The following is a 144,179-nucleotide window of genomic DNA, read 5'->3' on the forward strand; positions in this document are numbered from 1 at the left end:
AGGTTCACACCTGGCCCGGGTGTCTCTGCGCCCGTCCTCACTCGCCTGCTGTTTCTGCCTTGGAGTCATTGTTTGGATGAACAGGTCCCAGGGGAGGCAGAGCCTGGGCTGCCCCCACCTCGGAGCCCTGGGAACCCCGAAATCTCCCTGGAACCTGTACAGTGGGGCTGACTGGAGGCCCATCGCTGCTTCAATCGTGGGCGAGGCCAAGTCCATGGCTACATGGAATCCTGGAGAGACTGGCACATTAGCGTCTGTAAAACACTAAGCTGGGTGCAATGGGAAGAAGAGGGAAGAAGTGTTTCCTATTCCCCTGCAGCCAACCCTCTTTATCACCGGAAAACAAACTTGACAGGACACCCTGGAGGGCAGTGCGTCAGGCGGGAAGCAGGACGGGCTCCTAGTGACTGAAGTGGAATCTGTGGAAAGGGCAATGCCCTCCCATCACTCCTCCAGGGAAATCACGATGCTCAACCGGAGAAGGGGCTCCCTGTGTCCCTGTGTGCTCAGTGCTCCCTGCTGCTCCACTTCCTTGTAGCTCCCGGGGGTGGGGGTGGGGGTCATAGAGAGCCTGTGAGTTCGTTCCTTTTCCCCGTTTTTCTGTGGGGAAAGTGGGGTTGGGGAGGTCAGGGGACTGAGGGCAGGACACACCCCAGGAAGTGGGACAGCCTGGGAGGCACCACGCAGGTTTGGCTGCAGAGACTTCCTGCTCCTCCAGGAGGAATAAATCCCCGGGAGGAAGCCCTGGCATCCTGGGGAAATGCCAGTGACATAGGAGCTGCCCCCACAAAGAGCTTGGGCAAAAATGAACTCATGTCAGGGCCCTCACACCTCCCACAAAATCGCAGGGGACTCTTGTCACAGGTCTTGTCACTCTCGTGGCCCGGGAGCAGCATCTTATTGCGGATGGAGATTGCGTTTCCCTGATGTTGAGCATCTTTTCGTATGCTTCTGGCCATGTGTGCCTCTTCTTTGGAGCAATGTGTTCTCTCCGTTTGCCAACATTATTTGGTTTGTCTTTTATTATTGAGCTGTAAGAGTTCATTACATATTCTAGGTTAAAAAAAAAAAGTGTCTTTCCAGAGATAAGATTTCCACAAAATTCTCCCATTTTGTGGGTTGCCCATTACTTTCTTGATAGTGTCTTTTGAAGGAAAAAAGTCTTTACTTTTGAGGAAGCTGACTTTATTTTGTTCTTTTGTTGCCTTTGTTTTTGGTGTCATATCTAAAAATCTGTTGACAATCATGTATTGTGGAAAGGTATTCCTATGATTCTTCCTCTTTTAATCCATCTTTACCATTTTTAAGTGTACAGTTCAGTAGTGTTAATTATGTTTACATTGCTGTGCTATACATCTCTAGAAAATTGTCATCTTTCAATATTGGATCTATGTACACATTGGACCCTAATTCTCCCTAATTAGGGAATATAGTCAATAATATTGTCATATTACCTCCTCCCTTAGACCTGCACAACCACTTTTCTACCTTCTGTTTCTGTGGCTTTGACTACTTTAGATACTTGATGTGAGTGGAATCACACAGTATTTGTTCTTTTGTGACTTGCTTATTTCACTTAACATAATGTCCCAACCGTTCATTCACCTGGTAACATGTGACACAGTTTCCTTGTTTTCAAGGCTCATGGTATGTACAGACCACATTTTCTTTATCTGTTCATCTGTTAATGGACTTAGGTTTCTCTTCGCTATTGTGAAAAAAAAAAAAGGAGCAATGAATGTGAGTGAGCAAATATTTCTTTGAGATCCTTCTTTGAATTGTTTGGAAGAGAGGGTTGTGGAATCACATGCTAATTATATTTTTAATTTGGAGAAAATTCCAACTTGGTGTGGTGTATGTCAATCTTATAAAAGATTTTATAGTTTTATTATAGCTATGTGTAACCAAAATTATATATAACTAGAGGCCCGGTGCACAAAATTCGTGCACGGGAGAGGGGTGTCCCTCAACCCAGCCTGCACCCTCTCCAATCTGAGACCCCTTGGGGGATGTCTGACTGCCAGTTTAGGCCCAATCCCACTAAACCTGCAGTTGGACATCCCTCTCACAATCCAGGACTGCTGGCTCCTAACCGCTCGCCTGCCTGCCTGCCTGCCTGATCACCCCTAATCACTCTGCCTGCCTTACTGATGCCCCTAACTGCTCCCCTGCCTGCCTGACTGCCCCTAACTGCCTCTGCCTGCCTACCTGATCACCCTAACTGATCTCCCCTGCCAGCCTGATCGCCCTAACTGCTCTCCCCTGCCGACCTGATTGCTCTAACTTCTCTCCTCTGCCGGCCTGATACCCTTAAGTGCTTTCCCTTGCTGGCATGATTGCCCCTAGCTGCCTCTGCCTTGGCCCTGCCACCGTGGTTTTGTCTGGAAGGACATCTGGGAGGTCGTCCAGAAGATGTCCAGTCTAATTAGCATACTAACCTTTTATTAGTATAGATGATAATTAGGGGGTTATATATAGTATCATATGGTATGTATCATTTTACCTTGGTCTTCTTTCAACATGCTGAGTTCAGGGTAATAAAATTTATATATTAAATCTCATTTAATTTTTGAATTATTTATAATTTTGTACTGTGTGTATATAAAAAACCATAATATTTGTTGTTGGACTTTTTAAAATTATAATGTTACAGGATAATCAATTGCAGATGCAAAATTTTTTCATTCAAGGGCTTTGAAAGTTCTTTCATCTAATATACTTTATGTAGTTGCTATTGAAAATTATGCCATCATTTTAATAATGCTTTCTTTGTAGGTGATCATCTTCCTTGCTAAGTGATTTTAAGATTGTCTTTTTTCTTTTGAGTTCTACCATTTCAAGAGGTTCAACTAGGTTCAGGTTAAAAAATTCTCTATCCTCCTTGTGATCACTTTTGATTCATTAATTGATAATACACATTCTTCATCAACTCAAGGACATAGTATCATCTTTTCAATGTTGCATTTCCTCATCTTCTCTTGTCTCTACTCTTACAACCCCAAAGATATGTACAACTTATGTATTCTCTATATCTTCATCTGCTCAGGCTGCTATACAAAATACCATAGACTAGGTGGTTTAGGCAATATTATTTATTTATTTTGTTCTTTTTTAAAATTTTGTTCTTTTTTTTAAATTCAATTTTTAAATATGTTCTTTTTTAAAAATTCAATTTTTAAATATGCAATTACAGTTGACATTCAATATTATATTACTTTTCATAGCATAGAGGTTAGACACTTATATAACTTACAAAGTGATTCTCCTGGGAAGTCTTGCATTCACCTGACACCATATTTAGTTATTATGATACTAGAGGCCCAATGCATGAAATTCATGAAAGAGTAGGCCTTCCTTCCCCTGGCTGCCAGCACTGGCTTCCCTCTGGCACCAGGGACCCGGGCTTCCCTTGCAGCCCTGGCTTCGTCCGGAAGAACATCTGGTCTAATTAGCATAGTATGCATTTATTAGTATAGATTATTGACTATATTCCCTGAGCTGCACTGTATATCACCATGACTGATTTTTAAATGTCAATTTGTACTTCTTAATCCATTCACCTTTTTCACCTACTTCCAAAATCCCCCTCCCATCTGGCAACTATTTGTTTGTTCTCTGTATCCATAAATTTATTTCTGTTTTGTTTGTTTATTTATTTTGTTTTTTAGATTTCACATATAAGTTAAATCATATGGCATTTGTCTTTCTCTGTCTGAATTATTTCACTTAGCATAATATACTATAGGCCCATTCATGTTGTCGCAAATAGTAAGATTTCACTATTTTATGGCCAAGCAATATTCCATTGTATATATGTACCACTTCTTTATCCATTTGTCTTCTGATTGGAGCATTTAATCCATTTACATTTAAAGTAATTAATGATAGGTATATAGTTATTGCCATTTTATTAGTTTTTTCTGATTGTTCTTGTAGTTCTCTTGTTCCTTTGTTATCCTCTTTCTCTCTTCTGTTGAATGTTGTTGACTTTCTGCAGTGTCGTGCTTCAATTCCTTTTTATTTCTTACATATCTCTTATATATTTCCGGTTTGTGGTTATCATGTGCTTCAAATATATCAAGCTATGTTTATAGCAGTCTATGGTCACTTAAATTTGAACACATTCTAAAATCACTATCATTTTTTATTCACCCTCTCCATGTTCATATGGTGTGTGTGTGTATCCCTTAATTTACTGCTGTATTTACATATGATCTTCCTACTCTTACATTTTAACCTTTGTACAAACTTTAATGTTGATTGATCCACTGCTTTTATTATGTGTTTTCCTTTGTCAATGAGAATATTTTCTTTGCGATAATTTCTTATTCATATTTTTTATTTTCCTCCTTCTTCTTAAAGAAGTCCCTTTAACATTTCTTTTAACTCCTTCAGTATTTTCTTGGCCGGCATACTCTATATCTTTCATTTGATTATAAATGGTAGCCTTACTGAGTATAGTAACCTTGGTTGAAGGTTCTTACTTTTCATCACTTTGAACATTTGGTGCCAATGCCTTCTGACCTGCAAAGTTTCTGTTGGGACATCAGCTAACAGTCTTATGGGAGGGAGCTCCCTTTTACATAACAAACTGTTTTTCTCTTGCTGCTTTTCCTGTTCTCTCTTTGTCTTTAACTTTTGCCATTTTATTTATCAGGTTTCTTGGTGTGGGCCTTTTTGGGTTCATCTTTTTTTTTTTTGAAATTTAAAGAAAAAATTTATTGAAGATCTGAAAAACAATTCCTAAAAGATTGGCTTTTCCAGAAAACTGCAGCTACACAATGAGTTGTGTTCATCATGTTAAAACATGCATTAGACACAAATATAAAAACCATAAACAAGCCACCATCTTCAGCAATCTGAGCAAAGATAAAGGGCCAAGGAACCATGTGGACGACTTGCAAAGAAACTCTTTACTGTCAGCACCAGTAAAAAAAAAAAAAAAGGAGTACAAACGGATGAATGGGGTCAGTTATATACACGGAAGTGAACCTTTGGCGCTAGGAGTCAGCGTTTTGTCATAGAGCATAAATACATATTATAAAAGTGCGCAGTGTCAAAGGAGGAGAACCACCAGCATTAAAAGCAGCTTTGTCAACTAGGCATAGAATACTTTAGTATGTCTCTCTGTTGTCCATCGATACACTGGTAGCAACTTTAAAATGAAAAAGAAAAAAGGAGCTCGAACCCCTTTTATTTTCTCTGTTTAAAATCCATCAGAAAACAAACATCGATTCTGTTATACACTAACATTTTCAAAGCACAGCATTTGGACAAGAGGACTAAGAACAGAAAAGTGTTGCAGAGATCCGAACGCAAGGGAAGCGCGCGCCTCACGTGGCTTTCGGGTGGTACTGGGGAGGGGCCACTTCATAGTCGCTGGCGCTGAACAAAGTCGCGGAGTTCTTAGCCAGGTACTTGAGGAAATCGTGCAGGTAATTCAGTAACAAAGCAAGGCTCTTCTCGTCCAGCGGTGTATAGGCCAGCATCGCGCCAAAGCGTACGAATAGTCTCCGTAGATGCGGTGCTCCTACGCCTGGGGCATGGGCGCATCAGGTGGTCCGCAAGGATTTCCGCGTCCTGCGGCCTCTCAGACTTGTAGAGCAGCTGAGTGCCCAAAAGACATTGAAGTACTCCTTGATCCCGGCCACCACTGCATTCACAGCATACTCCTTATTATCCGTGTTCCCACGAGATTTCTTATAATTTGCATAATCCTCCAGGATGGAATCCACATTCTTCTTGGCAGGAAGATAAAAGAGCTGTTTCTGGCGGGTAATTAAGTCCCAGTCATCAACAAGCCATGGTTTTAGCTCTTCAAGAATCTTTACTTTGGCTAAGACCGGTTTGGCTCTGTGGATAGAGCATCGGTCTGTGGACTGAAGGGTCCCAGGTTCGATTCCAGTCAAGGGCATGTACATTGGTTACGGGCACATCCCCGGTGGGGGGGCGTGCAGGAGGCAGCTGGTCGATGTTTCTCTCTCATCGATGTTTCTAGCTTTCTATCCCTCTCCCTTCCTCTCTGTAAAAAATCAATAAAATGTATTTTTTTAAAAAAAGAATCTTTACTTTGACTATCAACTCTGTTCATGAATGTTTCCTCGTTTTCCACAATCGGATCCACTCGCGCTCTCTTCTTGCGAGGAGACTGAGGGGTCTCACTGGTGCTGCCACCGTCTCCATTCCCAGGTGTTTTCTGTTTATTCTTTTCTTGTTTTCACTTCCACGCTCTTCTGCTGCAGTCCCGAGGTCTTCCCTGGGGCCGCCCCTCTCATCTTCCCCTCTGCATACTGCTCCTGATTGGCTTTTTGAAGTTCTCCCTGTTTCTGCAGATTGGTGTCCACGTATTTGAGTACTCTGCTCTCTGGGACCCATTCATCCCAATTTTTATTCCAACCACTGTAATGTATAAAGTATTTCACTTGTTTGTCCTTTATGGCAACCTTTACACACTTTGCTTCATAAAGAAGAGCCCCTTGAAAGCATTGTACTCGCTCACCCTCCTGAAATTTAGGCTTCGGGTCCTGCTTCGGCGCCATTTATAGGGATTCGCCCTCCTCCTCCTCCTCCTCCTCCTCCTCCTCCTCCTCCTCCTCCTCCTCCTCCTTCTCCCACCACCCAGACTACTGCCCCCCACTCGCAACCCCACCCAGCTGCGCGTCAGATGCCGAGGGCAGCACCAGCTCCACATCCTGGGCACAATTTGCCGGCGCCTAAACACCTCCTGGGTTCATCTTTATATATATATATATATATATATATATATATATATATATATATATATATATATATATATATTGATTTTAGAGAGGAAGGGAGAGGAAGAGAGAGATTGAAACATCAATGATGAGAGAGAATCATTGATTGGCTGCGTCCTGCATGCCCCCTGCTGGTGATCATCCTGCAACCTGGGCATGTGCCCTTGACCTGAATCAAACCCAGGACCCTTCAGTCCACAGGCCGATGCTCTATCCACCGAGGCAAACCAGCTAGTGCGGGTTCATCTTGTTTAGGACTCTCTGTGCTTCCTGGGCTTGTATGTCTATTTCCTTCACCAGGTTAGGGAAGTTTTCCATCACTATTACAGCAAGTACATTTCAATCACTTTCTCTGTCTCTTCTCCCTCTCCTATTTTTGGACAACACTTGATGTTGTCCCAGACGTCCGTGAAACTACCCATTTTTATTTATTTATTTATTTTTAAAATATATTTTATTGATTTTTTACAGAGAGGAAGAGAGAGGGATAGAGAGTTAGAAACATCGATGAGAGAGAAACATCAATCAGCTGCCTCTTGCACACCCCCTACTGGGGATGTGCCCGCAACCAAGGTACATCCCCTTGACCAGAATCGAACCTGGGACCTTTCAGTCTGCAGGCCGACGCTCTATCCACTGAGCCAAACAGGTTTTGGCTATTTTTTTTTTTTTTTAATATTTTGGATTCCTTTTTCTTGCTGTTCTGATTGGGTGTTTTTTACTACCTTGACTTCTAAATTGTGGATTTGATCTTCCATTTCATCTAATCTGCTCTTGATTGACTCCAGTATTCTTCATTTCAGTGTATGTACCCTTCATTTCTGACTGGTTCTTTATTATATTTTATATCTTCTTTTTGTATATTTCCTATCTCTTTGTTAAAGTTCTCACTGAGATCATCTGTTCTTCCCCTAAGTTCATTCAGCATCCTTATAGCCAGTGTTTTTAACTCTGTATCCCATAAATTGCTTGCCTTCATTTTATTGAGTTCTTTTTTGGAAATTTGTCCTGTTCTTTCATTTGGGACATATTTCTTTGTCTCCTCATTTTGGTTGCCTCCCTGTGTTTGTTTCTATGTATTGGGTAGATCTGCTATGTTTCCCAGTCTTGGCAGAGTGGCCTTATGTGGTAGGTGTCCTGTGAGGTTCAGTGGCACAGTCTCCCTGATTTTCCAAGCAGGTGCCCCAACAATGTACCATTGTGGATTTTGTGTGCTCTCTGCTCTAGTTGCACCCTGATTGCTGTAGGCACATCAGTTGGTGAGACTGACCCTCAGGTTTACTGGTTATAAAGACTGGTCATCACTACAGCGTCAGCTGTTGTGCGGAGCCTGACCTTCTGAGTGGGGTTTGTTTTTAGCATGGCTGGTGCCTGCCAATTTCAGCCTTTTGGTGCTTTCTTTCTGGCACTAGTTGGGTGGTGCTTTGGTGTGGTCTCAAGATATCCACCAGGTATGTAGAATTCTCATATAACATAAATAACACAGAAATCATTTTTCTACTGGAAACTTTTTTGTTCTTGGGTTGAAACTTCACAAAGGTTGTTAGGTGAACATGGGATAAGAGTAAAATTGGACAGGGTTTTTGCACATATTACTCAAAAAATTTTTTAATAGAAAACCCCATCCAAACTGTCATAGAGAAATGATGTCTACCTAGTCTGAATTTTCCATTACAGTGCTGATTTAAAACACTAAGTATTTAAATTTTGATTAGAAAATCTGATTACAGACCAGCTGGTGTGGCTCAATGATTGGGCGTTGACTTCTGAACCAGGAGGTCACAGTTTGATTCCCAGTCAGGGCACATCCCCAGTTGTGGGTTCAGTCCCTGGTGCTGGAGGCAGCTGATCAATGATTCTCTCTCATCATTAATGTTTCTATCTGCCTCTACCTCTCCCTTCCTCTCTGAAATCAATAAACATATTTTTAAAATATGATTACAATAACTATAGAGTACATATTTCCAGTGAATAAAATACAGTATTTAGTTACTTAATTTTTGAATATATATATATTTTTTATTGAGAGGAAAGGAGAGGGTGAGAGAGATAGACACATCAATGATGAGAGAGAATCATCAATCCCCTGCCTCCTGTATGCCCCACACTGGGGACCGAGCCCAAAACCTGGGCATGTGCCCTGACCAGGAATCGAACCATGATCTCCTGGTTCATAGGTCAACACTCAACCACTGAGTCACGCCAGCTGGGCAATAAAACACAGTATTTATATCCAGTTATGAGATGTGAAAATGAAGTACCAAGAATCCAGGCTATAGGAAAGCATCACACATCGTCTCTTCCCTGCGTTTGGCTTTCCATCCAATCTCCTAATCTTTTCATGACCCAAAGAAACCCCCATCACTTTCTCTCTAATGAAGACGTTTCCATATTCTCCTTACCTACTTTCCCTCTCACACTTGGTGATGTTTCAATTGGCTTAGCTTGAGTCAACTGCCCATCCATCTGCTGGGGTAGCAGATGGTGTTTAAATTAAGAATGCCTCCAAGACTGCACACACGGTAAAATAACTCCTCCCAAAGCCAGGAAGGAATGGATACCAGTGGCCAAAGGACGCAGACTCTTTGGCTTGGCATAAATGACCCATCATAACAAGGCACTGCATAACTGAGTCCTCTCCTACCTCCTCTCTCTTTAGACCCGCCCGGCAGGTGCACGTGCCACCCTCTATGCCATTTACTTACTTTTGTACTATCATTCCCTACACTTCGCTTGGTCCCCTCCAGTTCAACTTTCAAGACCCTGTTCAGTTATCATCTCTTTAAGAAGTCTTTTCTGACAACATTCTTCCTCCCTTGCTTCCCCTCCAGGTTGGATGCCCTTCTCACAGGCTCCCATACCACCCATAGTTGTCATATGTTCAAATTGTCTGTGAACTTTCTTTCTCCCTAAAGGCAGGGCAATGTCTAACTTACCTCACTAATGCTCTAGGCTTGATGGAGCAGCAAGTATACAATGGGCATTAAAGCTTATTGAATGCATAAAGTGAGTTTCGTTGTTTATTAACCCATAGCCTATGCTGGGAAATATGAAGTTCAAACATTTCAATTCTTTTAGACTGTTTACCAAAAATGTTTGTTTTTACATCACCATATTGGTATTTTGACATGACAACATTTTTACTTCGGGATAACATGTGAGGCCTGCTTCCTGAGCTACAGGGCAGTGGTCTTATCCTCATCTTGTTTGTTGATTCTTGTCAGCCTTAGACAGAGTATAGTGCCCTTTGTTTTGCACAAAATTATATTCTTTAGGCCCATGTGCTTGCAATACTGTGCAGCAAGTCCCATCAGATTGTTATCTAAAAGCTCCTCTGCATTCCAGTTCGTTACCGTTATTCTGTCTAGTGTTCATCTGCATCATGGGGCTAGGATTGCCTGCCTTGCAGAGTTAATTAAATAGGAACATATATGTAAAGCATCTAGCACAGTGAGTCATAGACTATGTTTTTCCTAGTAAGTTGTTGAGCACAACCAGGGGAAGGACTTATTTCTACTGAGCTGTGTGATACAGGACATCCTCCCCGCTCCTGCAAAGGTTAAAAAACAATGGGATGTAATAGGGCCTGCTAGTTGTCTTATTCAAATGCATTCTTCCCCTTTTTTGGAAGGAGATTTTATTGAGGGCAGAAATGTGCTTAGACTACATCTCCCAGCTGGAGGAGGCCATGTGGTTAGGCTCACACCTATAAGGTGTGGGTAGAAGTTGTTGGGCAAGGCTTCTGGAGAGGCCCTTTGGAAAATAAGGATGTGATGGCTGGAGCTCCAACAACCATTTTGGGTCACGAGGTAAATTTGAGGTGGAAGCCAATATGTAAAGATGAAAAATCAGGAGAGTCTGGATCCCTGGGGTACCTACCTAACACTTTCTTCCATGATAGAGTCTTTAAAACCTTATGGGTTTAGAATATCAAAATTCTGGGGGTTTCTGTTACATGTCCATGAACTCCAGCAGCTCATTTGTGGCATAGCAGGTCTGGGTGCCTGCTGGGCCGTGCTCTCATCCCAGCATTTCCCTCCCCAGTAGAGTCCTTGGGGACATTCTGGCATGGCTGTGAAGCACCCATCTTATATAAAAACTGCTGTTTGACATTTTAACCCTGCTCTTTGGCTTCTGTAAACGCTTGCTTGCTTAAATAATAAGGAAAATAAGACTACTCCCACTTCAGAGAGGCCATTAAACCTTCCCCACCCGAAATTATCAGTGCCGGCACCAGGCCAGGCCTTTGGTTGAGGTCTCAAGGCCTTAGCACATAGGGGCTCTTTAAGAACTTGCAAAGGGGGCCGGAAACACCCCATATTTGGGAGACAAAGAAGGTAAAAACATATAAATAGGGAAAGTTCCTCCACGTTTGGGGGCCAGAATTTGAGAGACATTTTCCTCTGGACCCGCGCGTAATAAATGTAACTCCATCTCTCTAAGCGTTGCTTGGTTCTTCTCCGGTTTTCTGTAACAGCTGGAAGCTGGTGGCCAGTGTCAGCCAGGATGGCATTAGCAGTACAAAGGCGGGAAACTGGAGTAGCTCCGAGTCCGGGGGAGGGAGGGGGGTGTGGGGGGAGAAGGGGGAGGCGGCCCACACCCTGGATTCTTCCCTTCCTTCTCCCCAGACCTTCCAGGCTGGTCTCGGAGCACAGCTGGAGGCAGAGCCACATCTGGGCTGCCCACGCCCGCCCGCCCGCGGCCCCCACCCACTCCGCCCTGCGCCGGGCGGCCTGACCCTCACGCTCTCGCCCTCCTCCGCGCGGCCCCCCGAGTCCTCCAGGCCGCGCCCCCGACCCTTCGCGCTCCCGACGCCCTGGGGCCGCACCGTGCGCCGCCCGCTGGAGAGCGCCCAGCGCCTCCGGCTGCGTCACGGCCGACACGGGCTGCCATTGGCTGGCACGCACCACGTGCGGCGGAGCGCGGAAGCGATTGGGCGGACGGGGTGGTGGAGGCGGGGCTCCTCGGCTGGGGCTACAAGCCCGGGGGAGTGTCCGCGCGCCCGGCGGTTGTGTGGCGGGTGGGTGAGGCCGTGAGGGGGGAGGTGCTGCCCGTCCTGCCGGCCGCCGGGACCCGCTGCGGAGGGCTCGCCGCGCCGCCTGGGAGAGCCCCGCCGGGCGGGGCCCGAGGCGGCGGAGCCGGGGAGGAGGCCGACCTCCGCAGGGACAGCGGCACCGGCGGCTCCGGGGCGTCCAGACGTCCGGCTCCTACGCGGTGAGCCTGGGCTGTTCGTGCGGGGGAGGGGGGTCTCGGGCTCCAGGTTCGGGGCTGCCGGCCCGGACCGACCTGGTCTCGAGAAGCTGACTGTCGGTTCTCGCGTGGAAGCTCCCGGCTTTCCGAGGTTGGCAACTAGTGAAAAGTAAGTCGTCACGCGCTGGGGGAGCCAGCGGAGACCCTGTGACCGGTGTCCGCGCCTCTCCCTCTGTGTGGGGTGCGGACCGAGTCCCCGCTAGCACCGCGGTCCCAGCTCATCTCGGGGCAAAGAGGACACCGGCGGTTCAGTGCCTCGCGCCGCCCAAAGGCTGCAGAACAGAAGCAGGTGGACAGTCACTGCGTTTTAATGTCCGGAGGCAGGGGCATTAGGAGAGAAAATGTCTAGAAAGGCTCCGGGGGGACGAGGATAATGAGAAAAAAGTGCGAAGCACCGCTTTAGGGGAAGAGATGCAGGCGTTCCTGAATAGTTGTCTGTACTAGGTGTACCGGTTAATAATGGCAGATTTTGTAATCAAAGAAAACACAATAATTTCAAGAGAAACATCAAAAGTGCTTTATTCAAAGTAATGTCCATCGCTAGCTACACATTATCTTTCAGGTAATTTGCGGATAACGTCCCAATAGAACTTCTCTTGTTTTGAGGCAAACCGTTCAGAGACCCAATTTTCCACTTCTCCGTACATTTTGAAGTGCTGCTCAGAAAGTGCGTGTGCCATCGATCGGAACAAGTGGTCATCTGAAGGAGCAAGGTCTGGTGAATATGGCGGGTGGGTTAATACTTCCCAGGCAAGATCTTTTAACGTGTCTTTAACTGGTTTTGAAGTGTGTGATGGTGCATCATCATGAAGCAAAATTACTTTGCCGTGTCTTCTGGCACATTCTGGTCGTTTCGTTATCAAAGCGTGGTTCAAATTGATTATTTGTTGTCGGTAGCAATCAGTATTAACGGTTTCACCTGGTTTTAGAAGCTCATAATACACCACACCTTCCTGATCCCACCAAACGCAGAGCATTGTCTTCTTTCCGAAGCGATTTGGCCTTGTAGTCGATGTTGATGGTTGACCTGGATCAACCCATGATTTTGTGCATTTGGGATTCTCAAAATAAATCCGCTTTTCATCGCCAGTCACAATTCGATGCAAAAAAGACCTTCTTTCATGACGTTGAAGCAACGTTTTACTGATGACTTTTCGGTTTGCCATTTGTCTTTCATTCAGTTGATGTGGCACCCATTTTCCTTCCTTTAAAATCTTTCCCATTGCTTGTAAACGATGGGAAATTGTTTGCTGAGCAACGTTTAATCTTTCTGCAAGTTGTTTTTGAGTTTGACACGCAACTTCATCCAATAATGCTTGTAATTGTTGGTCTTCAAACTTTTTTGGTTTACCCAGACGTTCTTTGTCTTTCACATCAAAATCATTACTTTTAAAGCATTTAAACCAGCGTTCACAAGTATCTTGAGATGGAGCATGTTCACCATAAGCTTCCTGAAGTATTCAGCAGCACTTTTCTTCAAAATAAAGTAATGAATTAAAACTTCCCGCAAATGCTCTTTTTTTTGGCATGAAATTCAACATTTTTTAAGTGTAAAAATATGTATGATGTTAACACCTTCAGAAAATTTGACATATGAAGTTTTGAAGCTTGCTGTCAATACAACAAAATAGCATACATATCAAATCGCATATATATCAACATATGTGTAACTCCATCTATTGAAAAAAATCCACATTATTAACTGGTACACCTAGTACATTAAGGGGTAAAGCAAACTAGCATTCACACACGTACTACACACATAGTTTACTTGGTCTTCACAACAAGGTAAGCCTCATCCCACTTTCTGTATGAGAAACGGAGGCTCGGAGGGTTTGGGTGACTTGCCGCAGTCAGAGCTGTTAATGGAAGAACTGAGATTTAAACAGAGTCAGTTTGGCTCCAAACCCACCTGCTCATCCTGTCTCAGCCTCCAGTCCAGACCTGTCCCCACCTCCTTGTGCACCAGAATTCCACCTTGTGGCCCTAGCCGATTTGGCTCAGTGGGTAGAGTGTCGGCCTGAGGTCTGAAGGTTCCCAGGTTAGATTCCAGCCAAGAACACATACATCGGTTGCAGGTTTGATTCCCAGCACTGGTTGGGGCTCCTGTGGGTGGCAACCAATTGATATTTCTTTCTATCTCTTCTTCTCTCTTCACTCTCTCTAAAAATCAATGGAAAAAATATTCTCAGGTGAGGATTAAAAAAAGAATTCCATCTTGTGACTTTTAACAGATGCAAATTCCCAACCCTGCTTCAGAAATGTGGATTGAATGTCTGGAACCGGACCTGGGGATCTGCATTTTAACCACTTTCCTAGGTGATTTCATTTGGTGATCCAGGGAGCATTTTTTAAAAACAATATATTTTTATTTATGTCAGAGAGGAAGGAAGGGAGAGGAAGAGAGAGAAACATCAATGTTGAGAGAATCATTGATAGCCTGCTGCACACCCCCTACTGGGGATCAAAGCCCGCAACCCAGGCATGTGCCCTTGACGGGAATCCAAGCGGGGACCCTTCAGTCCGCGGGCCAAAGCTCTATCCACTGAGCCAAACGAGCTAGGAAGCATTTTGAGGACAACTACTGTTGTCTAATTTCCCACCCATTTTTCATGGGGTTATACCCAAGGGACTCAAAATGTCCCTTCCTGAGCAGAGATTCTAACTCCTCCTCCAGACAGATGACTGACAAGCTTCAGGAGGAAATCCTTTGTTGGGCAAAGCCAAGGTTTATGATGAGATAGCACGTTGCACTGCTGAACAGCTCTCAGTTTGAGAAAGTGCTGACAATTTGCTTTGCCTTTTACTTTTGTAGAGTTTCCTTCAATCCTACTCTGACCTTCCTAAAAAGTCAGGTCAAGGCATTAATTTTAAAGTTAATATTAAACAAACTGTAAAACACCATGAAAAAGTTTAAAAATGACAATTCACCCATAAATGTTGGTACTCTAACAGAATTATTTTCATGTTCTGTTGTATTGCCCAATTAATTAACCATCTTCTTGTTCTTAATCACAGGTTCAGGTTCACAAAATTTAGGAAATTCTTCTGAGAGATGGGCTTGAACTATAAATTCCAATTGGAAACCTGATAGTTACCCTGAAGATTAATCTTAGATCACAATTCTGCTAAAGGCATATCTTCCTTTTTAAAAATATATATATATTTTATTGATTTTTTTACATAGAGGAAGGGGAAGGGATAGAGAGTTAGAAATATCGATGAGAGAGAAACATCGATCAGCTGCCTCCTGCACACCCCCTACTGGGGATGTGCCCTCAACCAAGGTACATGCCCTTGACCGGAATCGAACCTGGGACCCTTCAGTCCGCAGGCTGGCGCTCTATCCACTGATATCTTCCTTTTTCCAAACTAAAAATGCCTCAAAGTCTGAAGATCTTTAGCTCTAAAATAAATGGTATAGTGCAGTGGTCGGCAAACTCATTAGTTAACAGAGCAAAATATCAACCGTACAACGATTGAAATTTTTTTTGAGAGCCAAATTTTTTAAACTTAAACTTTTTCTAACGCCACTTCTTCAAAATAGACTCGCCCAGGCCTTGGTATTTTGTGGAAGAGCCACACTCAAGGGGCCAAAGAGCCACATGTGGCTCGCGAGCCGCAGTTTGCCAACCACGGGTATGGTGGGTTTGAGAATGTGTACATTGGAATGTTTCTTTTCTAGTGACTTTTTCTGTTCTTTCCCATATCACTTCAACCTCACCAAAGGATGTATTTAATTTAATTACTTAATTTGCTTATATATTTCTAGTTGTAAAGATTATAAAAATTGGATAATGTAAACATTTCTTTGCAAACAGTAACTGTATCATTTAATGAAATTAGTGTGTGTCACTGGAAAAAGTTATTTATTTTTTTCTGGTTCCTGTAGAGACAACATGGAGTAAAAGAGATAAAATGGGCTTTGGTTTAAGAAAGACATGATAGCCCAGCTTGCGTGGCTCAGTAGTTGAGCATCGACCTATGAACCAGAAGGTCACGGACCCGATTCCCGGTCAGAGCACATGCCAGGTTGTGAGCTTAATCCCTGGTATGGGGCATGCAGTAGGCAGCCAATCAATGATTCTCTCTCATCATTGATGTTTCTATCTCTCTCTCCTCCCTTCTTCTCTCTGAAAAGAAAATTATATATAAATATATATATATAAAGTTACATATCTGTATATGTGTATATATGTATACTAGTAGCCCTGTGCATGAATCCTTGTGCCAGTAGCTCTCTGCAGGGCCTGGCTGCTCCACGCCCACTGCCCAGAGGCTCTCCGCGGCCCAGAGGCCCATCCTTGGCTGGGCACGGAACGCTTGCCTCGTCACCGTGGAGACGAAGCAAGCATTCCGCCAGGCCGCTCACGCTGCCCGCTCTCAGCAGCTGCCCCCCCTGGACTGGGGGACTCCGGTGGGGCTGAGGGGACTGGGCGCCGCCATCTTGTGGCTATGGGCGCTGCCATCTTTTGTGATGGAGTAATGGTTAATTTGCATATTATCCTTTTATTATATAGGATATATATATATATATATATATATATATATATATATATATGAAAGACGTGATATTCTAATTCCAATTTCAGCACTTTCTTGACCTTGGGCCAATGACTTCCCTTTTGATTCTCACTTTGCTCATATTTATGGTGCCTCCAAGGTTTTATCTAAGATAGCATGTATAAAACTCTGGTAGAGTAATAAGCACAATTTGTTTTCTACCATTAGTTTTCTTTCACCTTCACTCTCTTTAGAATAATTTTGTGGGTTTCAACTCTGCTGTGATATTTGAGGTTGTTTTCATTTCCAAAAAGATGCAACTTTTTTCAGGATCTATGTGTGAAGCATTTTTTAAAAATCCATAAAAATAACAATCCAGCTTTAAGAAATATTTCTGAAAAATCTAAGGGCATATTGCCTAGCTTTTTATCATATTTTGCTATGGCCAAAATCATCCATTTGTTAGTTCAGTAAATATGAATACATGTTAGTGCCAGGTACCTATGTTAGATGTAGGGGAGATACCAGTGATGAAGATAGGGACTCTGGTCATACGGAAATTATGAAGGAAAAAGGCAATAAGCAAACAAAACAAGGTAATTACTGATTGTGATAAATGCTTGAACAATAAAACTATATAGTCTCTGTTAATATAATGAGGAATTGTGTTTCTCACTGAGTGTCATTTGTAACAAAATATTAGTTAGAAAATTCTCTTAAATTCAAATCTCAATTAAGATTGTGCAAGTAGGTTGTGTGTCAGAAAATGGGGAACTTAAGGAAAATAAATTAGCGCAGTTAAAGATTTCCCAGGTCTGAAATACTGTTTATAATTGATCCAACAGATGTAGTTTTTATTTGTCCCATAAAAATGTCAGTACTTTGGTAGTTCTTTGGCTTAACTTCTAGGAAGTTCTAATTTTATCTTTCTTGGAAATTACTGCCTTTAGTAGTAATTAGCATGGCATCTAGTTTGGTAGAAAATTATGTCCAAAGATATTTTTCTCAGCGATTTCTATAAAATTTATTGATTCTTAAGCCCGTGGGAATATTTAACACCAACAATGAGTATGGACTGACCATTAAGACATGTGTGAGAGAGACCAACTAACCCAATAACCTTACACATAATTTAGAAGTTACATATCTTAATTTTTCTCATTGATCAAACAATGATCACAGTAAACTGAATAGATTGGGTTTTTAAAGAACTGAACTTTACAAGTGACATGTTGTGATGATGAAGATTCAAAACTCCCCAACTATTTACACTTGCATGAAAAAATAACTTACAAATATTAATATGATTCTGCATTTTCTCAGTTTACTAATTTTGATTGTCAGCTATCTAGTTACATATTTGGACATTACTTTTTTGTCAAGGTTTAAAAATCCAACATTTGTCCTTTTGGTGGTAAACCTTATGATTTTAATTCACCTTTTGAGTGACAGTTTCTACAGCAGATCGGCAAACCATGGCTCACGAGCCACATGCGGCTCTTTGGCCCCTTGAGTGTGGCTCTTCCACAAAATACCACGTGCGGGCACGCATGTACAGTGCGATTGAAACTTCGTGGCCCATGTGCAGAAGTCGGTTTTCGGCCTGGGCGAGTCTATTTTGAAGAAGTGGCATTAGAACACTCAAGGGGTCAAAGAGCCACATGTGGTTTGCCAGCTGCGGTTTGCCAACCACTGACCTAGACTCATGCTGGCTGCTGTGAAAGAACATCCCTTCTTTGTTCTTTTTGTGTGGGCATGAATAAGTATCAATCTCTGGGTCAGACTTTTTGTGTGGATACTGCAGTGTTTGTAGCACAAGGAGTTGGCCATTGCAGGTGTGGAATAGTTAGGAGAAGGCCCAGATAGTTTACTTGAGGGAAACAAAGGCATGCCCTTTTGGTCTCTGCATCATTTCTATTCACTGTTTTTTCTCTAGCACGTTTGATCTAATAATCAAAAGGAAAGTTGTTTGGATATATATTATATAATCAAAAGGAAAGTTGTCTGGATATATATTATATAATCTTGGGACTTTATTTCATCAAAATTTTGAGCACTTACTCTGTGCCAGGAATTGTAATGGATTAAATGGATCTATTTTAATAGATTCATTGGCAAATTTTTATAGGTTTAAAAAGGGCCAAATGCTACTCATGGAAGCATTTTTTCATTTAGAATCATGCCTTTGCAAAGTCATCTTTGATAAGTTATTTTTATAGTTTATAAATATTAAGATTGTAGAGAATGACATTTTCTTCATTTTTAGAAGTCTGTTTTAGGAATTAAATTGCCCAGTAGTTTAATTAGTGTTGTGACTGTTTCCCAAGAAGTTTACATGTAATATATATGGTCTTTTAAAATTAACATCCTAATATATATAAAAACTCTGGGTTGTAACGACCAGTAACCACCAAGGCTCAACAAACTGGAAGTCATTCCTTCAGTCATCACTGACTGCTTCCGCTGCAGGTGCGGTGCCCAGCACTGACTACTGAGGGGGCTGCGAATCAGGGCCAGAGAGAGGCCTGAAGAGTGAAGCAGTGACTGATCCATTGCCTCTGTGGCAGCTTTTGATCAGCACTTGCCTCTCTCTTTCTCTCCCAGTCTGGCCAGCAGCCACGCCTCCATTTCTCTCCAGACCTCCACTGGGCTGCTGATCAGCCCTGCCATTCTGATCAGGCCCCGTGAATAGGCCCAGAGATGCTGACTGGCAAAGGAACCGACCAATCAGAACCAAATGTGGGTGCTGTTAAGAACCAATGGCTGCCTAGGAGGCAGAGCTTCTGACACTGACTGGCATAGACACCGACCAATCAGAACCAAATGTTGGTGCTATAGTGAGCCAATGGCTGCCTAGGAGGTGGAGCTTCTGATGCTGACTAGCATAGAAACCGACCAATCAGAACCAAATCTGGGTGCTGTGGGGAGCCAATGGCTGCCTAAGAGGCAGAGCTTTTGACGCTGACTGGCATAGAAATGGACCAATCAGAACCAAATCTGGGTGCTGTGGGGAGCCAATGGCTGCCTAGGAGGCAGAGCTTTTGACACTGACTGGCATAGAAACTGACCAATCAGAACCAATTGGCCAGCAGAGGAGGGCAGTTGGGGGGTGAGGTCAGGCCAGCAGGGGAGGGCAGTTGGGGGCGAGATCAGGCCGGCAGGGCAGTTCCATTGGGGGCGAGATCAGGCCGGCAGGGGAGGGCAGTTGGGGGCAACCAGGTCAGCAGGGGAGGGCAGTTAGGGGCGATCAGGCAGGCAGAGGCAGTTAGGGGCAACCAGGCCGGCAGGGGAGGGCAGTTAAGGGCAATCAGGCAGGCAGGCAGGTGAGCAGTTAGGAGCCAGTGGTTCCAGATTGTGAGAGGGATGTCCGACTGCCGGTTTAGGCCCGATCCGGCCTAAACTGGCAGTTGGACATCCCCCAAGGGGTTCCCAATTGGAGAGGATGCAGGCTGAACTGAGGGAACCCCCCCCTCTGTGCACGAATTTCGTGCACCGGGCCTCTAGTTTTTTCTTATAAAGGTAATATGTGTTCAGTGTCAAATACTGCTACTCAGAAAATAAAATATACCCTGTTAATATTTTGATAAATATTCTTTGAATCTTTTGTCTAGGTACATATTTTATTTATATTTTTATAAAAATGAGATCATACTCTGCTTTTCAGTCACATGATTCCAGTTCTTTTAAAGCTGTTATCTTATTGTTAGACTAGGGACCAAAGAATCCATTTATTAAATTGTTCTGCAAGATAAATTAAAACACTCAAACCACCCACCAGGGGAAGAAAATCCACTTCTCCTTTCCTTCCTGAATTCTGATTCCCTTTTCCCCCGACCAGCCACCAACCCACCCGCACCCACAGGAGGGTTTTCTTGGGGGAATCTCTGAAGGAAGGTTTATCTAGTCAGTTACATATAGTTAACAGTTTAGATTCTTGTCAAACCTTTTCAGCCAATCCTTTGGCATTTTTATTTTGTACTTTATTTGCTCGAGACAAAGCATTGAGGAGCTTGGAGTAACATGGGAAAATAAAAACACATGCTGGGATTCTTTCTCAGATTGTAGGGAAGGGGGAGGTACCTGAATAAAAATGTGTTTAGAGTTGAGTGACATATATTCAAATTAAAAATTTTTCTGTTCCAAAGAAAATGGCCCAACTTTTAAACTCCATTTTGCCTTTTGTATATTACCTCAAACTCTCTAGCAGTTTTATTACGTCTATTGCTAATTTGACTATTAAGTTATTCCTGCTTTGAATTACACAATATTTTTGTCCACATTCTTAATGCCTGATAGTCTGTGAGAAATTATATATAAATGACTTAGGCCACAAATTAAAACAGTGATTGAAATGTGTTTTAAAATGTAGCATTAAAGTAAGTACCTAAAAATGTATGTACTAGTAATCAGTGCAACTACAGGATTTTTTGGAAATAGCATTTTTATTCCTATTAAAGTCAAACATTGAGTATAGATACTTGGAAAATACTGGTAAGCCAAAAACACAAACAAAAAAACCACAATCCCACCACTGTTAATATTCCATTAGTTTACTAACCTAATTTGCCTTTCTCTTAATCTATAGTGGATTCTATCTAGAATGGTCATATAAGGTGCCAACTCTGCTATGAGGATTTTGGCCCTCTTCATTTCAATTGAAATTTTGAACCTGTACCATGCATGGACAGGCTTATTCCTATTTTAAGGTCAAACTCTTATCCACCCTATTTATAAACCACAGTAGATTTTTACTTCCCTTGGATCTATTTAGGGAAAGGCATGAATAAACTAGATTTTTAAGTTTGTTTTAGTATCTGAGCAATAACAAAATAAATAATATAAATAAAAATGGAATATACAGAAACATTATCTATATATATATTAAAGCCTAAGCCAGTGGTCTGCAAACTCATTAGTCAACAGAGCCAAATATCAACAGTACAATGATTGAAATTTCTTTTGAGAGCCAAATTTTTAAACTTAAACTTCTTCTAACGCCACTTCTTCAAAATAGACTCGCCCAGGCCGTGGTATTTTGTGGAAGAGCCACACTCAAGGGGCCAAAGAGCCACATGTGGCTCGTGAGCCACAGTTTGCCGACCACGGGCCTAAGAGACCGAATGACCAGAATGACCAGCCATTATGACATGCACTGACCACCAGGGGGCAGACGCTGAATGCAGAAGCTGCCCCCTGGTGGTCAGTGCGCTCCCACAGTGGGAGTGCCACTCAGCTGACCAACCATCCCGGTGGCCCACCAGCCCAGCAGCAGCCATTCACTTCCTCCGTAGGCCTGCATGTGCAATCTCCAGAGAAGGGGCCAGGCACTGATGGACTAGCGCCGCCGGCACAATTCTGACAGTGCTGCCGGCCTCCTAGAAGTCAACCTCCGGCACTGCAGCCTCTTCCCCTCCTTAGATGCTCCGCAAGGGAGAAACAATATAAAAGCAGCCACCAGGTGGCTCCCGACAACCAGCGCAAAAGTCAGTGGGACTGACCTGGATCCCAGGCTAGCAAGGGTGTCCCACGGCCCGCCCAGAGGGCCGATCATGTCCCACCTCCCCCACCCCTTGGGATCCCACTCCACGAATTCGTGCACCGGGCCTCTAGTAAAAGAATGAAAGTGAGTCATACTCCCATTATCAGTATTTTGGTCAATCTCAAGTCTATAAAAGAGATTTTTCTCTGCCTATTTATTTTTTTACATGCTATGTGCACAATTTTTGTATTTAACTTTCTTTAAGAGAAATGTTTTATCATTCTAAGTCAATTTTTAATATTTTAATACATTGCTGAAATAATGTGCTACAGCTAATGCCAATGTCTGTCTTTCCCAGCTCCCCCACCTGAGTTCTGCAGGCCAGATTCTTCCTAGATGCTGACCATCCTGACCTGGATACTTTATAGTATTCACTGTCATCATTGCTCTCATTTCTTGAACCTGCCTTATATCACTGTACTTCGTATTGGCAGCTTACCCGGACAGGCTTACCTTCACCATGTCCTAGTGAGCACTGTTATTGGACTGGACTGCTATCCCTTTCTTCCTCATAGCTGAGCTCATTTTCTCAGCCCCATTGCTGACTAATCTCCACATTTCCTCTATTCTTTTAGCCTGTTTTGCAAAGGACCTAGCATGCATCTAACTTAGCATGCCTAATTTTATCAGTAAAAGGCTTTACACAATTAGCTGACTCTAGTTCAGTGTTTTCTTTCCTTTGAGCAAAAGCTTATTGAAAACAGACGAGAAGCAGGACCACAGGGGAGGTTTTCTTCTCTCTTTGATTAGTTGTGTGTGTTTCCTGGTGCACATGGGAAAAGTATTCTCATTTAGATAATTTTCTTCTCTTCCATCTGATGCAAATGATTAGATATTTCAAACAGGGAATTGTGTATTTTTAAAGGGTGAATGCACTTAATGGTCTAAATTGTTGTAAAGAGATCATAGAATAATTATGCTTTTAGTGTGTATGTTCCAGGGTCTTATTTTGTAATTATTACTTGAATCAGTGGTAGACCTTCTTTTTTTGTTGTTTTTGTTTTGTTAATTCTCACCCTAGGATATTTTTCCATTGATTTTTAGAGAGAATGGAAGGGAGGGGGAGAGACAAAGAGAATAACATAGATGTGAGAGAGACACATTGATTGGTTGCCTCTGGCATGCCCTCCATCCGGGGCTGGGGATGGAGCCTGCAACCTAGGTTGTGCCTTGATGGGATTCTGGGTCCCTTCAGTCTTCTGGCCGATGCTCTATCCACTGAGCCAAACCAGCTAGGGCTAGACCTTTTTAAAAAATATATATGTATTTTTATTGATTTCAGAGAGGAATGGAGAGGGAGAGAAATAGAAACATCAATGAGAGAGAGAATCGTTGATTGGCTGCCTCCTGCACACCCCCCACTGGGGATTGAGCCCACAATCCAGGCATGTGCCCTTGACCGGAATTGAACCCGGGACCCTTCAGTCTGCAGGCCGATGCTCAATCCACTGAGCCAAACAAGCCAGGGCTAGACCTTCTTGATAGATAAATCAAACTTTAAAATTCTTCACATTTGTGAAGATGGAAATAAAACTGAAATATGTTTCTTTATACTAAACTTTAGACTTTTAAATTTTAGACTTCTTTAAAAACTAACTTTTCTAGATAATTATAAAAGCACAGTATGAAAGTCATATCATGTTTTCACATAAATGGTGGAATTTATTGGTTTCAGCAGAATGAATCCTGGTCATTTGGTCCCCCCTCACTAAACCCCCTGATGGCCTGGTCCCCCCTCACTAACCCCCCTGATGGCCTGGGCATTTGGGGAAGAGATCTTAACATACATTAATCACTAATTTTGTGCCAGACATTGAGCCCAAGTCAGCTTGTTACTCTGTCTATCCTTCATTCCTAAGCCTGTCCGTCAGGGCATGCTGAACACATAAGACTCCTTTTCCATACAGTAGTCCTTTTAATATTTGGATTCATTACTCCCTTGATGTATGCTTTCATTCTTCCTACCAGACAACTCAGGTATGTGCCCTTGACCAGGAATCAAACCCGGGACCCTGCAGTGTGCATGCAGACGCTCTAACCACTGAGCACACCAGCAGGGCCAGACAGTTGCCTTTTAAAGGTCAGGGACTATTTTATTTGTCCTTGTCTTCTCCCATACCTCTCATAGTTCTTAGTACCTAGTAGGGGCTCACGTATTTATTACATTGAATTGGGCTGTTGTTCATGTGAATCTCTAACTCTCCTGGCCTCTTCCCCTATAAACATACTCTAGTGTGCCTGTCCCATTTAAGCTATGTTCCTGGTTTATTCTGTCCTCCTACTTTGAAAAAATATACCTGCACAAGAACACAATTTTATATGATTTAAAGTTGGAAAAATATCAAAGCTTACCTAATTTTATTATCATTGGACATGTCAAAGTTTTCTGTTACCAGACTTAACTAAAAACTGCATTATTTATTTTTGTTGCTCTAAGTGTTCCATCATTTGCCACTGGGGCTCTTTCAGTTGCCTTCTGTACCCTTTGACATATTCCCAGCAGTTTGTGTTTTGAGTACCTCCCTACTTTCTGGCACTACAGGATGGATGCTCTAGGCTCATCTATAATAATAAAAGGGTAATATGCTAATTAGACCGGACGGCCGAACAGCCGTCATAAACAGAACCCAGGAGACACACCTTCACAATAATCTGTATGAATTACCTACTGTTAGGTAAATGCAAACTAAGTAGAGTGTTGGCTAGTGCACCGAAGGGTTACAGGTTCGATTCTGGATCAAGGACATGTACCTGGGTTGCAGGTTCGATCCCTGGCCCTGGTCAGGACATGTGTGGGAGCAACCAATCGATGTTTCTCTCTCACATCAATGTTTCTCTCTCTCTTGCCCCTCCCTCTCACCTTTCCACTATCTCTAAAAAAAAGTAAAATAAAATAAATTTAAACTATAGGAATAACTAGTCAGATTTGGCTGTTTGTGAGAAAATGCAAGGGAATATGGAAATCTTGTTTGTGAAAACCAGCTTCATTTATCTGTTTTATCATAATGTGTTTCCTGAAGAAACTGAACTAAACAGCATATTAATTTAAATGATGAAATCTTGAGGATCTTGTTGTAGTGTTGTTTTTCCCTGACCTGTGACAAGTCTTTTGAGAGTGAGGACTCTCCCTAAGGTGTATTTAAGGTATGAGAGATCACAAAAGCCAGTAAAGTCCATAGTGAACTGCCAGACATATATTCAAGACAGCCCTTAGTGCTTTCCCTGGGGACTTATGGGGACTTACCATGTTAGAAAGGCTTGGGGGGAGGGAAGGCTATAAAAAGAAAAGGTGTTTTTAAAATGTTACCCCAGGGGTGACTTGAGAAAAAAGGGGATTTTATATAGTTCTGTCATTTATTTGAGGTTGCAGATTCAGAAGTGAGGACATTTCAGTTTAAAATAAGTCTGTTTTGTTTTACTACATAAAGAATCATAAGGAGTACTTTAATTCTTTAAGGACAAAAATATCCTATATAATAAAACCCTGCTATGCAAATTGACCGAACGGTGGAATGACTGGCAAAATGACTGGTCGCTATGACACGCACTGACCACCAGGTGGCATATGATCAACGCAGGAGCTGCCCCCTGGTGGTCAGTGTGCTCCCACAGGGGAAGCGCCGCTCAGGCAGAATCCAGGGTCAAGGCTGGCGAGTGCAGCGGCGGTGGCAGGAGCCTCTCCTGCCTCGGCGGCAGCAGCAGTGCCAAGGAGCAGCGAGCTGAGTGGTAAGGAGCAGCGAGCAGGCAGGTGGTAATGAGCGAGGGGTCCCAGACTGTGAGAGGGCACAAGCCAGGGTGAGGGACCCTTCCCCATTCCCTCTAGTATCTATAATAATAAAAGCCTAAGTGACCATCGCAACCGATCAAATGACCGAACAGGCTGTGTGGGGCGACCAGGCCATCAGGGGGATTAGTGAGGGGGGACCAAATGACCAAACAACAGGCTGCATGGGGTGACCAGGCCTGCAGGGGGGGCAGTTGGGGGCAACCAGATAGGCAGGGGGGCACTGGCAACCAGGCCGGTGGGGGGGGGCAGTTGGGGGCAACAAGGCCGGCAGGGGGGACACTGTCCAGGCCAGCAGGGGGTGCAGTTAGGGGTGATCAGGCAGGCAGGCAGGTGAGCAGTTGGGAGCCAGTGGTCCCGGATTGTGAGAGGGATGTCCCAGATTGGAGAGGGTGCAGGCTGGGCTGAGGGGACCCCCCCCCCAGTGCACAAATTTCATGCACCGGGCCTCTAGTCCTATCTAATAAAAGAGTGATATGCAAATTAACCATCACTCTGCTACACACAAGCCACACCCACCAGCCAGTCAGGAGCAAGTATGCAAATTAACCCAACCAAGATGGCTGCGGCCATGGAGCGAGCAGGAGGCTTGGGTTTTACCAGCAATGGAGGAAGCCAAGCTTTCCGCACACCCTGGCCGACCCAGGCCTCCACTCAAGGCTACAAAGTTTCAATTATAGAAGATAAATAAATCCCAGATACCAGGGCCTCCACTTGGGTTGCCGGGGGCGTGGCCGGCCTGCAAACCACCACAGGCCCCTCGCCCAGGCCGTCCCATGCCCCAAGGAACCCCCACCCTGATCCACGACACCCTTCAGGGAAAACCAGCCGGCCCCAACCCGTGCACCAGGCCTCTATCCTATCTAATAAAAGAGTAATATGCAAATTGACCATCACTCCACACAAGATGGCTGCCCCCATGTGGACACAAGATGGCCGCCACAAGATGGCCAGCAGGGGAGAGCAGTTGGGAGGGACCAGGTCTGCAAGGGAGGGCAGTTGGGGGTGATCAAGCCTGCAGGGGAGGGCAGTTAGGGGCAAACAGGCTGGCAGGGGAACAGTTAGGCATCAATCAGGCTGGCAGGGGAGTGGTTGGGGGGTGATCAGGCTGGCAGGCAGAAGCGGTTAGGGGCAATCAGGCAGGCAGGCAGGCGAGCAGTTGGGAGCTCGCAGTCCTGGATTGTGAGAGGGATGTCCGACTGCCCGTTTAGGCCCGATCCCTCGAGGGGTCCCAGATTGGAGAGGGTGCAGGCTAGGCTGAGGGACACCCCCCCATGCACGAATTTCATGCACCGGGCCTCTAGTATATATATAAAAGGCTAAGTGACCAGCAATCTGTCCATCCGACCAACCAACTGGCTGGTACATATGAAGCACACTGGCAATTTAAAAATAAACATTGACTCATGCATGCGCGATACATATAAAGCTCTCACTGGCGCCAATTGCACGTGTGTGTTTTGATCTGTCATTGTCGATCGTGAATTTGGTTGTTTTTGTTGACATTTTAGTGATGATTCCATCGATTCAGTGGATGATGCCAAAAAGGAAAATGTTCCCATCGAACTTCTTTTTTTTTTTTTTATTTCTTTATTGATTAAGGTGTCACATATTTGTCCTCATCCCCCCCCCCATTCCCATCCCACACCCCTCCCCACGGATGCCCCAACCCCCTGTTGAACTTAACCATTGGTTAGGCTCATATGCATGCACACAAGACCTTTGGTTGATCTCTCCCCCCTCCCCCCACCTTCCCCTATCCTCCCTCTGAGGCCGATAGTCCGATCAATGCCTCCTTGTTTCTGGTTCTGTTGTTGTTCATCAGTCTATGTTGTTCATCATTTCCCCTAGATGAGCGAAATCATGTGTCACTAGAGATATACTTATATGAACTGAATGTGAGACGAGCAATAATAGTTATGCTGACAGGCAAATGAATCAGTCTGTAGTGAGTTTCTTTCTGGACCAACAGTTCTTTTGAGACCCAATATCAATGTCCACCGGTTCCTCATGTGTACATGTCGGCACTGACCCCTCAGCTCTGGATGGTGGACAAATGGTGGTAATGCAGGTCCGACTCCCTCTGGTTTGGTCTCGGCCGGACCCAGGGGCACGGCTTCACCCGGACCCAGGGGCACGTGGCCTCACCCAGACCCAGGGGTGCGTGGCCTCACCCGGACCCAGGGGCACGTGGCCTCACCCGGGCCCGGGACCCAGCCTCACCAGGATCCTGGGGCACACGGCCTCACCCGGACCCGGGATCTAGCTTCCCCCGGACCCAGGGGCACGGCTTCACCCGGACCCAGGGGCACGTGGCCTCACCCAGACCCAGGGGTGCGTGGCCTCACCCGGACCCAGGGGCACGTGGCCTCACCCGGGCCCGGGACCCAGCCTCACCAGGATCCTGGGGCACACGGCCTCACCCGGACCCGGGATCTAGCTTCCCCCAGACCCAGGGGCACGTGGCCTCACCCGGACCCAGGGGCGTGTGGCCTCACCCGGATCCAGGGGCGTGTGGCCTCACCCAGACCCAGGGGCGCGTGGCCTCTCCCAGACCCTGGGGCGCGTGGCCTCACCCGGACCCAAGTGCGCGAGGCCTCACCCGGACCCGGGACACAGCCTCTCCCGGATCCAGGGGCACATGGCCTCACCCGGACCCGGGATACAGCTTCACCCGGACCCAGGGGCGCGTGGCCTCACCCAGACACAGGGGCGCGTGGCCTCTCCCAGACCCAGGGTAACGTGGCCTCACCCGGGTCCAGGGGCGCACGGCCCCACCCGGACTCAGGTTCCAGCCTCACCCGGACCTAGGGGCGTATAGCCTCACCCGGACCCAGGGGGGCAGCCCCACCCGGACCCAGGACCCAGCCTCACCCGGACCCAGGGGCGTGCGGCCTTATCCGGATCCAGGTGCATGTGGCCTCACCCGGACCCGGGACCGAGCCTCACCCTGACCCAGTTCCCAGCCTCACCCGGACCCAGGGGCGCGCAGCTTGACCCAGATCCAGGACCCAGCGGGGTTTCGTCTTCTTGATCCCAATTCCTGTTGGTCAATTCCCTCTCAGCAATTCCTTCGGCCATTTTCTCAGAGCTCCAGGGCAACCACCGCAGAACTCGTTGGGCGGCAGGCTCGGCGAAGCTCCGGTGTGCCCGGTGCGCGGCGGCGGGCTGGTCCGGGGTGGCTGCGTCGGCCCTTGGGTCTGCAGCGGTGGCCGGTCGCCGAGCGTGCACACCTGGCCGCTTCCGGGGCGTTGATATTCTTGAAGGACTCGGAGGTCAGCAAGCGCGGAGTCTCCCACCCCATGTCTCCCAGGGGCTCGTCTGTCCGTGCTCGGCAGCGAGTGGAGCCTTCCCCTCAGCCGGAGACTGCCGGGGGAACTGCGCCGAGCACGTTCCAGGCCACCATTGTGTCGCCTGAGCCGTAGTTCTTAAAGTGTGATGTTTGGGTCACCGGCATCAGCTTCATCCCGCGTACCCCTCTCTTTTATTCTAGTTGTAGAGCATCTGCTCAGTCAGCCCTCCGGTGGTTCTGGATGGTGTCTGCTCTGCTCTCCTGTCGTAGTCTCAAAATTGTTGTGGTAGGCAACAATCAGGCTTCCGCCCTATGCCTCCATCTTGGTCCTCCTTTGTATAGTTAAGTCTTGATTGTTGTTGGTGTCATTGGGAGGAATTGTCCTCCAGGCCAATTGGCCGTGTGGACCCTCTGTGTCTATAAAGGAAGAGTTGCTGTGCAGGAGACACGTTTATGGGCCGGGTCTTGGTGCAGCAAGGCTTTGGCGCTCACTGAGTCTGCCTCTTGAATGTGTCCCTTATGCGAGTGGTTGAAATCTGGTGTCAACTCACACCAACCACTAAATGCCCTCGTTTCTGGGTCTCCAATGGAGTGTAGGCCAGCTACTGCTTGAGGCCACTCAGCAGGAATTACAGCATCCCTTATATTCGTGACCTGTTTCGGTGTCTTCCCCTTTTGGCTGCCTCCCTATCGCTCAGCTTCCCCAATCTCCCTAGGTGGTCGCTCTTGATACCCCCCTTTGTGGGCTGAGTGCAAAGTCTTTGTGTTGTTAAGCCTTTATTGCTGTTGGTACCCTGGGAGGATGTGACCTCCAGTCCAATTGGCTGTGAGGATCAGCTGTGTCTATGCCGGGAGACAGCCCCATTCAACTAGACTTGCAAAATTGTAAAAGCCTCTGTGCTCAGCTTGGATGGGGCGGAGTTACAGGGCAGAGCCTACAGCTTGGCTTCCCATCAGCCCCGCCCTATGAGGTTCCTGTGTCTCAGTGTCCCTCTGTACTCCCTGCAAACACCTCTGAGAGAAAAGCGCCCTGGAGTTTTGCCCGCTGCCAAACAGTCTAGTCTCCCCCAATGAATCCGGATTCCCAGATTCTCGCCTGGAACTGGGTTTCCGTGTAGTCGGAACTGGGGCTCAGCACAGTCTGGCGCTTTTGTCTCCTTCCCACCAGGGCAATCCAGCGGCACAGTCAACAGACCATCCTCTGCGCACAATCCCGTGCGCGCCTCCGGTGATCTGCCCCTCGCCGCTTCTCTGCATTTCTGCCTTACAGCCCAGATTCCCCCAGTATGAGCCTGGCTTTCCCGGGTCTTTCTCGGCACTGGGATTCAATGCAGTTGGAACTGGGGTTCAGCACGGTCCGGAGCTTTTGTCTCCTTCCCGCTAGGGCAATTCAGCGGCACAGGCAACAGTCCCTCCTCTGCGCGCATTCACATGCGCGCCTCCGGCGCAACTCCTCTGTGCCTCCACCCCACAGCCCAGACTCCCCCAGCATGAGCCTGGCTTCCCAGGGTTTCGCCCGGAACTGGGGTTCAGTGCAGTCGGAGCCGGGGTTCAGCGCAATCTGGAGCTTTTATCTCCTTCCCGCCAGAGAACGCCAGCCAGGCTGTCAGCCGCCCCTTCCTCTCTGGCTCCGTCCTCCCCGCACGCTCGCGTGCTCGTGTCTCCGCCCGTGTCTCCATACCTCAGGCTTTTACAGCTTTTCTGATTTTCCTTGTGGTTTTCTCTTTCCTTCTAGTTGTGGGCATTTTAGTCAGCCAGCTTTCCTGTGGTTCTGGATGATGTCCGTTTTGACTTTTAGTTGTATTTTTGAAATTGTTGTGCCAGGCTGTAGGTTAGGTGTGTAACCTATGCCGCCATCTTGGTTTCTCCCATCGAACTTCTTAATAGTATTACTCCTTCGGGAATACTGTGTCATAAATTAAAAATGAAAGTAGACACAATCATCATGCTACTGAGAAATCTTAATAGTAAATAGGGTCTTTGTAATGGTACTAGATTTATTATCAAAAGATTGCAACCTAACATAATTGAAGCTGGATTATTGACAGGATCTGTGGAAGGAGAGGTTGTTCTGATTCCAAGGATTGATTTGTCCCCGTCTGACACTGGCCTCCCATTTAAATTCGAAGACAGTTTCCCATGATGCCAGCATTTGTGTTGACTATTAATAAATCACAAGGACAAACTCTAGACAGAATAGGAATATTCCTACCTGAACCTGTTTTCGTGGTCAGTTATATGTTGCTTTCTCTCAAGTTCGAAGAGCGTGTGACTTTTAAAGTTAAAGTTGTAAATACTTCATCACAAGGGAAATTAGTCAAGCACTCTTAGAGTATTTTTACTCTTAATGTGGTATACAGGGGGATATTAGAATAAGTTTAGTCAATTTTTCAATGTTGTTTTTATATCATGTCTTTGTTGTTATATCATGTTATTGTTTATTAATCAACTTATATATTATTTTTATATACATTTTACTAATTTTCTTTCATCTCTGACACTTCTATTATAGAAAAAGGGTGAATAGTGATATTAAAATATTTCTCCTAATTAATTTCATTTCAATGTGCACGAATCCGTGCACCAGGCCACTAGTACTACTATAATATTAGAAAACTATGTTTTAGCATTTGAGCCACTGAATAAATCTTCAGTCAGTCCTTCAGGAGGAGGGGATGTGAATAAAATGTGTAATTGTTATCAGGCAAAGGCATCCTAAAGGAGAGAAAAAATGGGCTGAGTGTTGGAGTTATTGTCACCATGCATATTTGTTGGAAAAGAAAACAGATTCAATCTTCAGGGAATTAGAAGAAACACAAATCTGTCAGGTTGAAGATCAGCAACAAGTTAAAGATACAGATGTGATAAGGAAAACTAAGTAAAGTCTTGTATTTGCATAGTGGCGCTGTCATGTCATTGATATGTCCTTAGCAATTACCTTGAGTTAGCTAAGGCATGATTACCACTTCTTTACAGATGAAAAAGTGAGTTTCAGAGAGATTAAATGATAATGGTGGTGGTGGCAGCTACCTTATATTGAGCGTTTATCTTTATTCATTTATTCATTCAACAGACTTTTATTGTGCCCCTACCATGTGTCAGGCCCTATTGTAGGCTTTGGAGACAGAACAGTTGACAAAGCAGACAGAAATCTGTGTCTTCATGGAGCTTACATTTTAGCAGGGGGAGGCAGACAATACACAAAATAAGTAAGTAAATAATATGTGTGTTAGGTTTTCTTCCTAAGTCCTGAGGACAAAAGTGAAACAGGGAAGGAGAGCTGATTTAAATTGCAAATAGGGTAGCTAGAAGGATTTTGAAGAGAGGGATGACATGAGCCAGCTGAAGTTAATAAGATCACTCTGACTACTATGTTGAGAACAAACTGAATATGGATCAGGCATAAATTAAGTCTGTATATAGCAAACATGTCAAACTCAAAGGCTAACATGGGCCGAATAAATGAGGCATGCAACCCACAGGCCATGAGTTTGACATGCTTGGTATACAGGCTCTCAGGTAATCTTTCAACAACTACCGGACAGAGAGTGAGTCTAGATGTTAATAAATATGCCTAAGATCACACAGCTAGTAAGTGACAGCAGGTGTATTGAAAATGTGATTGGATTTTATGACTTTACTAGAGGCCCCATGCACGAAATTCGTGCATGGGGGAGGTGTGTGTGTGTGTGTGTGTGTGTGTGTGTGTGTGTGTGTGTCTGTCCCTCAGCCCAGCCTGCACCCTCTCTAATCTGGGATCCCTCTCTCAATCCAGGACTGCTGGCTCCCAACCACTCGCCTAACTGCTCCCCTGCCGGCCCGAGTGCCCCTAACTGCCCTCCGCTGCTGGCCTGGTCATCCCTAACTGTCCTCCCCTGCAGGCCTGATCGCCCCCAACTGCCCTCCCCTGCTGGCCTGGTCGCCCCCAACTGCCCTCCCCTGCAGGCCATTTTGTGTCCACATGGGGGCAGCCATCTTTGACCACATGGGGGCGGCCATCTTGTGTATTAGAGTGATGGTCAATTTGCATATTACTCTTTTATTAGACAGGATGTTCAGGCCAGCTGTATTTGTGTTTCTGTTGGAAGGAAGGAGACTGAAATGTAAGGAGCTGTGTTCTTGGATAGCACTGAATGAAGATTTGGATGAAGGATCAGCCAATTACCTGCACAAAGCAAAACAAATTTGAAAATCTCACTGTGGGAGATCTGAAAAGTTTCTTGCAAGCAAAGGAATTATAAATGGTGCAGAATCCAGTGTAGCTGAGTTAGAATGCATAGATTAATAAGCTTTTGTTTAGTGTGAGGTCTTTATTGTTGAGAAGCTGTATGTGTAATGGTTCAGAGCACAAACTCTGGAGCTGAACTGTGGGTTTTCAAATCCCAGATCTACTTCAGGCAAGTTATTTGACTTGTCTTTGCCTTAGTTTCTTAATCTGTAAAATAGGAATCCTCTCAAATAAAATGGTAATATGCAAATTAACCATCACTCCGCTACATAAGCCACGTCCACCAACCAAGCCACACCCACCAGCCAATCAGGGCGAGTATGCAAATTAACCCCAATCCAAGATGGCTACAGCCACAGAGAGCAAGGTTTCCCAGGTAACAGAGCAAGCCAAGCTTTCCATAGCCGTGGCAGGCCTAAGCCTCCACTCAAGCTACAAAGTTTCAATTATAGAAGGTAAACAAATTCAAACAAATGGCGGCAGAATGGAGCTTGAGAGAACAGGCCAGGGTTGCCGGCGGCAACAGGGGAAGCAAAGCTTTCCGCACACCCTGGCCGGGCTCACCCGCTTAAGGCTACAAAGTTTCAATTGTAGAAGGTGAATTAACTGCCACAGAAATGGCTGCCGCCCCAGAAATGGCTGCTGCCCCAGGCTACAAAGTTTCAATTGTAGAAGGAAAATAATTTCCAGATACCAGGGCCTTCCCTTGGGTTGCCAGGAGGCGTGGCCGGCCTGCAAACCACCACAGGCCCCTCGCTCAGGCCGTCCCACACCCCAAGGGAACCCCCACCCTTATCTGTGACACCCTTCAGGGCAAACCAGCTGGCCCCCACCCGTGCACCAGGCCTCTACCCTATTTAATAAAAGAGTAATATACAGATTGATCATCACTGCAACACACAATATAGCTGCCCCCATGTGGTCAAAGATCCTGCCCCCATGTGGACACAAGATGGCCACTACAAGATGGCCAGCAGGAGAGGGCAGTTGGGAGGCACCAGGCCTGCAAGGGAGGGCAGTTGTGAGGGACCAGGCCTGCAAGGGAGGGCAGTTGAGAGGGACCAGGCTTGCAAGGGAGGGCAGTTGGAGGTGATCAACCCTGCAGGAGAGGGCAGTTAGGGGTGACCAGGCTGGCAGAGGAGGGAAGTTGGGGGCAAACAGGCTGGCAGCAGAGTGGTTAGGGGGTGATCAGGCTGGCAGGCAGAAGCGGTTAGGGGCAATCAGGAAGGCAGGCAGGCAAGCAGTTGGGAGCCAGCAGTCCTGGATTGTGAGAGGGATGTCCGACTGCCCGTTTAGGCCCGATCCCACCAGGATCGGGCCTAAACGGGCAGTCGGACATCCCTCCAGGAGTCCCAGATTGGAGAGGGTACAGGCTGGGCGGAGGGACAACCCCCCGCTGTGCACGAATTTCGTGCACCGGGCCTCTAGTAATATATAAAACTAAATGTCTTCATACCATGTGACCCAGTAGTCATGCTCCTTGGTGATTACCTGAAAAAGTTGAAAAATGTATGTCGACACAAAAACCTGCACACAGATGTTTATAGCAGTTTTATCCATAATTGCCAAAACTTGGAAGCAACAAATGTATCTATCTTTCAGTAGGTGAATTTATGAATAAACTGAAGGATACATTTTATCCTTCTGTGGCATCTTCAGACAATGGAACTAAACAGAAATGGGCTATCAAACCATAAAAATACATGGAGGAGTTTTAAATGTGTATTAATAAGTGACAAAAGCCAATCTCAAAAGGCTACATACTATATGATTCCATCTCTGTGACATTCTGTAGAAGGCAAAACTCTGGAGACAGTAATATGTAGTAAGTCTCAGGAATTATACCTTTAAAATTTTCCATTCTTCCACTGTTTTTCCTAGATTAAAAGAATTACTTTTTCATAGAAAGCATGTATTCATGTTGGTTGGTAAAAATATAGTATTTAAGCTTTACAAATGTAGATAATTTCCAAATAAAGATAATTTTTACTTTTTCATAGTCACATTAGTATACATATGATATTCATCGAAGATGGACCATCTTTAATTCTGTAGGCTGTTGCATTTTAGCAGTAGTGCTGTCAACCTCAACAAGGGATGGCATCTAGCCATCGGAATGGGAGGCATTAAAATGGAACTGACATCTCCTATTGAAGAAAGCATTTCTTATTGGGGCCATAGAGCCAGAAAAGTCCAAGGAAACAGACTACACAAACAATGAGAATACTAGGCAGAACCCACCATTCACATAATTAAAGTATGGTAAACTGTTAAAAAGATACTTCACATATATGGTGAAGAATTGATATTCTTAATATAGAAGAACATCTTGCAAGTCAGTAAGAAAGGGGCAAATGTCCAGTAGGAAATGGGGCTAAGCTCTGCAGCAGGCAATCCTATATAATATAGAAGTGATATGCAAATTAACCATCACTCCAACACAAGATGGCTGCCCCCATGTGGACACAAGATGGCCTCCACAAGATGACCAGCAGGGAAGGGCAGTTGTGGACAATCAGGCCAGCAGGGGAGGGCAGTTGGGAGGGACCAGGCCTGCAAGGGAGGGCCGTTGGGGGCGACCAGGCCTGCAGGGGAGGACAGTTTGGAGGGACCAGGCTGGCAGGGGGGTGCAGTTGGGGGTGACCAGGCCTGCAGGGGAGGACAGTTAGAGGCGACCAGGTCTGTAGGGGAGGGCTGTTGGGGGCGACCAGGCCAGCAGGGGAGGGCAGTTAGGGGTGACTGGGCCGGCAGGGGAGGGCAGTTAGGGGTGACCAGGCCTGCAGGGGAGGGCAGTTAGGGGCAATTGGGCCAGCAGGGGAGGGCAGTTAGGGGTGACCAGGCTGGCAAGGGAGGGCAGTTAGGGGTGACTGGGCCAGCAGGGGAGGGCAGTTGAGGGCAACCATCCCTGCAGGGGAGGACAGTTAGGGGCGACCAGGCCAGCAGGGGAGGGCAGTTAGAGGCAATCGGGCCAGCAGGGGAGCAGTTAGGCGTCAATCAGGCTGGCAGGGGAGTGATTAGGGGGTGATCTGGCTGGCAGGCAGAGGTGGTTAGGGGCAATCAGGCAGGCAGGCGAGTGGTTGGGAGCCAGCAGTCCTGGATTGTGAGAGGGATGTCCGACTGCCCTTTTAGGGATCGGGCCTAAACAGGCAGTCGGACATCCCTTGAGGGGTCCCAGATTTGAGAGGGTGCAGGCTGGGCTGAGGGACACACACCCCGTGCAAGAATTTCATGCACCGGGCCTCTAGTTTATTAATAAGAATTTTTTTATTTTTTTTTTTGCCCTAGCCAGTTCGTCTCAGTGGGTAGAGCGTCAGCCCACAGATTGAAGGGTTCTGGGTTTGATTCCAGCCCAGGGCATGTACCTTGGTTGCAGGCTCACTGCCCTGCCCTGGTTGGAGGCAACCAATTGATGTTTCTCTCTCCCTCTCCCTTTCACACTCTAAAAATCAATGGAAAAATATCCTCAGATGAGGATTAACAACAAAATAAATAAATTGGATTAATAATTAATTATTAAATAAATTCATTTTTTAAAAGCCTCTGAACAACTACTTTGCCTCACTAAATAAAGATATGCAAAGTAAAACGATGATTCTGTTAAAAATATTTGAAATGCCCAGCTTTAATGAAGAGAGAAAAGATGCAGCTAGAAATATGTGAGCTCAGACAAGGTTTCCCACCTGAGAAAAAGAAGATAAGGATAGTACACACCTCCTCATGGTACCTGGAGTCCAATCAGTTTTAACTGCTGAATGAGCCATCGAGCTGCATATTATAAGGGCCCAGCAGGAACCAACTGAGGTAAATGACAAGGGTCTGTTCCCAATACATATCCTTGTGAAATTTTAGAAACCAAAGATACAGATACTGCAGTAGATCTGTTACAAGTCTCAGGTTAGTGTCATCAGCAGCATTGTTAGCTAAAATACAGTAGAAAATACCTTCAAAATTCTGGCATGGTTTTCAACCTAGAATTCTGTAAGTAGCCAGATTATTAGCTGAGTACAAGGATAAAATAAAGATACTTTCAGATTGTAGGTGATACCATTCTAATAACCTGGTTATTATTTAACAGGAAAGGAGTAAAGGGAAGACTAGATAATATAGGCTTGCCATTTATGTAGCTTTACTAATTTAACACTCTCCAAGACTGTTCCCTGCTAATCAATGGGAGAAGGGACTGGACAAAGGCAGTTTAAACACGTGCCCAGTAAGGTCTGAGCAATGTGGGAAGATGTCTGTCAGTCACACCTGAGAACAAATTAGTGGCCAGAATAGGTGTGGCCACTGCAAGGGCGTGAAACCTGAATACATAAACTACACAAAGTAATCTCTTTCTCATATGCAGGGTTCCTGGCTCTCCTGTGGCAGGGGGCACACTCCTCTTCACCCACGTGGCTCACGGCCTTGTGGGACTTTACACCATGGATTAATGGACTTTAATTAACCTAAATGTTTGGACTGGACCCGGCTGCAACAGGAAAGGAAAGCTCTGGACACTGGCCTTGCTTTTGGCTTTACTGGAACTGGAGCTGCCCCTCTTTCAGGACTGGGTTAAAGGACATGGGACTTTGCAACCCAAGGATTATTTATATCCCCATGCAAATAGTCTTTTTGCCACACCTCATTCTCACATGGGGGCTTCTGAAAAGACTTAGTTCAGTGGTACCCCAAGAGCCACCCCACTCCCTCAAGCCAGGGTGGAATTTGATTTTCCAATAACAAAAGGAAAGTTTACCTTCCATTCACCTTTTATGAAAACAAAACAAAACTACTTAACAATAAATCAAAGCCAAGCAGCATCTAAGGACCAGAGGCCTTGGCTCAAGGGTATAATAAGAGACATCCCAGGTTGATAGCTAGGTAGATAGCTGGGAAGATTCTCATCCACATTGTAATTGTAATTTAGAGGACTCAGGAAAAATCTCTTTAAAAAGCAGCTAAATGGTAGATAACCATAGCATGATTAAGAATTTGAAAGATTTCAGCAATATGATGAAGATTTACATTTCTTTGGTCAATAAGAAAAAGGTGATTAAAAATCAGGGATGAGTCTATAAGAAACACATAGTCCAAATTTGCAGCAAAACACACAAGTATGCCCTTGTTTTAAGCAATTAATGAAATGAAAGAAAATATAGTCCATTGGACACTGATGCCTGGAATGTTTAACTCTGAGCAGCACAGGTATGGTGATAGCAAGATTATCTTCTTTCGTATGGGCCCAAGCACAGTACTTGATAAATATTTTTCTAAAAAGATGTGTGTACCTAGACTATGTATGTGTGTATTAGATATTATATTGAGCCAATTTCCTCATCTTTTATGCCATGATTTTATAATACAGTTTAATTATGATGAATTAATAACCAGAGGTATAAGTATAGTGACCTCCTACACCCCAGAAGAATAGTATAAGCCAATGAGTACATTGTTACCTCTGAGGAGTAAAACCTGAGCAGAGTGATAGGAGTGGAGAGTTTATTCTCTACCTTTTATCTCACTTTAAAATTTGATATATTTTTAACCATCCATATTGAATGTCTATATTTTAACCTCAAAATGTATTACAAATTATTTCTAGCCAGTTTTTTCTTTGCTGATGTATCCTGATGTGTTTTGAGCCTGCTGAAAATACTAATGTGATAGTAAGCCACATATACTGTCCAGACCAGGGAGCTGTTTTTGTTCTAACTTTTGATGATCACACCACTTCTGGGGGATAGACTTCAGCTCTGAGCACAAGAATGTGAATAACTAGAGTGTGACTAGAAAGGGATATTCAGGGTCGTGAGGTCTAGAACCATAACATATGAAGAGTGGTGACAGGAACTGCTGGTGTATAGTCTGGGAAGATGTAATTTGGAAGTAAGGGGCGCATGATCACCAACTTTAGACATATGGAAGAAATGGTTTATTGTTCTGTGTGGGCTCAAAGGGCAGAGGTAGGATCAATGGGTAGAAATCACAGATCACCCGCGTTATGAAGAGCTTTCTAACTAGAGCTGTGTGATGACATCACTGTTCCTGTTCAAAGATATTGTGGAGGTCATGCTCATGTTGGGTAGGGTTCTGCTAGAGGACATCTGCCCACCCCCCACCCCCACCTCCCTAGGGGACTTCTAATCATGACCTCCTTATTAGAACAAAAGATGCTCCTAGTGCTCTTCTCGCTTAGGAATTTATAAGGGTTTATTTATTATTATTTTTAATCCTCACCTGATGATATTTTTTCATTGATTTTTAGAGAGAGGGAAAGACAGAAACATCGATGTGAGAGAAACACATCCATTGGTTGCCTCCTGCATGCACCTTGACCAGGGCCCAGCCTGGGAGGACCCTACACTGAGGTATGTGCCCTTTACCGGAATTGAACCCTGAACCCTCTGGTCCGCAGTCTGACACTCTATCCACTGAGCAAATCGGGTAGGGCCATAGGGGTTTGGTAGTTGCTCTGGGTCAGGAATCAGAAGAAGAGAACACTATGTAAGTTTCTCATTTCACAGTCTTACATATGGTAAGAGCTTAGGAAATGTGACGGTTTTTGCTTTTAGACATATAAAATGATTTACTTTACTTTTTTCAGTGGAAACTATAGTGACACAACATTCACTTAGTCATAAAATTTAACTACAGATGAAAGTCACATAAATTTTGTAAAACCTCACTTAACTGAATTAGTAAAGAATGAATGGTTCTGTTCAATTGCCTAGTATACTGTCAAGTCCACAATAAATGTTACTCCTTTAGCCCAGTTCACATTCTAATTTCTCCTTGATGCCTTGCAGCCACCCTGAAGTGGACAGCCCTCATGCTTGTGCAAGCCTGTCTTGCGACACTAAGCACATAGTAGCATTATTTGTGTCTACTTTTCATCTTCCTGACAGATTATCCTACCTAATAAAAGAGTGATATGCAAATATACCATCACTCTGCTACACCCACAAGCCACGCCCACCAGCCAATCAGAATGAGTATGCAAATAAACCCAACCAAGATGGCTACAGCCACAGAGAGCAGGAAGGAGGCTTGGGTTTCCCAGGCAATGGAGGAAGCCAAGCTTTCCGCCTGCCCTTGCCAGCCTAAGCCTCCACTCAAGGCTACAAAGTTTCAATTATAGAAGGTAAACAAATCCAAACAGAAATGGCGGCAGCCACAGAGTTGGAAAGAGCGGGGGCTAGGGTTGCCCCCGGCAATGGAGGAAGCTAAGCTTTCTGAACACCCTGGCCTGCCCAGGCCTCCGCTCAAGGCTACAAAGTTTCAATTATAGAAGATACATAAGTCCCAACAGAAATGGCTGCCACCACGGGAGCGAGCAAGAGGCTTGGCTCCACTCCAGGCTACAAAGTTTCAATTGTAGAAGGTAAATAAATTCCAGATACCAGGGCCTCTGCTTGGGTTGCCAGGGGGTGTGGCTGGCCTGCAAACCACCACAAGCCCCTCACTCAGGCTGCCCCACGCCCCAAGGGAACCCCCACCCTGATCTGGGACACCCTTCAGGGCAAACCAGCTGGCCCCCACCCGTGCACCAGGCCTCTATCCTATTTAATAAAAGAGTAATATGCAGATTGACCATCACTCCAACACACAATATGGCTGCCCCCATGTGGTCAAAGATCCTGCCCCTATGTGGACACAAGATGGCCACCACAAGATGGCCAGCAGGAGAGGGCAGTTGGGAGGGACCAGACCTGCAAGGGAGGGCAGTTGAGAGGGACCAGGCCTGCAAGGGAGAACAGTTGGAGGCAATCAACCCTGAAGGGGAGGACAGTTAGGGGTGACCAGTCTGGCAGAGGAGGGAAGTTGGGGACAAACAGGCTGGCAGGGGAGCAGTTAGACATCAATCAGGTTGGCATGGGAGTGGTTAGGGGGTGATCAGGCTGGCAGGCAGAAGTGGTTAGGGGCAATCAGGAAGGCAGGCAGGCGAGCAGTTGGGAGCCAGCAGTCCTGGATTGTGAGAGGGATGTCCGACTGCCCGTTTAGAGGATGTCCAACTGCCCGTTTAGAGGATGTCCGACTGCCCGTTTAGGCCCGATCCCACCGGGCAGTCGGACATTCCTCGAGGGGTCCCAGATTGGAGAGGGTGCAGGATGGGCTGAGGGACAACCCCCCCCGCTGCCCCCGTGCACGAATTTTGTGCACCGGGCCTCTAGTAAATGTATAAGGGAGAACATGTCTGGTTTCTTCTATAATGTCCTTAGTATCTAGCACAGAACCATGCAGTAGACTATCATGTGACCCATGTGTTCAGTTTTAGATTTTCTAGTAGCAACATTAAAAATTAAAATGACACAGTATATAAAAATATTTCAATGTAGAATGAATGTAAGAAAACATTTGTGAGATATTGTACATTCTTTGTTTTTGTACTAAGTCTTCAAAATCTTGTACTTGACTCCTACAGCACATCTTAAATCTGTACTAGCCACATTTCAAGTACACAGCAGCCACTTAGCTAATGACTACTGTGTTATACTGCAGAGGTCTAGCATATCACAGTTAATTAGTAAATGAATAACCAATGGGCAATCTTTCAAAAAATAACATTTTTTTTCTCTCAACAGAAGACCATGGCTGCAGGAGTCTTGCCTCAGAATGAACCACCATATTCCACTTTGGTGAATAACAGTGGGCATGCTGCAAACATGAAAGGTAATCATTCTTTAATATGCTCTTTTTGTCTCTGTGCAAACTAGAGTTTAATAAAACTATATGAATGGACATGAAAGAAAAGGCATGATTCTTCATTCATATTGAAATTCCATGTTACAGGTACTACTTGTGGCCTTTTGTTTATTTTGCCTGTTAAAATTCCTTTTCTAAATCCTTGGCCTGTTAAGAAAAAATGTTGAAAACAATGTTTGTCTCCTTAATAATTCTTAGACTGAAATTATCCATTTGTTCCTCTCAGCAAACGCCTCCTTGTGAACCAAACTTCCATTTCTTTTCTTCTTTGGTTACTTGCAGTATCACTTGTAAAGCACATTCAGAAGCACGTTAGCCCTGCTCCTCCCAGTTTTTGTCTCTCCTTGGTTGCCTTCACGTGTTACCAGGAAGGAAGGGTGCTGTAACTTGGACTCTCACTGCCGCTTGCCCCTCACTTTTTCTTACTGTCACAAGTTGTAAGCTGGGAGCATGCCTTGATTTTGTGCCTCTTTGGCACTTCAGTCAGCCAAGAGATGTTGGGTAATTTGGTGTTTTTTTGGACAGTACCCATTGCATGATTTTTTTAGTGCCCACTCTGAGTTTTACCCAAGTTCACTTTATTTCTTCTGTATAGGGAACTTTTCAGGATTTTCCCCAAAGTATGGATTAGATAATATAAGGAAAAGTAAAGGAATATGGATCTTAAGTTATTGGATGGAGTTCAACGCTTGCTGAGAGTGGTTCTCAGTTGTTTGTGCACTTGTTGGAATCTCCTCCACCAGGGGGAGCTCTCGTTCACCAAGAAAACCAGTGTTTCCCACTTAATGACCCTCTTATATCCTTCTTGGTCTGTCTATATTATATCTGACTATAGAGGGACCAATACTACTGGTTACTATCATTTGTGGACAGCATCTGTGTGCCACCCTTACTGTATGTTAGTGTCACTGGCTTAGAAAGAAATGCTGTCTAAAACAAATGCAACAATAGTGTATACTTACTGCTTCCATTGTAGAATAATGGGTTGTTTATTAACTCTTCAGCTAACAAGTGTAAAAGTCAGATGAACCTTTTTCCCTGTCCTTTCTTTTGTTGCAGTGTTACTTTTTAGTTGGTGTTTCTCTTTGGGGATTCTGTTGGCTTTAGAGGTGAGGCACCTCTATTGTGCAGGAGCGCCCCAGCACTGATCCCTGCGTCCTCCCCAACTGAGTCCATCAATGTCCCCAAATTACAATGACAATCAAAACACTTTAGACTTCTCCAAACACTTCTATTGTGATTCACTAGGTAAGTGTGCCGTGCCAGCACAGCCAAGAGTTCAGTGAGCCTGATGAGGGGCGGTGAAGGATTAAAGAAAAGACAGGCAAGAGAATACAGCTGGGGCTCGGTGGATCTCCCGTGCCTGGATGGGGACACAGAAAGACCCAGCCTGCAAACCGAGGCTTCATTTTATAGTGAGATCAAAACAAGGGTAGTGGTCAACATGTTTACAATGTTCTTGTGAGTTTCACCTTGTTTTGGCAGCACTTACTGCACCTCCCACAGCCCATTAGCTACCTAGGAAGGAACTAGGGAGGGATATAAGATCAAGCTTAATTATGCTAACAGGGCTCTGCCCTCCAAGCTGGGACTTGTTTGTGGCCCTGCCACACAGTCTGAGGCTTACCCCTATAGCCGCTCCCTACAGGTAAGCTGATTTTTACCTTTCCCAAAACCATCTTTTTATTTATTTATTTATTTATTTATTTATCCTCACCCAAGGATATTTTTCCATTGATTTTTAGAGAGCGTGGAAGACAGAGGGAAAGACAAAGAGAAATATCAATGAGAGAGAAACACATCAATTGGTTGCCTCCTGCATATGCCCTGACCAGGGCTGGGGCCAGGGAGAAACCTGCAATTGAGGTACATACCCTTGACCGAAATTGAACCTGGGACCCTTCAGTCCATAGGCGGACACTCTGTCCACTGAGCCAAACAGGCTAGGGCCCAAAACCATCTTTTTAATTAAAATTGTCTTCATTATATAAATGTAGCTCATTTTAAATTTGGGGGAAAAACCTGGAAAAATTAATTTATATATTTTTGTTGTTGCTAATCTTCACCTAAGGATATTTTTTCCTTTATTTATTTATTTATTTGTTTGTTTGTTTGTTTTAGAGAGAGTTGAAGGGAGGGGTTGAGACAGAAAAAAGAGAAACATTGATGTGAGAGAGAAACATCGATTGGTTGCCTCCCGCACGCACCCTGACTGGGGCCGGGATTGACCCTGCCATTAAGGTACGTGTCCTTAACCAGGGTCAAACCTGAGACCCTTCAGTCCATGTGCCAATGCTCTAACCATTGAGCAACTGTCTGGGGCTACATCTAAGTTTTTCAAAGTGAATCTCATCTATAACAGTAGTCAGTTATTCTTTATTGAGTTAACATTGGGATGGGAACTCTTTTTTTAAATGTTCGCTAGTGAATCATGGAAAAAATTAATTAGGGGATACATAAAATACTTATATTATTATTAAAGAAATAAAGACTTATCAAGAACTAGCTTTGGAATTAAACAGACAGATTTAAATCTTAGATCTGCTACTTTTGGGGAAAAAATATCAAACATTTATTTTGGGAAATTTCAAAAATTTACAAAAGTATACAGAATACAGTAAAGATACTCATGGAGGTACCACCCATCCCCATGGAGGTACCATCACCCAGCTTTAACGACTTCAGCTCACTCACTTTCTCCACTCCTTTCTTGTTTTTCCATTTACTTCATTTTATTCATTAAACATGTCATCATAACCATAACTAAAAAAATTAATAAGTGCTGTATGTTAGCAAATATCTAAACACTGCTCAAATTTCTAATTACCGCATAGATGTATGTGTGAATTGAGATCCAATAAAGGTCAATCCTATCTAATAAAAGAGTAATATGCAAATTGACCATCACTCCAACACACAAGATGGCCAGCAGGGGAGGGCAGTTGGGAGGGACCAGGCGTGCAAGGGAGGGCAGTTGGGGGCGATCAAGCCTGCAGGGGAGGGCAGTTAGGGGTGACTAGGCCAGCAGAGGAGAGAAGTTGGGGGCAACCGGGCCTGCAGGGGAGGGCAGTTAGGGGTGACCAGGCTGGCAGAGGAGGGAAGTTGGGGGCAACCGAGCCTGTAGGGGAGGGCAGTTAGGGGTGACCAGGCCTGCAGGGGAGGGCAGTTAGGGGCAAACAGGCTGGCAGGGGAGCAATTAGGCATCCATCAGGCTGGCAGGGGAGTGGTTAGGGGGTGATCAGGCTGGCAGGCAGAAGCGGTTAGGGGCAATCAGGAAGGCAGGCAGGCGAGAAGTTGGGAGCCAGTAGTCCTGGATTGTGAGAGGGATGTTCCAGATTGGAGAGGGTACAGGCTGGGCTGAGGGACACACATCCCGTGCATGAATTTCATGCACCGGGCCTCTAGTATTTTATAATTCAACTAGAGGCCTAATGCACAAAATTTGTGCAAGAGTAGGCCTTCCTTCACCTGGCTGCTGGCACCGGCTTCCCTCTGGCACTTGGGACCTGGGCTTCCCTCACAGCCCCAGCTTCGTCCAGAAGGTTGTCCGGAAGGATGTCCGGTCTAATTAGCATATTACGCTTTTATTATTATAGACTAGAGGCCCGGTGCATGAAATTCGTGCACAGGGGGGCGGGTCCCTCAGCCCAGCCTGCACCCTCTCCAATCTGGGACATCCCTCTTGCATCCAAGACCGCTGGCTCCTAACCGCTCACCTGCCTGCCTACCTGATCACCCCAAACCGCCTCTGCCGGTCTGATGCCCCTAACTGCTCCCCTGCCGGCCTGATCGCCCCTAACCGCCTCTGGCTCGTCCCCCCACCACCGTGGCTTTGTCTGGAAGGACGTCCAGAAGATGTCCAGTCTAATTAGCATATTACCCTTTTATTAGTATAGACTAGCATTCCCGTTGCAGGAAAAATCCTGCAATAGGGTTTCCTGCTGCACTCTACCCCACCCTGCCTGCTCTCCTCCCTTGTCCCCCGCCCCGCGATCTCCGCCAGCCCCCCTGCTTTTCTAACTTCTCCGCCAGCCCGCTCTCCTTCCTTCTTCCCTGGCCCCGCCTCCGCTCCTCCCTTCTCCCCCGGCCCGCCTTCTCTGCCAGCCCGCCTGCTTTTCCCTTCTCCCCCGGCCCCGCCTCCGCTCCTCCCTTCTCCCCCGCCCCACCTTCTCCGCCAGCCCGCCTACTTTTCCCTTCTCCCCTGGCCCCGCCTCCGCTCCTCCCTTCTCCCCCGCCCCGCCTTCTCCGCCAGCCCGCTCTCCTTCCTTCTCCCCCGGCCCCGCCTCCACTCCTCCCTTCTCCCCCGGCCCTGCCTCGCTCCTCCCTTCTCCCCCGGCCCGCCTTCTCTGCCAGCCCGCCTGCTTTTCCTTTCTCCCCCGGCCCCACCTCCTCTCCTTCCTTCTCCCCCGCCCCGCCTTCTCCGCCAGCCCGCTCTCCTTCCTTCTCCCCCGGCCCCGCCTCCGCTCCTTTCTTCTCCCCTGGCCCCGCCTCCGCTCCTCCCTTCTCCCCTGGCCCCGCCTCCGCTCCTCCCTTCTCCCCCAGCCCCGCCTCCGCTCCTCCCTTCTCCACTGGCCCCGTCTCTGCTCCTCCCTTCTCTCCCGGCCCCGTCCCTTCTCCCCCGGCCCCGCCTGCTCAACTTCCTTCTCCCCCCGGCCCCGCCTGCTCAACTTCCTTCTCCCCCGGCCCCGCCTCCGCTCCTCCCTTCTCCTCCCCCCGGCTTGCTTGCTTCTCTGCAGCTTTGCTCCCTTCTGCAGCTCTTGGCTTCTTTCTATGCTGTCGCGATATGCAAATTAGCCGCCATCTTTGTTGGAATATTTTGCATATTCATCCTGATTGGTTGGTGGGCGTGGCTTGGCTGGTGGGCGTGGCTTGGGCATAGCGAAGGTGCGGTCAATTTGCATATTTGTCTATTATTAGATTAGATATGTATCTTACATCTTTTTTAACTTGGGGTTCCCCCTATTCCCTCTATCTCTTTTTTCTTTATAGTTTATTTGTTGAAGAAACCAGGTTTTTTGCCCAATAGAGTTTGCCACGATCTATATTTTGCTGATTATATCCACACTGGAGGTCCGATGCACGAAATTCTTGCAAGGGGCTCGGCCCTAGCAGCCCCGGCTTCATCCTGAAGGTCATATGGAAGGGCGTCCAGAAGGACGTCCAGTCTAATTAGCATATTACACTTTCATTATTACAGATGGTGTTTTCTATAAACCGAATTGGTAGAGGGAAGTAGAGTCTATAGTCAGGTTGGTTTCTTTTTGGCAACAATATTTCATGGATGGTGCTGTTCTCTTTTATCAAGATGCCCATGATGTTTGGTTGTCTTTCTTGTGATGTTAGTTATTTTATTTTGAAATAATTTTAGACTTACAGAAAAGCACACAAAAAAATTCTATATACTATTCACTCAGAGATCACCATTCAAGTTTCGTCAACTGGCCCAATAATATTCTTTGGTATATGATATACCAAAATTTAATGTAAAAGGATACTTGTCATGGTTTTGTAGATTCTTTCAATGACCATAGTTTGTTCTTTTGTGACCTTTATGAAGATGACAGGCCATTATTTGCAGCATGTTTCTCAATTCAATTTTATCTCCTATTTAGTAATGATAGGATTGAGGTTATGCATTTTGGGCAGAAACATCACAGAAGTGATTCTGTGCTTTTCTCACTACATCCATCATGGGATAGAAGATGTCATTGTGCCCCATCACTGGAAATGATAAGTTTGATTATGTCAGCAAAGTGGTGTCTGCCAAGATTAATCCATTGTAAATTATTCCTTCTCCCTTCATAACTAATGTTTTATGGAGTGATGCTTTGAGACTAATGTAAATACCCTGGACCTCATTCAACTTTTACCCAGTAGTTTTATCATCTATTGGTGTTTCTTGGCTGAATTAATTATTACTATGATAGATAACTAAATAGCAGTTTTCTAATTCTATCATTCCTTCTGTATTTTTAAAATATATTTTTATTTATTTCAGAGAGGAAGGGAGAGGGAGAGAGAGACAGGAACATCAATGATGAGAGAGAATCATTGGTTGGCTGCCTCCTGCACACCCCCCACTGGGGATCAAGCCCGCAATCCAGGCATGCGCCCTGACTGGAATCGAACCCAGGACCCTTCAGTACACAGGCTGACACTCTATCCACTGAGCCAAACCAGCTAGGCTGCATTTCTTAATTGGCATTCTACTGTATGAAAGAACTCTATCCATTTATTTGTTTAGGTTTTTTTTATTATTTCACTGTAGATTCCTATTCTGCTTAGTGGAATATACACTGAGTGGCCAGATTATTATGCATTCAGAGATCATAATAATCTGGCCACTCAGTGTGTATATTAGAGGCCCAGTGCATGAATTCGTGCATGGATGAGGTCCGGCCAGCCTGGCCAGGGGGAGAGGACATGGCCAGTTGGCCGGCCTGCCTGCTGGTCGAACTCCTGTTCAAGGGGACAATTTGCATATTAGCCTTTTATTATATAGGATATACACTGAGTGGCCAGATTATTATGCGTTTAGAGATCATAATAATCTGGCCACTCAGTGTAATTCTTTACCACAGTTTGTTTTGATGCTCATATTGTCCCATATTTGGCCAGTAAGAGCTCCCTCAAGCTGCTAGCTATATCTTTTGACATTTCCCCACCATTCCTGCATTCCTTGCTTTCTGGCACACCAAGCTCTTTTAGTCTCATCTTGTACTTTTCCTGTCCCAGCTCTGAAATCAGCCATTTCTCCATAGGGCCTTGTGGGGAATGAATTTAAAAATCAAGATGGGCTCACTAATGGATGTGCACACTACTACTAGAATGTCATCATTCCCAAGCTCCCTAGAAGACAAAAGCTAGGAAATATATGTTAGTATATACACATGTATGTCTATCCACTTTTACATGCATATTTATTTCTGTTTTATGTGTTTATATTGAAAACCATGAGGTTGTATTGGTATTTCCCATATACCATCATTCTAGCTTTCCTCATTTTTTATGTTTATAATTCTCTTCTCCACAAATGAGAAACCTGGCTTTTATTATCCCCAAGGTGTTTACTTATTTACCCAATCCTCCTTTTCACAACCAGTCTTCGAGCCCTGCCTGGCCGTCATCCAACTCAGGTCTTTTTTTCCACACAGGGCTCACACCCTGCCAGGTCACATGCCATATACTGTACTAGTTGCCTCCCCTGCCTTAGCCCAGACCTCTGCTAAATGACCTTTACTTAGACCTGCCTAATGGCTGTTTTTTCTTTGACTATATATACACTTTTAATTAAAATATTGAAATAATGATACAGTCACATGTAAATGTAAGAAACAATACAGAAAGATCCTACTTACCCTTTATTCAGTTTCTACCAATAGTAACATCTTACACTAAACTAAAACTATACAATATCACAGCCAGGATATTGACATTGTTACAGTCAAGATAAGGTCACTTCTATCACTTCAAGGATCCCTCCTGTTGTCTTGTATAGTCGAGCCCACTTACATCCATGACTCTGGCCCCTGATGACCATTAAGCAGCTTCCCATTTCTATAACTTATTTTAAGAATGTTATAGCCCTAGCAGGTTTGACTCAATGGATAGAGCATCAGCCCACAGACTGAAGGGTCCCAGGTCCCATTCCGGTCAAGGGCATGTACCTTTGTTGCAGGTTCCCTGGCCCTGTTCGGAGTGTGTGTAGGAGGAAACCAATCAATGTGTCTCTCTCTCTCCCTTCCACTCTCTCTAAAAATCAGTGGAAAAAATATCCTTGGATGAGGCCTAACAAACAAACAAACAAACAAACAAAAAAGAATGTTATATAAATGAAATCTTACAACATGCAACCTTTTAGGTTTGGCCTTTTTCACTTGTCTTGATTCCCTTGAATTTCATCCAGGTTGTTGTGCATATCTACAGTGTATTTTTTTTTTCTTAGTAGTATTCCCTGGTATGGAGTTTATCCATTCGCTCATTGAATGGCATCTGGGTTGTTTCCAGTTTTGGGTTATTATGAATAAAGCTGTTGAGAACATGCACATACAGATTATTGTGTGAATTAACATGAATTGTGTCATTACTCTGTGATAAATGGCCAAGAGTGTACTTCCTAGGTCATATGGTTGTTGCATATTTAGTTTCATATTGAAACTGCCAAACTATTTTCCAGAATGGCTATACAATTTTACATCCCTACCAGCAATGTAAGTGATTAATTTTCTCTGCAGCCTCACCAGCATTAGGTGTTGTCACTATTTATTTTAGGCATTCTAGTAGGTTTCTTGTGGTATCTCATTGTAGTCTGCTGAACTCACTTACTAGGTCTAGGAGGTTTTGGAGAGTCCTTGAAATTTCCTGTATAAACAATCATGTCTGTAAATACAGACATGATTTTTATTTTTCCCCTTTCCTTATTGTAGTGGCCTAGAACTTCTACTGAGCAGAATAAGAGTCATGAGAGCAGACATCCTGCCTCCATCCTGATTCATACCTTTCAGTATGATATTGTTTTCAATAGATGCTTTATAACAAGTTGAATTAATTGCCCTTTCTTGTTAACTTGAATAGGTGTTGGAATTTATCAGATGCCTTTTCTGTCAGTTGAAAAATCTACTCATATGATTTTTTTTCTTTAGCCTATTGAGATATATCTATATATTGGATTATATTGATTGATTTTTGAATATCCATCTATTCTTACAGGCCTACAGTAAATCCCATCTGATAATGGTGTATAATTATGAATTGCTGAATTTGGTTTGCTAATATTTTGATGAGAATTTTGTACTTAAGTTCTAAAAAGACATTGACTTATAGTTTTATTTTTTTTGTACTGTCTTTGTCTGCTTTAGGTGAAAGAGTGATCCTAGCCTCATAAAAAGGGTTGGAAATGTTCTGTCCTCTTCCGTTTTATTAAGGATATTGTGTGAAATTGGTTAAATTCTTTAAATATTGGGTAGCATTTTCCAATATCTCAGCAGCAGTCTTTTGCCCTAAGAGGCTACAGATTTTTTGTTCATTACTCAGTATTTTCAAGTAACGACCATTATTTGTGTGTCCTGAGTGAGTAACTTGTATGATTCCTTCAGGTATCCCCAGACAGGTTAGAACAAACACAAAATAATTTTCAAAGAGTGCTGCCAAGCAGGGGAGTAGGGGGTGGGGAGTGGGTGGGGCAAGGACAAGTGAAAATGTTGCCTTTCTCTTGATTCAGCATTTGCTTGGTTGCTGTACATCTCTCAGTATTTCCCAGAGTTCTGGCAAAGTTGGTTCTGACAGCTTCTGATTGTTTTAGATGTTTCTGTTGGTAGGATGGGTGTGTTTGGAGATGCCTACTCCTCTGTCCTGTTAGTGTCACTTCTCTCTTTTATTCTTGAAGAATATTTTTGCATATGACAGTCCTTTTCTATCAAAAAACTTGAAAAATGTTATGCCACTTCCTCTAGCCTTCATTCTTTTAGGTGAGAAATGGCTGTCATTCAGATTGGGCTTTTTTCCTGTAACTGTCATTTCTCTTTGGTTCCTTTCAAGATTTTTTTTGTCTTCAGTTTTCAGAAGTCTTATTAGAATACATCTTGGCATAGATTTCTTTTCTTGTATCCTATCTAAGGTTCCTTTTGTTACAGAAGACTGGAGAAGAACCAAGCAACGCTTAAAGAGATGGAGTTACACATTATTATTATTATTATTATTATTATTATTATGCGCAGGCCGAGAGGAAACTGTATTTCAAATTCTGGGCCCCAACATGGAGGAAGTTTCCCTGTTTATATCTTTTTACCTTCTTTGTCTCTCAAATAAGGGGTTTTCCGGTCCCCTTTGCAAGTTCTTAAAGAGCCCTATGTGCTGGGGCTTTGAGACCTCAACCAAAGGCTTGGCCTGGGATGTGAGGGCGATCTGTCTGCGACATCTGTCACCCCATTGATCACCAGGGTTGATTCGGCTGATCTGGCTGGCTAGGCAGGTGTCCTCCTCCTCCCTCACCGATCCATGTGCGTCCCTCCCAAAGCTGCGCGCTCGGTCGAAGAAGACAACCTTCCCCCAGAGGAGAGGACCAGTCTTTGGTCAAGGGTATACGAGTAGCTGCGTTCCCCTGCTAGAACCTCCAAACAAGCTCTCAAAGGCTTGGCCTGGCACTAGCACTGATAACTTCGTCTGGGAAGGTTTATGGCCTCTCTGGAATGGGAGTAGTCCTTATTTTCCTTATTATTTAAGCAAGCAAGCATTTACAGAAGCCAAAATAGCAGGGTTAAAATTTCAAACAGCAGTTTTTTATATAAGATGGATGCTTCATCCCCCACTGGTTTTATGTACATGAGTCAAATCATTGACTCTTGGCATTTGTTAACATTGTTAACCTACTCAGTTTTGAGGTTTCCTTTACTAAGTCCTATAAAGAGAATTAATAATACGGCATATGTGAAAGTTTTATCTTTAGAGAATCCTTCTGCCTGTGCTGCCTTAAGCCATGTTGGGATCTTGTCGACCTTGACTGCCGTGGGGGTGGTCCTTTCCAGGTAGGGGTCAGTCCTTGGGTGGTAAATTTCTTTACCCAAACAGAGTCACCAGGTTGGAAGGGATGGACCGGATCAGAAGTTGGTACAGGCAGAGCGTCTCGAACATGCTTCTGGATTGCTTTCTGGGTAGACTGTAAAGCCTGTAAGAACTTGAGTAAAGATTGGTTATGGATTTCAGCTTTTCTAGATTGGGTATCTAGTACTTATCTCTTAAAAGCTCTGCAAGTTTAGTATGGTTCTGTGTAAGCTGGTGAGGTGGGTAGGTCAGGGTCTGGAAGAGTCACTAGAAACTGTAGAGGCCCCACTGGTTTTAGGACAGCCTCCTGGGCCACTTCGTCTGTGGCCCGGTTCCCTCTTGCTTCTGTGGAGTCCCCTTACCTTGTAAATAACACTATGTACGTGAGCCGTTGCAAATGCGTACCTGCTATCAGTATAAATTGTTACTGATTTTTCTTTTGCCCACCGGAGAGCCTGAATAAGGGCAATTAACTTGGCCTTCTGTGCCGAGTTCCCGCAAGTGAGTGCCTGAGATCAGATGGTTCGGTCTAAGCCCCCACATACCTGATTTCTTCCTGGACAAAACTCCTCCCATCCATGAACAGTACCTTGTCATGTGATGCCAGTGGGGTGTCAGCGAAGTCTGGGCGGGCTGCCTGTACTAAGTCAGCGACCTCTGAACAGTCATGTAGAGGTTGTTCAGAGTCATCGTCTGAGAGGAGGCTGGTAGGGTTGCTGACAAGAGTCTTATGGAACCTGATGCGGGGCTGGTCGAGTAGAAGAGCCTGAAACTGGGTGACTCGAGTGTTTGACATCCAGCGCTCTGGTGTGCTCCAGAGTAAAGTCTCGATCACATGTGGGGCAGTTAGGATTAGTTCCTGCCCTAGAGTTAACTTATTTGCTTCTTTGATAAGCATAGCTGTGGCTGCTATCGCCCGGAGGCAAGTAGGTCACCCAACTGCAAAGGGGTCAAGTCTTTTGGACAAATAGGCGACTGGCCTTTTCTAGGGTCTGAGACTTTGGGTGAGTACCTCTTTGGCTATGCCCCTTGTCTTACATACATAGAGGTGGAAAGACTTAGTTACATCTGGTAGCGCTAGTTGGCCCATCGTCCTTGCTCTGCTCATATCTGTTTAACTGCCTCATATATTACCTCAAGGATCCTGGCTCTGAATTCTTTTTTTTTTTTTTTTTTTTTTTAAATATATTTTATTGATTTTTTACAGAGAGGAAGAGAGAGGGATAGAGAGTTAGAAACATTGATGAGAGAGAAACATCAATCAGCTGCCTCTTGCACACCCCCTACTGGGGATGTGCCCGCAACCAAGGTACATGCCCTTGACCGGAATCGAACCTGGGACCTTTCAGTCCACAGGCCGACGCTCTATCCACTGACCCAAACCGGTTTCGGCTGAATTCTTTTAGGGAAAATGGACGTTGAATTTCTTCTGTAATTACTTTCTGCTGGGGCGGGTCAGAGGTTCTCTCAGAGCCAAGAGATCCTTGCTGTCTGTCAGAGGGATGATGAGGCCTGGGCATAGAAGGAGGTGGGCTTGTGACCTGGCGGAGACAAACTGTATTATAAAATTTAGTATTATTGAGCAATTAGAATAGCAAAAGTTACAACAAATGGTCTGGTAGAAGGGAAAGAAAACATTTCAGTTTTAATAACTTCTATTGAAATAGAATTTTTCTCCTTAAAATTACCCTTATGTTTAATTTGGCCTGATTGTTTGCATAAACACAACAAGAATGGTAACTGACTATCTTTGCCGTAATTTCATGATTGAATCTTAATGTGCCCCAAAGGGCCAGGAAGCCAAACCATACAGCTGCCATCAGGCCTGCCTGCAGTATCTGCTGAGTTGGGTGAATTCCTCACCTGCAGTGACTTCACTCGGGCCCGGGCCCTAGGCTTCAAGGCCTATTTCAGCAGCCCTCCTACTCATTGTGGCCTAGAGTGCGTGGGGGTTCCGCAGGGACGCAGAGGCGCCCTTATTGATCCCCTTCTACTCTGACCAACCGCCAGCATTGGTAGGGTATGGGCCTGACGCTCCAGCACCAGCCATTTTCAGGGCTCCCAAGCAGGATACCAGGCTTTTCCTTGGCACTCTTATTGGCTTCAAGTCTTCAGAGTCCAGACAGGTCTTTTTAAAACATGATATTCCAGTCAAAGTTTTCAGTTAATAAAACCACTGTTGGAAACCGGTCTTATTGAATTTATGCAAAGAAATGTATTGCCATGATTTATTTATTAAGTGTTGCCAAATTTCGGAGGAATTATATAAGGAGAAAAATATACTGACCTGCTTTAAGATCTTCTGAGCTTTAAGATCTTTTGATTTTCCTTGTCAGTCCTTTTCATGGACTCTTCAGAGTAATATAACTGTCTTCAAATGGCAAGAAGAAATTCAAAATGTGTCTATATTCAAATAGACAGTTACAGCTGTCCCTGTTGTAGGGTTCCCCCTACTTGACTTGTCCTTAAACTACATATGGTCTCCGGGAGGGGTGACACGCACTCTCAGAACGGACTAAGGGAGTAGCTCTTCCACATGAGCTTTATCCCTTTCAGGGTCTCACATGTCACAGAACCTCACAGGATCTGTAATTCCTGTGACAGAGGGCTGGTACTTACCACTCCCCTCTGTTCCATACAGGCCTCCCCCACTTTCCTAAAGTTGAGGTTTTTGCTCCCCCTGACATGGGCATGGTCACACAGGCCCACAAGGCAATACACAGGCTGCCAACTGTTTCTCAATAGAGACCAAAACCTGATGGGTATTTTTCTTTGCCAATTTGGGCACCTGCCCTTTTGGCAACTGCATTCAAATCTGCAAGAGAAGTAAAGGTTAACATATTTACATAATGAAGTATAGCATTGGCACTGTGGCCGTTTCTGACAGCTAAATCTTCTGCTACAAAACATGACACATGGTAGGGCAATACAAACATTTTAGGGAGGTGACTAAAGTCCATTATTGACCTTCCCACACAAAGCAAAACTGTCCTTGTCTCTCTGGAGTCATGTCCATGAGGACGCAGGCATTATCTAAGTCTATTATACAGTTTTCTGTAGGCCACTGTCAGGGCTGTGTATGGTGGCCAGTTTTTCTTTCTAGCCACAAACACAGTCTGTCCAATTTCCCTAAAATGCATTCTGGCACGAGAGAAAATTGTTTTGTTGTACACAGGCAGCTTAACCCCTACATAACTGGGCTTGGACATCTGCCTAGAAAGCCGTAATCTATAAGCTTAACATGCAGCTTTAGGTCCTTCCAACCCAACAGGGTCTCTGCCATCCCTCAGTCAGACTCCTCCTCTCTTGGAGAATCTCAAAGTCCTGAAGGCTCCTGGGTCCAGGGAAAGTGCCTTTCCTTTGCCTTTTTTGTTAACCCTGTTTACTAGTTACAGGACCTTGCCATCCTTGTCTCTTGTTGCCCTTTGACTTTATGCTGCCAGTCCAAAACAGCCAGAGTTGCAGTTAGAAACAGCTTTGCATATTGCAAAGCCCTCCTGTGGCAGTGGCTTGGGTATTAGGCCCCTGCCTTCTCACCCATCGTCCCCTTTGTGGCAGAGCAGCGACCAGGCCTCTCCCAAGGGAGTGCACTGGAAGGGGATCTCAGCCCCTCCGCTCCAGCAGCGGCAGGTATTGGCAGTTGTTCTTATAGTCCTGAACCCTTTCAGCACATTTGCAAACAGGGAGCTTTCACTAGCTCTATCTGCTGCTTTCACAGATCCCGGGCTCCCTGCTCCATTCCTGGTGCTGCTGGAAGGCTAGTAGCAGTCATTGGCTTCTGGGTTAACTGCTGTAGCTAGCAAGCCAAAGGCCTAAGTCTTGTATTGCTTGTTGTAAAAGGCTCATTACTCACTGGGCAGCAGCAAGGCAGCTCTAATGTCAGGTAAATGGCTGCTCTCCCCTGCTTGTCACTGTTGCTGCTGTTTGGCTCGGGGTTTCTAACCTTCCCTTCCGCTCGCTTTTCTATCTCCCCCCTTACCTACTCATTCTCACTGTAGGCAAGAGTTTCTTCTGGGGTTGAGCCATCTCTGGATTGCCTGGCTGCAGCTTAGATATTTGGCCCCTCTACCTTCTTTTGCCTGCTCTTGCTTCTCTGGCGAAGGTCTTTCCCAAGCCTCCTGCTCCCTGCTGCTCTTTGGGGATCTGGTTCCCAGTCCTCAAGGGGTGGGGAGTCAACACGATCTCCCGACAGGGCACTTACCCCTAAAGTCCTGTCCTGACACCTAGTGTTGGGAGCACTGGCTCCTGCTGGGACCCGCACATCTTCTAGGTCCTGCCAGCAAAGCCAAGTGTCAGAGCAGCAAGGGCACAGCTGCTCTGAGTTCTGAGTTCTTATATTTTTTTTCTTTAAAATGTATTAGAATTCTTTATTCTTAGAAACCTCTATCCTTTAATGAGTACCAAAAGTGAACAGTCAGCATTTTTTAGATTGACATTTATGAACATACTTTAAATGTACTTTTACTTTCAAGAAAATACACTGAGTGGCCAGATATTATGCATTCAGAGATCATAATAATCTGGCCACTCAGTGTATGTGTGTGTGTGTGTGTGTGTGTGTGTGTGTGTGTGTGTTTATATATATATTAGAGGCCTGGTGCATGAATTCGTGCATGGGTGGGGTCCAGCCAGCCTGGCCAGGGTGAGGGGACATGGGCGGTTGGCTGGCCTGCCTGCTGGTTGAACTCCTGGTCGAGGGGACAATTTTGCATATTAGCCTTTTATTATATAGGATATACACTGATTAGCCAGATTATTATGCGTTCAGAGATCATAATAATCTGGCCATTCAGTGTATACCTAGACCTTCTGTGATAAAACTAAGAGCAGGTAAATTAAAACTTGTCTAGTAAAAACTGCTGTGTTCTTCCTTATGTAATTTCAAGGATATTGTATCGGTCTAATTTAGTATTGGAAAGGTTAAAGAGAACAAAATGGGGCAGAGAAAGATTTACTGCACCTTGCAACTTGCCGCCTTAAGTCTAGTGCAGTTCAGATAAGACACCTGGTAGGCTACGGACCAGACCCCTACGCCAGCAGAGCAGTCTGCAGCCAGTAAAAATCAACAAAAACCTATCTCTCTCTGCTTCATAATTAACTGCTGACACACCCCCCCCCCTTTCTGCATTAACCATTTACTCTGTCCTGAAACAAGGCAAATGGTCTGAGATCCTGTATATTTAGGCTTTTTACATTTAAGGATACATTTTTTTCCTGTAACAGTTGCTTTCCCTCGCAGATTTTCCTCTTTACTCTAAGCCCCTAGTACACAAACGTAGACAGAAATTTAAGCGGGCTGATTCCCTCCTTGACGGAGAGCAAAAGACTCTGAGAAAAATAAATCTCGCAGCTGCTAGAGACTTTTGCAGTTTGTCACAGCGTTCAGCCTTATTATACACAATTAGGCTTCCCCCTAAAGCGAGGTTTGCCCTATCTTTAAACAAATTAAACAACAGAAAGAGATAACAAATACTCTCATGTGTACAGCCAGACGGCACAAAGTAGCTTTTACTTCATACAGACTCTCACACCCACATTTATACACCAGACAATCCAAGTTTTTTACTTCTACAGATATTTACTCAGAGTTTAAACAGTCCACCTGATTCCTGACTTTCAGGGAGGTGAACAAGCTCCCCCTTCCACTCACTCGGAGTGGGCCTGATAGGGGCCCAGAAGTGTCCGTCCACTCTCTCCATATGCCGGCCGGGTCCTGGGCTGAGGTCCGGGAGCGCCCAGAGTCCCCTAGTTCAATTCTGCTAAATCAGCAGGGCACGCCTCCCAGAGGCCTATCTGGCACCTCTGGGCCCCAAACCTGGCCCACTCACCAGAGGCCATAAAGGCCAAGTGCGGTTGAGTTCCCGGTGTTTCAGGGAACCATTAATGTTACAGAAAACCAGAGAAGAACCAAGCAATGCTTAGAGAAATGGAGTTACATTTTTTATTATTATGCGCAGGCCCAGAGAAAAATGTCTCTCAAATTCTGAGCCAAGTCGCACAGGAAGTTTCCTGTATTTATACCTTTTTACCCTCTTTGTCTACCAAATATGGGGTTTTCTGGTCCCCTTTGCAAGTTCTTAAAGAGCCCTATTTGCTGGGACTTTGAGACCTCAACCAAAGGCCTGGCCTGCCACCAGCACTGATAATTTTGTCTAGGGAAGGTTTATGGCCTCTCTGGAATGGGAGTAGTCTTATTTCCTTATTATTTAAGCAAGCATTTACAGAAGCCAAAATAGCAGGGTTAAAATTTCAAACAGCAGTTTTTATATAAGATGGATGCTTCAGTATGGCTGTTATTTAAAACAAACAACACAGAAATAACAAATGTTGGTGACAATGTGGAAAAATTAGAATACTAGTATATTGCTGTTGTGTACATGGTACAGCCACTAGGGAAAACAGGATGGCAGTTTCTCAAAAAATTAAAAATAGAAGTACCATATGATCCAACAATTCCACTTCTGGGTATATACCAAAAGAATTGAAAATAATGATACTAGCAGATGTTTGTATACCCATAGTCATAGCAGCATTCACACCACCAAATGTTAGAAACAACTGAATGTTTATCAACATTTGAATGGATAAACAAAATACAGCATGTATATACAATGGGATATTTAGACCTAGGGAGAAAAAGTAAAGAAATTCTGACACATGCTACAACATGGATGAACCTTGAAGATATGCCAAGTGAAATAAGCCAGTCTCAAAAAGACAAAAGTAATTATATGAGTCCTCTTATATGAGGTACCTAAAATAATCAGATTCAAAGAGACAGAAAGTAGAATAGTGGTTGCCAGGGGCTGGGCGAGGGTGAAGTGGGGAGTTGGTGTTTAGTGGATACAAAGTTTCCCATTCAGTCTGGGAAGATAATCTGGAGATGGATGGTGGTGATAGTTGCACAACAATGTGAGTGTACTTAATGCCTCAGAGCTGTATGCTTAAAAATGGTGAATTTTATGTTAATGTATATTTTACCACAATTAGAGAAAACAAGTAAGGAACTTTTTCTTCCTCTTCTTTTCTCTTCCCTTCCTGAACAATTCAGTCCAAAAGCCAATGGGCAAGGCCATGAAAAGTAACATCTACACCAGACAGTGGGTCGGGCTGCAGTGCTATAAGCCATGCAGGGTGAGGAGGATCCATATGGCGGCAGGCTAGCAGTCATGATACCTGAGCAGGATGATGTCCATGTGAGAGGCTGGCCTGACTCATTGTGTTAGAATACCCAAGGTGTCAGAGCTTGGGTAAGGTTGGGAGGTCTCTCCTGCATGGCAGGGTAGCCCTGCATAGAGTATCAAAACACAGGCAGTGAGAAGAGTCATCCACACAGGTAGGTGGCAACAGCAGCCTCACTTTGGGTATTAGAGTCCAAATGGGGAAAGGGAGGCATCCATGTTGAGGAGGGAGCATTAGAATTGAGGGAGCCTGGTTAGGTAACTAAATATCCTATTTAATAAAGAGGTAATATGCAAATTGACCATCACTCCAACACACAAGATGGCCGCCCCCATGCGGTCAAAGATGGTCGCCCCCATGTGGACACGAGATGGCTGCCACAAGATGGCCAGCAGGGGAGGGCAGTTGTGGGTGATCAGGCCAGCAGGGGAGGGCAGTTGGAGGGGACCAGGCCTGCAGGGGAGGGCAGTTGAGGGGATCCCAGGCCTGCAGGGGAGGGGAGTTGGGGGGAACCCAGGCCTGCAGGGGAGGGCAGTTGGGGGGAACCCAGGCCTGCAGGGAAGGGCAGTTAGGGGCACTCGGGCCAGCAGGGGAGCAGTTAGGCGTCGATCAGGCTGGCAGGGGAGTGGTTAGGGGGTGATCAGGCTGGCAGGCAGAAGTGGTTAGGGGCAATCAGGCAGGCAGGTAGGTGAGCGGTTGGGAGCCAGCAGTTCTGGATTGTGAGAGTGATGTCCAACTTCCCTCGAGGGGTCCCAGATTGGAGAGGGTGCAGGCTGGGCTGAGGGACACACACCCCCGGGCACAAATTTTGTGCACCGGGCCTCTAGTGTTAAGGATAATGGTAGCAGTGTTCTCACCTTCAGAAAAGGGAGTTATAGTTACAGAAAAAGGGGGAGATTGGGAGGAAGTCTGTGTTGTTTGATTGGAATTGGTAATTTCAGGGTGAACTCTTGGATTTCAGTATACATGCATCCATGTGGAAACAAGTACCTATGTAAATGTGTGATTTGTGTGTTTGCATGTATGTAGTGCACCTATTCCTTAGCTCTGTCCACTGAGAGGGCCTGGTGGTGACAACACTAGTAGCACTGAGCATGCCTAGCACTCAGACTTGGTTTCTAAATACTGTTCTTCACCAGTAAACACCAGGGCTTCTTGGATATAATCATGAGGAAACAGACACATCCAAATTGAGAGATGTTCTACAATATAACTGGCCTGCACTATTCAAAAGTCAAGGGCATCCAAGTCAAGGAAAGATTGAGGAACTTTTTCTAGAGTGAAATAAATGAAAGAGACAGGATGACTAAGTACAGCATTGTATAAATGTTGTATGGGCCGATGTTCTATAAGGAAACCTATATAATAAAGAGGTAATATGCAAATTGACCCTCATGCCCTTACAATATGTCTGCCTATGACCAGGCCGGCAGGGGGGTTAGTGAGGGACGACCAAATGACTGAACAAGCAGGCTGCATGGGGCGACCAGGCTGGCAGGGGCATTCATGAGGGACAACCAAACGACTGAATAGCAGACTGCATGGGGAAACTATGCCAGCGCGGGGAGGAGGGGGAAGTTGGGGGTAACTGGGCCAGCAGGGGGGGGGGCAGTTGGGGGCGACCAGGCCAGCAGGGGGGGGCAATTAGGGGTGACCAGGCCAGCGCGGGGGGTGTGCAGTTGGGGGCTACCAGGTCGGCAGGGAGGGGGCAGTGAGGGGCAATCAGGCTGGCGGGGGGCACATTTAGGGGCGAACAGGCAAGCAGGCAGGTGAGCGATTAGGAGCCAGTGGTCCAGGATTGTGAGAGGGATGGCTGACTGCTGGGGTCGGGCCTAAACCGGCAGTCGGACATCCCCCAAAGGGTCCCGGATTGGAGAGGATGCAGACTGAGCTGAGGGGACCTCCCCTCCCCTGTGCACAAATTTTATGCACCGGGCCTCTAGTCTATAATAATAAAAGTGTAATATGCTAATTAAACAGACGACCTTCCGGACGAAGCCACAGCGGGGGGCCAAGTCCCTTGCACAAATTTCGTGTATCGGGCCTCTAGAATTGAGATAATCAGTGAAGCTTGAGTGAGGTCTGTGGAATAAAGGGCCACTAGTAATGTGTCAATCATAATTTGGGAAAATTATAGAGAAGAACCTCTTTATTTATGGGAAATAAATGCTGTTATTTGGAGTAATGGGACAGCCTATCTGGAGCTGCTTCTCAAATGGTTCAGGAGAAAATATTCTTCGTTATAACTTTTCTGTAAATTTGAGATTGATTCAAAATAAAATCCTCTCCAAAGAGTGTTTAAAATTAAAGCTAAGTTGTTCAGCTGGTTTGCATGCTGCTGAGCAGTCAGAACCAGTCCATCTTGAAGCAGAGGCCATCGGAGACCTTAAGCAGAGCCGTTTCAGGGCAGGCAGAGACCAGAGTTAAATAGAAGTTGAGGATGAGACCGGTGGCAAATGGAAATGATAGACATGGGCAGCTTTTTTTGGAGTTTAGCTGTGGAGGGAGAAGAGGGGCCCTTAGAAGGAGAATCATAGTGAAGGATCCGGAAGCAATGATACACTAGGGATGGCTGAAAAAATTAAGATATCCTAAATAGGGGAGATCTTGTAGAAGTTTTGTCTTCAGATATTTGAAAACCTTGCAAGTCAGGTACTTTGTGTTGTTTTTGTTTGTTTTAGAGGGATGAACTTACAACAAGTGCTTACAGAGAAAATGGATTTTGACTCAACATTAGAAAACCTTGAGCTGTCCAGCAGTTGAATAATTAGTTGCCATGTGAGAAGTGAGCCTCCTATCACAAAAAGTGGAAAACGAGAGGTTGAAAAGTAGGTGTTCTAGCCCAGTTCCTGGACGTGACTCCTTTATTGATTTAGGGATGTGGTTAGATGGACCTCCTGCTCCCACCCCATTCTCTGGCCTATTGTTGCACAAGTATTTAAGCAGGAATTCTTAGCCCTTTCTGAAATCTTGAGTGTAACAGGAAATTACCAGTTTTTGAAGTTCATCTTTAATTTTGTTTATTGTGCTTATTACAAGTGTAGGTAATTTCACATTGCAGTGACCAGTATCTCATTTTATTCCTTAGATATTACTCTGGATGATTCTGAGTAAAACTGTTGGTGTGTTACTGGTGGAAAGAGGTCCTCATCCCCACCTGTTGCTCGTGGGGGTGGATTTCTTGCAATGTCCCAAGAAAAAGAATTTTCTGAGACTTGCGAGGGAGGATGAGATATTGTAGAAAGCTTTATTTCTGTGGAATTATACCCCTGAGATTCCAAGATCCCATTTCTCTTAGTCCAGTCATAGAAGAAGTATAGCTGGGGCTTCGGCAAAGCTAAAATCAGAGCCAGTGTCCAGAATTTTCTTTCCATGTTGGAGCCAAGTCCAGTCCAGCATCAGTCCATTAGTCCATTGCATGTGGGGTCGGCGAATGCAAGGAAGCCATGAGTCAAGAGCAACAAGAGAGAGAACTCCTTTATTATGAGATTATGTATTCCCAAATTTTTGCAGGCTTTCATTGGTTCCATCCATTCTGACAAATCTGTGGTTCCCCAGGTTTGACTGACAGGTATTTTCCCTGGTCACCCCAGCTTCACTGCACATGTGTCTGTCCTTTGTTGGACCCCTCCCCCCAGTGATCTACAGAGAATGGGCAGGTGGGTTCCCTGGGGGTTGCAGTTGCAGCTCCTGGAGAAGCTGCCCAAATGACCTGCCTGTAATGTCTGGCCTTCTCTTTGTTCCTTTTCTGTTGTTAATAACTAGCTAATTACAACAGTATCTGGTGGGACACACACACACACACACACACACACACACACACACACACACGTGCAAGCAGGCCAGTGGCAGCGCCGTGTCCATTATGCTGGGAGAGGGGTCTTTTATACATTGATGATCACAGCAGCTCAGGAGAGTGTAGGATTGCTTGTAGGGATTATATTCTGTGTTGTTTTCCTACTTTTTCTTGAAGGCTGACTTTTTGTTTTAGAGACAGCACATTTAGAAGTGAGAAGATTAGGGACAGTAATGAGGCAAGGGTCCCCTATGATTTTATATTTGTGAAATATAGAAAACTGACATTTTCTTATATATTTAGAAAAATATGGCATCAAAGGAGAAAAAATAGATCAGTTGTTAGGAGGTATGTGGGAAAACAACAGTAGTGTTGGTTCTTGTGGCCTACAAATGAGTAACGATTGTGCAGGATGGAGGAAAGGAAAGCAGAGAGAGGCGAATGCGGCTGAGGATAACGAGCGTCTACAGAAGCTCTCTGTGGCTGCCAGGAAAAGGGTTCTGTGCCTTTTAAGTGTCTGCTGAAAGCATGGCCCTTAATAAAAATCACTAAAAAATTCCATGCTCTATAAAATATGAAATAGAAACTAGTATAGTCTTGCTGCTCCTGTTTATCTAAAGATAAGGCTTCTGGGTTTTTTCTATTGATAATTTAAATAAAAATTAAAATGTTATTTCTAAGAGTCTGAACGATTTAGCATTAGCAAACTAGAACTGACCCCTATTTAATTTTTAATTGATTTTTAGGTTGTGGCACAAATATGCTTTCTTATAGATTTGTGAAACAAAAACGTGGGTATATATAACAAAATTGATCCACAAAATTAACCATAGGAGATTTCTGGGGTCCAGGAGGTTGGCACAAAACCCTATCAGAGACAGCATCTTTTGATCTGTATTTTAGTTCTGTATTTCTCTCTGATCTCAGAAATAAAACCTGTGTTGAGTTGCTAAACATATTCCCTCTTTCAGCATCTTCAAACTTAGTTGTTGAAATATGTGAATCCTATGTAATAAAATGCTAATATGCAAATAGACCAAACGGCGGAACGACCAGTTGCTATGACGTGCACTGACCACCAGGGGGCAGACGCTCAATGCAGGAGCTTCCCCCTGGTGGTCAATGAGTTCCCACAGGATGAGTGCTGCTCAGCCAGAAGCCCTGAGCTGGGCTCACGGCTGGTAAGCACAGCAGCAGTGGCGGGAGCCTCTCCCACTTCTACGGCAGCACTAAGGATGTCTGACTGATGGCTCCCGGACTGCAAGAGGGCACAGGCTGGGCTGAGGGACCACCCCCCCTCCCCGAGTGCATGAATTTCGTGCACTGGGTCTCTAGTAAAAATATAAGCTTTGAAAATTAATTTTGCTCACCAGTCATACCATCCCTTGGAATCTCTTACCTAATAATAGACAAACGTGTAAATTGACCATACCTTCACTACGCCCACAGCCAATCAGGAGTGAGTATGCAAATTAACCTGCCAAAGATGGAAGGTTAATTTGCATATGCAGGTGCGGACGCCTGCTATGAGGGGGAGGGAGGGGGGCGGAGGGAGCTACAGGAGTGGTGCTCCGGCTGGGAGTGAGGACTTGGCGGCTCCCAGGCGGCCCAAGAGCGGGGACTCGCCGGCTCCCAGGCGGCCGGGAGTGAAGCCAGGGGAAGGAAGGCCTATTCTTGCACGAATATCATGCAACGGGCCTCTAGTTTACTAAATAAGAAAGCATAGAATCAGAAAGGTTCTAGTCCTGAAAATGTTTGTCTTATTTTTAAATAAAATCATGGATAATAACATAAATATCTAAGAGCTAAGGAATGAATAGGTAAATTATGATGCATCAGCTAAATGTGTCATAATTATTGTGTTTCCATTAAATAAAAATCAAATGATAAAACTAAAGCAAAAAGTGTATTTACAATATGATTATAAACATGCAGAAAATCCACATGCCTAGGGACAAAGACTGGAGGGAGATGAGTCTGGAATGTTCAGGGTGTGATTGGCGGCACACTTCCCTATAAAGCCATTTGGCATAAATAAATCTAGTTTTTAAAAATGGATATGGCTGGGAGTTTTGCCAAGGAATAGTTTGGAGCATGAGTTGGTGGAGTGACAGTTCTGTTGTGTCTAGGGGAAGCGCAGGCCTCTGCCCCCGCCTACCATGCCCACAGGTCAGCTGCGCTCCACCTCAGCACCAGTCTAGTTGCAGGCACATGCCAGCACCCATCGGAGCCCTGGGTGATGTTGAAGACATGCCAAGAAAGAGGGCTGCTTTGGCTCCACTTCCCTAAATATTCCTACTCAGGGTCCCTGAATGTCTAGTAACTGAGTATGCTTAAATGGTTACATGTTTACTATTTGAGGTCAGCCCAGTGCTTAAGATATCACAGCAAAACTTACTCCTGAGATGATACGTTAACTATCCCATCCTTAGCTTCATCCAGATTAGTCCCCCTCATCAAACTTATTTTCTGCTTCAGAACCATTGAGAGCAGAGTCACCTGGACGCTCCTCTGTAGATGTCCTTAGAGTTGCAGACATAGGGATCTCCCATTCGCTGGCTGAGACTTCCTTTGCCACCTCGCATGCCTTGTATCTCAAATGGAGCTTGCTTGCCAGGTTGTCACACACCTCCTCGCTGGCTCCTGTGTTCAGCAGTAGCGTCAGTGTCCCTCTGCCACTCACTTAGGGAGGGAGTCCCGGCACTGTCCCCAGCCCGTCCTCCAGCTGCCATCTGTCTGCCTCTGCACTGTCTCACACCCGTGCTTTGCTCCAGTTACTGTCCGTAGGTCCCTAGTTTTGTGATTCCGGCCCTGTCTCTGCAGGGCAGCGTGAACCTCTGCACAGAGACTTGTTCAGAACTTAAGTCTGACTCCCTGATCCCCAGGTAGCAGATGTGCGCCCCTTAGTCGGGGGCCTTCTGCCATCAGGTTCCAGCTTGCCTTCCACACAGCACCAACTCTTTTCTCTCCTGTAAAGTTCTGGAAGCTGTGCTTCTGGATTGGTTACATTAAAAACAATTATTCTCGCCGAAACCGGTTTGGCTCAGTGGATAGAGCGTCGGCCTGCGGACTGAAAGGTCCCAGGTTCGATTCCGGTCAAGGGCATGTACTTTGGTTGTGGGCAAATCCCCAGTGGGGGTTGTGCAAGAGGCAGCTGATCGATGTTTCTCTATCATCGATGTTTCTAACTCTCTATCTCTCTCTCTTCCTCTCTGTGAAAAATCAATAAAATATATTTAAAACACACACACACACACAAAAACAATTATTCTCTGTTGCTGTACACCAAATAGCAAGGGCATGGTGTTACACTTTGAGTAGGAATTTGAGCATCAAATTGTCTTATTTGACAGAGTGCATCCTGTTGGGGAGATGGGTTCATTTTAAAACATGCTTGCTTAAAGCATTGTTAATTGTTAAAATAAAAAAGGACAAAACAAAAAAGAGTCCTATCTATGGCCATAGGTTGTTTCCATGTGCACATGGCTAAAATACCATTTTGGAGACAGAGACAAAAGGATGAGGGGTGGAGTGTTGGGGTGGGGGGCGGAACAGCCTGACATTAACCAAGAAAGAGGAGGACAATTGGTGGTTGTTAGAGTTTCTGTTCCCTTTATATTCTTTATCGTCAAGTTACAACACCCCCTCACCCAGTTCCTTTTTAAAAAATGTGATATTTAGTGAGGTTTGTTTGTAGGCCTCTGCCAAGACATTACCCAAGCTTCTTTCTTCCCGGTCACCAACAAAAGGCACAGAATTGTGTTTTGAATTTTTGAGAAGCCTGACTATTATAACTATTCAATAAAGGCATCACCAAGAATTGGGTTTTCACATTCTGAAAATAAAAACATAAAAGTAAATGTCTTCTGATTAATATATCAACCCTACAGAAATCTTTATTTGTTCCATCCAAGTATTTAGTAGTTCTGCCAAGAAAACAGAAGATTTTTTTGGTTTTAAAAAAATGGAGTGGTGTTTTAATAATGTTATAAGATATCCAGCATGTCCCACTTCGTTACAATTAACTTTCTATCATTACAGTATTTTAGATGTAATATTTTGGGCAGTCAGATCTTTTAAATGTTTGAAAAACAAAATAGAATAGTCATAATTTAGGAATAATTCACTTAAAATACATGTTTCCTCCACATATTTGAACAATCTGTCCAAAACACAGCTCATTCATGTGGGACTTTGCCTGTGCAACTCTGAGTGGGAATCAGTACTTTCTTTGTTCGTCACTATGGAAACAAGTCAGCCTATCCTGAATGGCTGTTAGATCATGCAGAGTGATGCTCTTATCTCAGTGTAACTTCATCAGGGAGCAAGCTGGCACTGACATCTCCTGGCCTCCAGCTCTCCTCCTGGGGGCCCAGCGCCATGCAGGACCCGCCCCGGCGGCTCTCGGCCATGCCCTTCCTCAGCTCCTTCTTACAGGGCCGCCGGCACTCGGCCTCAGACACAGTACTGAGGCTGCCGCAGGGGCAGCACGGCTCCGGCTCCGGCTCCGGCTCCGCCACCAAGATGCTCTCCTCATCCTCTCTCCAGGTGATGCTAGCTGTGTCCTCCCTCAGCTGCGCCAAGAGAAATCCAACTTGCCCCGAGAGAAAAAGTAAAACTCCTTTTCTTCTTAAAGATTGCCTCAACTTTGAGTTTAAATTTAAGGAATGTGAAAAGGCTGTGCTGTGCTTATACCTTATTAATTTTTGACCATTCTGCATTATACTTTTTACTGTCTGTTATGCTGAGAGTTTCAGTGGATATATAATAGATAAAATGATTGACTGTTGTGTGTTTTTTGTTTAAAAATGTAGTTCTGAACAAACCTCACTCCCTTATAAAAGATCTGCTTTTATGGTTTCTTCTCTTTGTGACCAATATGACATGTGGAGATTGTGTACAAAAGAGTTTCCTACATTAAGAGATAGTGAACTTACATGCAATGAATATGGATTTAATCTTGACACAATAAAGGGTGGTTAGCACCAACTCCTCATCTGCAACCTGAGATAAAATGGAAGCCGTTTCCCAGTCACTGTTCTGTTTGGAGAGTGGAATTTCAAATCCCTTCCTGCATGTTCTAGGCAATTCAGGACGTCCAACACCGAAGTATACAAAAGTTGGAGAGCGTTTACGGCATGTCATTCCTGGACACATGGCCTGCTCCATGGCCTGTGGAGGCAAAGCTTGCAAATATGAAAATCCAGCCCGCTGGAGTGAGCAGGAGCAGGCCATTAAGGGGATCTACTCGTCCTGGTGAGTGATTCTGTCAGTCTGTTGTAGCTCTTCCCTGCGGCTAAGTTGAAAAAGGTAGTGAAGATGTATGTGGTGCTGGATGGCAGGAGGCCATGGAAGAGGATGTATGGGGTTTTGAAGTCAGAACCTTGCCTCCCATCTCTTGCTGCCTGACAAGCTGTGGCCTGCTCACATAGGCACTCTGAACCTCAGTTTTCTCATCTGTGAAGTGGAAATAATATAACCAATGCCATAGGGTCTTATTTTAATTAAGTGAAATAATGTATGTAAATATCTTAAAGAAATGATAACTAGACAGCTCTTAAATTTCAGAATTTGCTAGAAATAATAAAAATGCTGCCCTAACCAGTTTGGCTCAGTGGATAGAGCATCGGCCTGTGGACTGAAAGGTCCCAGGTTTGATTCCGGTCAAGGGCATGTACCTTGGTTGCAGGCACATCCCCAGTAGGAGGTGTGCAGGAGGCAGCTGATAGATGTTTCTCTCTCATCGATGTTTCTAACTCTCTATCCCTCTCCCTTCCTCTCTGTAAAAAATCAATATAATATATTTTTTTAAAAATGCTAAGCTATAAATTTTAAAAATTATGAGGTAGTTTCCAATTTCATACAGGTAAGCTTTAACCTTGCTTTAATTTTGGTCCTGTTCTCTGTGTGAAAGGACCCACTTTCACACAAACACATCTTCAGTCTGCCTCAATAGAGTGGTACAAGTTGTCAGTTCAGTGGACCGTATGAGATGCTTGCATTTTTTATGGTTTATTAATAGTAAACTGTTAAGTAGATCTTTTCAATGTAGTGATACCTGAAAAGTTTTGGTAATCAGACCAAATCTTATTTGAAAATCACTGTTTAAAGAATTCTGGTGATGAATCAATTTATATAGCAAGAATCCATTTACAGATTAGATAATTTGTTGACCAGAGTCTCTAACTTGCAACCCACACTTTTTCATACTGGATTTGCTGGGGACATGGATTTGGATAATGTTGGGGGTCCAGTGTCACTGTTCTGCACAGATCATATTCTAGTCCGTCACTGTCTTTCTTAAAGAATCTTGTGAGAAAGCCAACACTATTCCTGATGTAAATTTCTAATAATGCAGCTTAAGGCCACATTAATATTTTTTATTTGTTTTTTTACTGAACCATCTGAATCTTTTTTTGCCTCTGCTGATATTACGTTACATCTCTCCTCATCTCATACCAAGTATTGTTAAATCTTGGATCTTCTAATGTTTTGGGGGGCCCTATTGAATTTCAGGCATTACCCCAAGATGAGGGATTGGTATCTTTTTGGATCCTGCCCTGTTTATTTAACGTTACTCCTCTCGGGTTCATGTGACCCACATCTTTGGGTAGACTGCATAATGTACCTTTCACGCAGCCATTTGTTAGGTCTCTGTCCATTCGTGCAGTCAATAAACATGCATTTGGCTACAGGCCAGGCACTGTGCTAGACACTTTCAAATTATTACCTCTTCTTCATCAAACTATTGTGAAGTAGGCATTGGTAAAGTCATTTTATTGATGAAGAGATTGAGGGCCAGAGAAACTTAAGTAATGTGCTACACAGCGTTTAGAAAGTAGAAAAGCATTTGAAACCAGGCCCAACTGATTCCAAAGATTTTATTTTTTGCTAAATTGCAATAACTTAGCATTTATTAATAACCACGTGTGGGGATTTTTGCTGAAGACTTTACATCTGTATCATGTTGAATTCTCACACCAGCCGTCCAAGGCAGGTGTTTTTATTCCGTTTAACACATAGGTAGCTAAACTGCAAATAGCTCAAGAACTAAAAATGCCTCCTGCTTGTCCTCCTCATGGTTAAAAACCTTTGGATAACGAACCTAGACTGTCTGTGTCACCTTTGCTGCCAGTTGAGGTTTCTCCATCATGTCCACTAGAATCTCTTGAGTGTCCTTGAAAATGTTTTATTGCAGTACATACTTAGGCCCTGGAATTTTCCCAGAGATTTAAGCAGCTAGGTAGGGTTTTTTTTAGGGCCCTAATCATAATGCAAAATTTAGGCCAGATTTGGATAAGGAGATTTTTATCTTACAGAGTTATTGAAATCCTAGAAAAAGTAGTGGCTTGATACCCTGCTCTCAGTCCATGGAGCTGGAATGTTCTAGGTTTTGTGATTTCACCAGGCCTTTCTCCCATCTGTAGGATCACTGATAACATCCTGGCCATGGCTCGCCCGTCCACTGAGCTCCTTGAGAAATACTGCATCATCGAGCAGTTTCGTAGGTAAAATGTCCCATTGTTCATACAGTTTAATAGTCCAGCTCATGTTTTCTCTTCCATTGCTTTTGACATCAATGGGAAAGGGTTTTCATTTTAACAATAGGTGTAAAGAACATATTTCGAATAAGATATTTGAGAATAATTCGTAATGTTTATCAATGCTAAAAGTGATTACTTTTTTTTTTTTTTAATGCTAGCTAATTCCCAGTATGACTCATTCTTTTCTTTTTCTTTTAAGCCATGGCTTAAAAACAGTCATTAACCTGCAGCGGCCTGGTGAGCATGCCAGCTGTGGGAATCCTTTGGAACAAGAAAGTGGTTTCACATACCTTCCTGAGGCTTTCATGGAGGCTGGCAGTAAGTCCTTCCACTCTTCTGTCCATGAGTTACCAAGACAGTACTCAGAGACTTTGGTCTGCTCAGCTCTTAGCTTTAAAAGGCGATGGAGCCGAAACCGGTTTGGCTCAGTGGATAGAGCGTCGGCCTGCGGACTCAAGGGTCCCAGGTTCGATCCCGGTCAAGGGCATATACCTTGGTTGCGGGCACATCCCCAGTAGGGGGTGTGCAAGAGGCAGCTGATCGATGTTTCTCTCTCATCGATGTTTCTAACTCTCTATCCCTCTCTCTTCCTCTCTGTAAAAAATCAATAAAATATATTTTAAAAAATAAAAAATAAAAGGCGATGGAAATAACTGTGTGGTAGTAGGGCTCCTAAACATGAAGAGGAGCTCACTTTAACTTTAAAGAACGCTACCATTCTTCTGTGGTATTGCTGTTGAAAGGGCAGGCTTTCTTTTTCTGCGAGAGGGACCTTGGGAGGAGACCCTGTAGAAATAATGGTAACATTTGATTAGTGATTGCATTAACATTAACAGTATGTCAGACCTGTCATCTCATTTTATCCTTACAGCAGTCAAGTAACAGTTGTTTCTGCTTCACATGAGGCCACACAGGCTTAGCAAGTTCTGCTTTGCCCACAGTCACACAGCCTAACTGTGTTAGCAGGATTGGAACTCAGGACTCGCTGATGCTTTTGCTGCTGCACAGCAGTTCTGCCCCTGGGTAGGATGCTAGGATTCCTTATGTGACACTTTCAGAAGCTCCTTAGTCACAAGAACTTAGGGGTGGGATCCCACCAGGTTAGAAAGGATCAACCAGTGCGATTTTGGAACTTTTTTTAAGAAGCTTTTACTTAGCTCTTTTTTCCCCACTGGGTGAAAAAATCTGCACCATCTTCTTCTGTTTATCAGTCGTCTAGACTATGCTTCACCAGGATTATGCTTTCTCTCCAGAGCTGAGGTATCTGGATGTAGATTACTGACTTTATTAACTTGCAATCCTGCTTTTCCATAATTCTTTCTGGCCGAGTTTCAGCAGGAAATGCCTTAAGTAATAGGGAATGTGCTTTGTAAGAAATGTTAACAATAAACTTACTGGAAATGTAAAAAGCCTATTATTCTAGGCCTACACATCTAGTGAGATCTGCGTGCCTTAAAGCTTCTACTCTTCATCAATTCACTCACTTTCTTCACATATTCTTGCAAGTATTTTCCTATATGTTGATTTTTTTTCCTGTTCTCTTTTTCATTGCCCAGTTTATTTCTACAATTTCGGATGGAAGGATTATGGTGTAGCGTCGCTTACCACCATCTTAGATATGGTGAAGGTGATGACATTTGCCTTACAAGAAGGAAAAGTAGCTATCCATTGTCATGCAGGGCTTGGTCGAACAGGTAAATTCTAGAAGGTTGTTTTATTGCCTTGTAGTATATTTAAACATATAAAGAATATTTTTTAATATCTAATGTCTTTAAAAATAGTAATGAAAATAGCAAGCATTGTTTTACCTACTGTTCTAAGCATTTTATACTGTCTTATTAATAAATCTTTAGCAACATAGTGGGTTTTGAAACAGACTAAGCAATTTGCTACATCAAGTAAGTGGAAGGGCCAAGATTTAAATTCATGACTGTCAGAATTTTGTTTGTGAAGGAGAGTCTATCCATGCCTGGAATTCTATATAAAAATCAGTTATTTTACTTAAACAGGCAGCAGAATCTCAGTGTCTTGCTGATATTGGGGCAGAAATAAAGACTGATGAGTTGGAATCTTCATTACCATTTGGTTCAACCAGACACCTGAGCTTGACTCTGGCCATAGTGTACCTGTGTACCTGCCATGGAGTCTCCCACCTGCTCAGGAGCTTTGTTAGGGGAATGCGTAATGTTTATACTGTTAAGGCTGTTTTCCCTAATGTAAAGTGCTTATAGCAATATAGAATTATGTCATGGTATGGAAAAAAACACATATTCATGTAGAGACAAGTCTACAAGAAGAATTGTCGGGGGAAAATAGATTGTGAATGTGAATACTTCCCAAATTTAAAAATGTACAAGTTGGTAGAATGCCAGGCAGGAATGTTCCAGCAACTGATGGCAAAGGCAGGAGTGGGAACTTCCAAGTGTAGTATATGGATCCATTGGATGGAAATTTTCAGAAACTGTTAAATGGGAAATAGAAGCAGGATTTTATTTCTCCCATGTTAGAGTTGGGCATAAGAGGATAAACATGCTAGATCACCTCCCCATACTCCCCAATTACTCCGTCATTCCCCTATTTCACTCAGTGATTCGCCCCAACTCCATGCTGACTCCCCTTACTCCACACTTAGTCATCCCCCACTCACTCTGCCATTACTCTGTCATCCCCCTTACTCCATACTTAGTCATCCCACACTCACTCTACAATTACTCCATCATCCCCCCTTACTCCACACTTAGTCATCCCCCACTCACTCCACAATTACTCCTTCATCCCCCTTATTCCACACTTAGTCATCCCCCACTCACTCCACAATTACTCCTTCATCCCCCTTACTCCACACTTAGTCATCCCCCACTCACTCCTCAATTACTCCGTCATCCCCCCTTACTCCACACTTAGTCATCCCCCACTCACTCCACAATTACTCCATCATCCCCCTTACTCCACACTTAGTCATCCCTCACTCACTCCGCCATTACTCCATCATCCCCCCTTACTCCACACTTAGCTTCACTGCCACAGTTTCTGTGCTTCCTCTGGGTACAGTGGGCACTGAGTGTTCTCAGTCAAGACAAGGGGTACCATATAGACAAATAAATATATAAACACCTTTGCAAAAAGCTACAAAGTTATATTATCCTTAAAACGTTTCCCCATTTATATGGTTTCTAACACATAAAAATTTAAATCATCTGAGACTGATAAATAAAAATATATATAAGCTTTCTCATCCAGTTTTTTCTTCTTCACTACGTAGGTGTTTTAATAGCTTGTTACTTAGTTTTTGCAACAAGAATGACTGCTGATCAAGCCATTATATTTGTTCGGGCAAAGCGTCCGAATTCCATTCAGACTCGAGGACAACTACTGTGTGTGAGGGAATTTACTCAGTTTCTGATTCCTCTTCGCAACATATTCTCTTGCTGTGACCCCAAAGCACATGCTGTCACCTTAACACAATATCTGACTCGCCAGCGGCATCTACTTCATGGTTATGAGGCGCGACTTCTGAAACACGTGCCAAAAATTATCCACCTTGTGTGCAAATTGCTGCTCGACTTAGCTGAGAACAGGCCCATAGTGACAGAAGAAGTGGTAGAGGCACCTGGCCTCTCAGCGGAAATTGAAAAGACCGTTTCTGAGGTAGTCACAATGCAGCTGGATAGAGAGTTACTGAGGCACGACAGTGAGGCATCGGACTCCTTCACTCCCACTGCAGTGGCGGTGGATGTTGAGAATCAGGATAGGATTCTTTCCAGTGAGCAAGAGTTTGACCCTCTTTGGAAGAGACGGAATGTAGAGTGCCTTCAGCCCCTGACTCACCTGAAAAGGCAACTCAGCTACAGCGACTCAGATTTACAGAGAGCTGAGTCACTTCTGGAGCAGTCAGGGTCCCCATGGACAGCATCTGCTCAGATCTCATTCTGCCACATCCCTAGGCAGAGGACGCCTATAGGCCACTGTGACACCCCACAGACTCCACAGCTGGATTTCAATAAGGAAATGCTGGTCCACAATACATTTTCTTTCTGGAATCCAACTAAATTCGGAGGCTTAGAACGACTCAAAGATGACGGGTCACCAATTTTCCAAAGGAAGAATATTCCAAAGGAAGTACAGCGGAGTAGAACCTTCTCTTCAGGTTCATCCAACCCTGGGGAACCAGTTACACCCAATGTTGCAGATATCCCCAAGAAACCACACTGTTCTCCCCAGCAAGGGACCCCATGTCAGTGTGAAGTTCATGGTGGCTACAGCAGTCCTGTGTACTATGGCTCCAGCCCCAAAGCACAGTCCTCGGTTGGACCTAAAACACAGAGCAGCAAAGATGTGCCTGAAGTCACTCCACACACTGCTCTACAGTCTGAATTGAGTGTTGAAGAAAGGAGAATACTGGCAGCCAAAGCCCTGGCAAACTTAAGTGAGTTTGCAGAAAAGGATGAAGTGAAAAGGAAGGTAGAAATGTGGCAGGTATTTGCATTTCAATTAATTATATGTGCTTGGGAAATACTTATGTCAGAGCAAAAACATCATATATTTTCCCAGACTTACTTGTAGAATTAGGAAGACATGTTTGTTATAATACTTTCAAACTTCAGGTTTCTGGGCTGTAATAGGAGCCCGATGTCATAGAAATGACAGACTGTCTTCAGTCTCCTGTGAAAGAAGCACTTGGCAGGGTGCCTGAGTGAGAGAGGCATGGATAGGACTGATATTAGTAGTTTCCTTCTTTCTTGCTGGGTTTGTGGGATAGACTGACAGACAGATGTACAGGCCATAGCAGACAGCTGTAAACTGACCTGAAGGATCTCTAGGCCAACCCAAGGCCTAGCAGGGAGCCACATTTTGAGAACACTGACACATAAATGAAATCAGAGCAAATTCTTTTCCAAAGGTCATCCACACAAGTGTTGAGTGAGGTCTGGAGGGAGCATGACAGATGCTATCTGCTCAGCATTCCCTCTGCAGACTCCCCGGTCCTGCCCCAGTGAGGCACCTGTCAGATCTGGAAAAGCAAATGGAAGCAACTACAGAGTACCTGTGTGCCATTGGTTTCTGAGGTTAGGTCTTTTGGGTCCCTTTCTTGGCTTTTACTTGAAATTTAAAATTTTAACCCTTTTTTGAGTAGTACTTTCACTAGAAAGACAGTCTTCAATCAACCACACTCTCTGCCCTGAATGAGCAGCTTATCTAGAGGAAAGGCAGGCCTTATAAGCTTAGTTTTCAGAAACAGGTAAACTGCCCAGTGGGGGCTGACCCAGGGAGGCTTGGCTTAATGAAATCTTGACTTGTTAGCCCATAATCAACTACAAGTTATTTGTATGGCTGCTCTTCTATATCCTGCCATTAATTAAGCAAGGTGTGTGCACTTTCTAGGAGGGCCAGAACCTTCCTGCTGCAGAGGAAGGAACATAGACATGGAGCCTCGTGTCAGCTTATAACTGTGTAACGGGAGGAGAGCACCTCACACACTTTCTCCATCAGAATTGGTTTGCTCAGTGAATAGTTAAATGTGGTGGGGGGTTTTTTCAACATGAAGCGTATTCTTTATTTTCTGCTCATACCTGAACAAGCCTTCCACCCAGTGGGCAGGTCTTGCTGCTGCGTTGCTGTGTGTCACGGTAGCTAGCAGCAGACCCTTTAGCTTTAGGTGTGATAGCTCGTGCCCCTCGTGGGCCAGCCCCCTCTGTGCCCACACTGCTTAGTGTGGTACATGGGCCACATTGTTTCAACATGTAACATATATGAAAGCATTTTCTAGAGGTAACTACAACTGTTTTGTTTGGATAGGGTTGCCTTTTTTTTTTCCTTTTTTAGAGTTTATTATAAGTCTTTCAGTAATAAGAACAAATTAATTGAATTCTGGAAAGAGTAAAATAAGAGGGCTTCCGGTCAAGATGGCAGAAGGTAATTGCCTTCTCCCACAACCACATCAAAATTACAACTGAACTACAGAAGAACCATCATTCAAAACCGCCTGAAACCTAGCTGAACAGAACTCCTATAACTAAGGATATAAGGAAGAAGCCATGTGAAGACTGGTAGCAGGGGCAGAACTCAGAACAGGTTGGTCCTACACCCAACCTGTTTTAAATAAGGAAGGATATCTCCACTGCAGAGGTTCCCCCTGAGGAGCAAGGGCCCAGCCCCACACCACATTCCACCAGTCCTATCTTCCAGTCTAGGAGGAGGCGTTCCCATAACTTCCGGCTGTTAAAACCAGCATAGATGGTGACTAACTGAGACGGAGGGCTCCTGGAGTTCCAGGTATTCCACTTAAAGGGCCTGTGCACACACTTAGACTCACAGCAGCTTGAAATGTGCCAGGAACATACAGGGAGGAACTAAGCTGTCCAGCAAGGGCTGGAGGGGTAGCTTTCTCCCAGACAGAAGTGCTATCAGAGACCATATTTCCTTTGCTGAGTCTTCCCCCATAGAGCCTGCAGGTGGGCACCATATCTGAGTCTCCATCAACCTGGCTAACACTGTTCGCTCTTCCCTGGTGATTCCTTGAGACCCTCCTCCACCCAAATTTCAGGCCCACCCAAGCTGTTTCCAGTGGCTTTTCCATCTAACAGCCTGTATTGGCTCATGCTGCAGACTTTCCCAAAATCTCAAACAAGCAGCCTCTGGTCTCAGAATGCCCTGTACCTCTTGCTAAGTGGCCCCTAGCTTGACACTATTGGCAGCCAGCCTTGGTAGGCAGCTTAGCTTCTCCTGATCCCCTCCAAGCTTAGCATAAGTAGCAGCCATCTGCAGATCGCTTTGTAGCTCATGTCCCGTGGCCCTGGGCAGGGCACAGGCAGCAGCTGACCTTGTCCTGCACCTTCTGGAGGCCCCCGAGCCAGCACACCTGGTGGACAGCTTCAGAACATGCCAAAACACCACCCAACCACCTCCATAAGTGACACACTCAACCACACACAAGTGGTCTCAGTGGGCATCAGAGCCCCACTGAAGCAAGTCCTGCTCCATGGAGTCAGCCCCTGCACAGCAGATCCTCCGTAGTGGTCGTGGCCAGTCTTCATGGCAAAATGGCCTGGCCTGTTGGTAAATTTTTCCCATTGACATACCAATAGCAATAAATTACAACAGGAGGGTGCACACAGTTCACATGGGCACACCAGAGAGGCTGGGCCACTTCTTTAGGACACCTACTACATAATGCCACTGCACCAAGACTAGGAGACATAGCAGCTCTGCCTAATACATAGGAACAAACACAGGGAAGCAGTTAAAATGAGACTAGGAAACATATCTCAAATGAAAGAACAAAACGCCAGAAAAAGAACTAAACCAAATGGATACAAGCAATCCACCAGATGCAGAGTTCAAAATATTGGTTATAAGGATGCTCAGTGATCTCAATGAGAACTTCAACAAAGAGATAAGCATAAAAATGGAGAGAGAAAATGTGAAAGAACCAGTCAGAAATGAAGAATACATTATCTGTAATCAGTAGAGTATGAGCAGAGGATCAAATCAGTAATTTGGAAGATAAGGAAGCAGAAAACACCCAATCAGAACAGCAAAAAGGAGAATCGAAAAAAGTGAGAATAGTATAAGGAGCCTCTGGGACAATTTCAAGCATACCAACATTCACATCCTGGGGGTGCCGAAAGGAGATGAGAGAGACCAAGGTTTAAGAATCTGTTTCAGAAAATAATGATGGAAAACGTCCCTAACCTGGTAGAGGAAAAAGACATTCAAGTCCAGGAAGTACAGAGAGTCCCAACCAAGATGAACCTAAATAGGCCCACTCCAAGACCCATCATAATTTAAATGCTGAAGGTTAGGCCCACTACATGCCTGTGCACTGCGCCCAGCATGAGGATTGTAGCTCTGATCAGTGGTGGGAAGGACAGCTGTTACAATATGATGCAGTGCATTACTGCTGGGCATCAGATTGTTTTAGAAAGTCTAAAACCAGCTGAAAACCAAGTGGGGTCAGATGAACTGGATAGCTACATGTATCAGACAGTGGGTCCTCATACCATTGATTTGTATGAGGAAGCAATGGCTCTTCCCCCTCTGCTGCCATACCATAAGAGGAGGGAGTGTGGGTAAGGACGAGAGTACACCAAGTGTGAAGGTGATGAGGCTGAAGATCTCCATGAGCTTTGAAACTTCAGGAAAAATAAGTGGAAGGAATGTCAGTAGGTTCCATACTTTGTGGTTATCAGTATGTTTGAGTAGAAAAATGTGTGTAAAGGCTTAATTTTCAGCCTTTAGCTTACCTTTGGCAGAAAAACCAAAATTTGCTCTGAGAGATGACAGGCTCTTAACATTCAGGCAATCATCATAAAAGTAGCAGCTTTGGGTTTAGACCCAGATAAGCATTTAGGAAAAACCCTACATCAAATGGAGCCTTATCTCAGAGCTTTCTAAGAAATATGGAGTCCATGTTTGTGGAGAATGTGAAAAGTTCACATTGGATTGCCCTCTATTTAAGAAGAAAATAATTGTAGATTCATCCGAAGTAGTCATACATTCAGCTGATGCATTTACACCTGTGGCTTAACTACCCTTTTTAGAATTGCACTTGGAGGACAAGGTGTTCCCAGTGCCTGACAACTATAGAACATCTTAAAAAGCATTTGTGATAGTTTACTGAGCTGCCATTTTTATATGAAAAAAAGTTACATCGCATTTTTTCAATTATTATGTCCAGCTTTTCCTCATTACAGTTTTTGATTCTAAAAAATATAGATCATCAGCCCTATCCAGTTTAGCTCAGTGGATAGAGCATCAGCCCACAGACTGAAGGGTCCCGGGTTCAGTTCTGGTCAAGGGCACATACCATGGTTGCAGGCTCAATCCCCAGCCGTGGTCAGGCACATACGGGGAGGCAACCAATCGATGTGGCTCTCTCACATCTATGTTTCTCCCTCTCTCTCTCCCCCTTCCTTCCACTCTCTCTAAAAATCAATGGAAGAATATCCTTGGGTGAGGATTCCCATCAGAAAAAGTTAATAGAACCATTTTGTTATTGTTAATCCTCACACAAGGATATTTTTTCCATTGTGTTTTTAGAGAGAGTGGAAGTAGGTGGCGGGGGGGGGGGGGGAGAGAGAGAAACATCAATGTGAAAGAGACACATCGATTGGTTCCTCCTGTGCGCACCCTGACCCAGCTGGGATCACCTGCATTCGAGGTACATGCCCTTGACTGGGGATCGAACCTGCGACCCTTTGATGCACGGGCCAATGCTCTAACCACTTAACCATGCTGGCTAGGGCAATAGAACCATTTATTAATTGGGGAAATGTGAATGCCTTCTTCATTATGTTGTCAAGATACTCTGGATTCACTCTGACTTTTGTTAATATATCCTATTCATGTCTTTTTTTTGATATGTGCCTTTTTATTTTTTTTACTTTTGCTTCATATAAAATGCTCATTTCTATGACATCTTTTCTTTCATCACACAGGTTTATTTTCTTCTTTATCTCTTTCCTGCTCTCATCTCTGCCAGTAATATCATGGTGCAGAGGCATTTGAAAATGAGGATGAAAAGACAACCACTTTATTTAGCCAATCAAATTTATTCTATTGCGTGTCTCCAAAGCGCTCTATCATTTTTGTTTTCAATACATTCATTATTTCAACATTATTAGACTATATTTCAGCGAGGAAGGGAGAGAGATAGAAACATCAATGATTGAAAGAAAATCATTGATCAGCTGCCTCCTGGACGCCCTCTACTTGGGATTGAGCCCACAACTGGGGCATGTGCCCTGACCTGGTTCATAGATTGACACTCGACCACTGAGCAGAAAATTTTCAGTATTACTCCTGCTGACTTCAGACAACTTTTTTTTTTTAAATAGCAAAAGTTGAGCAGAACATAAAGTGTTCCCACATACCCACTTCCCCCAACACAAATACAATTTCCCCATAATCAACATCTCCCACCAGTGTGGTTCCTTTGTTACAATTGATGAATTATGGTATAAACTGTGAACTATGTGGGATTATGATGGTACATTGACATATCATGGTCACCCAGTGTTCATAGTTTACATTATGATTCACTCTTGGTGTTTATTGTACATTGAGCAGATACATAATGACATGTATTCATCATTATGTATTATACAGAATATTCTCACTGCCCTAAAAATCTTCCATGCTCCACCTATTCATTGCTTATCCCCGCTGCTTCTGGCAACCATTGATCTTTTTATTGTCTCCATAGTTTTGCCTTTTCCAGAATGTCATATATTTGGGATAATATAGTATGTTGGCATTTTAGATTGACTTCTTTCACTTAGTAATGTGCATTTAAAGTTCCTTAATAGCTTTTCATGAGTTTAAGTGGTAAATAATATTTCATTAATTGGATATACCAAAGTTTGTTTATGCATTCACCTACTGAAGGACATCTTGGTTGCTTCCAAGTTTTTGCAATTATGAATAAAGCTGCTATAAAACAAAAATAAATAAAATGTTAAAGATTAAAGACAAAGAGATGATCTTAAAAGCAGCAAGAGAAAAGCAATTAGGATGCACTTCCAGCGTTGCCATGGCGGCTAACACTACCACTAACCCGTCACAGCTGATGCCTCTAGAGCTTGTGGACAAGTGTATAGGATCAGGAATTCACATCATGATGAAGAGTGATAAGGAAATTGTTGGCACACTTCTAGGATTTGATGACTTTGTCAGCATGGTACTAGAAGATGTCACTGAGTTTGAAATCCACCATAAGGAAGAAGCGTCACTAAATTAGGCCAGATTTTGTTAAATGGAAATAATGTAACAATGCTGGTTCCTGGTGAAGAAGGACCTGAAGTATGAATAGATTTCCTTGACTTACGCTATATTCTGTTTTGTCTTATACTGACAACAAAATACCATTTTTTTAAACCTTTCACTATCTGGATTCTGTGAAGCCACATTTCCCATTAAAGGGGAATGCTTGGAAGAGGCATTGTAAATTCCATTTTTTAAGTTAATCATGTTTATCTTGGGGGGAAAAAAGAACATTGAAGACTAAAATAAAGGTGGTTTTGGTTAATTGTCATTTTATTTATTATACAACAATAGCCATTGGAACAAAGCTTGTAGTAATTTTGTCAGTTGCTCTCTTGTCATTTTACATCTGTTTCCTTATTTATAGGACCATTTGATTCTCAAAAATTGTTCGAAACAAAATGGTGAACTTTGGATTTTGAACAGGTGCATTTAACCTGAAAGTATTCAATTCAGTTCAAACTGTGATGCTTTGAAATTAGGATTTTTTTTACTGCACTCAAATTTCAGTAACTTCTCTTAAAAACAAACAAGCAAAATAGACAGGTAATCTGTGTACATTGTAGAAATGCAGACAAAGGAAAACATCATACTTTGCTGTCTATCCTCTTAGACTTTCTCAGTACATATTTTAAATTTAAAAAAACTTGTTCGCCCTGCTTACACTGTTTTGTGTCCTCCATTGAAGACTTTTTGAAACTTTAAGTGGTGAATGTCTTTCCCTGTCATATTTCAGCAACCTTAATGTGTGCACAGTATTTCATTAAATGGGTTTGCCATAATTTATTTAACCTATTATTATTGGCCACAGTAGTCTAACTAAATCTTTATACATTTTCATTTTTCTAAGAAAAAATTCAGAAGTGTGTACTGTCAAAAGGTATATATTGTCATGTTGCTAACAAAACATTTATAATCGGTTTTTCATACTTTACATACCACCATTGGCTATGTTCTCTCTTTGTCATTGTGATGGGCAAAACTTGGTATGTTTAAAATTATCTTTATTAATTTTGTATTTTGTGGATTACGTCTATGAGGCTTTTGCCATTGAGATGCTTGTCTTGTTTCTTACTAATTTGTAAGAATTCTTAATAGGTTCATCTTAGTCATGTATTGCAGGTAAATTCCCCAGTTTGTAGTTTGCCTTTTAGAGGTACATTTTTTGACGAAATTAAAAAATATATTTTATGTAGTCAAAAGAGAGAGCGAGAAAGAGAGAGAGAGAGAGAGAGAAGCAATTAGTTACTTACAAGGGAGCTCCCGTAAGACTGTCAGCTGATTTCTCAACAGAATCTTTGTAGATCAGAAGGGATTGGCATGAAGTGTTCAAAGTGATGAAGAGCAAGGACCTGCAGCCAAGGTTATTCCACCCAGCAAAGCTATCATTTAGAATTGAAGGACAGATACAAAGAGCTTCCCATATAAGAAAAAAAACAAAAGAATTTCATCACCAGCAAACCAGTATTATAAGAAATGTTAAATGGTCTTCTTTAAGAAGAAGGGGAAAAAAAGATAAAAAATATGAATAATAAAATGGCAATAAATATATATCTGTCCATTACTTTAAATGTAAATGGTTTAAATGCTTCAATCAAAAGACATCAGATGGCTGATAGGATAACAAAACAAGACCCATACATATGCTGTCCACAGGAGACTCATTTCAAATAAAAAGACAGACACAGACAGAATGTAAAGGGGTGGAAAAGAGAGTTCATGAAAATGGAAATGGAGAAGAAAAAAAAAGCTTGGATAGCAAAACTTATACCAGACAAAATAGACTTTAAACAAAGGCTATAATAAGAGACAAGGAAGAACCCAGCAATTACACTTCTCGGTATTTATCCAAAGTAACACAAAGCACTAAATCAAAAACATGTATACATCCATAGGTTCATTGCAGCAGCATTTACAGTAGCCAAGATATGGGAGCAACGTAAGTGTCCAACAGATGAATGGATAAAGAAGTGGTGCATACATACAATGGAATATGACTAAGCCATAAAAAAGAATGAAATCTTACCATCTGCAGCAATATGGATGGACCTAGAGGGTGTTGTGCTGAGTGAAATAAACCAGAGAAAGACAAATGTCAGATGATTTCACTTGTATGTGAAATCAGAAAAAGAGAACAGGCAGAACAGAAACAGATTCACTGATACAGGGAATATTGATGCTTGCCAGAGGGTGGGGGACTTGGGGGACTGGGTGGAAAAGGTGAGAGGATTAAGAAGTAAAAATTGGTAGTTACAAGTAGTCACAGGGATGTAAAGTACAGCATAGGTAGTATAGTCAATACTGTTTGGTGTATGATGGGTACTAGATTTATCAGGCGGTCACTTTGTAAGTTATACAGAGGTCTAATCTGGACTGTACACTTGAAACTAATATAATATTGTACATCAACTATAATGAAAAATAAAAAATCATTTAAAAAATAAAATGAACATGACTTAAATGGCATAATGCTGCCTTGTCCCTATACTAGGCCCTTTCATGTTTTTTATCTTGTGATTTTCACAGTAATACTTTGAAGCAGATGATATTATTCACAGATTCCTTGTTAATCTATACAGTCCTTATGAATTAAGTATCACAGATGGGGGAACTATGGGTCCCAAGGGTCACATGACATGATTGTGGTCACATGGTCCGAATGCCCCAGAGCCAGGATACAGCTCATGTGTTTAATACTTTTCATCATTCTTATGTCTTTCCTAATCCCACTGAAGATTTCAGAAAACATATTGATGTAACAGTCATTTAATAAGAGGGTCTTTGAGTTTGTCGTTTCTGCCCAGCCTATTTTCTCAAGTTGACTTATTTATGCCAGAGGACCCTGGTGACATGAAGAAACATCACAGACTGGGTGGAGCAGCCCCGGTGGGAATGCCTGTTTTGCCCCTTTCTCGATTTGGGCTCCTGGGCAAGTTATTTTATCTTTCCTGAGCCCCAGTACATTTGTCGTTAGAGGGAATTGGGTTGCTGTAGAATCAGAGGTAAGTCATGTATCAGAGTTCCTGTCATAAGGAAAGTGTTCTATAATTACAGAATGGGTGAATGAATGAATGGTAGCAATTACTATGCTTATTACTATTGCAAGCATATTTCATTTACTAAAACATAAATCTGAAATTAAATGTCCTGTCGGAAATTAAAATTCTTATCTCACTTTCCCCTATTCTCTGTGAGGCAGAGTTTTAAAATGCCCTCCAGGCATGTGGAGTACTGGCAAGGCTTCCTAGTTGTTTACACCCTATCAAATTTCAGGGTACAGGGCTTATTGTTTGTTAAGTTCTACATAGGATTCTAAAAAAGAATTTGAAGTACAGTTATCAACTTTTAGGCACTTTTGGGGGATACACTTTAGAGATTCAGTCAGAAGCTTTTCCTTATCCCAGGTTAATTTGCAAATGTCCTCTTATTTACAATTTTTAATCTACCATTCTACTTCATTGCAGCAAATATTTCTGACTTGTTCGACAAGACCCTGAAAAGGCAGGCTCCCTTCCTGAACTGTTCCTGCGGTTTCTGCGTGAAGTGGAAAGCTTAGGTTAACGAAGCCGTTCTCTGCACTAGGAGCTTTAGCAGACCTCCGTCTGCTCAACACCTGTGGGGCAGGGATGCACTTCATAGAGGGAAACTGAGGCTTAGAGAGGTTCAATATCTCAACCCAATGTGCCTCCTGGAAGTGGGGGTGCTGGGAGGGGCCCCAGTCCTTCCCCAGAGACTTTCTCCTGGATAGCTTGAGGTTCATCAGATGTCAAATGTTGCCTGCTTCCTCTCCCTTTCTCCATTCTCTCTTCCTTATCTCTCCTCCCTCTTTCTCTTTTTTTCTTCCTTTCTTTTTAGAAAGAGTTAAATTCCCGAGACGGAGCTTGGGAAAGAATATGTCGTGAGAGGGATCCTTTCATCCTGTGCAGTTTGATGTGGTCGTGGGTGGAGCAGCTGAAGGAGCCTGTGATAACCCAAGAGGATGTGAGCATGTTGGCTGACAGATGTGCGGATGCTGCAGATGCACTGTTTCTATTAGAGAAGGTAAAGTAGCTGCTGGACCAGGTGATGCAATCTATTTATATAAAGAGGTAATATGCAAATTGTCCGGGATTCCGTAATGTCACAACCACTCAGGAGGAGGCCGCATGCGCAGGTGGGCAGGAGGGGACTGCGTGAGAAGTGAGGCAAGCCACAGATGCCGCGGCGGCCTGAGCAGTCCCAGAGTGGAGACAGGGCCCGCCTCTGCACATGAGCTGCAGAGGAAACACCTTTTCTGACTGCTCATTGGCTAAGCTCCCGGTACACCACTCGCAGTGTTCTTGGTAACTTGGGTAATAAGAATCCAAGAAGGTGATCTAGGGTTTTTCCACCTCATCCTGGAGGAAAAAGCGAAGGCCCACTGCTGGAGGAGCTAAGAAATGTCATATCCTGCCCTAGCCGGTTTGGCTCAGTGCATAGAGCCTCAGCCTGCAGACCGCAGGGTCCGGGTTCAATTCTGATCAAGGGCATGTACGTAGGTTGTAGGCTCCTCCCTGGCTGGGGCCAAGGTCAGTGCTCATGCAGGAGGCAACCAATCGAAGTGTCCTTCTCACATTGATGTTTCTCTCTGTCTTTCCCTCTCTCTTCCTTGCTCTCTAAAAATCAATGGAAAAATATCCTCAGGTGAGTATAAAAAAGAAAGAAATGCCATATCCTGTGGAAGAGACATCTTGAAAATGCTTAAAGAAAGTTGTCATTTTTTCATGGTGAAGGGACTGCCAGCAGTGGCAGCAGCAGCAGGGTGATGGGGGTGGTGCCTTCCCCTGATCAGCCCGGTCGCCTCCTGCAGAGGGAGGCCAGACTGCAACTTAGGCCTGCTCCCTGCAGGGAGTGGGCTTAAGCTGTGAGTAGGACATCCCCTGAGGGCTCCCAGATTGTGAGAGGGGGCAGGCTGGGCTGAGGGACCACCCCCTTCCCCAGTGCACAAATTTCATGCACCGGGCCTCTAGTTAATTATATAAGTTCACACACTTAAAAAAAAAAATTATAAAAAGGGAATTCATAGGGAACCCCATATGTGGGTCTAATTTAAGTTTCTGTGTTTAAGTTTTTCCAAGAAATACCCAGTATTAACATTTAGAAGATACAAAAATAAAAAGAGAAATGCCCATAATCCCAAGAGAGCCACTTTAAACATTTTCATGTCTTTCAGACTTATCACCACATATGTTAACTTGGTAAAAATCATTTCATATACAACTTTATGCTTCATTTTTGCTCAAAATTATAACAGGTATATTTCCATGTTTAGTGTAACATTTTCATAAATGTTAACTTGATGGACAGGTAATACTCTAACACTGTGGGGATATATTATAATTAACCATTTTCACTTTTCAAGTATTCATCTCTACTTATTTACCATAAGTGTATAATGTGAGGAGCCGTGAGGTAGGTTGGAATATGCACTCATTTGTATTTTCTGTGAAAGGGAAGTGTGTCACATACATATGTATGTAGTCCTTGTATAAAAGGTAGAAGACTATGAAGGAAAACAAGACCCCCAATAGAGAGTAATGGTGATTGCCTTAGGGAACGTACTAGGAGACAGTAGATCTAGGGAGGGAGGGAAGGAGACTGACTTGTCATTGTAGATCCTTCTTACAATTTAATATTTTTAACCATAGAGAAATATTACATTTTCATTTAAAAATAGGCTTTGTTTTTATTTTAGGAAACTGCTATCTCATAATCAGCCTTGCATTACCTATTGTGCTGCCGTGTGTCTCGTTTCCACATCTGCACTACTGCTGGTGAACGCAGACACGCAGACACACAGTGGTGTGACGCACGGCTTTAAGATGAGATGTTTCCTGGATTGGGAGTCCTCTTAGGCTGGTTTCTCAGCAGGGAAATTACAGAGATGAGGCTGGAGCGGGGTTGAGGGAGGCAGTTACCCTTCTTGGGTGGTGGCGGGCCTTGCCTAGATGTAGATTCTGTGTTCCCCTTTGTTCATGCCCCTGGCCCTGAAAGGCAGAGGATCCGTTTTACTGGAAAGGGAAGGTGACATAACTGCCCAGGCACGCAGCCTGTGTCGGAGCAGGATTCAAGCTCACGGTCCTGGCACGTCGTGTGCTTCCATCGTCACTCACTCCATGCCCACGGGTAGGCGTTGGCATCATTTCAGGGGCTTACTTCTGTCAGCGTCACTGTTGTGATCGTGTGAGCTGGGGGTGTTTCTGTGTTTGAGCAGATGTCCAGGTGCAGTCAGTGGCTCTGAGGGCCATGTGCACTGAATCTCACTGTGCAGGGTGGGGCTTCTTTGTTTCTCTAAGTACACAGCCCCAGGAATCAAGTCTGGACGCTTTGTCAGAGACCTACCTTCTCCTCAAGTTCCCATGCTTCCCGAGGGCTGTCCGTCTCTCCTGACACCCCTCCGTCCTTCGTAGTGTCTGCCGGCAGCAGGGTGAGCAGGTCCCTGGTTGCTGTGACATCGTGACATGTCAGCGTACACAGCCCAACTGACACCATTGTGTCCAGAAACAGAGTGGATCATCCCTTCAGTTCACTTCAAGGAAAACATTGCATTTGAAATTGTGCTTCATGTAATAACGAAGCAGCTCTGAAAGCATTCAGACACATAACAGTAAACACTGGTAGAGCGTTTGGTAGAGGGTGTGGTGGTGGAGGTTAAAAGCACTTGGTCACATGCCAGTTCCTGGCTCTCCACTTGCTTTGAGTTTATTTCTTGAGGCATTTTTCAAAAAAAAAAAAAGTTTGATTTCAATTTCTGCAAAAAACAGGGCCAGCACCAGACTATCCTTTGCGTGTTGCACTGCCTAGTGAGCCTGCAGCCAGTTCCCGTGGATGTGGAGGAAGCTGTCCTGGCCCATGCCATCCAAGCTTTCACCAAGGTGGGTGGCGCTCTCCCTCTCCTTCAGACCACAGCAGCATTATCTTTGCAAGTTAGAATCCAGAGGTCAGCTGCCTCCTCTAAATAAAAATGTTAGCTATGTCTCCTCTTCAGGGAAATGTGTTTGACATTTCTTGAAAGTAATTGCAGACTTTTGGCTAAAATTACCCATTTTCTAACAGTGATATTAGAAAAAGCTGACCTGTGGGGGTTTTTCTTTGTAGGAGAACATTGAAACAAAGAGCCTTTATAAAGAGAAACAGTTGGGTATTGAGAAAGTATTTTAAATGATGTGCTAGTAGGAGTCAGAGAATCTTGTTGTTGAGCCAGTTCTACCTTGGGTCTAAACAAGAAATCATCTAGTGAGAATTCAGTGTCCAGCATTGACGATTCGGTGGTATGTCCTAGTTGGCAAATCCTAACAGAGAGTAAAAAACGTTTCCTTTCTCTGCACATCCTTCTGGCTTATAGCAGTCTTTCCTGGCTGAAGAAGAGTCAGGTGCCGGCCAAGTGAAAAAGTTTCCCTTACCCATTCAGCTAATTTTGTGGTACTTCTCACTTATGATACGAAAATGCCATTAAACAAAGAACCCAGCTTTCCAATGATGGTGTCTGTGGTAAACACTAATGATGATATCGGTCATTATCTGTACCATTCACCAGTCTCCGCCGCCTCTGCTCTTTCCAAAGTGATGTTATTCCAGCAGGCTTTCTTGTTCCCCATCTGGAGCTTTATGGCACGAGGTTCCCAGAGTCAGCAGCGCAAACCCCAATCACATGATCCTTTACGTCTGTGTTTTATTACATCTTCATAGGCCTTCATAGACCAAGAAGCTACTTGCTGTGTGGGGAAGGTTGTGTTTGGTGCTTACCAAAGTAAACAGTGCAGACTTATTAATGTTAGTAAGTTTCTGCAAATATGGTAGACAATATAATGAATGGTTAAGATAAAAATAAGTGTCTGACTTAACTGAAAATAATACTTAATATTGGTCTCTCCAAAATTCTTTACAACTTCTTTTGGCCTTTTAGGGGGATACTAGTGAAGAGTTAACTACACCAGTTGTTCCAAATCTGTCTATAAAAATGTTAGGAGAGTCCTTGGGTCTCTCCCCCCATGCACAATCACAGGAGCAGTCTGTGGCAGCTCTTGTCCTGGGCTTCCCATGTAGAAAAGGCCACGTCTCCCTTCACGCACAGCTCAGCGGGCTTGCTGCAGCCCCGCGTTGGGATCCTCGACTATGGTGCAAATGCCCTGCTTGTGCAGCATCCACCTGTGCCCTCCACATCGCCCCCATGTGACCTGGAGGGCAAAGGAACCCACATGTGATTATGTTGTTCAAGTTACAAGGTTGTTAGTCTCTGGCCCAGCAGTCTAGTGTCTCCTTCCAGTGTCCCCAAGCCAGCAGATATTAGCATATGAGCAGAGTGAAATCCCAGACGCTTCCCAGCCCTCCACAAGGGGATAGCCCTCCCTCCCTCCAGGTGCAGGAGGAGGGGGTCCCTGGCCAAGGGATCTGATCCTGTCACAGGAGTCACATGTTTCTTTGGGGGTGGCGTGGAAGCATGGTCATTGCTCTTGTTCTCCATCCTGCATCACTCCTAACCCTGCAGTACAGGGAACTTGGGCAGACAGTTTGCATATGTGTACATGGTACCTTCCCACCAAGGAAACCGCTACATAGGTTTTTATGTGTGTCACACCCATGTCAGGCTCTCATATTTAGTATTCACGGAAACCCTAAGGAGATGGGCATGGCGGCCTCCCTCTTCCAGAGAGGTCAGGGATGACCCGAGGCTGCATGGCTGGCCGGTGGAAGGCCAGGCTCCTGTTCAGGTCACCCTGTGCAACACTGGTAGCTAGTGCACGCTGTTTTCATGAGGAGACCTTGCCCTTATATATGTCATTGATCAGGTTCTGGTTCCAAAACGCACTGCATACTCAGTGTATGAGTAGACTACATATACAGGCACTAGATTTAAGTCTTTGGGTTTTCATTGATCAATTTGTCATTGATGTAATTGGCAATTCTAATATGTAATTAAAATTAATGTGTGAAATGTGTGTACTTTTTAAAAATATTTTTTATTGATTTCAGAGGGGAAGGGAGAGGGAGAGAGAGAGAGAAACATCAATGATGAGAGAGATCATTGATCAGCTACCACCTGCACGCCCCACACTGGGGATTGAGACCACAACTTAGTCATGTGCCCTGACTGGGAATTGAACTGTGACCTCCTGGTTCATAGGTCGCTGTTCAACCACTGAGCCACGCTGGCCTGGCACATTGTGTATGCTTTTAAATTTATGTATAATTTTTCCCTAACCAGTTTGGCTTGGTGGATAGTGTGTGGCCTGCATACTGAAAGGTCCCGGGTTCAATTCCAGTCAAAGCCACATGCCTGGGTTGCAGGCTCCTCCCTGGCCCAGGCCCTGGTCGGGGCACATACAGGAGGCAACTAATTGATGTGTTTCTCTCACATTGATATTTCTCTCTGTCTTTCCCTCTCTCTTCCACTCTCTCTAAAAATCAGTGGAAAAATATCTTCGGGTGAGGATTTTAAAAAATTAATTTTAAAATTTTTGATTTTGCTAATAAGTGTTATTTTTTTTCCCATCCCATTTCTTTTCTCCAAAAAATAGACTGGTTAAAATTCTTGTTACAGTGTCCTGAATATAAATTTTCTTTGTCACCAGGTTAATTTTGATTCTGAAAATGGACCAATAGTTTACAACACCCTAAAGAAAATATTTAAGCACACACTTGAAGAAAAAAGAAAAATGACAAAAGACAGCCCTAAGCCTGGTGTTTAGTGCAGCTGACTTTCCCTTCATGGCGACTATTTCAGACCAGAAGACCTAGTCGGCATTTCTGTTCATAGATGAACAAGGTCAGGTGTGGAGCTGCTTCGTCTCCCGCACTTTGCTTCATGCTCTTGGTTTGTGCTAAGAATGACTGCTTCTGTTTGGAGCCATTATATATTTTAAGATATTGTTGAGCTACATTTTTGTGTTGAAAAATTGCCATAAAGTTGTTGCCACTTTATTTATTTAACTGAATTAATATTGTTGTATTACTATTTCAAGTAATGTATGTTTACATCCTTATTCTTTTTGACATTTTGGAAAAAGTTGTAACTCTTCTTTCCAGAACAATTACCTTGTTGACAGAACTCTTTCTACCGTTTTTACCAAGTAGATGTCAGTAGTAAAATGTCAGTGTGTATCCATCCCTGATGCATGATGTAAGGAAGTCACCAAGTGTCTTAAACCAAGTGTTTCTTATTTCTTAATAAGAAGGTTGTTGATACAATGTTTTTAAAGGATTTTTTTCAATTGTTGAAATCTTTTTTTTTTTTTTTTTAGATGTGGCAAAGGATTTCAAAGTGTATTCTTTTTCAGAGTAGTTTAGTTTTACTGTTAAAGGAATGACTGTGAGATGGTTGGGGTTTTTTTACTTGTAGAAAGTAGACTTGCTCAGGCTTCTAGATGATATTGCCAACCTTTGCTGTCACAGGAGACAGGAGTGGTTCTACACATCACGCCTTATTCCCACTCCCCTGGGCTGCTGCTGAGTCAAATAGCATCTTTACAGAGGAATTGGGATCGGTGGTGGGCACTGTGGGAAGCTGCTCTGAAGCAGGACTCCACAGAAAGGCCGGCCTCATGGGGCGGGCTCTGCAGCCCTGCTGTCTCCAGGCACTGTAGCCCTCCCCAGTGCCATGTCTGTTCATGCTGATGGTGTGATAGCGTGAGATCTGGCCCATACCTCCCAGTCTGCCATTCTATAGACCAAGTTGCCTTTGACTGCCTTTTGACTAGAACAAGTAAGATTTTTAAGTTGAATTTGACCCACTTAGGTTATATTCGCCCTACTGGCTTTAGATAAGAACCTAAACTGGTTCATTGTAGAACCAAACTATCAGTCAGCTATTGAAGCCATAACTAATATTCAAATGAACAGGTGGGGTACCTAGGCCAGGCCAGAGACTATCGAAGTTTTCCCCAATAAAGGTGATATTAATCAAACCATTTTCAAACTAAAGAAACTACTTAATCATAAAGACAGAATATCAGGAAAAGCTAATTTACAACAAATGAAATTTCTCTAACTTCTGCATCTGTGAATCAAGCTCTAGCACATTGAAGATATTTTAGTCATTATCAGTCTTACTAACTCTGCTGGCAAACACTAAATGCCATTTTCTCCCACACTGTTTGCATTTTCTTAGGAAAGCAAATCCAGTGAATTTTAATAAACCGGGTTGTCCATTCCTGATATTTCTCATTTTCAAGTGCCTGATCTAGGAAATTAGGGGAGAAGACAATTGCATTTTATCCAAAGATACGTTATTAAAATGTTTTGTACCCAAAAAGATGTCTGTTCTCTTCTCATTCAGTCTCTTGTGGGCAAGTGGCACCGCGGCTTATCTGATAGTGTGACCCCCAGGGCACCTCTAAAATCTAAGTACACCCACCCGCAAAGGAGAGCTGGTGGGAGAATTCATTAGGCTGCGTACAGTTATTGGATTTATTTGAATAAAAGTGAAAATAACAACCCAAACCCTCATCTTGTACTTCTTTAGCTTGAGAGTCATGCACATCCTGATGCAGTTGGTGGTTAGACGATCCTGATGGGCAGACTGAGTTGTAGGCTGAACAGGCAGCTAGCCAAGCTCTCCTCAGTTCCGAATCTGTTGGTTCAGAATGACCAAGGGTGTCGGGGGACCCAGATTGGAGAATTCTAAGAGGAATGGGCAAGGAAAATAAGGCTGACAAGATTCCTGACTTCCTGTATTTGAATGGACGAGGAATTCTTTGTTGCCCAGAGAATAGAAATCTACCTCTAGGAAGAAGTTACGGGGTTGCAAAATTCAGCTCAGCAGAAGTGGGAAGGGCCAAGAGCCGGCATTCAGAAGTTCCTACCCCAGGGAGCACATGCATTGTCTGGCTTATTTCTCTTACCAGACCTAGAGAGAAGTGTTATTCATACTTGCCCAAGGAAAAAATCCCACCCAGTCTGAGTGCCTTTGAACCATGCTCTCCTCCTCCTGAAACCACTTGCCTATGGAACTTCGAACCAGGTAGAACTGCCCAGCATGGAGGGCCCCATCAGGCACCCTGAGGCCCTCTTAGCATTCAACTCCATGACGGCATGATAGAGCCTCATCTTGTCCATAAGTGCAGTGAAAATACCCCACATTTTTGGTCCTCTGGAAAAGGCTGAACTGGCTGTGCTACTCTCATAGGATCTCTAGCACAGCACACTTAGGAAGTGAATGATTTCTGCCACTTCTGGGTTTTGCTACATTATAGCATTGGCTGATGCTCTTTGAGATAAAGTAATGCTGCTTCAGAGATTGCTTTGTGTATTTGCGTAACTCAAAAGTACTGTGCTGATCAGCTTAGTCATATCTTTAACCAGCCTCTCGGTATTATCTGAGAAAGAGTATGTGCTTTCATCACTCTAGGTTCCATGAAAATAGCAATATGTCAGAGTTAATAGAGAGAAAGTTCCTATTTTCTCTTAAGTGGAGAATGCTTCTGTGCCTGCTGCTATTTCAGACTGTTCTCTAGATGTCTGAAAAATGTTCCAGAAACAGTGTCTTATAGACAGAGTGCATGCCTCAAGTTCTTGATATTTGAAGGGCTACAAATAATTCGGGGGCTTGTTTAAAAGTGACTGTTTATTCATAGGATCTTTGTTCCAAATTAATAAGCATTGATGTATTTTCAGTGCAAATAAATCAAGAACAGCATTCCCTTTGATGCTTTTTGTTTGTGTAAATGTGGCCCAGGATTAGCACCTTATTTTAAGTTGTTCTTTTCAATGTGAGATGATTGAATATTGTGTATGGATAAAAATGGCATGACAAAAGTTCCACAAATCCTATTATGCAATGGTGCATTATTTTTTAGCCATGCTTTTAGGCATGAGGTGATCTTTGATTAGCCCAGCACTGACAATAAAACTGATTTATAAGTAATCACAATGGGGCCATTTACTAGTGGAGCTGTGGGGAACCTTCGTTGCAAGCTAGCCAATAAAACATGCAATCCCTGAAAATTATATATATATATATATGCCTAAGCGACCAGCCAACCGGCTGGAAGCTATGATGCACAGTGACCACCAGGGGGCAGACGCTCAACGCACAGGCATGGAAACATGGAACAGACTGATGAATCTCATAGGGAAGGGAAGCGGGGAGGGCAAGAAGAGATTAACTAAAGACCTTATATGCATACTTATATGCATACGAATTCGTGCACCAGTGGGGGTCCCTCGGCCTGGCCTGCGGGGATCGGGCCGAAACCGGCTCTCCGACATCCCCTGAGGGGTCCCCGATTGCAAGAGGGCACAGGCCAGGCTGAGGGACCCCACCAATGCATGAATCTGTGCACTGGGCCTCCAGTGTCGCAATAACACTTTAATATCATAAGCCCTTTTACACTGAAAATGAAAGTTTCAGCCCTGGCCGGTGTGGCTTGGTGGGTTGGGCGTCATCCCGTGCAGCACAAGATTGCCAGTTCAATTCCTGATCAGGGCACAATCCTGGGTTGCTGGCTCAATCCCCAGTGGGGGGCCTGAAGGAGGCAGATCAATGTTTCACTCTTGCATCGATGTTTCTCTTTGTCTCTCTCTCTCTTCCTTTCTCTCTGAAAAAAATCAATTAAAAAATCTTTAAAAAGAGTTTCATATATCCACTGCAACTTCTATCACAACAGAAGGCTTTATGCCCTTGCTGCCTACCTTTCTTGGTTATAATGAAATAGAATCTTTTGCTCTTAAGATTGCCTATTTGGAGAAGTAGTTATGATTTTGGAATAGGTTCCTCCTTACGTGACCATTTGATCAGTCTGCAAATACTACTTGGTTTTGATTTAGTGGATTGCTTTGTCATTTACTTTCTCTTAAAAAGAACAATGTAAACCAGACATTGAATTAGGTCTATGCATGGTGGAATGGCCATTGCTGCAGGTGAAAAAGACCAAATATTGGCCATTTCATATGGTTCAACCGAATACTAAATGCAGTATTTCTGGGACCAGTAGATGACGTTTCCTAAATGATTTTGGCAAAGTTAATTAGATTAGATGATCCATTATTTTCTGAGACTATCTTGTATGTTCACAGTAGAGTTCCAATACAAGTGGAGGATAATATGAGACACATTGTTTCAGCAACAGGTTTGTGCCTACTCTGTCCTTGGCCCTCTGCTGATGCTGGGGACACTCAGGAATCATATCCACCCCTCCAGCTAGGAGCTGAGTCTAGTACACGTCCACATGGACCACGTCACTTGTTCAGGCCGTCTTTTCCCTCTGTCAGCACTCATTGAATTCTGCGTTGTCAGCCGCCTCGCTACTCCTTCAGTCCACACTTCCACTCTTTCTATACAGTGCTGAGTGGGTAAGTCTCAACACTTTATCATTCTGTTAATTCAGAATGTCCTTCAAAACTTGGCTCTGATTCCTTGGAACAGAATATGTGCTAATTAGCTCTTTGTTAAATGTAATTATATTCAGCTACCTGACTATCCCATAGCCCAGAGAGCTGTGGAGGTACTATGGGCTGAATTATGCCCTCCTAAAATTCTGTGTTGAATTCCCAACCCCTAGTACCTCATAATGTGACTAGATTTGGAAATAAGGTATTTAAAGAGGAAATTAAGTTAATATGAGGTCATTAGAGTGGGCTTTAATCCAACATGACTGGTGTCCTTACAAGAAGAGGAGATTAGGACACTGACACACACGCAGAGGGAAGACCATGTGAAGATGTAAGGAATAGACAGTCATCTGCAAACCAAGGAGAGAGCCCTCAGGAGAAACCAGCCCAGCTGACACCCTGATCTCGGACTTCAGCCTCCAGGACGGTGAGGAAATAAATGTCTGTTACTTAAGCTGCCCAGTCTGTGGTATTTGTTCTGTACCCCAAGCTGACAGAATAAGAGACAAAATTGCCTGTTCCTCCTCAGTGCTGCCATTGTACCTTGTGTGTGTTTCTCGCTAGTTTTACCTAAAACTCGGTTTTGCCTGTTTTTAAACTTTACATGAATTGAAAAATGCAGTGCGTATCCTTCTGTGACTTGCTTTTGTTGTTCAGCACACACATTTATCTGGGTTGATGTGTGATGCCGCAGTTCACAGGTGCTTACATGGTACTCCATGTGTGGATACACCATAACTTATACGTTTGGCTTGTGATAGACCCTGGGTGGTTAATATGTGTACATGAATATAACATGTGGATGCACTGCAAGTGTCTCTAGGCTTTGTTGCTTAGGGTGGAAGTTATGAACGTTGAGGTATGTGCATGTTCAGTTTACTATCAATGATAAGTGTTTCCAAAAATGAGTGTACCCATTTATACCTGCAGCAGCGGTGAACGAGCGTTCTTGTTTGCTCTGTGTCCTTGTCAACACTTAGTACTGTCTCACTTCTTGGTTTTTGCCACATCCGGTTGGTGTAAGATAGTGTCCCAATGTGTTACATTATTACATGTTGGAACCATTTGTACATCCTGTAAAGTGCTTGTTCACTTACGCATCTATTTCTCAGAGGGCTTAAACACGTGGTGCTATATTTAGTGGTTTTTCTTTCTTTTCATCCACAAGACCTGTCACTCCTAGTGTTAACACCTGGCACATGGAAGGGACTCAACAAATGGGGAAGACCAAGAGGTGTAAAGAAGGAGACCATAGGCAAGGGGTGTGGAGGCTTGAGGAATGCCACTGTAGGGACCCAGAGATCCCTTGCTTCCCATCGTTCCGGGACTGCAGAAGCCCAGGACTGCCAATAGGCACAGACAAGAAAGCTCTGAGGGACACCTGTTCCCTGGGACAAAGGACAGCCTGCCAGCAGGAAGACCCTTCTGACAGCATCTACTTCAGTCAAACACCAGTGGGGACCACACCTCCTGCAGCACCCTACCGCCCTCCAGGGAAAGCCATTGGTGACTGGTCCCCCACCACACGGAGTTACTAGGTAGGTGGTGCTGATGCTTCATCCCCCCCCGACAGAAGCAGGCTGTGGGATTCCAATTCCCCCGTTTGAATGGGGCAGGGGCTTCTCAATGAGCTAAGCAGTGGAGTGGAGACAACAGAGGAAGCTGGTCACACTCCTGTAGCACGTCTTCCCACCTCAGTGCCAGTGAGCCCAGGAGAGCTGAGCTTTCCCCAGCACCAGGACTACATGATGTGGCACAGAGCAGGCTGGTCAGCACTTCCGCCAGCACCGAGGAGCAGAGCATAATGACAAGCCAGCCTAGTAGCTGACTGCTGCCTCCTGACCCTCCTCTCCCCTGACATTGGCGGGCCTCGTGGACAGAGGAGCTTACACCACCTGGAAGAAAAGTGCCGCAGGAGGCATTAGGGGCTGAGGGGGAGCTGCACTGCCCCCACCATCAGCAAGGAGGCAGTGTGAGTCAACACTGCCTGGGGGTGCAGAAGTGGCAGGCCCACAGACACACCTACCCAGTCCCATCTACACCCAAAGGGACTGCCCGAGTAAATATGGCCAAAGGAAGTCCTCTGAACAAAAGCCAATGCTACAGAAAGAAGGGCTTGAAAGGAAAAGAGAACATTGGAATGAGTCGACCTAATGGACTATGGCCATAAGTTTATTATATCATACTTAACGGTTACAACAAAAAGATAGCACCATCTGAGGAACAACCAAGATGGTGACATAGGTAAACCTGTACTTGCTGCCTCTCACAACCACATCAAAACTCCAACTAAAAGACAAAACAAATATCCAGAACCACAGGGAAGCTGGTTGAGTGGAAGTTCTACAACTAGAAGGAAAGAAAAAACGCATTGAGACTGGTAGGAGGTGCAGAGATGTGGAAGTGCGGAGGTACCGAGGCATGTGTGAAATGGGCTGGCAACTGGGTGTGCTGTTGTTTTTTTCAATAAGGAGGGAGATACAAGCTCCCGATTGCTCTGAACTCCAGTTCCGAGCGAGACTCTGGGGACCCAGACTCATACGGGGAGAAACTGGACTGTCTGGCATTGGGCTGGAACGTGAGGGCGGCTTTCTCAGAGGTGCTCGCAGCAATCATTGTTCCTGCACAGGGCTGTGGGACACAGAGACCCGGAGACCTCTCTGGGGCAGGGGCTGACTGGCAACCATTGCTGTTTGCTTCACCCTGGTGATTCCCTGAGACCCTGCCCCACCCAATTTACAGCCCCACACAAGCGGTATGCAGCAGCTTTTGCATATGAATGGCCTGTCCTTTTGCAACCTAAAACCTAACACTACACCTGGGTCAGAGAGCTCCAAAGCTTCCAAAAGAAGGCCTAAGACCCTGCAGCAGCAGCCTGCATTGCTTCACAGCTGGGCCTCATCTGGGCACCTCCAAACCCCAAACAAAGAGGAGGAATCTGCAGATCTCTCTGTAGCTCCTGCTGGGTGGCCTCAGGCAGTGGCTGTCTTTGCACCTCCTTGGAGATCCAAGGGCCAGTGTACCCAGTGGTCAGTGTGAGACCATACCAGATTACAACTCTTCACATCCATAAGCAACACACTCAAGGGGCAGACTCAGTGAGCACCAAAGCCCCACTGAAGTAAGTCCTGCTCCATAAGGGTGTCTCCAGCACAGCAGTTCTCCCATTGTAGACACAGCTGGTCTTCACAGCCAATTGGCCTGGAGGTCAATTCCTTCTAGTGATACCAACAGCAATCAAGGCTTAACTACAACAAGACTGTGCACACAGCCCACAAAGTGGTGCACCTCAGGTAATTGGGGAGGCTGAGCCACTGGGCCCTATAGGACACATAGCACACAAGGCCACTCTATCAATACAGGGAAGCAGCCAAAGTGTGAAGACAACAAAACATGTCACGAAAGAAATGGATGAAAGCAAACTACTGGATGTAGAGTTCAAAACCACAGTTATAAGGTTACTCAAGAATCTTCTAGAAACCTCCGAAAAATTTAGTGAGACCCTCAAGGATATGAAAAAGGACCAATCAGCCGAAACCGGTTTGGCTCAGTGGATAGAGCGTCGGTCTGCGGACTGAAAGGTCCCGGGTTCGATTCCAGTCAAGGGCATGTACATTGGTTGCGGGCACATCCCCAGTAGGGGGTGTGCAGGAGGCAGCTGGTCGATGTTTCTCTCTCATCGATGTTTCTAGCTCTCTGTCCCTCTCCTTTCCTCTCTGTAAAAAATCAATAAAATATATTAAAAAGAAAAAGGACCAATCAGAAATTAAGCATACACTGACTGAAATAAAAAATAATATACAGAGATCCAACAGCAGACTAGAGGATCCCAAGAATAAAGTCAAAGATTTGAAATACGAAGAAGCAAAAAACACCCAACCAGAAAAGAAAAAAGAATAAAATATATGAAGATAGTGTAAGGAGCCTCTGGGACAACTTCAAGTGTACCAACATTCAAATTATGGGGGTGCCAGACGAAGAGAGAGAACAAGATATTGAAAACCTACTTGAAGAAATAATGACAGAAAACTTACTTCCCCCACCTGGTGAAAGAAACAGACTTACAAGTCCAGGAAGCGCAGAGAACCCCAAAGAAGAGGAATCCAAAGAGGACCACACCAAGACACATCATAATTAAAATGCCAAGGGCAAAAGACAAAGAGAGAATCTTGAAAGCAGCAAGAGAAAAACAGTTAGTTACCTACAAGGGAGTACCCATACGACTGTCAGCTGATTTCTCAACAGAAACTATGCAGGCCAGAAGGGAGTGGCAAGAAATATTCAAAGTGATGAATAGCAAGAACCTACAACCAAGATTACTCTACTCAGCAAAGCTATCATTTAGAATTGAAGGTCAGATAAAGAGCTTCACAGATAAGAAAAAGCTAAAGGAGTTCATCACCACCAAACCAGTATTTTATGAAATGCTGAAGGGTATTCTTTAAGAAGAGGAAGAAGAAGAAAAAGGTAAAGATAAAAATTATGAATAACAAAGTGACAACAAATACATATCTATCAACAAGTGAATCTAAAAATCAGGTGAATAAAAATCTGATGAACAGAATAAACTGGTGAATATAATAGAATCAGGGGCATAGAAAGGGAGTGGACTGACAAGTCTCACGGGGAAGGGGGTGTGGGGGGTGTGGGAAGAGATTGGACAAAAATCTTACATCTATGGACGAGGACAGTGTGGGGGAGGGGGGAGTAAGAGCCTGGGGTGGGGTGGGAACCAGGTGGAGGGGAGCTATGGGGGGAAAAAAGAGGAACAACTGTAATAATCTGAACAATAAAGATTTATTTTTTTAAAAAAAAAAAGCACCATCTAATGTAGTGTTCAGCATATATGGAGGAAGTAGCTAGAGAAATTATATTTAAAAGTAGGGAGTGCAGTGAATAGGGACATAATGGAAGTAATGTTTATGCACTTCATTCAAAATAGTAAAACATGCCCTAACCGGTTTGGCTCAGTGGATAGAGCATCAGCCTGCGGACTGAAGGGTCCCAGGTTCGATTCCGGTCAAGGGCATGTACCTTGGTTGCAGGCACATCCCCAGTGGGGGGTGTGCAAGCGGCAGCTGATTGATGTTTCTCTCTCATCGATGTTTCTAACTCTATCCCTCTCCCTTCCTCTCTGTAAAAAATCAATAAAATATATTTTTTTTAAAAAATAGTAAAACATTGCCCACAGATTGAGCCAAGTTATACACGTAATACCTAAGAAAACCATGAAACTGACATGCTCAAAGACCATGATAAATCAGGGTAGAATTTTTTTTAATGTTCAAATAACCCACAAAAAAAGAAAAGAAACAAGAATGAGAAAAACAGCAAACAGAACTCAATAAAATGACGTAAGTTTTAACATCAATTAATTACCTTAAATTCAGATGGTCTAATTGCATCAGTTAGGTTGGCAGAATGGATTAAAAACATGACTAATAAATGATATCTACAAGAAACTCGCCAAAATATGTTATAGATAGGTTAAAGTAAAAACAGAAAAAGATATGCAAACATTACATTTTTAAAGCGGGAATGATTTTATTAGTGTCAGGTAAAGTAAAGTTTAGGGCAAAGAAAATTACTAGAAACATTACACCAGGGGTCCTCAAACTTTTTAAACGGGGCCAGTTCACTGTCCCTCTGACCGTTGGAGGGCCGGACTATAGTTTTAAAAAAACGATGAACAAATTCCTATGCACACTGCACATATCTTATTTTGAAGTTAAAAAACAAAACGGCAAAAACACCTGCATGTGGCCCGCAGGCCGTAGTTTGAGGATGCCTGCATTACACAATGGTAAAGGATCGATACACTGGGAACACAATCCTGAATATGTACATACTAAGCACAATAACATGAAGCAAAACTGAAAAGCTGAAAGGAGAAATAGACAGTTAGGGCTGGACTTCACCCCATTTTCAGCAACAGAACTGCTAGACAGCGAGGGAGGGGAAGGACTGAAACACACGTACATGCACACACACATGACCCTGGCTTCTGCACACATGTAACACTAACGTACACACATGACAGTGGCTCATGCATACAGGCACACAGGACACTGGCTCCTACACAGGACACACACACATGGACACACACAACACTGGCTCCTATGCAGTAGTTCTGACTGATGTGTCTCAGGACATGTGTGCTCTCCTAAAAACCATTAAGTTCTTCAAAGAGTTTTTGCTTATGTGCATTATATCTATACTAGAGGCCCGATGCATGAAAATTCGTGCAAGAGTAGGCCTTCCTTCCCCCAGCTGCTGGCACCAGCTTCCCTCTGGCACCCGGGACCTGGGCTGCCGGCACCGGCTTCCTTCTGGCACCCAGGACCAGGGCTTCCCTCCTCTGGCCAATGGCAGGCACCCAGGACCCAGGTTGGCTTCCCTTGGGCCGCCCACAGGCACCCGGGACCTGGGCTGGCTTCCCTCTGGTCCCAGCTTTGTCAGGAAGAATGTAGGAAATGACGTCCGGAAGATGTCCGGTCTAATTAGCATATTACCCTTTATTATTATAGATTAGAAATTAATAACATTTTCTAAAATAATCCATTTTAAAATAACATAAACCTATTCACTACTTAAGTATATTTTTCTAAACCAAAGTAAGAGTGGTATTGTTTAAAGTTTTGCAAATCTAATGTCTGACTTAAAAGACAGTTGGATTCTCTTCTCTGCCTCTGCTTCACATATCATGTAATCTCTGGAGAATTCCACTGTACATTCAAGAGGGAGAAATGCACCTCACACCTTAGTATTATGAAAATGTGAGAAGTTTGCAGAAACCTGAAAAAGTCTCAGGTCCCCCAGGTATCCTTGCTGGTATGTGGCCTCTATCAACTCAAAACTAATCACCCAGCGCTCTTTCCAGCAAAGCCTCCCACGAAGAAGGTGCTGCTGGAAGCAGAGTTCAATTTGATGAGGAGGGAGAAATTAGGGGCAAATGAAAGAGCAGGTCTAGATAATGTAGAGAGAGAAACAAAAAGTATAAGGTCATTTTTTTCATCATTTTTCAAAAAACAGAGATGCCCAGTCGGTGTGGCTAGATGGTTGAGCATCAACTCATGAACCAAGAGGTCACAGGCTCAATTCCAGGACAGGGCACATGTCAGGGTTTTGGACCTCCCAGTAACGGCGGGGGGGGGGGGGGGGGGGGACGTATAGGAGGCAGCCTATAGATGTTTGTCTCTCATCGATGTTTCTATCTATCCCTCTTCCTTACTCTCTCTCTCAAATCAATAAAAGCATTTTTTAAAAAAACACTGAGAAAGAAGCTGTAGAGCCATGAAGATGGAAAAGCAGGTCTGCCCCATCTCATATAGCAAGAGCACAGTGGAGGGCCATTGCTCACTCCCATTTAAAACTATTAAAATAAAAGAGACTAACAGATTAAATGCAAAATAAATCCCTATGACTAATGAAAGTAGTAGAAATATATGTTTGCAAAATAAGACTATTACCTAGTATTTCAAAATGAGCTTTAAGTATTAAGAGTATAGAAGCTGTGAGAGAACAGCAAAACATTAGAATATGAAACACTTCGAAATGAGATGATTGAATAAAAACAAGTTCTGAAAAAAGTGGATGAATTCAAGAAAGAAATAAAAGGAAACATTTTGAGAATTTGAAGATTAAACTAGATGTAACACCAGAGCAAGTAAATCTGAGAAAAATAAAGGTGAGAAAGAGGAAAACAAACCAATTTTCAAAACGAAACAGATTTAAAAGATTTGAGAAAAGATGAGAGATACTGAACAGTCAAAGAAGATTCAACATAAGTATAATAGGAATATCCAAAAAAGAAAACCACAGTGATGGAAAAAATAATATTTAAAAAAATATATAACGCCAGTGTCCATGGAGGGGGAAAAAAAACTCTAACACCAAAAACAAATTGCCCAATGTAAGATGACTACATACTCGGTGTCCCAAAAACATGTATACATATATACACACTTTAACCGCTGACAGATCAAGTGATGTTTCTTTCTTTTCAGCCAGACTAAGTTTTGAACAAAGGAAATTCATCCTAAAATGCTCCTGGAAGTTTGAAAATGCAGTTGAAGTACAACCACTGCCTTTATAATTATTCAAAGTGTGTATACACTTTGGGTGCGACACAGGGTTTTTCAAAATATATAATTTATTGATTTTTACAGAGAGGAAGGGAGAGGGATAGAGAGTTAGAAACATCGATGAGAGAGAAACATCAATCAGCTGCCTCCTGCACACCCCCTACTGGGGATGTGCCTGCAACCAAGGTACATGCCCTTGACCAGAATCAAACCTGGGACCCTTCAGTCCACAGGCCAACGCTCTATCCACTGAGCCAAATCAGTTAGGGCAACACACAGACTTTTTTATGGGGGTACATAAATGATAAAGTTTACAGTACAAAACTAGCAACTGTCAATGAATTGAGGGCACACAATCCTATCTAATAAAAGAGTAATATGCAAATTAACCATCACTCCACTACAAGCACAAGCCATGCCCACCAGCCAATCAGGAGCAAGTATGCAAATTAACCCCAACCAAGATGGCTACAGCCACGGAGTGAGCAGGTGGGAGGCTTGGGTTTCCCCGGCGATGGAGGAAGCCAAGCTTTCCACACACCCTGGTGGGCCCAGGCCTCCACTCAAGGCTACAAATTTTCAATTATAGAAGATAAATAAATCCCAACAGAAATGGCTGCCGCCATGGGGCAAGCAGGAGGCTTGGCTCTGCTCCAGGCTACAAAGTTTCAATTGTAGAAGATAAGTAAATCCCAGATACCAGGGCCTCTGCTTGGGTCGCCTGGGGATGTAGCCGGCCTGCAAACCACTACAGGCCCCTCTCCCAGGCTGCCCCATGCCCCAAGGGAACCCCCACCCTGATCTGGGACACCCTTCAGGGCAAACCAGCTGCCCCCACCCATTTACCAGGCCTCTATCCTATCTAATAAAAGAGTAATATGCAGATTGACCATCACTTCAACACACAAGATGGCTGCCCCCATGTGGTCAAAGATCCTGCCCCATGTGGACACAAGATGGTCGCCACAAGATGGCCAGCAAGGGAGGCAGTTGGGAGGGACCAGGCCTGCAAGGGAGGGCAGTTGAGGGTGATCAAGCCTGCAGGGAAGGGCAGTTGGGGGGGACCCAGGCCTGCAGGGGAGGGCAGTTAGGGGTGAACAGGCCTGCAGGAGAGGGCAGTTAGGGGCAAACAGGCTGGCAGGGGAGCAGTTAGGCATCAATCAGGCTGGCAGGGGAGTGGTTAGGGGGTGATCAGGCTGGCAGGCAGAAGCAGTTAGGGGCAATCAGGCAGGCAGGCAAGCAGTTGGGAGCTAGCAGTTCTGGATTGTGAGAGGGATGTCCAACTGCCCATTTAAACAGGCAGTCGGACATCCCTTGAGGGGCCCCAGATTGGAGAGGGTGCAGGCTGGGTTGAGGGACACCACCCCCATGCACAAATTTCGTGCACCAGGCCTCTAGTACTGAATGAAATGATTCTTGATGTTTATGATTCCATTGCTTCACGTTATCAGCAATGCCTGGACTAAAATGCTCATCAGTTTGAAAACAGGCATTGTCAAAAAATATTCATTTCTGTAGATTATTTTAAATATTGAAAATGAACTGTATGTTAATAAGCACTGACTTGACAATCATTCAAAGTGTGTATACAATTTGGGCGGGGGGGTGGGGGGGTAACACCCTATATTTACATGGGAAAATCAACCCAGACTGGCCCACAATGATATCTACTCTAGTAAAATTATTGGGCTTTAAAAGCAAAAGAAAAACCCATTGGAAATCAGACAAAATAACCAAGTTGTTTATAAGAGAAATAAAACCAGATTGATATCAAATTTTTCAAAAGGAGCACCATGCCAGTGGTACTCACATGAGTACCTTGTTAGGATATTAATATTATCTAAGCCATCTACAGATTTAATGCAATTCCAACAGCCTTTTCTTGCAGGAATGGAAAAAGATTTTTATTTCCAACCAATGCAACCTTAATATATAAATGCCACAAACTGCCGAAACCGGTTTGGCTCAGTGGATAGAGCGTCGGGCTGCGGACTGAAAGGTCCCAGGTTCGATTCCGGTCAAGGGCATGTACCTTGGTTGCGGGCACATCCCCGGAAGGGGGTGTGCAGGAGGCAGCTGATCGATGTTTCTCTCTCATTGATGTTTCTAGCTCTCTATCCCTCTCCCTTTCTCTCTGTAAGAAATCAATAAAATATATTAAAAAAAAAAAGAGGAATGCCACAAACTTGTATGAACATAAAATAACTCAGAATATTGTTCACATGAGTCCTTCCTGAGGTATCTTCTAGACTCAGGGTCAGGCCAAATCCAGCCCATCACTTTTTTTTTTCTTTTACAATGCATTAGTCATACAAAAAATGCAAAACACCCAGGCCCGGGAGAGGCCACGCACCCCTGGGTCCGGGTGAGGCCATGCGCCCCTTGGTCCGGGTGAAGCTGAATCCTGGGTCTGGGCGAGGCCGTGTGCCCCTGGATCCGGGTGAGGCTGGGTCCCGGGTCCGGGTGAGGCCGTGGGCCCCTGGATCCGGGTGAGGCCACGCGACCCTGGGTCTGGGAGAGGCCACGGGCCCCTGGTCCGGGTGAGGCCACGCGCCCCTGGGTCCGGGTGAAGCCGTGCCCCTGGGTCCGGCCGAGACCAAACCAGAGGGAGTCGGACCTGCATTACCACCATTTGTCCACCATCCAGAGCTGAGGGGTCAGTGCCGACATGTATACATAAGGAACTGGTGGACATTGATATTGGGTCTCAAAAGAACTGTTGGTCCAGAAAGAAACTCACTACAGACTGATTCATTTGCCTGTCAGCATAACTATTATTGCTCGTCTCACATTCAGTTCTTATAAGTATATCTCTAGTGACACATGATTTCGCTCATCTAGGGGAAATGATGAACAACATAGACTGATGAACAACAACAGAACCAGAAACAAGGAGGCATCGATCGGACTATCGGGCCTCAGAGGGAAGATAGGGGAGGGTGGGGGGAGGGGGGAGAGATCAACCAAAGGTCTTGTGTGCATGCATATGAGCCTAACCAATGGTTAAGTTCAACAGGGGGTTGGAGCATCCGTGGGGAGGGGTGTGGGATGGGAATGGGGGGATGAGGACAAATATGTGACACCTTAATCAATAAAGAAATTTTTAAAAAAAAGCAAAACATCCATGAGTCCATCCTATATAATAAAAGGGTAATATGCAAATTGACCCTAACTGTGGAACAACCAGTTGATATGACGCGCACTGACCACCAGGGGGCAGACGCTCAATGCAGGAGCTGACTCTTGGTGGTCAGTACGCTCCTACAGGGTGAGCTCCGCTTAGCCACAAGCAGGGCTGAAGGCTGTGAGTGCAGCAGCAGTGGCGGGAGCCTCTCCCACCTCCTCAGCAGTGCTAAGGATGTCTGACTGACAGCTTAAGCCCAGTCCCTCAGGGAGCAGGCCTAAGCCAGTAGATGGACATCCCCCGAGGGGTCCCAGGCTACAAGAGGGCACAGGCCAGGCTGAGGGACCCCCCTGAGTGCACGAATTTTCATGCACCAGGCCTCTAGTATTACTATAAGTGGGGAATATGAGACAAATTTCATATACAGAAGAATTCCAGATTAATTTAGGCAGATAGTCCTGTCTTTCCCCCTTCAGTGTGGGATACATTTAGTAATTGGCTTCTAGAAAGTAGAGAATGAACGGGGATGGGGAGATGAGTAAGTTTAAAGTGGGGAAACCTGGCAAACACACCCTTAGCCAGATGATCAAGGTCAACATCATCAGTGATGTAATGTGCAGAGCATGAATCATGATATGGTGTGAGAAGGGCATTTCACCTCCATGGTCTTTCTCCCAAGACCCATAATGCCAAGTTCAAACATGTTTATATGGGACAAAAATAAACTTGGATTCATAGCTTGCATTATCTACAAAATAAACTCAAAATGTATCATAGATCTAAATGTAAAATCTGAACTATAAAATTTCTAAGAGAAAATATGTGTGGCCTTGGGCTAGTCAGAGATTTGTTAGATGTGACACCAAAAATACCTCCATAAAAGAACAAGCTGATAAATAGGACAACATCAAAAGTAAAAACATAGGCTCTTCAAAAGACACTGTTAAGAAAATTAAGGCAGCCAAAGAGTAGGAGGGAATCTTTGCAAAGCATGTATCTGATAAAGGACTTGTATGCAGACTATAGAAAATCTCTCAAATATACATGTAACAATAACAAAAAAGAAAAATAGACCACACTTTTAAAAATGCAAAATATTTGATACACCACCAGAGATACAGAGTTGACCAGTAAGCACATGAAAAGATGCTGAGCATTATTAGTCAATAATGCAATGAAAAGTACAATAAGGCATCACTGGACACCCTTTAAAATGGTAAAATGAAAAAAAAAACTGACTGTACCAAAAGTTGCTGAGGATGCAAAGAAACAGGAGTGCTCATACTCTGCTGGTGGGGATGTAAAGTGGAACAGCTGGAAAACAGTTTGGCAATACCTTAACTTAAACAGACACCTACCACCTGATCCAGCCATTCCACTCGTAGGCATTTAAGATGAAAAAGGGAGATGGCCCTACAGAGATTTATACACAAGTGTTCATAGCAGCTCTACTTGGAATAGCCAAAAACTGGAAACCCAAATGCCCAGGGACAGGTAAATGGATAACTTAATAGTAGTATGTGCAAATGTAGAATGCTGTGCAGCAATAAAATGATGATCTATTAATACAGTTAGCAACAACAGGAATGAATCTCAGCCTAATGGTGCCGAGTGGAAAAGCCAGGCCAAAAAATAAGTACAAACTATGATTCTATTTATGAAAAACTCTACAAATGCAAAGGAATCGGTAGTGACAGAAAGCAGGTGTGTGGTTGCCTGGCCGAGGAGGAATCCCAAAGGGCCTGGAGGAGATGTTGGGAGATGGACACTCTCACTGTTTAATTGTGGTATTGGTTTCATGGGTGTCTACACATCAGAACTTACCGAAGTGTACACTGTAAGTATTGTGTGTTAGCCCTGGCCAGGTAGCTCAGTTGGTTAGAGTGTTATCCCAATATGCCAAGGTTGCAGGTTCAGTCACAAAACAGGGCACATACAAGAATCAACCAATGAGTCCATAAATAAGTGGGACAACAAATCAATGTTTCTCTCTCTCTCTCTCTCTCTCTCTCTCTCTCTCTCTCTCTCTCTCATCAGGCTGAGGGACCCCCCTGAGGGCACAAATTTCTCTCTCTCTCTCTCAAATCAATCAATAAAAATACATAAATATTGTATGTTAATTTTACTCAATAACACTGTTAAAGAAAGTAAACTATATTTGCAAATGAAGAAAAAATGTTTTGGAAGAAGCAATGTTAAAAATGGTCACAGCCAGGAAACCAAGATGGCGGCATAAGGTAAACACCTAACTGTTGCCTACCACAACAATTTTGAAACAACAACTGGAAAACAGAGCGCACACCATCCAGAACCACAGGAAAGCTGGCAGAGTGGAAAACCTGCAACTAGAGAAAAAAAGAGAGGGGGACGCTGAGCCTCAGGAGCTGTGGAGGTGCGGAGATCCGTGAGTGCGGAAAGGGCGGGCGGCTGAATACGCGGCTGGCTTGCTCGCAGCGCGCAGAGAGGGAGGGCAGCAGACGCTGCGTGGCTAGCTTTCTCGTTTGGGAGAAAAACAAAACCTCCGGTCTGCACTGAAATCCAGCTGCGGTCGGGGAGAAACTGGGCTGTTTGGCAGTGGACAAGGCTCGAAAGCTGCCTTCTCTCAGAGGCGCGCAGCCATTAATTCGGGCACGGAGAAACTGGCCCTCTTAGGGCGGCGTGGACGGAAACCAAGTCTGTCTGCGCCATTCTGAGACTCCCCCCCATCCAAGCTGAGCACAGTCCTCCCAGTGACTGGATTTCTGGTTTGGGAGTAAAACAAAACCTCCGGTCTGCACTGAAATCCAGCCCCAGCTGGGGAGAAACTGGTCTGTTAGGCAGCGGGAGAGGCTGGAAAGCTGCCTTCTCTCAGAGGCGCGCAGCCATTAATTCGGGCACGGAGAACCCGCCCCTCTTAGGGCGGAGCAGATGGGAAACCAAAGCTTGTCTGCGCCACCCTGAGACTCCGCCCCATCCAAGCTGAGCACAGAAGCTCTCCCAGCGGAGACACTGCGGATCCTCACAGCCAACTGGCTTGGAGATCAATTCCCGCCAGTGATACCAACAATCCCAACCACTCTGAACTCCAGTTTCTGGGGACACGCGGGGGACCCAGACGCCTACGGGACTCTCGGCCATCGGTCGGAGAGTGAGAGTGACTTTTCTGTCGGTGTGGACGACACCAGATTTCAACCACTCTCATAAGGGACACATTCAAGAGGCAGACTCAGTGAGCACCAAAGCCCTACTGTGTCTCCAGCACTGCAATTCTTCCGTTATAGACAAAGCAGGCCCTCACAACCAATTGGACCGGAGGTCAATTCCTCCCAGTGTACCAACAGCAATCAGGGCTTTTAACTACACCAAGACTTTCCACTCAGCCCACAAAGGGGAGTACCAAGAGCGACCACCTAGGGTGATTGGGGAAGCTGAGCTACCGGCCCCTATAGGTCACCGACCACACAAAGCCACTCCATCAACACAGGGAGGCAGCCAAAATGTGGAGACATCGAAGTATGTCACAAGTAGGAGAGATAGATGAAAGCAAACTAATGGACGACACAGTGTTCAGAACCATAGTTATAAGGTTACTCAAGAATCTTCTAAAAACTGCTGATAAACTTGAAGAGACCTTCAAGGACCTAAATGAGAATACCAAAAAAATGGAAAAGGACCAGTCAGAAATTATGCATACACTGTCTGAAATAAAGAATATACAGAGTAGACCACCGCACCCGAAGAGTCAAACCAAAGATCTGGAATATGAGGAAGAAAAAAACACCCAACCAGAGAGGCGGAAAGAAAGAAGAATCCAAAAGTGTGAGGATAGCATAAGGAGCCTCTGGGATGGCTTTAAGCGTACCAATATCTGAATTTTTGGGGTGCCAGAAGAGAGAGAGCAAGATATTGAAAACCTATTTGAAGAAATAATGACAGAAAACTTCTCCCACCTGGTGAAAGAAATAGACTTACAGGTTCAGGGAGCGCACAGAACCCCAAACAAGAGGAATCCAAAAAGGACCACACCAAGACACATCATAATTAAAATGCCAAGAGCAAAAGACAAAGAGAGAATCTTACAAGCAGCAAGAGAAAAACAGTTAGTTACCTACAAGGGAGCACCCATACGACTGTCAGCTGATTTCTCAACAGAAACTATGCAGGCCAGACGGGAATGGCAAGAAATATTCAAAGTGATGAATAGCAAGAACCTACAACCAAGACTACTCTACCCAGCAAAGTTATCATTCAGAATTGAAGGGCAGATAAAGAGTTTCACAGATCAGAAAAAGCTAAAGGAGTTCATCACCACCAAACCAGTATTATATGAAATGCTGAAAGGTATTCTTTAAAAAGAGGAAAAAGAAGAAAAAAGTAAAGATAAAAATTATGAACAACAAATACATATCTATCAACAAGTGATTCTAAAAATCAAGTGAATTCAAAATCTAAGGAACAGAATAAACTGGTGAACATAATAGAATCAGAGGCATAGAATGGGAGTGGATTGATAATTCTCAGGGGGGAAAGGGGTGTCTGTGTGGGGGTTATGGAAAGAGACTGGACAAAAATCATACACCCATGGATAAGGACAACGGGGGGGGGGGGGAGGGAACCGGGTGATGGGGAGATATGGGGGGAAAAAAGGAGAAACAATTGTAATAATCTGAACAATAAAGATTTATTTTAAAAAAATGGTCACAGTCGTTTTCTCTGGGGAGGGGACTGAAATGGGCCCTTATGTTCAAGGGGGACTAGAGTTGTAACTTATTACTTGGATTTTTATAACACAATGTGCCCACATATTAACTGTGCTATTTTTAAGTTAAAATAACTGGCTAGCTCATAACTGGGCTCTGGTGTTTGTTGACTCTGCATCTTCAGAGAACCTCTGAGCTTTGTTTTTATAATCTAATATATCTTTCAATGAATCACTATTTATTTCTTATTTAAAAGGCTTTCCTTGAGAAGTTCTGAAGAACTGAGTTTGGAAAAACCTGCTTTTTAACAGCTGTCTTACATTTCGTCTCCAGTTCTGTTGAAAGTAAAATACTATTTTTCCAGACTCTGACTAATGCATGAACTTTTGGGCCACTGCCCATTCAGAGCACCTCTATTACCAGATGTTCGTCTTGCTGCTTTCCATATTTAAAGGTTTCAGAGGAGATTTAGCCATTATAGCTGCATTATTATTTTTTCAGCAATTAAAAATGTTGACAACCAGCGTTCACAAACCAATTTGAAGGCACAGAAAACTCAATTTAATTAAAGGGCCTCAGAAAGGTCTCTGCCTGTCACCTCCCCACACGGCACCACTGGTGTCCCCGAAGTCATCACCAGGGGAATTCTAACAGACAGCACCTCCTGGCCGCCACCCAGGACTGTGAGTGGGGAAGAGACCCTGTGTGTAACGTCAACCTCAGGCAAATGAGAAATGGTACTTCAGAAAGCACTGTGTCCGAACCACAGAGCAGATCGTTGAGTTAAATAGAGGACCATCTAAATTCATTTCCTCTGGCGCCATTTACTCAGCCCTCGCTCAGGCACCTTCGGAGCCCCCTGGCCTAGGGTAAGGTGACCAGACGTCCCGCTTTTGGCGGGACAGTCCCGATTTTTAACAATTTGTCCCGCGGCATTTTAAAAAAGTCCCGATTTTTGGAAAGAATGCACGACGAGCTAGGGAACAGCGGGAGAACGGGAAGGGAATATACGGTTTTTGGCAGCCATGTGGCTATTTAGCCAGGATATGAGTTTTATATTATTTTTGTTAATTTTATAATGTTAAACTTTAATAATAACAAATAATTGTTGAGAACTGATTATCGAGAACTGCTTATCAAAGTTCGCATTGTTGATCAGTTGTTAGAATTCGACCACCATTGTTTGGACTTAATGAACAATGGCATTTTTTGGGATTGGCAACGAAGAAAACATTTTGTAACTGTCTCTCAGACGATACACATCGTACTGCGTGCTAGTAAGCTAGTTAAACAAGTGATGTCATTTCAAATCAGCTACTCAGATAATTTAGGTAATTTATTTATTTATTTCATAAATACATAAATTTTCTTGAATTTAGCAGACAGTACTCGTATTATTTATATTTTATAGTGGCGGCAAAAAGTCTAGCGCCAGCCCTTGAAAGTGACACTTACGACTTACGTTACGGCAAATTCATGACCTTTTAAACAACGACAGCAATCGACTAAAAAAAATTCACTCAAATGAGAAATATGCCAAAGAATAAAATAATACTATACATAATTTTTTATTTATTATATTTGTAAATTGTACTTATGTTGAAATTTAAAAAATATATATTACAATACTATTTTTGCGTTCTATGAAAATTTTTGTTGCTCCATATAGAGCAAATTTTTAATCAAGAACAACCCCCTCCCCCCCCCCCCCCCCCCTCCGCCGGTCAATGGTGTCCCGCTTTACCAATGTTAAAATCTGGTCACCTTACCTTAGGGACACATGACATGCGGCTGGCTCACCAATAAAGAGCAGGTGAGGTGGCCCTGGGAGCACACAGCAGCCCCAGGCAGGACAGCCACACACGCTCCCCCCCACCACACACACACACACACACACACACACACACAGGGAGCAGCTCTCGCAGCCACATTCCTTTGGGAAGCTGGGGAAGGCTGCAGAGTAGGGGCTTGGCCTACAGATTCCTGGTAGAAAATACAGGGCTGGGAATTGTGGATAAAGAAACAATGTCTGGAGGGGCTCCTGGCCTTTTGTTCTGGGGAGACCAGCTCATTCCTTGTCCCTGGACTGTAGGAGGGGAGAGAGTTGGGGGAGAAATAAATCCAAGAGGCAGTCTAACGCCAAATTTCAAAGAGCCCTCCCCCCAGGACAAGTAGTGGGTGCGGTGTGCACTGTTTGCGCCCACAGACATGCTGATGGACAGGGCTGCAGGACTCGGAGACCCGCCTTCTAATTTGGGGTCTTCTCTTGACCGTGAGGAGTCACTGTCCCTGTCCCTTGGTCTTGGCCTGGCTAGGGACCTTGCTCACGCAGGAGCTCTCCGAGCCCTCGGAGATGGCGGTGAAGGAACCGGCGGCTCCGCGCGCCCCGGAGCAGGAGATGCACATCTTGGCTGAGGCTGTCTCCAGGGACCAAGAAGACATGGGGGCCTCCAGCATCTGTCCCTCCCAGCTCCAGGGACCTGGCTGGTCTGGAGTAGCAAGCCCCTCCCCCGCCCGATCGCCCGGCCCCCCACCCAGCCCCACCCCAGCGCTGACAGCAGCAGGAGCCACCAGGGCTCGGCCACGCCCTCGGGAAGGCGGCACCCCAGTGGCCTTACCTAAAGGTCAGGCACGTGGGCTACACCTCACCCCTAGTCACATTCTCCGCTTCCGCGTCCTGGGCATGAACACACAGTCATGTGACCACCACCACAGTGGACGTTCGAACCTCAGCCCTGGCCCCGCCGGCCGCCTTCCTCCCCCGGCTGAGCCGGTCCCGACCGTCCGCTCCGCCCTGAGGTTGGCACTGCCACTGCGGACAGGCCACGGCGTCCCCCCTCCGGCCTGGCGGCTGTGAACCAGGCCGACTCCCGGCTCGGCAGGAGCTGCCGGGGACTCGGTGCTGACCCTCCCGGTCACAGCCTGGGAGAGGCCGGCTGCGGCCGAAGCGGGCCCCCGGGAAGCGGCCGCCATGTCCTTCTTCGCTCTCCCTCTCCCTCCGCCCCGCCGAGCAGCCTGGCCCCCCAGCGCCCGCCATGCGTTCTGTCCGCGACGGACGGGCACGGGTCACAAAAGCGGTCCTGCTCCAGCCGAGCCCCTCTGTCTCCGTCCTGCACCCCACCTTTCCCGGCTCCGCGCACGGGCCTCCGAGAGGTCTCTCCGTTCTGTGTCTGCGTCCGCAGGCGGCCCCCGCACCCCGTCCTCCAGGCACACCCTCCTCCAGGCACCCCCTCCTCCAGGCACCCCCTCCTCCAGGCACCCCCTCCTCCAGGCACCCCGTCCTCCAGGCACCCTCTCCTCCAGGCACCCCCTCCTCCAGGCACCCCCTCCTCCAGGCACCCCGTCCTCCAGGCACCCCCTTCTCCAGGCACCCCCTCCTCCAGGCACCCCCTCCTCCAGGCACCCCGTCCTCCAGGCACCCCCTCCTCCAGGCACCCCCTCCTCCAGGCACCCCCTCCTCCAGGCACCCCGTCCTCCAGGCACCCCCTCCTCCAGGCACCCGTCCTCCAGGCACCCCCTCCTCCAGGCACCCCCTCCTCCAGGCACCCCCTCCTCCAGGCACCCGTCCTCCAGGCACCCGCGCGTCAGCCAAGGAGCGCAGCACCTCCCGGCCCGAAGGGGTGAGTGACGCGCCGCTGCAGCTGGAGTCGGAGCTCAGGGGACAGCGGCTGTGGGGTCCCCAGGGCTTTCCTTCTTGGTCGCAAGGCTGCTGCCGAGGCTCCAAGACTGTCTTCGCACCACCGCACTCCGGGCGGGAAGGAAGGGGGCGGGGATGCCCCTGTTATCAAATTTCCCCAGGAACCTTCCAGCAAAGTCCCCCTGACGCCTCGTGGGAGGGAACTGGGTCAGGCAGCCACGCCAGCCCTGCATGCTGGGGCGGTGCCCGGTGGGGAATGGCTCCGCTGTTATGGACTTGTCCCCCGGGGGCCCCTCTCGGGAGGGGACACAGAACCCTGAGCACAGCCAGGCTGCTGTTACCAAGCTCTAGGGCAGTGGTCGGCAAACTCATTAGTCCACAGAGCCAAATATCAACAGTACAACGATTGAAATTTCTTTTGAGAGCCAAATTTTTTAAACTTAAACTTCTTCTAACGCCACTTCTTCAAAATAGACTCACCCAGGCCGTGGTATTTTGTGGAAGAGCCACACTCAAGGGGCCAAAGAGCCGCATGTGGCTCGCGAGCCGCAGTTTGCCGACCACGGCTCTAGGGAGTCAGCAGCAAGCAGCTGCCACCCTCCCACAGTCCTGTCCGCTCCCCATTGTGAGTAATCGTGTCATCTCTAAATGTTTCCCGCTTCCGTCTTCCTGGTTTATAACTCCCTGGCTTGTTCGATCTGTTAGACTGCAAACCCAGGCCCCGATGGCTTTGCTTGCTCACAGTGAGCTGGAGGGAGGTGAGTATCTGCATCAGCACAGCCCTTAGCTGACATGAGGGATTGTCATGGCTGCAAAGTGGCTCCCGCAACCCCAAGTTTTGAGTCTTCCCTCAAGGCAAAAGGTGAAGGAAGTGTGGCGGAAATGCATTCATCTCTTTCATCAAGATAGCAAGTAAGTTTCCCAAAACCTCCCAGCACACTTCAATGCAACACTCATTGGCCAACATCACACGACAAGACCACCCCCAATGTTAGATAGTCTGACTAGGAAAGTTGGGGTTCCTGGCTCCATGGCGTAAAGGAAGGGTCGGTGGGCCCACCTGACATTCGCACCCCTCTTTCTGACTTTCTTCTCCTGGGGACTGACTGCGAGCAGGCACTTGCCTTTTCTGTATGCACAAAGTGATGCCTGTCCCTCCGGAGCCGCGTGGTGAGTGCATGTGATGCTGTGGGAGGTCAAGGGCCGCAGAGTGGCTGTGGCTGTCAGGAATAACCAGCACCTCTTCAGCCCTCACGTGTCACAGCCCATCATGTGTCTCAGCTGACTGCTCAGTCCGTGTTTGTGAATGGAGGCTGAGAGCACGTGGTTTTGTACTAATTTCTTCCTGTTATTAGCACATCAAGGAGCGTAAGGAAACTGTCCCTTTTTCCAGTAACGGGGCCCTCATCTACAAGGCAGCACAGCCTGTTAGGAGCTAAGGGGGAGTCGGATGGGATGTGCCATGTTTTCATGACCTGCAGCCATGGACACGTCATTTCACCCCGCCATGCCTCAGTTTCCCTGGCTCAGGCAAAAGCTAATTACTTGAGCCTCTTAGGGGTGTGGAGGTTAAATGAGAGAGAATGTGACAAGTGCTGGGCCTACGTGCTCAATCGGCACTCTTCATTGAGACTAGCCGACCTGCCGAGGAACCCAGGGCCGGGCCAGCCGCTGCAGTCACCCCCTTTATGAAAGGGGCTCCAAGACCAGAGGTGCTCAGAAGCACTGATTTCAACATATTGCGGCTGGCGAACAGGAGAGAGGCGGCAGCGCTGTGGGCCGTGGGCTGGAGGCTGGAGCCTCCGCTACTCACTCGGTCCCCACCCGCTCTGAGAGCTGAAAGGAGTGGAGCGGGCATGGAGGTGGGCTGGACTCAGGTGTGTTTATCTGCTAAGAAGACAGCAAACTCTTGAAGAACTGGAAAGAAAGTATTTTAGGCTTTGCAAGGCCATGTATGGTCTCGGTTACATATCTCCCTCGTGTTGTTGTTTGTTTTTCTTTTCTTACAATCCCTTCAAAACATATAAAAAGCCACGTGTGGCTTGCAAGCTGTACCAACAGCAGCTGCGGGCTGGATGTGGCCGGCTGGCCACACTTGCCACCTTCCCCAGCACGCCTGGTGCCTTGGGCATCTGTGGAGCTTCCGTGTTTCTTCCATCCTCTGGGCAAAACCCTGCTGTGTCCCTTGGGGTCTGTGTCACGTAGCCACGTCCCGTGCCTGTCCTTGCGTGGTGCCTGTGGCCGCCATGGATGCACTGAGTACTGCACTGTCCTGCTGTGTGTGTGTGTGTGTGTGTGTGTGTGTGTGTGTGTAGTTGTTCACACCCCTGTGCTGCTCCTCTCCTGTTTTGCAGACAGTGCTTGGAGCTAATCTTGGGGTGCCAGCACTGCACCCATGTCAGTGGGCAGTTGTGCTGTCCCGTGTGTAGAAAGTTTGGGCCCTTCTGCTACTGAGGCCGCAGACTTCTCACACTTTCGAGGCCACTTCGAGGCACTTTCGAGGCCCACGCTATTATGATCCTTTCCAGGTTAGACCTTTCTTCTGCTCCCCGTTGCTTCTAGGACAAAATGCAAAGCACTTTGCATGCCATGTAACACCTCCTTCAGTAGGTCTTACCCGACCCCTGGTGCCCTACGTGCCCTGACCCCTCCCATGCCCCTAACCCTGACCACACCTAAGTGTCTTCCCTCCGACATTCCTCAGTCTATTCCATACTTCCATCCTCTGGTTCTGTTTTATTCACTAGTTTATTTTTTATTAGATTTCTTGTTCATTTATTTTGATTTTTAGATTCAATTGTTGATAGATATGTATTTGTTACCATTTTATTGTTCATATTTTTTTATGTCTTCTTCTTCTTCTTCTTCTTCTTCTTCTTCTTCTTCTTCTGCTGCTGCTGCTTCTGCTTCTGCTTCTTCTGCTTCTGCTTCTTCTTCTTCTTCAATAATACCTTTCAGCATTTCATGTAATACTGGTTTGGTGGTGATGAACTCCTTTAGCTTTTTCTTGTCTGTGAAGCTCTTTATCTGACCCTCAATTCTGAATGATAACTTTGCTGAGTAGAGTAATCTTGGTTGTAGGTCCTTACTGCTCATCACTTTGAATATTTCTTGCCATTCCCGTCTGGCCTGCATAGTTTCTGTTGAGAAATCAGCTGACAGTCCTATGGGCGCTCCCTTGTAGGTAACTAACTGCTTTTCTCTTGCTGTTTTTAAGATTCTCTCTTTGTCTTTTGCCCTTGGCATTTTAATTATGATGTGTCCTGGTGTGGGCCTCTTTGGGTTCCTCTTGTTTGGGACTCTCGGTGCTTCCTGGACTTGTAAGTACATTTCTTTCACCAGGTAGGGGAAGTTTTCTGTCATTATTTCTTCAAATAGGTTTTCAATTTATTTCTCTCATCTCCTTCTGGCACCTTCATAATGTGTATATTGGTACACTTGAAGTTGTCCTAGGAACTCCTTACACTTTCTTCATATTTTTGGATTCTTTCTTCTTTTTGCTCTTCTGATTGGGTGTTTTTTGTTTTCTCATATTCCAAATCGTTGACTTGATTCTCAGAATCCTCTTCTCTACTGTTGAATCCTTGCAAATTGTTCTTTATTTCAATTAATGTATGCTTAATTTCTGACTGGTTCTTTCTTGAAAGTCTCACTAAGTCCCTTGAAGCTCCCTTGAAGATCTTTGAGTAACCTTACAACCATGGTTTTGAACTCTCTATCCAGTAGAGAGTTCCATTTTTTTAATTTGTGGCATGTTTCTTTGTCTTTGCAGTTTGGCTGCTTCCCCGTGTTTGTTTCCATGTATTAGGTAGAGCTACTATGTCTCCTGGAATTGGTAAACTGGCCTTGTGTAGTAGGTGTCCTATAGAGCCCAGTGGCTCAACCTCCCTAGTCACCTGAGCTGAGCACTCTATATGCACTCCTGTGTGAGCTGTGCACAGTCCTATAGTTGAGCCTTGATTGCTGTTGGTGTCTCTGGGAGGAGTTGACCTCCAGGCCAATTGGCTGTGAGGACCAGCTGCAACTACAGTGGGAGAGCTACTGTGCAGGAGGCAAAGCCCAGCTGTGAAGCAAAGTAGGCTGGTGCTAGTGCTGTCTTGGGCCTTTTATTGATAGGTTTGGGGCACGCTATCACCAACTGCAGCTTGTTTGAGAGGTTTTAGCAAAGTCTGAAACCTGAGCCAGGACAGGCCATTCATATGGAAAAGCTGCTGCAAACAGCTTGGGTGAGGCTGCAAATTGGATGGGGCCGGGTCTCAGGGAATCCCCAGGGTGAAGCGAACAGTGTGCTCCAGGCTGATGGAGACTCAGCTATGGCTGCCAGTCAGACCTGTGACAGAGGTGGTCCCAGCACAGGAACAATGCACCTGTCTGGGAGAAAGCAGCCCCTGGGTTCTTGCCCTGCCAGACAGTCCAGTTCCTCCCTGTATGTGTCTGGGTCCCCCAGAGCTACCTGGTGTTGGAGCTCAAAGGTATTGAGTCCAAGTGCGCTGGCCCTTTAAAAGGAACACCTAGATCTCCAGCAGCCTCCATGTCACTCAACTACAATCCCTGTTAGTTTTTATAGCCCATAGTTGGGGGACTTCTCTTCCCAGCTTTGGGACCCTAGGCTGGGGATCTGGTGTGGGGCTGGTACCCCTTGCTTCTCACGGGCAGCCTCCACAGATAATCTCCCTCCCAATTAAAAATCGCACCTGTGGATGTCGGACCAGCCGGTTCTGCACCTCCACCCCTCCTACCAGTCTCTATGTGCTTTCTCCTTTACTTCTCTAGTTGTAGGACTTCCATTCAGCCAGCTTTCAGGAGGTTCTGAATGATGGTTGTTCTGTATTTTAGTTGTAATTTTTATGTGGTTGTGGGAGGTGGCAAGTACAGGCGTTTACCTGCACTGCCACCTTGGTTCCGAGGAATACGAATTTAAAAAAACACACACAGAAGTAGCAAGCTGTGAAACAACTTCAAGTGTCCCAGCTATGTGGGTAACTGGAGTCCCTGAAGGAAATGATAGGGTTTGGGGGGGTGGCAGAAAAAGTACAGTGGCACCTCATTTCTCCAACTTAATTCGTTCCGGAAGGCTGTTCCAGAAGCAATTTGTTCAAAAACCGAATCATTTTTTCCCATTAGAAATAATGTAAGTTGAATTAATTCATTCCAGACTCCATAACCTTTCTTATTATATACAGTACATGTCTAATGTACTGTTTAATTTATAAATAAACACTTTTCTTAAATTTATCGAACCACCCTCTACTAGCCTTATACAAATTTTTCATATATCACTGCCTGGGAAATGCTGTCATCAGCTAACTGCTTTTCATTTATCCAATCAACAATTTTTCTACCAATTTAATTGCCTGTGACTATTGCTTTGTGAGCACTTTCACACCCTTAGCAACATTAACACTCTTGATGGCCTCTTTATGATTAAAATTGTGCTAATCATCGATTTTGCCAGCAACAAAGGCGTTCTCTCCTTTGCTTGTTGTCTCAGAGACGCTTTTGGTCAGGCTGAGGCGTCAGCATGAAAGGGTTGTCAGGTCGAAAGCTAAAATTTTGGTTGAATTTTTTTCTGTGAACAACTTGGTTGAGAACCAAATTGTTCGAGATGGGAGATGTTCAAGAACCAAGGCTTGACTGTATTTGAAGAAACAATGGCCAAAAGTTTTCCAAACTTGATGAAAACTATATAAACTCACATCTAGCACCTCCAAACATAACCTAGACGGAAAGGAATTCCAGTATTCCACCCCACCTGGTCCTCCTGGTCTCAGTACGAGGCATGATGATTGCTCAGGCATGACAGTGCCCTCTTCCCTTCCCAGATGCATCCCCTCCACGCACCTCCCAGGTCCCTAGCCCCCCACCCCATCTCTCCTGGCCATGCTCATCACCTCTGCCTGGACACTCTAGTGGCTTCCACATGGACTCCTCCTGCCCACTCTGCCCCACTAATAGCCAGAGTGATTGTTCAATGTTTAAGTCATGCCATTCCCTTGTTCAAAATCCCCAGTTGGTGGGAAGTCCATTATTCTTCAAATAAACCCACCTCCTGGCCCCACCTGCCTTTTTGCCCTCCTTGCCCCCCACTCTCAGCTGGGCTCAGTCTCTAGGCCTCATCACCTTCAGAAATGACCTTTGCTTGACCATTACTCAGTGCTCTTCTCAGAGGTCAGATTCTCTGAGATGCTTTCCCAGACCACCTGAAACAAAGAGCTGCCTCCTCCTCAGCCCTCAGCCCTCAGCCCTCAGCCCTCAGCCCTCAGCCCTCAGCCACCATCAGGACCCTGGCTCTCTTTTCCTTTGTCTTTCTTTAAAGCACTTGCCAGTACCTGAGATTCTGTTGTATGTTGATCATGTCTGTTTGGTTGGTTTTTGTTGTTGTTGTTGTTTTATCCTCAAGAAGATTAGTCTAGTGGGTCAAACAAACCACCCTTGCACATACTGGGCAGGCAACTCATGGTGACAAATGCTAGAATGTTTTTGTGTATTGTGGACAATGGTGACATATCTGAGACCAGTGAAATCCTGTGGAATGGAAGAGTCTCTCATTGCCTGAGGGGGAAGAGGTGTCAACAAAGGCAAGATCAGTTTGTCCAGTGTCCCCTGTGTGCCTGGTCCAGTGCTGGCCACTACATAGTCATCATCTCCTTGGTTCTCTTCAGAACTCACCGCCCTTCCTGTCACAGGCAGGAATATGAGATGCAAGACCTAGATGATGCCCGAGGTCTGCCTGACCTCACTATCCAGGGGAAGACCTGATCACAGTTGAGATTTAAGGATGAGCTGAGACCAACAAGTCGACCCATCAGTGAAGGGCGCTGGGGACTGTGGCCAGTCGAGAGAACAAGATCCGGGCTTCCTAGAAATATCACAATGGGTGGGTTGAGATTTCATTCCCCTCAAAATTATTCAGGTAATTCCTTCCAATTGGCTACATTTTTCAAAAAAGATCTAGATTTGATTGTGATAGATTATGTCTGATGATGTTGATTAAAAACATGAGGGCTCTCCCTTTAGGGCCTTTCCCGTCCCCTCTTCTTCCCCAGAGGGGCATTGCTTTCGCCTTTCTCTCTCCTAAGCTCCAAAGTCCCTTCTTTTGCTTCTAACACTTGTTTCCTGAGCCTATGCAGGCCTACCGACTCATTTCTACCTCTATTAACTTTCTAAATAAGCTTTCTCTTATAATTTGAAAAAAAAAAATTTCGGGGCTCTGCTTTTTTTTTTTTTTTTTAAAGCTGTGTTTTTATTTTTTTTTAAATATATTTTTATGGATTTCAGAGAGGAAGGGAGAGGGAAGAGAGACAGAAACATCAATGATGATAGAGCATCATTGATCGGCTGCCTCCTGCACGCCCCACACTGGGATGGAGCCCACAGCCCGGACACGTGCCCTTGACTGGAATCGAACCCGGGACCCTTCAGTTCGCAGGCATCACGATGCTCTATCCATTGAGCCAAATTGGCTAGGTTAGGGGTTCCGCTTTTGTACTTAATGAAATGTCCAGAGGTAGGGAGGCAGGGCTACTGGCTTGGTGGCTGCGGATGCTCTGCCCGCTTCCTCCAGCCGTGCTGTGTGCTGGGCAGCACATGGTCACGAGGAGGCTGCTCCACGCGGGCATCCCCGAGTCCTGGAGGAAGGAAGGGGACCGACAGAGGGCGAGGCCCAGAGGCATCTGCCTCTTTTTAAGCAGCTTCCCCAGGAGCCCCACCCAACAGCTCCCACTTCTGTTTCTGTGGCACACCCGCCACCCACCCCTGACTGCACGGGAAGCAGAAAACAGTGTTCTTAGCTGCCCACCATTGCTGGCCTGAGGAGTCAGGGTTCTTTGGGTAGGAAAGAGGTGAAAAGTGGGTAATGGGCAGGCGACCAGTAGTGCCAGCCACACCTAAGGTGCCCCTGGTTCAGTGGAGCAGGGGAGGCTGAGGCAACACCACGAACCAGGCGCCTGGACCTGCCCTCTGCACATCTCTCCTAAGGAGATGTTCACGCGGCCTCCAAGGACACAGACGAGCTCATGGGACCTCGCCGCCAGCCCAGACACGGGGGCCATGACCGAGGCTATTGGAGACAGCCTGCTCAGTGGCATCCAACGCCGGTTGCCACTCTGAAAAGGCAGCTGGAGTGCGAGCAGGCCTCCAGGCTGGGGAAGTTAGAGCTGGTGGCCCAGCAACTGGGAGCACCACAGCTCTCCCAGCAGAGGAGGGCGCTCCTCCCTGAGCGAAGAGGCAGGAGGGCAGCGTGTGCCTCAGGTCCCCCCAGAACACTTCCCATCAGGCACTGCTTGCTTTTTTTTTTTAATTTAATTTTTTTAGTTAGAGGTGAGGTACAGTATAGTTTCAGGTGATCAGGCACTACTTTCAAGAGCTCATTAAAAGAATGGGCATCACTGCCTTCCCCCGCTCCGCCCCAGGCTGACCAAGTGCTGACCTGCTCCGCGGGGCTCCGGCCGTGCCCCGCAGGGCCATCTGTCCCAACAGGCACTGGAGGATATTGTGCAAGGCAGCACCGGGTTCTGTGCCAAAGTCAAATAAAGAGGCAAAGCTTCCCCAGAACCCGTCTCATTCCTCTCCTTCCTCCAGCAGCGAGACCTGCACAGGGAAGTGAGGTCGGGTCTAGGAAGCAGTCTACAACTTTTATCGTTTTGGCTGCAACGTTCAAGTTGCTAGATTTCACCTTTTAAAAAAGATCTTTCCACATTGTGGTATCTCTCTTGATAAGTGGTCTTACGTTGGTAATTGATCATCCAAAGCCTTTAAAAAACAAACAAAAAACAAACACACAGGAATCTGTTTAAAAAGCACTTGTTTCTTGAGGCTCACATAGGCAGCCTTGAATGGTGGGGGCCACTGGCTTGGCCCCTGGTATGAGTGTGCAAGAGGTGAGTCCTTGGCACAACTGAACAGAAAAGCTTTGTGCTCTGAAGACTGACAGTGCACTGTTAGCTCAACGGAGCTTCCGATGCTAGAAATCACAATAGCAATGGTTTCCCAGAAATGCAGCCTGTGGCCATTCTCACTGCGGCTGTTCTTTTTCTCTCACAATAACAACGATTTGTTGTTTGCTTAGGGAAAGGGTTAACTGGGGAACACGGGCTTGAGCCTGACAAAATCTAACAAATGCAGAGGGAAAGCTTGTTCTGTGAGCCTAAGCCTTGCACAACATGCTCCCCTTGAGTGGTTATTTTAGAGAAATCCCTGAAGACCATCACCCCTGCACAGCCCTCCCCCCCCCCCCCCTCCCCAGAAAGGACGTCTGGCGCCAGCAGAAGGACAAAGGACAAGGCCTTAAAACTGTGACAGGGCACCACGGTCCTGATACCTGGGTCAAGCCGAAGCTGTCTGCAGCTCTCCCTGAGCGCATGAAAAGCCTGCTCCCTCCCCAATTCACCGCTGACTCGTTCTGGAGTCAGACCACCCGCACCCAGGTGCCTGGAATAAATATTACTTTGATTACACTGGGCCTTGAGTCCGTTCTGTGTGACCCCGGCCCAACCCGGAACCTTTCACTTAGTATACACTGTTTATGTTAATGAGTTAATTCCATTCTTAAAATAATAGAGGGAGGTAAGAATTATTATCTCCACTTGATAGAAGGAAACTCCTGGTCCCAGAATTTAAATGTAACCTTGTGTAGCCCAAGATTACACAGACATTGGAAGAGTAGACTTAACCTTTTGCACTCGGATGTCGAGATTAAAAATTACTCTTTGAATGTATCAATAATTTGAAATATAAAAAAATCCAAATAAATAAGTTTGTATGAAAAGAAACTCCAGTTTTTTATTCTGCTGCGCTTTGTAAAATCTGGGGTATTTAAAAAATTAAATCCTGAGTAGAATAAAGGAATCGAGAAAAAAGCAAGCGAATGCAAAGGGTTACAAATCCAAGTCCATCTGGCTGGAGGCCTGGCTTCTGCAGCCTCTACCCCGGAATACTGACCGGCAAATATTTCCTTAAAGGACCCTGCTGTTCTTCAGGAAGGAGCTCGCTCTTCTTAATTCCAGCCACCAGTTTTTAGTAAACATTGACCATAAAGTTCAGTCCAGGCTATGGAACCCTTAGTTGCACCGCTGGGTCTGCAATTAGTAGAACTGCATGCGATGCTTCACATAAGTGGCATGATGGGAATTTCACTCCCCTTCAGAGGGAAACAATGAGGTCCTCACTGCGCAGAGGAAAGAACTGAGAAGATTAGTGGTTTGTCTGAAATCACACGGTCAGCAGCATGGATTCTGAATGTCATTCTCACGTCCCTCCTCCCAGCTACCTTGTTTTCAGCGGTGACTGGTTGCAGTTGCCACCAGCTCTGCCCCCTCAGCTGGGGAGGAAGGGAAGGGACTGTTGAAAAGCACCGGGGAAAGGATAGGGTGGCCTTGGAGGTGACAGGGCCCAAACTTAGTTACTGTCAGAAGCGCCCTTGTCTCTTTTGTCTACTTCTCTGTGATTGTTTTGCTTTTTCCCTGAAGAATGCCCTCTTCTCTCCTGTCATTACAGCTTCTAGTCTGAAGCTAAGGGGTAATTTAAACTCCTAGCTTCCGAAAGGACTCTGCTTGGCCTACGTCAAAACCACGGCCCCAACCCGCAACGAGGCGGCCGCGAGGACACAAACTCAGATGACCGTAGGAGTCAGGCTCTTAACAAAAATGAAGCCGGCTGGAGGGTAGGGAGGCTGTGACAATTAGCAGATGCCATGCTGTGCATAAAGAAAATATTGTCCTGTTGGAACACAGGCTGAGTGTAGCCAGAGATTCCAGGTTTTTTTTTTGGTTTTGTTTTTTTTTTTAGAAAAGCAAGAAACCCAGATTATGAAAATATTAAATGTCTTAATTCTTTTGAAAGTTGTCAGCTAATTAAAAATAGACTTACCACATTGCAAGGACATAACAAAGCACTTCTGTGAGCCAGATGGGAGCTCCAGGCCCTCACCAGTTTGCAGCCTCGGTGTGTGCCTTTTCTGGGACCTCCCTCAGAGTGAGACCTCAGGAGTCCCTGCCCAGACACCATCATCCTGACTTACCCATCCATGCTCTGCTCTAAGGCGTGGTGGGCACCCAGGATTATGGGCAGGGAGTCTGAGCTGTGAAGAACCGGGAGCCTGGGGGCAAACTGCTCACCTGGGGCAAAGTGCTGACCTCAGGGGGCAACCTTGCAAAGAACCCCAATCTCACCTGGTAGGGGGTTGCCAGGAGTGTGTTTGCTTTATTTGATTTACTTGGGCTTCAGGAAAACAAAGGTGGAGGGAGGGTTTTGTCCTGAGGATGCCTGCAGAGAGGTGTGGACAAAGTGTGGCCTGAGATGGCACGACCTCAGGGACACTGGGTCTCTGGGGTCCTTTGGAGCTCGGCTACTCTTGGAACCTCAGCAGAGCAGGTTGGCGTCTTCTCAGGGTTTAGCGTCTCCTTCCCTTCCTGGCCTAGCTAGCTGGTATTCCCTCTGCTTTTTCACACTTCCTGCTGGTCACCACCTTCAAGAGTGGACTCCTGCTTGCTGTCCTCTTCACCTGTTTGTATCCTTGGAGCTCAGCCCCGCTCTACAAACTGCCCTAGTCTCTTGGCTTTTAATTCCACACTTCTTTCAAAAGATGTTTATTAAGCACCGGAACCCTGTTCTAGGAGATGGAGGCACGGCTGTGAAAACGCAGACAAGGCTCTTGCTTTCTTGGTGGGCAAACAATAAAACAAGCAAGATGGGTTCAGAGAGTGTTGAAATGCTGAGGGTGTTATAAAAATAGAGTGGTGAGATAGGAATGGGGGTCGGTTGGCTGGGTGGTCAGGAAAGCTCTTCCTGAGCCGGCTAAATTTAAATGCCATCTGAATGACCAGGACCAGCCAGCCAAGATGGGGCTAACATTCCAGGAGGCCTGAGCAGTGAGTGTTTGGAGCTGTGCCCCCACAAGCATGGGGAGTGGAGGGGTAGGTTTCTGGATAGAATCTAAGGATTGAATCTGAGGATTACCATGGGCTGGCTTGCCTGGGCAGCAGTTTGCCCCCTCAGTCAGGAGCAGGGATTCAAATTCATGCTCTTCCTGCCTCTTGCTATCACTATAAATAATGATCAGTAATGACACCAGGTCTGCGTATCACTCAGCAGTTCCAAGTCACTTCCCTACTGTGATCTCATTGAACACAGGGTCCGCCCCAGAGTGCATCTGGGAAACTGGGAAACAGGAGCTGGGACTTTCAGCTCTGTTCCCTGTTTGCTCTATTCCAAAAGCGGTGTGCTCTTTCCACGGAATGCCCTCTTCATCTCCTAAGAACCCACATGCAAAAGGAGAGCACACTGCATGGGCATGCCCGACTGATCAGGCTAGCTTCCGGTGGAAGTATCCCTAAATTCTGGGGCTTAAATTGTAACTGGACAAACAATGGATCTGTGCTGCCTGTCACTACTCGGCCAATGAAGCAGAGACTGGGTTGAATCATGTATGAGCATTTATTCCAGTACTGCCTGCAGTGTGGGAGAGCAGCAGGTCAGCCACAGGAATCTGCTCTGCCCCCACCATAAGCCAGGTGCTTAAACAGTAAAAGCACAAAGGAAAAGTAGGCAGAAGGGCAGTTGATAGATATGCAAAAGGACTGGGGGTCTTCAAAGGGCTGAGTGATACACAAGGGCTGGGGTTACAGGGGAAATAGCCAAAGGGAGTGCCAGGTGGGCAGGTCACAGGTGAGCGGGCTGGAGGTCTGCAAAGGCCTGCAGGTGTGCAAAGGGCTGGGGGCCTTCAAAGGGCTGGCGATTCCGGTTTCTGCAGCAAAGTTGTTCATCTTTCCATGAGAACCAGCAGCTCCAGATGGGGAGGAAGGGCTGCCTCTCCAGGTCAGCTCCAGCCAGGGTAGAATGTGCCTCCTTTAATCAGAATAAAACAGTCTGGTGCACAGAGCGATTCATACTTCTCCCAATACTAGCTGGTTCCCCAAATCCTATTGCTGCCCCCTTTCAAAATGAGATAAGTCATGTCTATCTCACTTCAAGTACAAGCATCAGTGGATGAAAGCAGGGGACTGGGGTTCCCCTCCATGTGTCTTTCTACCACACCCCATCCCACCCAGGCAGCTGGAAATCAGAAAGGGGGAGAGAAAGGGCAAACCCTCCCCTTGGAGGGCAGAACCCAGAAACCCAATCCATTCTTCTGCTCACATCTCAGCAGCCAGAACTAAGCCACATTGCTACACCCGAGGGCACTCTAGTTCTGCTGTCACCTAAAAACGGGGTTTCTATTTACTACAGAAAAGGGAGGCAACGGATCTTGGGGAATGTGAACCCTGAGGGGAAAAATAAAGGACACCTGCTAAAAAGGGTTCCAGAAGGCTAACTGGGCTCAAATTAAAAATAAACAAACCAGAGCCTAGCAGCCATTTCTGCATAAGGGCGTCTTACGCAGACCATACTTTACAGAGAGCCTCTGTGCTAAACTGCCTGCTTGCACTGTGTTTCTGCTAGTGGAGCCAGTCCTTATAAAGGTTTCCTGGAATCCCATTTCAACCAATAGTATTGAGGCTTTCCCCGTCCAATGGGAGCTGTGCAGCTCTGACAAATCAGAGCAACTCTATTCTGACCAATCAGAAAAGCTCTATTCTGACCAATCAAGACAGTGCCTTTTCGACCAATGAAACTGTGAGGATTTGATGTCCTCATTTGCATGAGGATACACCAATCAGGAACCAGGGGTGGGAGCTTCTGTCCATATAAGACAGTTCCCCTGCAGCTGGAGGAGCACACTTTCCACCAGAGCTTGAAAACAGCGTTTAGCTGGGAGAGCTGAGCCACCCAAAACTGCTCGCTAGAGCAGAGTTCCACAGCCATGCAGTTTTACTGTAGCACTTTTGTGCTGCTCCATAGCAGTGCCGTATTCACAGCCATACTGTATCACTATTGAGCTGTTTGCACCAGATCAAGTTTTCTTCACTGTCTCCCTTCTTCCTGTTGACATTGAATTGGTGGCAACAATTGGTTGACAGGAACAACTATCTCTGGCATAGCTTTTGTATTTATAATTCTTTTTTATTATGAAAGCAATACATACTTGCTAAGAACCCAGAAATGTGTAAAGGCAAACATCATGAGTAATTCTATAGCTAACTATTGTTTAAGATTTATGGGGTCATGTCACACACATTACTTTGTAACCTTATTTCTCAAATAACAATATAACCCTGACAATCTTCCCATATTGACAACTATAGGCTTACACCACCATCATAGTTTTTCAGGGCATGTTTGATGATTTGTCATAAACTGGAAGATAGCTGTGATTTGCATTTACTTGCTTACGAGGATCAACATCTTTTCCTATTTGTTGGCCATTTTTATTTATTTTATGAATTGCCAGTTTATATCCTTTGTCTATACTCTTTTCCTACTCATTTGAAAAATGTACTGTATATATTTAAGTATTAGCAAATACTCATGTAGTGCTTATATGCACTAAGCACTGTTCTAAGTACTTACAATATTTAATCCTTGCAACAATTCTATAAGGTAAGTGTTTGGTATAATCCCATTATTATACATGAGAACCCGAGGCACAGGAAGAATAAGCAATTTGCCAAATCCTATATAATAAAAACCTAATATGCTAAGTGTCTGGTCGTCCATTCAACCAATCAAAGCGTAATATGCTACTGATATGCTGAGGCCGCTCAACTGCTGTTTATGATGTGCACCAGGCTTCTGGTGGTGTACAGTTGTGTAGTGCGGAAAAGGCAGAACTGGGGTTCAAACTCAGCAGTCTGGTTTCAGATCTTTGCTCTTAACTACTAGACATTTTCATTCATATTTTGGCTGTAATAGGCTTTACAAAGTTGTTTTTCCCATTTGTCTGTCTTTTAAAGTTAAAAGCCCTCCTTATATCTCCCTCCCCTTTCAGGCCAAGCTCCTTTTTTTTCTTCAGAGAAAAGCTCCTTTTGTTCACTTCAGCCCACAAAGTAACTCCGCACCCTAACTCCTTTGGCATTTATTACAAGTACTAATACAAGTGAGATCATAAATGTAAATGCAACGGGTACACTCTAAGTGCTGTCAAAAACATGTGTGACCCATGAGGATGCTAATGTTTTTACTCTTAAAAATCTTGTGCACAAAGTTATAGCGAGTTAGTGAAAACAGGGAGCCCAAGTGGGGGCGGGGGTCCCCAGGCACAGACCTACCCAGCGCTCTCCGCTCTCTGGGGCTCTAGTTTGGGAAAGTCCCAATGGGCACACAGGAACTATGCTTTAGGTTAACTGAAAATGTATGTATTTATTAATTCCAGAGAGAAAAAGAGAGAGGAGGAAAGAGGAGGGAGAGAGAATCACCCATTTGTTCTTCCACTCGATTGACTCTGAAAATAGGAAGATTAAAGATTGCCTTGAAAAGCAGCACCAAAACCCGAGGCAGTCGGCTGAAATGCCCAGCTCACCTACTGCTGGGGAAGCTGTGGGGCGGCCCTCGTGGGGAGCCCCAGCGCTGCCGCCCAGCGCGCCCTCGGCCGCCACGTGACGGCACCGCCCGTCACGCTCGGGGTGGGGAGAGAAACACCGCCCACCACTCACCCGGCAGTTCAATAGGAAACCGGGAGCGGACTGGGTGGGCGGGCCCGCGCGCCCTACCCGCGGTGACCGCCCAGCACAGGGCGGGCCCAGCCACCGCCCTCCACTGGGGTCCGGGCGCCCGTTTCCGCCCAGGCGAAAGGGCTAGGCGAACGTCAATCAGGCAGTCCAGCCAATGGGCTCGCGCGCTGCGCTCAGGTCCGCGCCCGCCTCGGCCTCCCCGGCGCCCGCGCTGCTTTCCCTCAGGCCGCCGCGGCCCTCCGCCCGCGCTCCCCTTCGCGTCCTCGCGTGCCGCTCCCGGGGGATGGCGGGTGGCGGCGGGAACGAAAGCCGGGCCGACTCCACAAAGGGAAGCTGCAGGCGGTGGCCTTTTCTGCGAGCCCGAGGTCAGCAGGGTAAACGAACGGCGCGCGCGGGCCCGTCGCCATTTTCCTTCGCTTGACTCCCTGGGGCGGTGGGAGAAAGGGAGCGTTGGGGCCGACCGGAAGAGGCCTGGGGGCTGGGGCGGGCGGGCTGGCCTCGAGGGAGACCGCGGGTGGCGGCGGTGCCGGCGGGGGATGGGCGCCGCGTGGCGCGGCCGGCCGGCCCCAGCCCCCTCCGCTTCCCGCCCAGCGCTTCACGGACGGGGGGAGGGGTCATTCCTCACATTCTTCAACCCTCCCTTCCCCCGCTGCAATCTAGCTGGGGGGAAGTCCGGCCCCCGGTCGTCGCCCATTGGCCGGCGCCTCCTCCCGCTGTAGCGTGACTGGCAACTGGAGTCGCCAGGTCCCCGAACGTCACTTCCGCCATCAAGTTTGTGGGCCGGGGAGACCTTGGCCTTGGGGGCTGGGATGCGGGAGGGCAGGTAGGAAGTGCTGGGGGCCCGGACGCGAGCGTGCGGGCCGGCTGCCCCTGCCCTGGCTCCCTGCTCCTAGTCCACTCGGCCGAGCGCAGCCTCAGTCCCGGAGCAGCTGTGCCGCCGCGGCCGCCGTCCTTGGCGCGGGAGAGGGTCGGGCAGGAGTGAATGGGATCACGGGGGAGGTTTGTGCCTGGCTACCTGGGCCACCGCCAGCGGCCCCAGCCCTGAGTCGTGGCTGCACTCCTGGAAGCAGGCTGGCTGGTACACGTCCCCGGCAGGCTCCGATGCGAGGAATATGTAACCTTTATGTCCTTGGCCAGCAATGGCCTTCTGTCCAACTTTTACAGTAGGGCCTGGACCCGTGCCTTCTGTGTCAGAGATGAGGGTGTGTTTTAATAAACTTCTTATTTACGAGAGGGTTGGCAAACGAGAAGGAAGCATTGGGCACAGTGAGTGTTAAATTCTTGAAGTATTTAGGAGACTGGGTGAGTTTACTTTTTAAAATTTTACTGATAAGTACTGTGTTCTTGGCACTGAATTCCTAAGTTAAAACCTCATTTAGCAGTCCCCTGCATTTATTTATATTGACCTGGAAATCTTGGAATAGTAAAATTAAGTATTTTAGGACACGATTGTTTATATCCAGGTTTTTTGCTGTATGGCTGTCAGGTTCAGGGAATATGTATAATTAAGGAAGTAAATACAGTACTTGTAAGCTTGTAAGTTATTTTGAGTGGTTTTGTCAGGGTATTTATACACAATTGCTGAAAGTACTGTTTTTAAACTTTTGAGCTTTTTGATCATAGACAAATGTCCTGACCCCTTTTAAATTCAGTTACGATTAAATAGCATTTTAAAACGTGTCACTAGTTTACAGACAATTCTAGTTTATGTGGGAAATGAACCCTTTTTGGATAGTTACTGTGCAGTCACAGCTAGAGGGTATTTTCCTTTTCACAAAATTGAAACTTGAATTTGAGAGACTCGGCTCGGGAATTTTGCAAGTGTAGTAAAGAGAAAGTTTGTAAATCACTTAGTTCAGACTTAATAGAAAGAAATAAAGACCAATGTTTCAAACTGTATATCCCAATTCATTGAGTCATTAAATCAAGTTAGTGGGTGGTGATCAGAATTTTTAAAAAATATAAAATATTTGTTGATTCAGCTGTAGACGTGTATTTCTGCAAAATATCTTTTTCTGATAGCGTCAAAAGAAAGTCTGAAAAACAGTTATTCTAAAGAGTATTTTTCTCCATAGAACTGGTCTTCAAGGAGTATTAATAGCAGTTCTGTTTATTTATATTTATATTTGGTGGAGTATGTTTATGTTCCCCTCACGTTCGTTTTCAGGAATGGGGAAATTTGCCATCAGTGACCAGCATAGCATGCTTTTGTAATCACTTAATATTTTAATAGTCCGAGAACCTTTTATTTAGATAGTAAAGGATGTTCTCCACCCCAGAATATTAATTGCCAATTATTATTTCCCATGGCTAGATGAGAATTGAAGCGTCCAGATCCCCAGCCCAGTTCTAGTAATGAGTTGTCAGCACTGCCTCATGTGACCTGACTGGAGTAAAGGCGGTCTAGTCAACTGCATGCTCTTTGCCTGTGTGGGTGTTGTAATTAAGTGTTGGACTTCATTAAATAACCAGATAAATGAGAACCACCACTTTTTTTTTTTTTAATACTAAGTCTTTGAAATCTAGAGTGTATTTGGCAATTCAGCACATCTCACTTTGGGCTAGTTGCATTTCCAGGTGCTCAATAGTTAATGGGGCTAATGGCTACTGAACAGACTGGGAATTCTCCTCAAAAATTAACTTTTTCCAGATGAGTATGTGCAGTTTCGTGTTAGTCAAAAATGTTCCCTTCACAATCTCTTTCGAATATGAGGAAATTGCATCAGGTAATTTTTTAAGGCTCTTTTCTAGGTCTAAGATTTAAGTATTTTGAGGCAGCAGACAGCTATACTTTTAAGTGTTACTTTGCTTTTCTAGGAATATTTTAAGAGATTTTAGAGGATCTTTTAAAATGGCAGATATTAATGATTTTGATTTGGGAGTATTTTGTTCTATTGGTCTTCTTCTCTTGCTTTGTGACAGTGTTAGGAAGCTACTCTTGTGAGCTTTCCCTACCCCCTTTTATTTGGTCAATTATGTAATTGTGTAATGCATAGGAAAGAAATTTTTCTTAGTGAATTCACTCTTGTACAGTGTAAACTATTAGTTATCTGCTAAGGATATAGTTAATTATAGTAAACTGGAATCTAGATTTAATAACTAGAAACCACACTTTTTTCTTTTGCTTTTGGGTATGTGTAGATAATACAGTGATTTTTCAACCTGGGGATATATTGGTATAATGAAGGATGAAGATTTTTAAAGGATTAAGAAATAATGGCATATAAATAAGGACCATTAAGCAGAACAAGTCAGCCAAGTGGAATTGTCTTCCTTACCCTAAATATTTGCCTCTGTTACAGGGTTTGTAGCAGAGTTTACTTAGGAATACAGGCGTAACAATGCACTTGTTTTAGCAGGGAAATTGACCCCAAATTAACAATTTGCATTTGAAAATTTAGCAAAGGAATACTTTGAGTTCACTTGACATTAATTACCTTTTTTAAAAAATTCAGGATTTAGATAATTTCATCTAATCAAGAGCATCATATGTACCTGCTCTGAGAAAGAAAATGGTCCTTTTGCCAAGGATGGCCTAGTATTTGGCTGTTCAAAATTTTGGTGCGCCGAAACTGGTTTGGCTCAGTGGATAGAGCATCGGTCTGCGGACTGAACAGTCCCAGGTTCGATTCCGGTCCCAGGTTCGATTCCGGTCAAGGGCATGTACATTGGTTGCAGGCACATCCCCGGTAGGGGGTGTGCAGGAGGCAGCTGGTCGATGTTTCTCTCTCATCGATGTTTCTAACTCTCTATCCCTCTCCCTTCCTCTCTATAAAAAATCAATAAAATGTATTTAAAAAAAATAAAATTTTGGTGCAATGTTTGTGTAGGATATAAAACGGGGATCTTACATTAGAATTAGGTTAACTTTAGTTATATCTAAAAACATCTTGTCAATTTCAGGAGCGATCCATTGCTAAAAATACTGCAGATGCTCTGTCCAATGAATCAGAATACTATCGGAGAGTTTGATGAATGATAATGTTGTAATATTCAGCCAGCTTCATCAGCTAATTGCATTAATATTGAACCTGAGTATTTGAAAGTGAAGTAAATCTTTAGAAAGTAGCCAGTATTCTAATTTTGATTTGTATTGATAAACAAGTCAAACTGAATGATGATTCTGAAGGAAATAGTTCTTGTTACTTGTATGGAAGTTTGGCAAAAATGAAATGTATACAACCATAAGATGGCATGTGAATAAAGGCTTTTAAAAATAAAGCTTTCTGAGCTACTTTGTTTATGAGTATGTAAATTAATGTAAAGCAAGCATGTCAAATGCAAAGGCTAACATAGGCCAAATAAATAAGGTTTAAGTTTACGTGGACTGCAAAAAAACAAAAGCTTCAATTTTCATAGAACGTAGGTTTATTTCGATAGAGACATACTGAATACAAAGGGCTGAAATAAAGAGTCATCGCTAACATAAAATAATAGACCATTTTAATAAAAGTTAATATTTTTTCTTCAACATTAACTTATCAGACACTGAATAACTGCACAAATTAATAAGCCTAACGCAAATAAACCTATTTTTCTTGTTCTCCAAAAGCGAAATATTTCCTGTTGCACACACCAAACAAGTCAGTACAAGACTAATGACGTGGCAATTGGCTGCTAAAATATTCGCTGTTAGTATTAGTGGAGAGAAATGGTGGGCCTGTGCATAAGGGAAATGAATGCAACACTATTATAGTAATCAGTCATAAGCGAATGTTGTAGTTTATTATTAATAATTATGTATAACAGGATATTGTAAAAATTAAGTTATGAAATTTTTATTAAAATGTTTCTTACATACTGTTACATTGGTTGGAGCACAAAAATATTTGTTGTGGGCTGCAAGTCTGACGTACTTGATGTAAAGGGTAGGCAGCTCAGACTTCTGGAAGGACATTTTAGCTCAGAAGCTTAAGCTCTTAGTAGGTATTCAGTATTTGGAAAATAGAGTATGCCTGCTTCTGGACTAAGTGAATTTAGCATGTTTTAAGAATTTAGAATCTAGTTTGCTTAAAATGCCACCTTTGGTGCTTGCTTTGGCAGCACATGTACTACAATTAGATACACAGATTAGCATGGCCCCTGTGCAAGTATGGCACAAATTCAAGAAGCATCCCATAAAAAAAAAACAAAAAACACCTTTGGTAAATGCAAATTTTACTTTATCAATATGTAGCCTTCATGATTTTAGGATCATGACACTTAACCTTCTTTTGGTCAAGACTTCTTTGCAAATGTGATAAAAGCTATGGATTCTTGTAGAAAACCTGAACTGTATAAACAGTTTTGGGGGCTTATTGAGGCCCATTATGAATGTAAGTTAAGAACCCTAACTTTAAAGTGTTGACTATACAAGTGTGTTAAACATTATGATATATCATACACTTCATTTACTAAAATATAGGTGATTTTAAAATGTGAATATTGCCTTGGCTGGTGTGGCTCCATTGGAGCATTGTTCTGTGTATTAAGTACATCGAAAGGTCGCAGGTTTCACTCCCAGTCAAGCCACATACCCCCAAGGTGTATGTTCCATCCCTGGTTGGGATGCTTACAGGAGGCAATTGATCTAAGTTTCTCTCTCACATTGATGTTACTCCCTCTCCCTTCCTCTCTAAAATAAAAACTTGAAAAATGTGAATGTTATGAGAACCTTACTTGATACAGTTACTACAAAAAGTTTATTCATAATTTGTAAGTAGATTTCCTTCTTCACAGCACTTTTTTTGTTGTTGATTTCTCTCCCCCTTTTAAATTACAGAAATTTTATCAATTACAGTTGTCATTCAGTATTATTTTATACTAGAGGTCCGATGCACAAAATTGGTGTAAGGGCCTCAGCCCTCGCAGCCCCGGCTTTGTCTGGAAGGATGTCTGGAAGGTCGTTCGGCTGTCTGGTCTAATTAGCATATTAAGCTTTTATTATTATAGGTTCGTTTCAGGTGTACAGTATAGTGATTAGAAATTTATATAATTAAATAAATGATCCCTCCCCATAAGTCCTAGTACGCATCTGATACCAAACAGTTATTATTACAGTATTAGTAAATGGGGATCGAGCCCACAACACAGGCACGTGCCCTGACCCAGAAATCTGAACTGTGACCTCTTGGTTACCACTGAGCCACACCAGCTGGGCAAAGATAAGTATTTTTGGCGGTCTCACATATATCTGAGAAGATAAAATTGTCTTAGTTTCTCAAACTGATTTAACTTATTAAGAAGAATAATTAACCATTTGTTGAATACTTCTGGATTATTAAGGTGCTTTGCATGTGTTCCCATAACCCAAAGCAACCCCATGAGATCTGGCTGCTATAGTTTCCCATTTGGAGATGAGAGAACTAATTCAGTAACTTGCACAAGAAAGCAGCCTCTAAGTAGCAGCTTGACCCCAAAGCTATTACCCTTAGCTCCTTTCTTGTATTGCTTTGTTGGGCTGAAATCTGTTTCTTATATATTTTGTCCAATTTGAATTATGATTTTTAGTCAATCAAATTATATATATATCAGTGGTCGGCAAACTGCGGCTCACTAGTCAAATGCGGCTCTTTGGCCCCTTGAGTTTTTAGCAAAGGCCAGCTTAGGAATACCCTAATTAAGTTAATAACAATATACCTACCTATATAGTTTAAGTTTAAAAAATTTGGCTCTCAAAAGAAATTTCAATCGTTGTACTGTTGATATTTGGCTCTGTTGACTAATGAGTTTGCCGACCACTGTCCTATATAATAAAAGGCTAATATGCAAATTGTCCCCTCCACCAGGAGTTTGACCAGCAGGCAGGCTGGCCAACCGCCCATGTTTTCTCCCCCTGGCCAGGCTGGCTGGACGGACCCCACCCATGCACAAATTCATGCACTGGGCCTCTAATATATACATGTATATACACTGAGTGGCCAGATTATTATGCGTTCAGAGATCATAATAATCTGGCCGCTCAGAGTGTGTGTGTGTGTAGAGAGAGAGACACCATTTATTTATGCATTCATTCATTGGTTGATTCTTGTATGTGCCCTGAGTGGGGATTCAGCCACAACCTTGGTGTGTTAGTAAGACGCTCCAATCAACTGAGATATCCAGCCAGGGGGAGGGAACATAGGCGGTTGGCCAGCCTGCCTGCTGGTGGATAGAGCAATCTAATTTTTAATTTTGGAGGGGCAAGCTACAGATTGAGGTACTATGTGAATAAGGATAGAAAATGGCTATAAAAGTATGTTACTTATTTAGAATTTATCTGAAAGGTAAAATTCAGGTAGGTTTGGCTTAATAGCATCTTGTCTAAGAATGTTTGCAGCTACAGGATATGAGAATCCATCCACTAGTAATTGGCATTGTACTTGGTGCTTTTTGTATTTTATTTCCTCTTAACAGCTCTCTAAGATTTGTCTGATTTTTAAATATATATAAATTAAAATAACAAAGCCCCAGAGATGATCTGAAGACATGGTAAATAAGCCAGGCACCAAGCAGCTCTCTGATTCTGCAGGGGAAAATATCTTAAGAACGGAAAATGCACTAGCTAATTACCCAACTCCTTTCTCATTCCCAGTAGCCAAGAAATATATGGTTGTGATCAGTGTACATGTTAGCGTTTTTACTTTATTTCTTAATGAGTATTTCCATGCATCCTGATCATCCATAAATAGTAGTATTAGGATTGTGTTCTTTGGTTCTTAAAGCTTGCTTAATTAACAGTGCCTCCTCTCAGCTGTTAGATATTATTTTCAAAAATTTGCTCTAATCATATATTTTCTTAAAAACTGCAGGCTGCCCTAACTGGTTTCACTCAGTGGATAGAGCATCGGCCTGCGGACTGAAGGGTCCCAGGTTCGATTCCGGTCAAGGGCATGTACCTTGGTTGTGGGCACATCCACAGTAGGACTTGTGCAGGAGGCAGCTGATTGACGTTTCTAACTCTTTATCCCTCTCCCTTTCTCTCTGTAATAAAATCAATAAAATATATTACAAAAACAAAAACTGCAGGCTGAGACCATCAGTGGATCACAAAATCAATTTATTGTATATAATAAAATATAACGCCGAAACCGGTTTGGCTCAGTGGATAGAGCGTCGGCCTGCGGACTGGAAGGTCCCAGGTTCGATTCCAGTCAAGGGCATATACCTTGGTTGCGGGCACATCCCCAGTAGGGGGGGGGGGGTGTGTGCAGGAGGCAGCTGGTCGATGTTTCTCTCTTATCGACGTTTCTAGCTCTCTATCCCTCTCCCTTCCTCCCTGTAAAAATCAATAAAATATATTAAAATATATATATAAGAGTAAGGATTAGTGATGATTTTTTAACAGAATTAATGTTTTATTAGTATATATTTATTGACATGTACTACTTAGAAAAGACTTTTCTTGCTGTGGATTGTGGAAAGGTAGAAACCACTGCTCTAATGAATAGTGATGCTGCATAATATCTTCCTCTTGCTCCTCACCCATCAGCACCCAACTTTTGGATTATATTTGTATATATTTCTCCCAAATGGAAGATCATTTTAATAGCCCTTGGTAGGTAAATTGCCAGATTGCTTACTACTAATATGGTACCTATTTATATTGCTGGGTCAAGAAAAAGAGTATAAAGTAAAGCATGTCACACTTTCCAAGATTGAAAAATGACTACCTCTTAGATTCTACATTTAATTTTAGACACCTACATTTGCTGAGGATTCAAACATTTTAAATAAGAAAATTGGTCAGGGTTGAGAGCTAGGATAGGGGTACCAGCTAGTTTTACTGTTGGCTGAAAGAACTGTGTTGGTTTAGAACACAACCCATATACTAGAATAAGAAAGGCTTGATTTTTATTTTATTTTTTTTAGGGACAGTTGTCTACATGTTCTTACTTTGAGTCATCTGGTCTTATAGAATAGAAATTGGCTCAAGTATAGTAAGTTTGGAGATCCAGTGATATCTCCTATAATTTGGGCAACTTATTAAACTTAGCACCAGTTTCTACTGATGTAAAATAGAGATGATGGCTGTTAAATAAGATGGCTCACGTGAAGGACTTGACGTGGGCCCTTTTGTATGTTGGATGCCTGTTAAGTTTTTCCCCTTATTCTTACAGATTATTTAGTTTAGAGTATTGATGTTTCAGCTAGGAAAGCTGAGGGGCTTGGAAAGGCTAAATTATAGTGATTTGAACCTTTGTTTTTATTGACTCCAAATGAGTATTGTTGCTATGAACGTTCCTGAATAAATTTTTATGTTTAATTCTCTTGGGAGTATGCCTATGAGTGGAATTTCTTGGTCATGTGGTAAAACTATTTGACTTTTTTATGAAGTCTAAAACACCTGCACCATTTTACATTTCTGTCAGCAGAATATGAGGGATCTGTTTTCACCACCTACCTGCCGGTACTTAACTTGCCTTTTTGCCTATGTTTTTAATTGTAGCCATGCTAGTAGGCCTGAAAGTGGTATCCTATTGTGGTGTTTTTTTTTTTTTTTCTCTGATGACTAATAAATGATGTTGAGTGTCCTATTTACTCAGTGGCCATGTGTACTTGTGAGCCATATTTTTAAAGAAATGTCTATTCAGATCCTTTGCCCTTCTTTTAAAATAGGTTATTTGTCATAAGTTACTCTTATATATGGTGTGAGGTAGTGTTCCAAATTCATTCTTTTGCATGTGGGTATCCAGTTGTCCCAGCACTATTAGTTGAAAAATCTTATTTTCCCCATTCAGTTGTCTTGGCACCCTTGTTGAAAATCAATTAACCCTAAGTATGGAGTTTATTTCTGGACTTTGAATTTTGTTGCATTGAACTGAAAACCATGAGTATTTGTGATTACAGGTTTTGGTTACTAAGTTACTACTTAGTAACTCTCTTTGGTATTAAATTTAGTGCATACCTTATAAAGTAAGTAATCTACAGTAGTCAGTTCTTAAATATAAAGTCTATAAATTGAAGACTAATATGGTTTAGATTAATTTGGATATTACAATTTTTATTACAAAACCAAACTGATCATATTGCTTTAGTTCAGAGGTTATTGGACCAAGATGTCCCTAACTTTGATCCTCAAAGCACCTTTGGTGGTATGGAAAACATGAGTTAGGCTAGTTTAAAAATTAGGATCTCTCTTGGCCGTTGTGGCTCTGTGGTTGAGCATCCACCCATAAACCAAGAGATCGTGGTTTGGATTCCTGTTCAGGGCACATACCCCGGTTGCTTTTTTCCAATCCCCAATAAGGGGGGCGGGGAGTGCAGGAGGCAGCAGATCAGTGATTCAGCATGGATGTTTCTCTCTCTCTCTCTCCCTCCCTTCCTCTCTCTGAAATCAATAAAAACATATTAAAAAAGAACTTAATGCCCTAGTTTGGCTCATTGGAAATAGTGTCAGCCTGCGGACCGAAGGCTCCTGGGTTCGATTCTGGTCAAGGGCCCGTAGCTTAGTTGCAGGCTCCTCCCTGGCCCAGGCCATGGTCGGGGCTCATGCAGGAGGCAACCTATTGATGTGTTTCTCTCATTGATGTTTCTTTCTGTCTTTCCCTAAGTCTTCCACTCTCCCTAAAAATCAGTGGAAAAATATCCTCGGATGAGGATTAACAAAATAAAAAACAAACCTGAAAAAAAAGAACTTAAGAATTAGGCTCTCTGTGTGTATATTTTTATTTCCCTTTGTTCATTATGTTTTAATCGTGGAGTACACACGAAGTATAGGACTTTTGGGTTTTGAAGTCATTAGATTTTGTTAGAGAGGTAATAAGATCACAAGTTGGTAATAAGTGATGTAAAAAGGTGATTTCTGGATCTTGTAAATATGTTGTATTAGGAGTGGATTTAGATAACCAAGCATTTAAAATGATATTAACCAATCCCTGGCTGGGTAGGTGAGTTGGTTAGCATATCGTTCAGATATGCCAAGGTTGCAGATTCAATCCCCGGTCAGGGCACATACAAAAAGCAGCCAATGAATGCATAAATAAGTGGGACAACAAATCGATGTTTCTTTCTTTAAAAGAAAAAATAATATTAACTGAATTCAGGAACTTAAAGTAATACGTAGATCATCCATAGCTACAATTTAAATTGCTGATTTGTGCAAGGTTTTTTTTTGTTAAACTTATATTCAAATTAAGTGAAAGAAAGTGATCTAATACTTCTTTTTTTCTGCCCTCCTTCAATCACAGGAGAACCAGGATTACTGAGTAGAAAGCCTTCCTGCGGTGCTCCACTTTTCATCAGTCACCCTGGATGTTCTCTTCACTGTGGGATGAGGTAGTAGGTTGTATAGTTTTAGGGTCACACCCACCACTGGGAGATAACTATACAATCTACTGTCTTTCCTAACGTGATAGAAAAGTCTGCATCCTTGCGCGGCATCATAGAAAGTTGAAAGCTAATTGTACAATATATTTAAGATTAACTTGTGTAAAATTGCTGTAGTGCACCATTTCTTTATGGCGTACAAATTGCTTATTCTTTTAGAGACTACAAACTTTAGCCAGTAGACTGTATAGAGGGAGATACTTTTGCTAATTTCTGTATATCAGAATAACTGTATGCTTTATTTAGATTGATGCTGATAATTTTATGTTGCATTTTATTTTGAAAAAGATTGTGCTCTCCATTCCAGAAGAAAAGATTGCTCTATCAGAGTGAGGTAGTAGATTGTATAGTTGTGGGGTAGTTATTTTACCCTGTTCAGGAGATAACTATACAATCTATTGCCTTCCCTGCGGAGTAGACTTGCTGCATTTTTTGTATGTAGATGATATTGAAACTGAAAAGGATTAATTTTGACAGTGTTTTGTATTTACAGTTTTTTTATGCCAGTTGCTAATTTTCTCTGTTTGGTTATAGTGTACCTACAATAGACATTTATTTAACATTTATCACATGTGTGTTTCAGAAATTTGAAACTAATCAAAAATCTGAAAGTTGTGGAGAAAATTTCAGGCAATCTTAATAGGAGAGCAGACCTATCCAAAGGAATTATGAATAGGCTTGTCACCCTACACACTGCTTTACGTGTCTGTGGGAGGTCCTGGGTGATAAGGGTAAATACAGAATCGAAAGGCACTGTTTGAGCTAAAATGGAGTTAGGTTTTTTATGATTCATTCTCCCTGGTTTGGGGTGGCCTTGGGCAATGTTGTTAACCACTGCTCCATTGGTGTGATGATTTGGATGGCTTCATCTCTCCAGCCTGGAGGAGGAGAGTTGGGTTCTGTTCCCTGGTAAGTCAAAGACCTGAGCTTTGCCCCCCAAATCTGAAATGGTCCTTTATTCACAATGGGGGTGGTCCCCTGATCCCCTGAAGCTATCACATGGGGAAATACATAGTGTTGTTCTAAAGAAAATGTGAGGGTAATGCTAGAAAGGGCTACTTGATTTTTAACACCCATAAAGGCTCACGTTTTAGCTTTTTTCCAATGGCCAAACTATGTTTCCTTGGGCTTTTATAATCAAGCAAGGCTAAAAGCTCCCTGTTTTAAGTACTTGCTGTTTTTATTTTTGTTTTCAGAGAAGAAAAAGGAAAATGTGGAGGTGAGCGAGAGGTCACCTCTTCCCAAATATTTACATTTATCCTAAATCATGGTGTCTAAGACAGCAATTTTCAACTGGTGTGCTGCAAGAATTTTTAAAACATGCAACATCTGACTATTTAGTCAGGGCACTGACTTCTTTTCCCCTAACTTGTCAAATAAATAAAGAAATGACAACAGCCAAACAGTACCTCTTTTTTTTTTTTTTTTTTTTTTTGTCAGATCAGCAAAAAATATATATTTTGCTGTGCCGCAGAATTTTAGTAACTAATTTATGTGTGCCATGAGGTGAAAAGGTTGACAATTGCTGATCTAAGATGACAGTGCAGTGCCATTCCCAGCAGGAACTTCGAATGAGAGAAAACATCAAATTCTCTCTTTGATGGGTCCAACCCAGGA

At 44.6% G+C, this 144,179-nt stretch overlaps 1 protein-coding gene and 3 pseudogenes across 7 annotated transcripts; 3 read left to right on the forward strand and 1 right to left on the reverse strand.

Moving 5' to 3' along the window:
* Positions 1-5,333: 5,333 nt before the first annotated feature.
* Positions 5,334-6,544, reverse strand: LOC307110521 (mortality factor 4-like protein 1; annotated as a pseudogene). Its single transcript has 2 exons — positions 6,076-6,544; positions 5,334-5,836 (listed from the first exon to the last, which is right to left on the reverse strand). The product of its transcript is annotated as a mortality factor 4-like protein 1 (transcript).
* Positions 6,545-11,749: 5,205 nt separating this feature from the next.
* On the forward strand, positions 11,750-93,294 carry PTPDC1 (protein tyrosine phosphatase domain containing 1). 4 transcript variants are annotated; one of them, XM_079790697.1, is made up of 10 exons: positions 11,750-11,972; positions 41,919-42,006; positions 68,641-68,812; positions 70,984-71,064; positions 71,300-71,418; positions 72,657-72,794; positions 74,363-75,576; positions 85,717-85,902; positions 88,644-88,754; positions 91,452-93,294. In XM_079790697.1, exons 2-10 carry the CDS (start codon positions 41,925-41,927, stop codon positions 91,566-91,568), a joined length of 2,220 nt encoding a protein of 739 aa, XP_079646823.1. In that variant the 5' UTR covers positions 11,750-11,972; positions 41,919-41,924; the 3' UTR covers positions 91,569-93,294. The 4 variants fall into 4 exon arrangements, 3 of the variants coding, with proteins under 3 accessions (XP_079646823.1, XP_079646825.1, XP_079646824.1); XM_079790699.1 differs by lacking the exon at positions 11,750-11,972 and adding an exon at positions 12,103-12,117; XM_079790698.1 differs by lacking the exon at positions 11,750-11,972 and adding an exon at positions 12,412-12,721.
* On the forward strand, positions 75,673-79,987 carry LOC307111022 (diphthine--ammonia ligase-like; annotated as a pseudogene). The gene has a single exon. The product of its transcript is annotated as a diphthine--ammonia ligase-like (transcript).
* On the forward strand, positions 80,187-85,829 carry LOC307111023 (U6 snRNA-associated Sm-like protein LSm5; annotated as a pseudogene). Its single transcript has one exon. The product of its transcript is annotated as a U6 snRNA-associated Sm-like protein LSm5 (transcript).
* Positions 93,295-144,179: the final 50,885 nt, after the last annotated feature.

Source organism: Cnephaeus nilssonii, assembly GCF_951640355.1.
Source record: "Cnephaeus nilssonii genome assembly, chromosome: 14".
Taxonomy (NCBI): Eukaryota; Metazoa; Chordata; class Mammalia; order Chiroptera; family Vespertilionidae; genus Cnephaeus; species Cnephaeus nilssonii.

Bases quoted from the DNA above. Each gene is read 5' to 3' on its own strand.
- PTPDC1 (XM_079790697.1), top strand. From the start codon at position 41,925: ATGGCTGCAGGAGTCTTGCCTCAGAATGAACCACCATATTCCACTTTG. The intron at 71,065-71,299 runs GTAAAATGTCCC...TTTTCTTTTAAG, and splicing joins ATCATCGAGCAGTTTCGTAG to CCATGGCTTAAAAACAGTCA. The intron at 85,903-88,643 runs GTAAAGTAGCTG...TGCAAAAAACAG, and splicing joins CACTGTTTCTATTAGAGAAG to GGCCAGCACCAGACTATCCT.